This window comes from Pezoporus flaviventris, unplaced genomic scaffold, assembly GCF_033815535.1.
Source record: "Pezoporus flaviventris isolate CSIRO_AGI_PZ_B2104156 unplaced genomic scaffold, CSIRO_AGI_Pfla_v1 ptg000029l, whole genome shotgun sequence".
NCBI lineage: Eukaryota > Metazoa > Chordata > Aves > Psittaciformes > Psittacidae > Pezoporus > Pezoporus flaviventris.
The window spans coordinates 3,061,463-3,205,641 of NW_026892577.1; the positions used below are offsets into that span (position 1 = coordinate 3,061,463).

The following is a 144,179-nucleotide window of genomic DNA, read 5'->3' on the forward strand; positions in this document are numbered from 1 at the left end:
CTGCGGTATAATTGAGCTAAATCTCCAGCCTCCGTTGGAGGTAGCAGTGCCACGCACAGTTCATTGCAGTGCCTGCTGTCCCAGGGATTTTGATGAGATCATATTTCACGAGGAAATAAATTTCCTCCTCCGGTCTGATGCAATCAGTTCGAGTGGTAAATAACGATGGATACCTCGTGCGTTGGTTCCCAAAGTGTTTGCGGATATTCTAGGATGAAAGTTGCCAGAGATAAGATCTTAATCACTGAAATCTGGAGAGCGATTGAGAAAACGGCCCCATAAGGATGTCGGGGCAGGTTCCCTGGAGGAAGCCCAGGAGCCCCCTGCAGACACTCAGCGCTAGCAGGACCCACAGGAAACTATTTATCAAATAGCTCATCTCAACAGAGCCCTGCTCCCATGACAGCTCCCAAATGACAGTGTTCTCTCTGCTGGCAAGTCCCTAGGCACTCACTTGAATTGGTTCATCCCTAAATTGTACAATCGCCTGGGGTAAGTACATCCATTTTGCTTCTCTTTCAAGAAGCAAAGGAAGGTCATATCTTCCCGAGTAGGTATTCTCATCCTTCCACCTATACAAATTCTCATGGGAAACACTAGATGGGCACTGCTTTGTGCTGTAAGGACCAGTGAACTGAGTTTTCAGGGAGCTGCTTTTGGGAAAGTCATTTTGGTAACGTGCTCTACAGATGGCCCAGAACATTTACAGACGCTCTCTGATCCAAGGAAGAGCCATCGCATGCCCTATGGAGAAATTAACTCCTCTTAGATAGCAGCCACAACAGCTCCTGCTGAACCACCATAAAACTGACAATTGTCCATGACCAGCAAGCAATGCAACAAGTGTAGCCTTTGTGTCATGTTCAGTCCTGAAGCCAAATGAAAGAAGTTCAAAGAAATGTGAAGTCATGCTGGTTTCCATCAAAGCTTTTCCCTAAAAACTACTCATTTCCCCAGACAAGAAGGCAGAGGCAGCTGGATTGCCAGCAAGATTGCTAGCTTCTGGCAGCTCTGTGAATCAATCCTGTGGATCTCTTCTCCAAGGGAAGCAGGAAACTCAAAACTTCAAACTGAAATCTGAATCTTGTTCTTGCTGAATTTGGACACATCACTCCCAAAATAAGACAGGAGGCCACCTAGGAATTCTAAGATGTGGACCAGAAACTGAGGAAACTCAAGGCCAGGTTGGACGGGGCTTGGAGCAACCTGCTCTAGTGGGAGGTGTCCCTGGCCATGGCAGGGAGTTGGAACTGGTCCCTTCCAACCCAAATGAGTTTGTGATTCTATGAATTCCGCTGTGTTCTGCCCAAACCATAGACATCAACTCCTGCCCTATTGCAACAACCTGTGGAGAACCCTCCTTCCACCAACACACTGGAGAGTTGCTCTCAGCACCATGTGAGCTTCTCTTGGGAGTGGGCAGCTTCCATATACTTGGATCTAGAAGAGATGTTTCACTGCCAGTTCCTGGAAACAAAGTAGGAGGTGTCAAACGTGTAACCCTCACCACTACACCCCGTCTATGTTCATCACACAGGCCAAGATTTTACCCCTCATCTTGATAATCACTCTTTCCTCACTTCTCAGTGGTTTTGCAGTAAAAAGATTGGTGTAAAAATCACCTCCATGGGATTTAGGCTGCTTCTTTTTCATTAGGCAGTTGCTATTTAGTGCTTCCTTAATGTGAGATTGTGAAATACCTAAAACAAAGCCTGATCTGGCAAGATAACAAACACCTGAATTGCTACTGAGATTGGTGGTAATTGCGTGTTAACGCACACATCATGAACCAAAAATGCATGGATCAGAAAGGAACTCGGGGTTGGGTTCAGAAAGTGATGAAATGGGAAGCTATCTCAAGCGTTTTGATATGACATCCAAAGGATTTACCCAGGTCAGAACAACCTGATGAATTCACTTGAAAGTGAATCTCCTTGGAAGCTTTCCTTCATCCTAGGAGAAAGCACAAGGGATCAAAAAAGATGCTCTTCACACAGGCACTGTGATACTCAGCTCAGGCAAACCTTTAAGTGCACAGGAGAGAAAAAGAGGGTGATGGGATAAGTGTTAGGAAGTAATATTCTCTTCCCTGTACATCCACCATCTTTCCATACACAAACAAACATGCCCATTTAAATTCACCTGCAATTTGAAATTCACAATGCAGTTTGAAAAACAAGACACAGACTCTTGAAAACTGTTTCATTTTAACAGATCTGAACTATTTTTAAAAGATAAGTATGTATTTGCATGATGCTGCAGACGCATCCTCCGATGCATACGGTTTTGTAGGGGTTTTTTTACCTTCTTTAGTACTAAACCCTTCCTAGGACCTAAAATACATACTAATGAAAACTCTAAATTAAAAATCACTTGGGAAATGAATGAAGTTCAAGGGATTTTTAGTCATTCTCTGGGTATCTACCTGGATCTGCTTTAAAATGTTGCTTTCACAAGGTGACGAAGCTACAGGAGTGATCTAATGCTTCCTTCAGACATTCCTCCCCTAATGATTTGATACCTCATTTACACATCTTTTAGAGCTAATATCAGCTTCTCAATAGAAATGTTGTGTTTTCTGTTATTGCCCCCATTCTGCCAAGGATGCCTTTGTAAGATTTTTAGGTAAGAGAAATCTCGATCTGGATGAGGGTTTTGGGTCTGTGGATTTACATTTGTTTTCTGATTTACCTTCAGGACAACACCCAACAACACTCAAGTACACAATTCACTGCCCCACAGCTCTACATTACATAAGGTTTTTAAAAATACCTGAGAAAGTGGGCATGATGCCTTACTCTATGGTGTAAGGAATGTGGTGATAACACAGTAGCGGGCTCAGCTGCACCTTTCCATCCTGGAGCTTCAGACCACGTTTTTTTCCCCGCTTAATGCTTGGGTCACTTTCTGGCTCGGAGTGGGAGAAAGCCCCAGTACAACTCACTGACTGGGCACAAACTGCTCCCATTTCTTTTCCAGGCTGAAGGAGCTCAGAAACCCACTGTCTTTGCCTGCAGGAGTCTCACACACCATACAGCGAGCAGCCAGCACAAAGCCAACAAGGTTTTTGCTTCAGTGGACGGACTCCTCACTTAGAGAAAAATGATTGTAAAGCCAAGCTCTGTGTATGTTGATCCCACTGAAAGGCCTTCACTGCTAATCTCAATAGCCCTAATTTCTTTAGACATTCCAGGAGGATTTTGCGTCTCAGTCTAGACACACTTCATCCCTCTGTTTTGAGAGAGAAAGCCTTTTGAAACTGCCAGAGCTCCTTTGTTTTCCTGCTCTGAAGGGCTTTGGTGCCTGTGAACAAAATAGGATAGGCTAGGATGAAGATAGAGTCTTCAAAGCTGACTGTTTCCCTATACACTTTTCAAGGTACAGGCTGTATATCTGGAGTTTCCAGTCCCTTTCTGCTTCTTGTTTCTTAAAGTTCCCTCTAAAAGTCCTTAAGAGCATGTGATCTGGAGTTCTAGTTCTGCCTCTGACATACAGAGAAAGTCCCCTCATCTTTCAGTTTCCTACAAATATTCTCTTTATTATGCAAATTCACCATGTAACCTCTATGCAGTGTTTAAAGCACGAGCCAGACTCAAGACTAAAAAGGAGTAACCACGTCTGTTTTCATCTCCCTGTATGAAGTCGTCTATTCAAGAACGAATCTTGTAGGGTATAAACACCTTCTGCTGGGAATGCTGAGGACTTCTGACATAAAAAAGAATGAGACCTGATTATTATTTATATATTTTGATCACACAGGTGCTCACATATGGAAGACAAACAGTGCTTTTAAAGGCAGAGTTAAGTAAGCTATCGCCCGTTGGGGCTGGTCCCATCGTTGCGCTGTGGCTCATTCTGCAGTAAGTAAGCCAGCTGCATCTTAGGTGCAACAGCAATGCAAAGTGCTTTATTATTTTCTTACCTTTCGGTACAGTCCCCCTGAAAAATGTCACAAAGTGTGACTCATCACATCTGCATGAAGTTAGGAAAAAAGTAAGCCTTGTTAACCTGCTGTTTGAAAACCAGAACACTTTTATCAGTTCATATAATTGCTAACCCCTTATTCACTGTTCAACACTGAAGGGTTCTTTGCCTCCTAAGATCCCACTAATTGCTGACAGATTTGATTTCTCTGTGACAGCAGGAGTCCTGTTTCTGGCCTTTACATCAAGTAATTGCTTTATTTTTCTCCCTCTGCTCTGAAAAACGGAATTCCCTTCTCCCCTGCTTGAACCTCTGTAATGACTTCTTTCTATGTTATTAAATCCTTGCCATTTAAATCACATTTAGAGATGTTTTGAATAACTGATTCCAATTACTAAGGCTCTTACTAAGGAGCAGCTGAAAACGCAAGTCATTACTTGCCCATACACAAGCAGCTACACCTTGCAGCAAAGTCTCTGGTGGACTGTATTTTATTTCTACTCAATAAGGTGCAATTTATACTCACAGGAGGCGGGCGTTCAACAAATATACAGCTGCTGGAGCTCTCGTAACTTGTCGCTTGTGCAAAATAGAGATCTGATTTTTATCTTTATTTTATAAATAGTGCTATTCCTTAAAGAAATCATCCGGCCCTTCCTGCAGTGGCTCGGGAAGCCTGCTTGGAACAACAGCAGAGATGAGCAGCTGACCGAGGAATGACCCACGTAAGGTTGCTATCCTGAGATCTAATAAAAAAGCATGGCAGGCTAAAAGGAAACATGACTACAGGTCGTACATTCCTCCTGTGAAGTATGACCAACCTCTGTTGTTCTCAGTGTTGTTCTTTATACAGGTCACGATTCCCTGAACATACTAAGAACTTCCCGGCAATAACAGTGGAGTTCAGTTATTAATCATACTTGTAATCATTAGTGCCTTTGTGGGGAAAAAAATATGTGCCAGGAGATGATGATTTGACAAATTACTGCAGGGGCTCACGTAATAGCTTTGCTGATACAATCAACATGGAGCTATTATCAAAAAATATAATAATATGAAGCAACTCCCAAACTGTGTATGAAAAACACTTCCCTGTCAAGGAAAGGGGGCTGATGTTTAAATAGCTAGTATGCAGTTGTCTTCACGAGTGCAGGCTCAGTTCCTTTTCATCCACAGTTACAACCATGGCACGTGTAAACAGCTAATAAATGAAGATAACTCATAATAACTGAGGAATTTGCAGTTGTCTCTAATTCATGGGCTTGTTGGGAGGGTGATTGCGAACTGAATCCGTGCTGGAAGCCACTGCTGAATGTAGTGGGAGTCTGTGTGCAGCTCCCAGCTTCCGTTGGTGCAGCCTGAACTGGTGCCTTGGAATTGGTACAAGAAATAAATAATCCCTTCTGTATTTGTATATTAACTTTCTGGAACTTCCTTCAGCCTAGCCCTGGTAATTAGCCCTGCTAATATACACAAAGGCCCTCGTTTACTTTTGACCAGCAGAGTAAAACTACCACCAAGTGGAATAAAGGTACGCTGATAAAAGCACAGCCTGACCACTAAACCTGCATCAGTGGTCAGGACTTCTGCCAGCACAGCTAAGCCGTAACAAGGATCTCTCCTTTTTTCCAGCCCTGAAACCAGCACAAGTCCCTAGTTTTCAGACCCTCAGGCTGTGCACGGTCTGTGCTACAAAATCTACCTCTCAATATGGAATGATTGTTTTCATGCAACGCTGTTTTGCTGAATAAATAGATGCGTTCATGCCTTTATACTTTTATTGTATTTGTCCTGGAACGTTATTTCGTATAGTGTAAGGTGTTCCTATATTTTGTTTGGAAGTACGCTGTGCTTCATATTGCCTAAAAGCATGAGCAGACCAGTATCTGTACTTCCTGTGGGCATTGCTCTATTTTCATGTACAGATAGATAATAATTCACTAAGGTCCAACCTTACTGTCACTGAAATAAATGAGCATTTTCCCATTGACTTCCTTAGGAAAAGATACGGATCAAGAACCAAGCTGCAAATGCTAACATTGCCTCAGAAATACCACTTCATGCATATGAAATTACAGTTAATGAGAAACTAAAGCAGGTGAGTTCATTTCGTATTCAGAGATAAGCTTCATAAAAGTGTAAATTAAAATAAAAGTAAAATGTTGATGAGTATAAGGGAGCCATTTTCATAGAACCCCAGACTGGTTTGGGTTGGAAGGGACCTTAAAGCTCACCCAGTTCCAACCCCTGCCACAGGCAGGGACACCTTCCACTAGAGCAGCTTGCTCCAAGCCCCTGTGTCCAACCTGGCCTTGAACACTGCCAGGGATGGGGCAGCCACAGCTTCTCTGGGCACCCTGTGCCAGCGCCTCAGCACCCTCACAGGGAAGAGCTTCTGCCTAAGAGCTCATCTCAGTCTCCCCTCTGGCAGGTTAAAGCCATTCCCCTTGGCCTGTCCCTACAGGCCCTTGTCCCAAGCCCCTCTCCAGCTTTCCTGCAGCCCCTTTAGGCACTGGAGCTGCTCTCAGGTCTCCCCTTCAGGAGCCTTCTCTTCTCCAGGCTGCCCCAGCCCAGCTCTCTCAGCCTGGCTCCAGAGCAGAGCTGCTCCAGCCCTCGCAGAATCTCCGTGGCCTCCTCTGGACACTGCTCCTTTGTGTGGGCATTATTCACAACTTTCCCTTCCTATCCATAAAAAATAAGATTCAAAACACCTGCCATTATTTTAAAAACACAGCCCAACATGAAGAAAAGTGAGAGTCATAATGCTAATTTGTTTCTATGAGCACAGACCAATATGCCTTGCAAAGAATGTGTAGACAGTTGTCTGGAAGGCCGCAGCCACGGGCTAACAAAGAGACTCACCTGCACATACCAAGCACGGGCTGAGAAAGAAAAGCTGGCTCAGTGCTAAACATTCTGCTTTTCATCCGTTTTAATAACCCCATTACTGGTTTTAATTAGAGATGCTTAAGAGAATAATCGCCAAGTTTCATCTGCTCTTTCTAACGCGGTAGCGGCATCCAAAGGGGTCTTGTAGGATTCCTGAGTCAGCATTTCCAAAGCGCTGTTCATGCACTTTTGGTATACGTGGGAAATAGCAGAAGGGTAAAATTTTCCCACCCATCCTATGTGACGCCCTGGAAGCTGGCAGACTGGAAACCAGTGCCAGAGCTTGGCAGCAGCATTGTCCTGCTGGCGTGAGGAGGGCCCAAGCTCCCCATTACTCCAGCATGGAGCCCTGCCAGCTCGGGGCACTGGAATGAGTTATGTATACGTTCAATAGGGGTACCTGAAATGAGGCCCATAAGGGCAGACTTTCCAAGATGTTTTAGGAAAGAGCAGCAACGTTATCAAAAGAACCAGGATGTCAAACTTCACTTTTGAAACTCTCCCCAGGAATCCCATCTATCTGCCTTTTTAGTCACTTTGAAGGTTGGTGATTAAATCCATACTTACAGTGTGATTCTCCCACACATGGGGAGCAATGGGAGCTTTGTCATCACCACTAATGGGGACAGGATTGTGAGGAATGAAATATGCAAGGAGTAAGCGAAGGGGGGGAAACACAGGCTTGAAAATCATCAAATGAGGAGATCCAGTGGAGCTTTTAATTTTTGTTCACGCTTTAATTACTGAAAATGATAGAAGCACTTTGACAGTTTTAAAACAGTTGAGCTTAAAAACGTCTGGGGTTGGTTGTTTGTTTCTGTTGGGAATGACTTACAATAACCAAGAGATATAAATCAATCCTTGGGTTTGCTTTTCTTTTCTTCTGCAGCAGCAGCTTGAACAACCAAACAGCAGGGCAGCTTCTCCACAGCTTGAATCCACACTTGAGTGCTCTGGCAGGGCTGGTGAGGGACAGGCACAGCGCTGCTTAGCCCATGGCAATGCAGCAGCATCGGCAGGAGCTGAGCCATGGTGGAGCTGGCTCTCAATGTGCTTGGATGCCTTCCTGGTTAAGGGGCCCACAGAGCCGCCCAAGGAGGCTACTTCCCCTTTGCTATCTTCCTGGGACCTTTACCCCCTTGGTTTCAAATGGAACAGTGCTGGAAGTTGAAGGGTAGACCAGATTTTGTGATTATTTGGGGTGAAATTCTTACTTCAGTTTAGCAGCTCCATAAGGCTTGACTGAGAAATGTATCAGGTTGTGCACCCAAACCTTCCACTTCCATATCTCTTTGCACCTTCCCCCTCCCCCTTCCCAAGCCCATATAGGCATCACATTTTGACCTGCTTCTTTCTCTTTTTGGGGTAAGAGCCCACAGTGCCCCCTCTGTCCCAAGGGAAGGAAGCTCACGGAGTCATCCCCAAACCCAATCTAAGCAGCTGCCTTGGGTACCAATGCTGATGCCGCTGTGCTGGGTGGAAGGCTGGTGTGAGCCAGCTCCTGCATGGACACTTACCTGGTGTCATGGACAATATCCTCTAGGATGCCATGGCTGTCTTGCCTTTACTGGTCACAAGAAAACAGTCTGTTTTCTCTCAAAGCTCCTCAAAAAGGCTTTGCTCCAACTGCTCATCACAAAGATGAGCTGTCAGGTGACAAAAATCCATGTCATTCTCCGAAGAACATTGAAGAAGTGGATCGGATCCATGGGACCTGTCATTGTCATCTTCACCCATCCCTCTGTTCTAAAATGGTCCCTCCATCAACAAAGCAGCCAACAACCCCACTGGCCTTGTTAACAAGTGATACATGAACCCACATCTCGCAGAGCCCTGCACTTATGCTGTTGTGCTGGAACAAGTGGCAGAAGGAAGCCAAGGCAGGACCAGGTCCTTGGAGCTTGTGGATGAGATTTGTGCTGTGATGTCTGCAGCAGGTCGCCCTGCCTGCTTTCTCCTTTGGTGTTTCAGTTTTCTGTTTGTAAATGCAAATAGTAGCTCTTCTGTGTCTCACAGGCATACTGTGAGGATAAATGTACTCAAGATGTGTCAGAGTCCACATCAGGGCGAAAAATCTTAGGGAAGATATCTTAGGTGTCTACACCTGTAGACACCAAGTAATCTCTCGCTTTGATGCTTTAATGCTTTTATGGTCAATAAAGAAACCCTGAGTTTTACAAAGGCTGGCTGGCAGTTCTAATATTAGCATCCTCCCCACAGCTACTCTTCATTGGCTGTGCCTGTATCTCTGAGTGATGCCGATGTTGTTGGGAACGTTTTCATGTAGAATAAACCAAACTGCACACCTGGTTTGTGCTTGGTGGTGAGTTGGTTTGCAAAAATGAAGCAAACCACAGTTCAGCCATTGGGGAAGAGAGGAAGATGACACTAACATTTCTGTGTTAAATGAAAAGATGTGGAAGCTGTTTCTTCATAGGAAGTGATGGAGAGGAAAACATAATTTGGTAATGGACTAAATATTTAGTAGAAACAGAGGCGGATATTTCATAGAATCATTGAATTGTAGAAAGCTTTGGGTTGGAAGGGACCTTAAAGCTCACCCAGTTCCAACCCCTGCCACGGGCAGGGACCCCTTCTGCTAGAGCAGGTTGCTCCAAGCCCCTGTGTCCAACCTGGCCTTGAACACTGCCAGGGATGGGGCAGCCACAGCTTCTCTGGGCACCCTGTGCCAGCGCCTCAGCACCCTCACAGGGAAGAGCTTCTGCCTAAGAGCTCATCTCAGTCTCCCCTCTGGCAGGTTAAAGCCATTCCCCTTGGCCTGTCCCTACAGGCCCTTGTCCCACGCCCCTCTCCAGCTTTCCTGCAGCCCCTTTAGGCACTGGAGCTGCTCTCAGGTCTCCCCTTGAGGAGCCTTCTCTTCTCCAGGCTGACCCAGCCCAGCTCTCTCAGCCTGGCTCCAGAGCAGAGCTGCTCCAGCCCTCACAGCATCTCCATGGCCTCCTCTGGACTTGCTCCAACAGCTCCACGTCCCTCTTGTGCTGTCGCCCCAGAGCTCAATGCATCACTTGCATTTCCCTTGTCTTTGGTTCAACCAAGCTAAAAGCCTCTTGTAATAAGTTTAGTGCAAGCCATTGCTGGATGAGACCGAGCCATTGGGGACCCTGTGCTGAGCAGCGCAGCCCCAGCACCATGAGGCAGCCCCCAGGAGCTGCTCCCGATGACTGGAAGGGGATCACAGCCTTCACGTGGCCATATGCATCTATCCTGGAGCAGGAGTGCTTGTGCAATCAATCACCCACACCACGACGAAGTTAAGCTGCATGTACAACTTCACTGTTCTCTTTTCTTTCTTGTGGAGCCTTACCCATGCAATAGCCGTTGCCTCAAAGGAGGGTTTGTGGGGGGCTTTTTTTCCTTTCCTGGAACATTTGACTAAATCACATTTGCAGATATTCCAAACGTCTCATTCACGTGACACCTGAGCTTTATTTACTTTTGAAATAAGTCATCTCATTAACAGAATTCATTATCCATTATTACTGTCATGTCATTCTCCTAATAAAAGGAATGACTGTAGAAGCATTCAGTGGCTTAGCTGGTAGCATAGTGAGCTATTATGCTGCAAACCTGCATTCATGCTGTACATTGGTATGCCAAGGCTGGCAGAGACTAGGAGCATCAATGAGGTAATAGTCTTAATCTCTGAGGGGAGGATTATGTTGTGCTGCACTGCAAATACCTCCTACTGCTAGCAGGATAATACTTCAGATGGAGCTATAAATTGTTCAACAAATAAGGACAGGTGCTGGGAAGAGGGTGGAAAAAACCCTGCAATGTTCCACCATTATCTCCAGATAAGGGCTGGAAAACCTGTTGTTCTCACTGCTAAACTATTATCATTCTTACTCCATGTAATTTGCCAGCGTGGCATGGCCAGCCACTTAAAAGTGAAGTGCACTGATAGCAGTGGGGTTTCTTCTTCCCAGGAATGCTTTTTGTTTTTGCTGAATGAATAAATGATGACTGTAGATATGTGTGGTATGAAGTGATCGAGGTCAAGGTTCTCCAACCTGTCCCACCTCCCTGAATGAGTTCTCTCCTCCACAGAGTGCTAGGGCACATCTGAACCTGGCTAGACTGTGCTTTTCACCATCTTCCTACCCAGAAGAGCAGTTAGTGCTCATTACTGTCCAGGATGTGATGAAGTTTGTAACTGCTCCTTTTCATGTCTTATAGACTTGATGCTTTAGGTTCACCTTGACTGCCCTGGAGTATTGGGTGCAGTTCTGGTGTCCTCAACATAAAAAGGACATGGGACTGTTGGAACAAGTCCAGAGAAGGGCCACAAGGGTGATCAGGGGACTGGAGCACCTCCCATATGAAGACAGGCTGAGAAAGTTGGGGCGTTCAGCCCAGAGAAGAGAAGGCTGCGTGGAGACCTCATAGCAGCCTTCCAGTATCTGAAGAGGGCCTATAGGGATGCTGGGGAGGGACTCTTCATGAGGGTCTGTAGTGACAGGACAAGGGGTAATGGGTTAAAACTTAAACAGGGGAAGTTTAGATTGGATATAAGGAGGAAATTCTTTCCTGTTAGGGTGGTGAGGCACTGGAATGGGTTGTCCAGGGAGGTTGTGAATGCTCCATCCCTGGAGGTGTTCAAGGCCAGGTTGGACGAGGCCTTGGTTGATATGGTTTAGTGTGAGGTGTCTCTGCCCATGGCAGGGGGGTTGGAACTTGATGATCTTAAGGTCCGTTCTAACCCTAACTGTTCTATGATTCTATGATTCTTTGACACAAGCCACTCAGCTGAAGCAGATGTGCATCTCTTTGTTTTCATGGTTTGCTTCCTGTCCCGCAGCAGGTTCTAGCGTGAGAACATGTTCTCATTTACAAGGGGAAGGGGGAGATAAAAGCAGTTGGCATCCTTTCCAGAACATCATTTACCACAGGATGCCAGTGAATTTCACAAAGCCAGGCAAATGCTGTTACTCCCCTTTCACAGGGGATAGATATGAGATACACATTTAAAAGTATTTAAGCAGTGCTCATGTTGGGATAAACATTATCCACTGGCCCCTGGAGAAGTTGCTCTATCACAAGGTAGCAGAAGAGAGAAGAGGACATTTAATAGCAGTGTATAAACCTCCATTTCAGGCTAAAGCATGATCAGAGACGTGCTCCTAAGCACACATGGAATTTTACAGGTAGCAGTGATTTACCATGGTCCCAGCACTTGTTTCTACTATTATCTTGCTGTTCTTTTCACCGCTAGAATTAGCACTTGATCCAAAGCCACATCCAGCCACACAACAAACCAGCAGTGCATTCTGAGTGGGAAGCAATGCTTTCAGCTATTCCTGGAATCTACCTGAGAACTTTCTTTTGGACAATCAGCATTAATTTATATTTGCCTGACTCACTCTTCAACGAACAGAACCAGGTTTCTCCCCTCTGTGCCCAGTTGTACCTTAGGGACCTGTTCTTTACCCAGGCTGTCTCCCAGGATGCAATGAGGACCTTCCTTCCCTCCATGTGAAACACCTTCTTTTGATTAGAAATCTCCATAGAAGTGTTTCCAGGTCGCTGGACCAACAGCTTTTAAAATGTTTTGCCCATGGAAACTGTCAGCATTTCCCTGTTTTGGGATTCCAGCAAATGCTGAAACATTGACTTTACTCATCAGACTGAAAGGCCCTTTAAAATTTTATCTAAGCTCAAACTTGTTCAGTCCTGGGAAATGGGAAGAGAGACCTCTTTTGGGCAAACTCTTAGCAACATGAGGTTTAAAAGAACGTTCACACTGTGGGTCTGACTCCACTCCCAGTCATGCGGATGGAGACATTAACCCCTGCAACGAGTGGTCTTTCCAATGTGCTGAACCAGAGGGGAACCAAGCACAATAAGTAGTTGAAGATATAATGAGACAGATTTGTCTGCCAGAAGCAATGGAACAAATGCAAATCTTGCTGCACTGGTTTAGATTTTTCATTCTGTGTTCCTTCTTCTCCAGGAGGCTCCTGCAGTGCAAGCACAGAGCAATAATGAGCAGCTATCGCTTTTCCTTGCAGAAGGGTTGAAGTGCTGCTCACTCCAAACTGATTCCATAGTTTCCATGTTCGCATCTTCCTTTCCATAAATTAATAACATTTTTGCTCTCACTTTTTCCCCCTTTCCCACAGAAACGGCTGTTTTCATTTGTTAGAAAGTTGATCTGTTCTTATCGTAATTGTGAAGACTAGGAATAAATCTATCCCTTCTTAAGTTTTTGGTCTGAAGATTTGCTTTAGAATCACAGAACCCCAGACTGGTTTGGGTTGGAAGGAACCTTAAAGCTCATCCAGTTCCAACCCCTGCCACAGGCAGGGACACCTTCCACTAGAGCAGCTTGCTCCAAGCCCCTGGGTCCAACCTGGCCTTGAACACTGCCCGGGATGGGGCAGCCACAGCTTCTCTGGGCACCCTGTGCCAGCGCCTCAGCACCCTCACAGGCCTTCCACCCAACTTACACTTACACCCGATTTACACTGCCGCAGGTGATGTGAAGGGTCTTTATGGTGATTGTAGATTTAAAGGTACCTTAGCAGAAGCAAGAGTGAGATTTGTGACAGGATAAAGCAGAATGGTTTGTCTCTGGTTACCCTGCAGCCAGGTGAGAGAAGCTCACAGTAATGCACGAGCCAGTTAAACTCTAAATAGCTCATAAAAACTGATAGCAAACCCCAAACACACACTGCTTTACCAACATCGCAATGAAGTACCCTGTCTCTCAGCCGTTTCTCAGCAGTCTTTGGCAGCGTTTTTATCTTTCTGGTTTAAGAGCCAGCGTTACCTAAAACCCCTCCAACAGTCACCTAAATGTCTAAAGATGAAAAAAATACTTCCGCCAGCCTCTGCTTTTTATAAAACCCTATCAGTTTAATAACTTGGTTTAAAGAGAACCAGAATGATCACGTGAAAGTGCTGCCAAAATGATAAACTTTGACAGCCCCACACACTGAGATCAACAGAGAAAATTATTTAATAAGAAATAAAATGCATTTTCTCCCTGCAGTCATTGAAATAAAAAGACAGGCACATGTGTCCCAAATTTCTTTTAAGGCACAGAATGGCTGCTAGAAACTAGAGAATAGTGCTTTTCTGCTGACTTACCTCGAGATAAATTTACAGCTTCGCTGTGGCAGTATCAGAATTCAAAACGTAATCGGTTCAAGTAGAGCGAGATCAAACATTTCTGTCCACGTTAACTCTTTGGTGTCACACTTCAACATCTCACGGTGAAAAACAGGGGTGTAAAATGCAAGACAGTTTATGCAAGCTCTTGCTGTTCTCAAAGCTGAAAGATCCTCAGGGTCTGCTTCGTGGGGTTTGTGCGTTCCCATAGAAATGTGTGGTGAGCGTTGTGGAAGGTTACCCTAGCACAGGAGTCACAGATTAATGTGCTTTTGAGAGATGCAGTTCTTACTGCTGGCAAGACCTCACAACCTCATAGTCCAGTAGCTGCTTTGAGACCTAAAACATCATCTCGAAGATAAAAGATGCCTCAGGCATATTCCAGTGCATGATATTTATGCAGTTATGTACTAATCCATTTCAAAGGTAGTTCAGGAAAGGGATGCTGGGGATGGACTCTTCATTAGGGACTGTAGTGACAGGACAAGGGGTAATGGGTTCAAACTTAAACAGGGGAAGTTTAGATTGGATATAAGGAGGAAATTCTTTCCTGTTAAGGTGGTGAGGCACTGGAATGGGTTGCCCAGGGAGGCTGTGAATGCTCCATCCCTGGTGGTGTTCAAGACCAGGTTGGACAAAGCCTTGGGTGCCATGGTTTAGTGTGAGGTGTCCCTGCCCATGACAGGGGGGTTGGAACTTTATGATCTTAGGTCCTTTCCACCCCTAACGATTCTATGATTCTATGATTCTGCTGTTATTTGGCCTCAGAGGAGGGATAATCTACTCTTTCCCCAAAACAGTGCAGAAAATGGAAAACAATAATTACAGGTGTGTGTAAGAAAACCAACATGTTTTTCAGACAGAGAACAGTTGTCCGTCTCTGTCACAACAGAGTTACCACATAAAGTCTTCCTACATCTCCACAGCAAAGATTTATGCAGTGTCCCACAACAAACGGAAACCCCTCCTTTATGAATTTCTGCTTTCCTCCCAGACCAGATACTTCTTCTTGATTTGAAGCCTTTGGTCTGTTTCCTTTGTGTTCAAGGACAGGTTGGACTCGACTTTGAGCAACCTGCTCCTAGTGGAAGGTGTCCCTGCCCACGGCAGGGGGTTAGAACTGGATGAGCTTTAAGATCCCTTCTAACCCAAACCATTCTGTGATGATGGCACCAAGTGAATACCAAATAAAACCAGCAAGGAGTTTTCTTATTTATGAAGCTAGAATCAGATCATGCAAGCCAAACAGGCATGTAAGCAATTGTTGAGATTCATGTGGCATTCCCTCCATGGGGAAAGCACATAGACTGGCCCCATGTAGAATCATAGAATAGAATCATAGAATAGTTAGGGTTGGAAAGGACCTTAAGATCATCAAGTTCCAAGCCCCCTGCCATGGGCAGGGACACCTCACACTAAACCATGTCACCCAAAGCCTCATCCAGCCTGGTCTTGAACAGTGCCAGGGGTGGAGCATTCACAACCTCCCTGGGCAACCCATTCCAGTGCCTCACCACCCTAACAGGAAAGAATTTCCTCCTTATATCCAACCTAAACTTCCCCTGTTTAAGTTTTAACCCGTTCCCCCTTGTCCTGTCACTACAGTCCCTAATGAAGAGTCCCTCCCCAGCATCCCTATCTTGGGGACCTGAGTGCTGAGAACGTGAACTTCAAGAAAAGTTTTAAAACCAAAGGCAGGCAAGGCCTGCCAATACCCAGCTATGTCAGTGAACCTTCCTAATGAGAAACAAGAAGGGGTTTACTGGGGGTAAATAAGGGTCAACTGAAAGGCCTATAGCTCCCCATTAGCACTGCCTTACGAAGTCCTTGTTTATGGGCTGATATGACACAGCTGCAGCTGCCCAGCAAGGCTGGATTGCCTACACCCTGGCACACATTCAGGCTGTGCTGGCCAAAGAGTGCTTTTCTGGTCTAGCCTGAAACAGTTCTGCAAACAAGGCAAGCTGTATGAGCAAAGCTCACGCGGTGCCAGTATAAGCTGTGTTTCCTTGCAAACTTTTGCCAGTGTGAAGTGTTCTTAAAAACTGGAAAACTAAAACCCCCAAAATATCACACCCTTGGCTGGCATTGGCGTGTGTGCAAGACGTTTTAAAGATACATTTGGCCCAGGTTTGTTTTTGCTGGATAAGGCTGTACCAGTGTAATTGAAGAATGTTATGTTAATAATAAATGTCGTGTTTATTAACATATTTAACAACATTAATAAACGGGAAGCTGTCAAACCAGTGTTACCCTGAGCAAAGACCATAATAACGCTAAGTGGTAACTCTAGGGGACTACGTGAGAACAAGAACCCTTCTTCTGATGGGAGTGCAAAGTAGTGTAACTGAAAAATAAAGCAGCGCCTCTCCTACCTTTGTGAAGAGCAACTTTCAGATGGGGAAGGTTACTTAGGCAGCGTCTGGAACACACAGTGAAAGCAGGAAGGGAAGAAGAAATAAGATTGTACTGTACAGGTCAAGGTCTTCAGATTCCCAAAGGCTATTTCTTGGCTAACGAAAGTGCTTTCCTGTCTATGAAACAGAGGTAGCGTCTATATGTGTCTATTGAGAAGCATCTACAGTGATTTAACCTGTCACAGTGAAATTAAGATTTCCATGTGAAAGTCCCAGAGGAAAAATCAGTGGCCCTGAATATACCTGCCTGGGACAAAGCGTGTGTCCTCCAAGGGAAACACAGGCCAGACTCTGCATCTGCCCCAGAAGTCTGAATACAAATCCTTGAAAACTAAAATTACAAAGTAATTACCTGAATAAGGGTCACAGAATCCATTGTTTGCAGATAGGGCTTATAAGAATAAAAGAATGCAAGCCAGATGCAAGCATGACCTGCCATAATCCAGCTAAAACACAGATGCATGTAAAAATGCACTATTTTATTCTGTGGAGACGCCTGATTTTCAGGGTATTGTTAGTACGGGTGCATAGCTTTGCTCTGTGGCAGACAAGTGATCACCTGCCTTCTTCATGGCTGGCATATAATGGGGGCTACAAACTGGGGAGACTAAAGAGTTGGGGTTCAGAGAGACCATTTGCCTTGCTGTTTGCCAGTTGAGGTTTGGAGAGAGGAGGCTTCAAATGTACTTTAGCACCACAATTTTTCCTATTCAGCCAGGACGTTTCTCCATAATTGCTTGCAGGTTAGAAGGACATTTGGACCCTCACCAGGCAAAGCTCATGAGTATTTCCAAGTCAAGAGCTTGGAAGTGAACAGGATTACTCACCTATTTGAGAGCTCAAAGGAGCAAAGGAGGCAAGGTTTGTAGGGAGAGGTAAAGTTTTTTCACGAGGAAAACTGATATCATTGGAAAAAATGGACAAGCTCTCATGGAGACAAGCTCTAAGCACGAGCCCTGTCAAAGGCTTTCATTTCTGAATTACTTGGTTCACACCTTCAGTTGCGTTGAAACACCTCAGGGCCAGTTTCCTCCCATTTTGAGGCACCTGGCTGCCGAGCCTTTTCCCACAGCTTTGCCAATGGGATCTGAACTGCTCTCTAGATGTACCTACCTCTTTTTTTCCCAGGGCACCTCAGGCACCTCCTGAATTATGTGCATATAATTCAGGGGGATTTAGGACACCTGACGTGTCATGTAATGTTACACAACTACATCCCAGATCCTGGCTTTCAACATCTAAAATCCAGCAAACCTCGACGGGGTGATTTCAGGCTGAGTTTCTTTGTGGTTCCATTATGGTGGTTTTGGACAATGATTAGCTGCAACATAAAGCAAATCTAAAAACAAATCTGGCTCTGAATTCCCTATATACTCAATCCTCTAATCCACCCGCACATAATCTGTTCTATCATACAGCCCTTGGTGTAGGTGTGTAGTTCAGAGCTGATGACTGAACGCTATTATGTGAGCACCCACATGGTGCTATAGCAGACGGAGTGATGCTGCAGTTCTTCCTTTGCACAGCAGTCAAGCTCGGGCATCCTCACACACCCCCCCAATACCCTTTCACCCTATCTGTGCTCTTCTTTAGCACACTGCAGTGCCAGGGAATGGGTTTCCACAGACCAGACTGCTTCAGCAGGATGGAGAAAGGTATTTACTTGCATTTGACATCACCAGAGCAGCAGGATCCCAGCTCTGCAGGTGAGAGTGGAAAATATGATGTACTCTGCTTTGTATTGTGCAAACCCATGAGGTGATGGTTGGTTTTTGTGATGGTGAGCAAGAGAAGAGGGTGAGGATAAGGATTTCAATTGCGTGTTCTCCAGATATTCCACCATATTTGACATACATGGTCTTCATGTAGTTCACCTCCTGTTGGGGAGATTGAAACCCTACTAGAAGTTATGTTGGTGAAACAGCTGCACTTACAATATGTATATACAATTATAAAAACCATTCCTTGCTTTCAAGAGTAAAACATGCCTTTTACTTGCATACAGCACACATTCTTACTTCCCTCCTCTCTCCATATATATTACTTACTCTACAAAGAGAACTTTAAAACCAAATCACTTCTTAGACCTATTTCTATTTGCCAGCCTTCACATTATGCGCTGAATGCTGAGTTCCTGAAAAACTAAGGTGAACAAGTGCTACTGCCTGCCAGTAAAATAAGTTGTGCTACAGGAAGCATTTGAATGTTAAAAAACCCCCAACAAAACAACAACTTCCACCCACCCAAATATTAATTGAACAAATTGTCCAAAAGCTTTGTATTCTTACATAAATCTACTTTACTATTAAGAAAAGATGTACTAAGATTCAGTCCCTGGCAAGATGCAGCTTAAGAAATGGGGAAGTAGCAACAGGGAGCTCAGAAAAAGCCATGTCAGCAAGATATAGGACAATGCCAATATATCCCATAGATGCTATTTGTCTAAAGGAAACCCTTCTAATTTTAATATCTAATTAAAATACTTACCAAGCATCACATTAGCTAATTCCAAAATCTGTTTCATCAGTATCAAATTTTTCTTGTATCGCTGGGACTGCACAGGTGCATATAAAGGTATAGTTTGAATTTGTTTCTTATGAAACAGCTCATTAAGTAAACTATACCCTGTTTTAGCTATTATCAGATGTGTTTTTCTAGGTTCCCATAATGGCAAAACGAGCGTAAGCCATTCACATCGTTAAAGCTTTGGGAGCTGACCAGGCTTGATACACATGCTTTATGAGACCACGAAGAAAATGTCTGTGAGCAAAGTCCTATCAAGAATGAATCAACGCTTTGTGTGAAAAGGTAATTTCAGCATCTCTGGCCTAGCAAAGTAATGCCAATTTAAGAATATAAGATAGGCCACATTCCAGTCTTGGCCTTGCTGAGTTAGCATGACTTCCTAGGCAAGACAGAGGGACTCAGAGCAGGAGCTCGTGCACTAAGGAAAGAACAAATCAACCTGTGTCATATATCAGCTATTTTCCTACAGGAGCCAACCTCAGAGGTTCCTTTGTGAGTTCTGGAGGTAAAACCAAAGCAGTCAAGCTCCTCTTTAGGCAGTTTTAAATCAGGCTGGAATATTTCATCCAACCACACACCACTGGTCCAGAATCCCAGACAAATGACCGAAGTCCTTCTATTCAGATAACATTTCCAAGCAGGAAAAAAATAGTTTATGTTGTAAGAAACCTCGGTGGGTATTAGTTCATTTCTGTGGTTGGATTTCATTTGAGGCTTTTTTAGGTATGAACACATCCTCATTCTAAGATTCAGGATCGCATCATTTAACGGCTGTAGCCTGTGCCAGCTCTTTGGATTAGTAAATCAAAACAAGGAAGTTGTGAAATACCTTCCCACCATCAAGAAAATGACAAAAGGAACAGTTTTAGGGCTTTCCCTAGCATTTGCAGTGTGGAGCTTGCCAATCAGATCTTGTGCAGTGAGCAGACGAGAACTACTCATGTGACTTCTTTAATTTCAGAACAAAGAACATATAATAATTATTGGTCCTGAAAACTTAAATATGGAATATGCTATAATCCGGAGTTCATTATGGCTTGAGGGACTGGTAATAATAATAAGGCATTACGCAGTCCTAAGGAGCTTCATATCTAGAAGGTAAATACTTAAAAGCCATGGTACATCAGCAAATCCAGAGGCAGGAATAGAGATTATTATGTTTTTAGGTGGGGGAATATTATAATTCTTGTTTTAAATCAGCTTTAAATCTGATTGCAGAAGAGTTTGATTTCAAAAGGATTTGGCGTTCAACAACACAGAAAGAACCCGCATTTCAGACACTTTCTACTGCTTCTCTGTTGGTATTCCACGGTAAAAAAAGAGCCTGAACTTCATCAAGAATCAAACAAACTGAAGTTAAACGCTTTGATCACGTAGTGGAAATAGGAAGCAGATAACTGTGTTGTGCTTTCCTTTATTGTTTCGCCCTCAGACCAGGACGACCAGTATAAAGTCACTGTTTGCTCGCCCTTTGTTTACACTTTATACATACAATGTTTTGATCATCTCGGTTCAGTTTCCATAGAGAAGGACCCTCACTGCAAAAAAGGCAACCACAAAACTGCCCTTATATTTCACAAGGGCCACAAAACCTGGGTGGTTAAAGTCATAACATGACCAATTTATCCCTAAAGCAACTAATAGCAACTGAGCCACAAATTTACATCCATAATAACAGATAATCTATAATATCTAACTCTAGTTATAGACCTTAACTATAGTTACTTCATAACTCTAGTAAATGTATTATGGGTGATTAATTAGAGGTTGCAATTGGGTATTTTGTCTCCTGAAGGGCCAGGCTGCCTTCAGTCACCTATGCTATGCTTTGCTTTGACATTGAGTAATACAGGTCTTGTGGAGGAAAAGGAGAGAAGAAATCACCTTGGGGGCACTCTGGATTTACTTCTTGGAAGTGTCGGTGGTTTCATAGTCCTCCACATAAGAGTTCAGTCACGGGCTGCCCATGTTCCAGCTACATATATTAGCCATTGGACATACGATGGAGAGAGACTAGTGCAAAACTTGCCCTCTGAAATACAACTTTTGGGTAGAAATGAATCCTACAGGACTGAGTTTCCTATTGGTTGTGTTTCTGAACAGCTGCTTTAGCCAGCTTGGCTGCTGTGAATCCTCTCATTAAGATGCTACCTCTCCACAAACACCAGAAGTAGTGCAGGTCACAGAGCCCATTAGTCAGCATAAATGTTCTGTTTCTATAGTGCTTGACATTGGCTGGAGGGTGCTTCTGGATTTAGCACTGACGAGTGACCTGTGGTCTTATAGAAAAGAGCCTGCTCCTGCAGCAAGGGACTCTTGGGCAAGTGCTCTGTGAAACTAAGGGTGGGAAAGTCAAGAAGATAAGAAAAGCATCCCAAAGAAGTCCCTGAACTGAGGGAAAGGTAAGGGCCGGATTAATGTTCAACTGCTTCGTTTTGGGGTTTGCCATGAATAACTAAGTGTAATTAATAAATAGTGCCCTGAAGATAAGATCAAACAGACTTTGGGTGTGGTGCTTAATCCTTCCTGAGGTGGGGAGTAAGGCCAACAGCCTATAATGGATTTAACTAATTCTCTTAATTGAGGCTTCATTTGCCTGATCTTTCTAAATGGTATTAATCTAGTGATTTGCAGAATAAGCACTTGGAAAAGATTTACCAAAATCATGGTAGGATCTCAAGGATAGATTTCTCTTCTTAGACTATTTTTTTTTTTTGCAGTGGGAGAAGAGAGTTCACTGACAATGCAAATTCTCTTAATTTGGCTGAGCATTCACAGTCTTTGTTGATACGAAATGAGAATTTAAAATGTCATTAACACATTCAACCTTTAGAATTGACGTTGGTAATGACAAAGTCTGCAAGGCTCCTAATTAGTTATTTATAGATTAAATACTTTGTAGGAGACAGAACTGCAGTGTTTCACTCTCATTTCTGAGCTGGGTACTGGAGTACTGCAGAGATTTCCATGTCTTACAGAAGCATTCACTAGAAACACCTCCCACATGTTGGCAACCAGGCTGGGAGACAATGAGATAATCACATCTCTTTATTACACTTTGCCTGGACAACAACAAATCTGCACAACAAGCCTTCAGCCGTGAGGAAATTCCAGCTAAGAGAAGTTATAGCTCATATCCTCAGGTTTTCCACATCAGATCTGCCCTCTGCTCACACCGCCTACCTCCACTCAGGTGTTTACTTCCCTTTCTAAGCTGAGCAGAGCAGAGCTAAGACAACTAATGGAATCTTGAGAGGCAGACAACAGACAGCAGCTTCCCTCCTTGGGCACAGTGGAAGATCTCTGAGACTGGTTTGTTGGAGAAAAAGCAAATGAGCTACAGCTCACATGGAAAGAAGTGAAGCTGAGTGAATGCTGTTGACTTGCTGTAGGTGACTGTTCCAACTTTGACACTTGAGCCAGTTTGAGTTTGATCCCGTTCATAAGTATTCAAAGGTAACTTCTGTTCTGCTTGCCTGAAAGTCAACAACATCATTTGTGCTTTCACCCGTGCAAATAAAGAGCACCTTGGCTCAGCGGTGCAGCATCCACCAGTGAAGTCCAGTTCTGCCATGCCTTTAGCTCATGGGAAGGATTCTTCTAGCTTTTAATTATAAGATAGGATCACGTTATAGAAAAAAAAAACCTTCATCAAGTAACCTTAAAACCTTAAAAAGTAACAAAAACCTTAAACAAGTAACATGGGCTGTCTAAGCACGCACACAGATGTGATGCTTTCATGTGGGTTCACACTGCTTGTCCTTTTACTTCCTATGGTTTGCTGCCTCCATTGCTGTGTTTCGCCTTCAGCTGGGCTATAAGCCATTAGGAAAGACTTTTTTTCCCTCTGTGTTTGTACAGCATCAAGCACAGTGAGGCTCCAAGGGCTCCTCACCCTACTGTACCATTAATAGTTAAGAACAGTCATTATTTTATTCTCATTATCAAATCAAAGAAATAACACTGCTTCAAGGCTGCACATGCTGTTGCAAGTAGCAAAGTGCTTGTGATACCTGTAGCCCTTTTGCTACTCTTAGCTAGCCACTAACTCACTTAATTTTGTGTAGTTTAGCACATTACAAGATTGTTCAAGAGTGCCATAAATGATGTCAGGCACCATCAGAAACCACTTCAGAAAATCATTGCCTGTAGCCAGATCAAAAGGTGAACACCTGGAAACTTGCAGTTCTGGGAAAGCAGAATAAATCTCTTCTCCCCCCCCACCCCCTTCTCTTCCTCTTGGAGATTTGTTTCTTTTTGCCTTAAAGAATTTGAAAGGTTTATTTACAGCTTTTCAAATGACCCCTAATCTATTTAGAAAAACATAGCATGGCAAATTCATCTCGGGTGTAACTCCATTTGTTGACTTAAGCAGCCTTGTGCCAGAAGGGAGCCTGGCCCAGGAGTTTCTCTGCAGACAGAAAACAAAGCACTTGAATACAACACTTAATTTGCTTGTTGAGTCCCATCACAGGCTGTCCTGGAATATATTTATTAAAGGTAATTCTTCTATTTTGGTGAGATTATATCAGTAACTGAAACTCACGGTATTAGCTCTAAACCTTGCCTAGTTCCTTAGGCTTCGCTGCTTGAGGCTGATAATTTTCACAGCACCTGACAACATTTAAAGAGACATTGTATTATGTAGTTTGGTGAAACCTAAGACCATAAATAACTGGGAAAGTTGCTTGTTTTGTCAGATATCAGCAATGTAGTTAATTAAACAATCCATCAAGGGCAACTTTGGGGAAGTAATGTGAAAAGTTATTTACCGTGGTACTGCAGAATTTAGCGCCTGTTGCAAAGATAGAGAGTCCATAAGTAATAGTAAAATCATGCCTGTTATAGCTGACTTCATCAACACATAATTGGTTTGTTTAAGCTTACAAATTGCTGGCATTCTTCTCTTGACCAGGTTTATATATTGATTCACTCATTTTCTCAGTGAGGCCCAAACCATGAATACTTTCCCCAGTAAAAGAGCCTGGGGCACAAAGAGACCCATCAGAAATGGTAGCTGATGCTTTTTGTGTGATATATGCTAAACATAAAGCATGAATCTGGCTGTCAGAGCTCTCTCTCTATGTTGTATACGGAGCAGGGGCACAGCATGTTGGGGGAAAGGACTGGCAAAAAGGATAAGGAAAAAACACGAAGCAGAAAGCAGGGAGAAAATTAGGAAGGGTGAAACACAGAGGAGTTCTGAAAAGCAGAAATCAGCAAGTGAAATTGGGAGGTAGAGACAGGGCCAAAGCATCAATAGACAACCAACCCTCTTCCCTGCATGGCTGTTTAGCGGATATACCTGTTTATAGTATGAACCCTCCCCAAAAGGAGCCATATTAAGAAATCAGTGATGAAGTCAACAGAAAACTGAATAATGTGTTTTGGGTATATTTTGCAAGAATCCATCCGTTTGCTTTCATTTAGATGCTAACAATGTGATTGTGTTACAGCAAACTGGGGTTTGGCTTTCTCAAGTACAAAAACCATTACGATCTTAATTACTATGAGTGGCTTGCTTTAAAGCATAGCATTTTGTGTAGGTTTGTAGATTTCCATCCCCTTTCTTCAGACATTAATATACCAGAGTGAGAGTTGTGCTTTCTGTGCTCTTCTGACCTTTCACCAGGACTTTGGTCACATACTTTATAAGAAAATCCTGAGGCCACAGAGCATATGCAAACACATATCAGGCTGAACTGATTGGGACAGCACTAAGAGGGGAATATGTTTCAAAGATGATAATTACCTTCCATATGCAAGCAACCTGATTTGCAGGCAAAGGATAAATAGAGTCTTTTAATGAGGCACCCAAACATTTGCATTTTCCTTTTACAAACCAACTCCTTGCTAAAGAAGCTGGCCTGGTGTATGCACATGCATTGCTCCTACAACCAATTTGTTTACTATGTATGCTAATAGTACATATTTATTGGTAGCAAATACAAATGCCAATAATTCAGCCAGGGCAAAAATATGAAAGAAAATAAAAGGAGCGTTCTTTAGAAGGCTGGTTTGCTATATCCAAGGAACTTTCGACTTTATACACTGCAAGAACACTCTTTCTCATACGGAACAAGAGCAGGTAATTTAAAAGAAGCAAATATAAACAGTAGCAACCCCCAAACAATTCTTTTGAAATATAGTGTATGAAATGCCCAAATTATTTCTCCTATATATAAACATATATATGATCAGATATAAACATATATCTGATCCAGCATCACTGGGACTTTAAAACTGACTTCACAAGAGCAAGATCAAGCCCTGTAGCAACAATATTATAGACTTGTTTGATGTGGAATTACAAAGTCTGAAAACTTCTGGTGAGCTCTCCTGTACGAAGCAACCTTACAATTCTTTCAGTGGTTCCAGGTTACAGATGACAAACCTAATCTGAAGAGGAACATTTCTATGTTTGATGTTAACTGTAATAACAACTATATTCAGTTAGACCTCTTAAACCTTTTAAGAAAGCAGATACTTGACACATAGTTCTTATTTTTGTAATAGCTGTATCCCCCAAAAGCTTGAAGTGATAAATCTGAATATAGAGTAATGTTTCTCAGTATTTCCCATACAGTTTGTACGTATTAGGATTGCATAATAAATAGATGTTTTAAATATTTGTTCCAAGAGGTCTTCCCTTGAACTTAAGCATAAGTTATCTAAACAGTTGAAAAAAGATTTATAGTTATGAAGAGGCCTATATGTCAAGCAAAGTTTTATGATATGTTCCATAATAAATTAGCAATAAATGGATACAGGTGACTCTGGAATTTATGGCCTTTAATGTTTTAATGCTTCACTAAAGAAAAACCTATTATTAAGGTCTTAAAGGGTAATACAGGAATACCATCTACAAATTGTCAAATTAAATAGTTGTTGCCAGGTATTTGAACAGTGGAACGTTTTGGCTTGACCAGCAGTAGGGGTAGACGGCAAAGAAAGTAACAGAAAACCAGATCACTTCAGAAGTACAAATGAAGATTTCACCCTGCAAACCCTACACAATGTGTCACCTCTGCTCCAGCTGCACTGAAAATGATGGTCCTGATCCTTCAACTCCTCACATTTGTAATTATCCAGGTAATCCAAGTCTAGGGCTCTGTATTACTCCTATAGGTAAAGGCTACAGGATTCATCCCAGTTTAACTGATAGCTAAAAGCTGGTGAGTGAAGCACCGTTCCCTGCTTTGCTCGGAGATCCTTTCTAATGTTTCTATCCACATGAAAGTTATTGCTGGAATTCAAGCAATAACACACTGTGGGAAAGAAAGAGATTTTACTGTCCTAATACTGCGACCTCAGGTAACACTGGAAACTGCCCTAAAGCACATTGGGGTAAACACCAGAACTACCACAGATGTCTACGAACCCTTTCTGCTAACACCTCTTAACTGATTAAACCCCATCAAAAGATAAAAATATGGATCAAGCTGATGAGAATCCCATCAGAAGATAAACCAAACCTTTGGGTCAAAACACAGATGGTATTTGGTGGGGTAAAGAGGCAGCGAATTACCTGTGAAGGTAAATCAGACCTGGCAGCAAGGAGTTAAGATCCCAAAGACACTTGGCAGTGCCTGCTCACTCATGGCAAACAGTTTTCCCCCCTGGGATGTAACACAGACCCAACCCAGCACTCCAGACAAGACTGGGTCAAAATTGCTTTTTCAGATTAGGCATACCCAGGCCATTAGCATGATGTCTGCACGTTAACACATCAGCACAAAGATAGGCAAGGGGGAGGGGGAAAGAGTTATGCAAAAGGACTCTGCAACTGCCATTGGGGCAGACATCTCTAACAGGAAACACATGTTATCCAAGCCTATGCCTAATAGGGTTGAACAGTAATTAAAAAATATCTTTTATTTGGAGAGCTGGGTCTTGAAACTACCAACTCGCACCATTAATCTTCTTGATCTACTGCAAAGATCTGCAGCAAGGGTCAGCGTGCAGGATCTCTGCCATTTGTACAGGGACGAGCACACTGACAGGACAGTGAACTGTAAACCAGACACAGTCGTTACATACAGTTATCGATGAGCAGTGGTTGGGAAAGGGGTCATACGGGACCCATTACCTGGTAACATCACCAGCTCTCATGTCACTGGGCTGCCATTGGTAAATCACCTTGAAAACTGCTCAGAAATGAAATTTAGGTGAGGCAATTGCATGGGGAAACTATCTGACTGGAATGAGAAGCAGGAAGAAGGCTCAGGAAAAGGTATCACTGCCCTCAGGCTGCCTTGTTCTGCTTGTCAGAGATGGCAGAGCGAAACCCACTGCTAGGCTGGAAATGCTGAGATTTGCTTAAGACATTTATGCTCCCACGTGTGAATGTGTAAAATGGGTTGTCTAAACTTCAAGCCATACCATGCTAACTGTGCCATAACAGTTAAAGCAGCAAACCCAAGTCATCTGTCCCATGCTGCACATTTTCCTCCCAGCGATAACACAGGTCTGCTTCACCAAATGGTTATGTTGTTCCAAGTTACCCCAAGCTGGGGAACCTTTCTGGTCTGAAGCACCCTGACATCCTCTATGAGTAAAACTAAATCTGCACAGGGGCTGATACGGGTATAACCAGGCAGTTTGTGGTCAGGAGAAAATCTACCCATAACCAGAACAGTCCCAAATCCCCATCTCCCAGCAGAGCCTGGAGGGCAGTGTTTTAGCCAGCCTCTTACCTCAGAAGGAGTGTCAGTTTAAGACCTGTTGTCATTCAATTAATCTCCAGCATGGCCACAGTGTAGAGAGAAGCTCTCCACTTCAGACAGCCTGGATAATCATTAATTAACCCATTAGTCTTGCTCACTTCCCATTTCCTTTCCTTTCTGTGCTCTACTGTCGTAACACCACTAGATGTTTTCCCCTATTTTGACAGGACCAAGATTTTCTCTTTGGTTTGGGGGGGGGATGCTTTTTGGTTTTGATTTTTTTCCTCAGATTTTGGAGTGCTTTTAAAAGAATTTGCTGAGCACCTGTGATTTCATCTGGAAGTTGTTTTTATCTTCATGCTGTGAAGAGCTAACTTCCAGATCACCCTCCCGTCCATATGCCTATCAGATGTGTTCATGTTGTGCTGGGCTGGGCAGGGTGTGGGGGGGGTTCACTATGAACTATGAGTGCATCTGACCCTTAGCAATGACTGCTGCAGGTGAGTTGTAAGGCTATCTGCCTGTTCAGATAAAACTCAGATGCTATGCTACAGGTACAACCTCTGCTCCCAAGAGCCTTCTGCTGTGCTCTGTCCAGGGGGACGGGAAGGCTCCTTTGCCACCAGGGACCTTTACAGCTACAACAGAATCATATATTATGAAAACTCTAAATAACTGCTATGTTTCTTTGTAGTTTTATTTGTTATTCATCCCTTGACGTACAAATGCTATATCAGTGTAAAAGACAGATTATCAAATAAAGACCCCATGGTTATTTCTTTCAATTCTCCCCCAGGACAGAAGAAACTGAGGTGATTGTAGGAACAAAGGATTAGTTTAGCTTGAGCAAATGTCCCCAGGTCTGACTCTAGAGTACAATATCACCTTTCTGTTGTCTCTGAAGTACTTTCACTCAGGTAATATGGGGGAAAAGACACAGATACATTCTCCTTAGACAACAGAAGTTAGTAGACTTAGATCTAATAGTGATCACTCTTAGGTTAATAGTGGGTTTATGACTCACTTCAGTAGCTGTGATGAAGAATCCACATATAGAAATATTCTGGAAAGGTCAGTTCACAAAAAAACCTCAGCTTCTGGGGATAGGGCAAGTAAACCCATTCTTGTGCAAAGACAACTGATATCTTCTTGTAAGTAAAAAGTTAGAAAAAATAGGACAGATTTGATGCTTCAAGGCAACAGCTATTTAATTTACACATGTAGCCGGCATATTTGTGCGAACCAATATAGGAAACTGCACTACAATTTTACTGCAGGTCTCTTCATTAGAACTACAGGCTTCTAAAATACGATTTTCAGGCTTTTCTGCCTCTATCTATTATTCCACCATGATAAAGGTTTAAACATATTATATAGCTATGTTTCTTGAGTTTTCCAATGTATGTATATTTTAATGGCTTCTACAGTAGTGTTTAAATGAGTATGAAGAAATAAAATGTATGGATTTCAGACGCTTCTGAGTTTAAAAGCAGACTGAAAAATGTGGAAGTGAGGAAGTGATGAGGTATAATGAATCACAATTGCTTTGCATTTGGGATTTTCAAACATGTTTAAACCATTGGAATCTTTTCCTGCATTCAGACATATTTCTAATGGCTTTAAAGATTCTTTCTTCATATAGATGCTGTGCATTGGGAATGGGGGTGAATCAAAGCCTGACTCTGGATGTTGCCCTTCCAAGGATGTCTAGATGTTCCTGCACCACTACTTGAATTTTGCAGCTAAGGTCCCTCCCTACTATGTCCAGGATTGCCAATTCTCACAACACTTTGTGTAAGGTACCATTTGAGTACTAAAATTGTATCAGTGGGCTACGAGGGCTATAGCTCAGGAGGAAGGGATGCTAACCTTCAGTTGCAGGGCTGCTGCCTGGAGACTGGACTGCAGGAAGAGATGAGGTTTCCAGTGACTATCAGTGCAATATTACTTGTCATGTCCTGCAAATGTGATTGCTTTCCTGCCTGAGAAGTGTGTATGGAGCTAAAAAACAGTACACACTGATGAGGTGATGTGTGGCTTTCATGCCCAGTTTGCTGGAACCACTGTCAAGAGTAACTGGGACTGGAGGGAAAGGGGAGCAAAGTTTGCTGTTAGACACAAAGGTAGGGTGAGCTGGATGCAAGCAGGAGGCCTGTCAACAGGAATGGAGAAGGTGATCGAAGGAATGCAAGGCAGAGCCAAAGAAAGATGAAGAATTGAAGGTGGGGATTTTTCTTCTAGGAACAAGACAGGACTACCCAAAAATCAGAAACAGCGAGAAGAGGTTAAGCCTACTAGAAGGACGGGGTTGCTGTTTGCAAGATGAGGATGATGATGGTGAGATCGCTGTTTGAAAGAGTTGCTGTAAGAGATGGTACACGTACCATACTGCTGGAAAAGAAATAAGAGAAAAGAAAAGGAGTGTCTGTTCATATGATTTTAGACATTACAGGAGTTACTTTAGAGTCTGCACATGAAAAAATAGGCCAACAATGTTGATATTGTTCAAGACCAGGTTGGACGAGGCCTTGGGTGATATGCTTTAGTGTGAGGTGTTCCTGCCCATGGCAGGGGGGTTGGAACGCGATGATCTTAAGGTCCTTTCCAACCCTGACTATTCTATGATTCTATGATATTGGGGATACTTTCCACATGCTCAGCAGGAGCTTCCTAGAGAGTCTTCTAATGCTGAAAAAGAAATACCTAAGAAAAGCACCAGTAGCTATGACTGTGTCTTCATGAAATTTAAAGGCACAATTGCACATACAGCTTCAATATAAAGCAACAGTCTAAGCTGCCTTGGTTACTGTCTGACTTCCTGGGTTTATTTATTTATAGTCTATTGTTTCCTGTTAAGTATTTCTGAGTTGGTGATAATGGAGCACGATGCTTTTTTTTTTCCTTTTCCTCTCTTAATGGTATAGAGCAAAGTGGGGTTTATATCCAAATACATGAATCTCAATTGACAGCAGCTTAATGGCTACTTTCTTAAATACTACAATGCCTAACTTGACAGCATTTCTGCTGTGATTTATACAAAAGCCAAGTTCAAGGCAATTCTCTTTTTTAACCTTCTCTGACAATACTTCCTTGTCCTATTATTTTCTTGTTTATTTCAACTCAAGGGGGACTCAGGGTGTAGGGGGGAAACGTGGAAGTTATGCTAATGAAATTCTGCATTTCTCTGTTAAAGATAGAAGCATAATCTTTCACTGACGTGCTTCTTCCAAATTCAAGCAGGCAGGATCAAAAGTATTCTCTCAAAAATCAAGCAAATCTGTAAAACTCTCTAGAACACAAACTTAAATCAGAGCAGAGAACACTACAGCTTGAAATCAACAGTCAAGTTCAAATATAAAGCTGAAATTCCACCACTGATGATGCTGTGTGGTGAATCTAGCCCAAGCTTTTGTCTGTAAAACAGGTTATCAAACATCCCTCTCTGGGAATGGCCGAATGAAGTGATACCAGAGAGTCACCTCTCCAGGAATCAAACCAACTGCAACTTGTCTGGTGTTGGATGTCTGGTTCTGGTTTTACTTCTACAAGGCTGAAGTTAAACTATATATTCTTGCGCTCTGTCATTTGACAGAAGAATGTACTCAGCCCCCTACCATTTGCACTGCTTATCTTGCTGCCATCGTTAAGAGAACCTACTGCCTTGTAAAAATGCAACTACACGTGTTTCATAAAAGTCGATATAAAAATAACAACACCGGGGTACTCACATCTTTCTGGAACAATTGAATTCTGAAACAAGCATCTCTGGTTCTTCCTCCTGCAAATGGATCAAATTACATTTCACTAGGTAATAAAGTGTGGTACAATAGCCTGCCCAATCTGTTTTCATCTTGTCTTGTACAGAGTCTCAGATATACTTACTCATTATTCAAACTAATGGGCCTGCATTTGGCATATATTGAATGTTAGCGCTCTCCTTGGAAGTTGCAGAGGTTAACTGCTCCTAACAGTCTCTTTCCTTCCTTTCTGGGCATGTTTTCACCATCGATAATAGAAACAACAGAACTGAATGTCATAATACCCTAGAATGAAGGTGCTGGTGCAAACCACAGCGATGAAGTAATGGTAGCAATTTTTTTTATCCTAATCCCTGATCATCCCAATGGAACATAGTCCATACCTGGAAATATTTTTAAATGGATCAGGGAAGGAATCTGCTCCTGCCAAAATGCTTGCAGAATGGAATGCCTACATTATTAAGCATTATTATCATTCTTCATTCACTTTACTGGTAATGTTTGAGTGATTGTTGCTATACATAAGGAAGAAAAATGTTGTCACAAGGTGAACTGGAGATGTTACACCCTTCCTTCAGTTACCATTTCAGAGGAGGGAAAATACCTTTCTGAATACAAATGACCTAATTTAATGTTAACTATGAGCTAAATCATATAGTCCTGTAAGTGGTCCTGCTTCAGCAAGTTAAGATCAAAATCACTTTTGAAAACAGAAGCTTAAGAAATATTGTATATAATTCCTAGGCTCTATAGCAAGGAATTACACAAGCTGCTAATCACACACATAAAGTGAATAAACTGTTGGTAACAGTTGAAATGGTTTCTTTGCTCTCATTTTGTGCTATAATATTTTCCTAGTGCCTGCACTCCAAGTAGATATATCACATTTTGATGTAGTGAGGCTCTTTTCAAGGTGTGAAATTGGTAAGTACCAACACCAAAGGAGAAGAAATCTTTTAATACTGCGCTGTGCCACTTGAAGCAGTATTACCCTTTGGCTTGGAGCCACCAAACTCCAGTGAGAACTATTTTATAGCACATGACTATAATAAAAGATATTTAAACATGGCCTAACAATGGATTAAACTAGTAAGACACAGTTTGTGTTAGATCCCAAGGATGAATATCAAAAATAGAGGCAATAGTTTTGAAACAACAGCCAGCAGTGAAAAGTTTACTTCTAATGTAAACCAGACAGTCCCCAAAATAATTTGTGGTTTATTTAATTCTTACCGTTCATCTTGTGTTCTTTTGAGTAAGCTAAAGTAAGACACCCGCCTAAAAACACCAGCTGGTTTCGATTTTGACTCTGGATCTCTAGTGAGCTGAAAAACTGTAATCTCCATCTGCAAGGGTGGGGAGTAATTCCTGTAAACAGGGAAAATAAGGATTTTGCAGCATATGAGAAGGTGCATTTCGGGAGAAGAGAGAAAAACCAACCTCCCTAATATATTATAATGAATTACTGTTTTGTCATTATCTGGTTATATTTGCACAAACATCAATTGCATGTGAGCCCTGAAAAAGAATGTCTCATTGCCTTTAATATGCACTGCAGTATGCACCCATACAAAATCATTACTGTAACAAAACCAGCTGCGTGTAATAGAAAGCAAATGATTTACAATGTTACTATAAGAAACTACTTTATTTCACATTATCATAAAAAGAACAGCACTGAAAATTTGCATGACAAACACAAGAATCCAGGAAATTCCAAATCTAATTCATTTTTAGGTTTTAATAGGTATTAACTCACAGAGGTGAATTGTGAAGAACAATTCTTGAAGAATATTTCCAGAGAGTTTAGCTGCAATATTGGAACTTGTATTTGGTGGAATGCAAACTAGTCCTGTAGATGAAGAAAATGCATAAGCCTTAAATAGTGGATTCACCGCTGGGCCTATAAAAGCTTATTTCCTTTTACATACTTGTTTCTATCACTGTGCTATGGTTAAAGGTTTGGGTCTAGCAAAAGTCTCTCTTTTAAGTCATTGGGACTTAAGTCCTCTGAATAAAGATTGATGGATTAGATGCTGTTGCTCTGAAAATTTCAGTTCTGTATCAACCTGTGGAGTTTCAGTTTTCAGCTACTGTGAAATCATAACAAATAGACACAAGCAGTTTCAAACCCATGTTCTTGCCCAGTCGTGTGGAGTAGTTGGGTTACTCAACTGATTTAGCAGATTACAAAGGATCAACTCCTAACTCTATGGTGTCACGAAGCAAGTTTCTGTTGTTTGGTGGAAGGTAAGCCTATTTTATGTAAGTATGGAAGGAGATAACAGCTGTTACCAAAAAGGTGGCAGGCATGTGAAATAAAAACTAAAGTCTTGAACAAATGAAGCTTTATAAGACCCAGGCAGGACTCAAACAAATGTTCAATGAAAGTCACTTTTATGGCTTTACTTTGGTTTATCGCAAGGCAGTAATAAATGTGTCTCATTAAAAGCCAGTAAAAGAACACCACCTACACCACCGATTGCTGTAACTGCAGATATAGCAGATCTGGAATAGTTACCTAAAGACCCTCATTTCCTAGCATTTAATGCTTCCCTGTCCATATAAACTAGCCTTCTATGGATTTAAAGACTGTTGGATGCTAAAAGCAGCAGCTGTGGCTGGGAAAACGACACTTTGAAAGCCCTGTTTCTTTCTCAAGGTGAAGTTAGAGGGAGGTTGAATGAACATGGAGCTCTCTCCTTGGCTAAAAACAAATTGCCAGAGGAGAACATGCCAACAGAAAGACAGGCAATTCCCCCATTCTGGATAGAGAGTGTTTTCCCTCAGCTTTATTGCTCAGCGGGTCAAATTCATTCCTGGTGAAATGGCAGTTCCCATGGTGAAGCCGCAAGAAAACTCTGAAACCTTCTGGCACCTGTCAAGAAATGGGGATGTGAAAGTGGGGGGAGGAATTGGCATGCAGAAGCTGGGATTAAGGGTGGGAGCCACCACATAAAAGATTATTCTTGTTCTAGTTGTTAGAACTTTTTTATTGCGTAGAATTTACATACATGCTTATTAAGTGGTTTAAAAAAGAAGCCTGACAGATATTAAACAGCATGCCACACTCTTTATGCTGCTGCCATACAGATGTGTCCAAAGCATAAACAGACTTACAGTCAGCACTCAGTTGCTCTATGGGAGAGTATCTCTGTAGTAAATTTCTCCAGAGTTTTCAGGACAATTAACTTGAGAATTGAAAACATTTTCCCCCCCAGATTTGATCCTTTGCTTGATCTCTCACTGCTTTCCAATTATGCAGGGAAAATATATAGCAAGTGTTTTAATACCCTAGATTGAATTTCCTAACCCTAAGCTGGCAGCAGAATTACTGGGCCAGGGATTCTGGCACAAGAAGTACAGCTGTGTGTGAGCTGGTGGGAAAACTACTGGAATATCATGACTAGTCTTGGTGTTCACACTTCAAAGCGGCCATGGAAAATTGAAAATAGATCAGAAAAGAATGATTTCAAGATCTGGGATATCTGCCTTGTAGGGATAGATGTATGCAGCCTAATCTGTTTACTTTATCGAAAGAAAGGTTAAGAGACTTGATCATGATATATTAATACCTACATGTGGAGAAGATTTGCAATGGCTCTGTAATTTAGCGTATGAGAATGAATCAAGACTTAGAAGCTGAAAATGGTCGAATTCTGATTACGGATAAAGCAGACAGGATTTACAGTGGGGTTAATTAGCCATCAGGAAAATTTCTACAAGAGGATTGTGTGTTCTTCACCCTAGAAGCTTTCCAAATAGACTGGATGGCTCTTTGACATAAGAAGACCTGTGAACTGGGCTGAGTGCAGGATTGCCAGGTGAGGCATTCAGGCCAGGGCAAATTTGTTAATCATGATGATACCTATGACCAAAGATGTGCTGGGGCAGGTCAGTCTTACTTAGTTGAACTAGTTGGTAAAATCAGCATTGGTATATGACCCATGGTAAAACCTACATCCCGAATAATCCCTTCTTCACAGCCACGCTGATGCTCTGGAAGCCCTGTGCTTGGCTTGGGGCACAGCCTCCTCTTTCCTTCACAATACTCTCCATGCCCAGATTTTTCTGTAGAAAATATAAAAATGGAGCCATGTCCATGGAGCTTTGTCCAATCCCACTGGTGCCATGCACAACCCAACTGCTCTCATCTTTCTTCTACCTCTTTTCTGGCACAGACCCCTGAACTTCAGGCTTACCATTGGATAGAAAAGTCAGTGAAAAATGTCTACTTTGGAAACACATACTGGATACTTAAATGTTGAAGTAGTCTCTGTTTCTATGATAGAAGTCATTTCAGCAATGAGCCTGAAAAGTGGTATCCTGGCTTGGATTATATTTAAGTTGTGAGGACTAACTTTTAACTGCCTGTGAGTTTTGCTGAGTAAAGGTTATTTGCATGGTAATGTTAGTCATATACCTCTTTAGTCGGCACTCTCTAGGCATTATCATTCTGCTCAAACCCAGCAATGGCGCAATTAATGCTTTACCTAAACGTCCATGATATTTTCACTAGGGATGGAAGGGCCCAGGTAGTGGCAGGAGACTGTACAAAAGATTCTGACATAAATTAATCCGCGAGACCCCACTTGGAGCACTGTGTGCAGTTCTGGTGTCCTCAGCGTAAAAAGGACATGGAACTGTTGGAACAAGTCCAGAGAAGGAAGGGCCATGAGGATGATCAGGGGACTGGAGCACCTCCCGTATGAAGACAGGCTGAGAAAGTTGGGGCTGTTCAGCCTGGAGAAGAGAAGGCTGCGTGGAGACCTCATAGCAGCCTTCCAGGATCTGAAGGGGGCCTATAAGAATGCTGGAGAGGGACTCTTCATTAGGGACTGAAGTGATAGGACAAGGGGTAACGGGTTAAAACTTAAACAGGGGAAGTTCAAGTGAGATATAAGGAAGAAATTCTTTACTGTGAGGGTGGTGAGGCACTGGAATGGGCTGCCCAGAGAGGCTGTGAATGCTCCATCCCTGGCCGTGTTCAAGGCCAGGCTGGACAGAGCTTTGGGCAACATGATTTAGTCTGAGGCATCCCTTCCCATGGCAATGGAGTTGGAACTGGCTGATCTTAAGGTCCTTTCCAACACAAACCGTTCTATGATTCTATGATTCTATTGCCCAACTAGAGTATTAATTATATGGCCTTTTCCATCACTGTAAATGAAGGTGGACATGCTGTTGTAGTAGTATGGGGGAGAGAAAACATGAGATCGAGCAGCAGCAAAGAAACAAAAAAGAGGCTGAAGGAAAACAAAATATGGAGATGATTTAAAATCACTTATGAGACCTGTGCCTGCTAATGCATTTTTTCAAATGATTATGACTTACATAAAATACATTCAGACATCTTCTTCTCATTAGAAATATTGAGTTGAAAAAGATATAACCAGTATCCCAGTGTGTTCCTCTTACATGAGCTTTTGAACCACAGCTACGAAGTTGCATCCAGCACTGGTATGACTTCACATCATATGTTGCTGGATGATGAGACATCTGTGTTCTTACATGGACAATCATATTTACTCCATCAGTGAGAGTGTTTCTAGAGAACAATTGCTGACGTCTTAGCATGGTTTCTATTTTGCTATTGAGACTGGTGTGGTCCATCTTTGATTTCATATTTTTCTAGCACATGGGATTTTCAAAAGACCTGCTGTAGAGAGCTTTTACTGCTATTCACTACTTTTTCCAGTTAGATAGACAATGCTGTCAAACATCAATGGAAAAAGGGGGAGCATCACTGATTTAAGCCATGCAGGTACAGCGTAAACCTTAAAGTAACGACCAGAGGAAGAAAACAAATCACTTTTGCTAATGCAAGGTCCATTCAAAGGAGTTCAGAGGGTGACATCTATATATAATTCTGTTAGTACTGACTTTTTAGTGAGGCTCAACAAGAGAGAGCTCCGGTGGCAAACTTCCACTGCACTTCCGCTTTTAGAAGCAAAGACAAAGCAGCATGAAAAGCAAAGCTATATATCCAACAAGAGACTGCAACACCAGGTAACTGCTTTCATTTCTATTTACTCACACTCCAAACTCAACTAAACCTGACTGCATCACTTTGCTTTCATGTGCAGGTACATTTTCTGAGCACAATTCTAATGTGAAAGTGGACAAAGAAGAGCCTTAGTAGATTAGAGAAAGAGCTGCACATAATCAGAGGCTAAATTCTGCTCTCTGTCACACTGGAGAAAACGCTAAGCAATTACCCCACTGCCTTTAGTGGAGTGATCCTAGATTTATATTACTGTAAATGACAGCAAAAATTGGACCCAGTATAGAAATAATCTATCAAAAGCCCTAAGTGTAGTTGCACAATTCAATCTGTAAATAATGCCACTAATGCACATATGGCTAATTTACATCCAGACTATGAGAACATATCCAGTGCTGGTTTCCAGGATGCATGAAGCATTAGGCAGTGCCAAAATAAATGTGCAGTATTCCCATAGCCTTCATGATCCTTCCAACTTTTGGTGCTGGGGAGAAGATGCACTACAGATATTTTGGAAAAGTGAAATTTTATCTCTTATATGAGCATGTATTGGATAATTCTTACAGAAAAGGCATAGAAGGCTGTCAAGCAGCACTGCATGCCTACTTGCATGAGCTCTGCAAGCTCTCTCCTCTCATAAAGTTGTTTTTATCTAATTTGTCTCTTACTGGGAGCAGAATTTTAGGAGCAGCTTGAATCTTCTAAGAATAAACCATGCTTCAAAGAAAGGAGGGTTTTAAGTAACATTAGAGAAGAGTGCTTGGAGTACATACATTTAATGCACATAAAACTTAACTACAGCAATTTCATTTAGATTCCTTCTCTAATCACATATTTATATTGAGACCTTGCTGAAGCCAAATTGAAATTTGTATTGCTAGGAGGCAAAGATGATATAAAATCTGAATTATTCATCAACTGTGCAAGAGAAAAAAAAAATTCTCCCAAAATATCAAATATTGTTCTGGGCTTTCTATCAGCTCTGCAATGTGGGTGAAGAGTTAGAAAAATCTATGTCTTGGTTTATCAAGGCTTGAAGGGAGACATGTTAAGTCTAAATGTATCAAACACATCAAACCTCCATTCTTCCTTATAAAATGTTTTGTTGTTTCATTTTACTTTTTGAATCATCAGGGAAGAAGGCTTCTCCTATTACCAACACGCAGGAGGAGGTGTTGAGACCCTGCAGTTAACTGCAGATTAATCACGGCTGAGTCAGTGCTGCAGGTGGATTCCATTATACCCTTCAACAACAGAAGAGACATGAGGGGTAGTCCTCTGTACAAGAAAAACTCTGGGAAGGAAGTCTGGGGGCAGCTAAGTCTGGGAAAAAGTCTTGGGAATGAGCAGGAAGTTTAAATGTGTTGTTTGAGTTAAGGAGACAAAACTGAGAGGAGGCCTTTTCACTCTCTTCAAGGAGCACGCTCTGCTTTAAGGTCGGTAGGTACTTTATCTGCTTGTGCAACTGCTAACTTAGTACACAAAGGCATAATGTAAGTATAACCATTTAATCTTATTACAAGTAGTTCCCTCTTGTCTGCCCTCATATGGCAGTCTACTGATGTTGTATATGTAGGTTCTGTAAAGCACTTTGAGGCCCTCGAGGGGGAAAAGAAATAGAGAAGTTCAGAACTTCCATGACTAAGAACTTTTTTATGATGTAATTTTCTTGTATTTGCTGAGATTCTCCCTCAGAGAGTTGATAACTTTGGATAATTTCTGAGGTAATTGTCTCTGAGATCCCAGGAGACCTATAAAGATAGAATGAATGCATGAGTTTTTTAAACCCAGGGAAAATACCTCTGGAGATGTCTCATACTCTGACAATGATAAAAATCTCTTTTTTAAACTTCTAATTCATTAGGAAGCCAGAAAGAAGGTCATCATTTTGAAGTTGTTTCAATTGCTAATGTTTCTTAGGTTCTGTCAAGCACAAAAAAGATTATTCTCTGCAGAGATGGCAAATTATCTTTGACCCTCCCTATATTATTTATGTACATTTTCAGTGCATAGAAGTTGTTTGTGGCCTTCAAGCATTGGACATGTACTGAAAACACAAAAAGAATGTACATATTTAAGTCTGAAAATAAAAAACTTAAAACAGGGGATGTTTAGATTGGATATAAGGAAGAAGTTCTTTACTGTAAGGGTGGTGAGGCACTGGAATGGGTTGCCCAGGGAAGTTGTGAATGCTCCATCCCTGGAGGTGTCCAAGGTCAGGTTGGACAGAGCCTTGGGTGACATGGTTTAGCGTGAGGTGTCCCTGCCCATGGCAGGGGGGATAGAACTAGATGATCTTAAGGTCCTTTCCAACCCTAACTATTCTATGATTCTAAAACAGATGTTATATAGCCAATTTCCATTTGTAATTATAACTCTTTAGCTTGAGCTCTAGTTTGCATTTCCATGATTTTTTAACTTCTCTAAGGGTCAGCTTGGAGGTTTCCATGAAGTTTTAGGAGAGCCAACAGCAAATCTGAATCTAGCCCTTAGCAGTTAGAAGAGCTGCATGTGTCTGGACCTGGAGGTACTGCTGAAGACAGTCAGAATCTCACTAGGTGTATGGCAGGATGATGGCCTTTCAGTGTGTCTGAGGTTCAGTGTGTCCATCCCAGGTTAGAAGTGCTCAAGGAGTTTGCATGATGGGGATGTTTTGATAGAAGAGCGAAATGCCTTGTCTGCTTATGATTTGTGCAAAAGCTGCTGAGAGATAGGTGTTTTCATGTTCTTAAGGCTGAACTGAAATCTAGCCCAGACAGCTGACTAACATCTTGAGACATAGGCAGTTTGGGTCAAATCTGGATGACTGGCAAGTTCAATTATGGCATTTGATGACTGTTTTACAGCATTTAAGCCTCTTTGAACTTCATAATGGGTGACACTGTTGAAAGGCTGTGAAGTGAGTCCAGCTAAAAATGAACAAAAAAGATGATGCCTCCAACATTCCTAGTGGTACCTGGCATTTATTTGAAGTCTGATATCACACACAGTTTTCCTGTTTCCGAGACTGACAGGTTTCTGGTTCAAAAGTACCATTTTTCTGTCAGAACAATGGACAATTCTGTGGGCATTTACCTGATTTCAAGTTCCTGCTCCCCTTTCCAGAGACACATTTCCTTTGCTCCTTTTTGTATGATCCTGTTTATTGCAATAATGCAAGAAAGACGGTGAAGAATGAGCCAGGGGAGATGCAAATTGCATCTTAAGCAAAGAATAGGACAAACCCAACCTATTGAGGGCAAGCATGTCCTCCTTCTAAAGAGATACTCCAAAAGAGTAAATGTGAAAGGTATACAGGACAACGCAAACCTGGACATTGCATAACTCACCCAGCCTCTGAAAACCTTGAACATTCTGAGATGCAAAATTTGGGTTCAGGACAGAAATGTGATGAATATTCATCCAGCTTTTAATATTCACATGGAAATACTTCTAGCTTAATGAATTCTTCTCAAACCAAGAGAGCAGACAAAAACAGTAGCTTGAGAAAAACCTTCCAATTCACAGTGGTGGGTTTGAGCCTAGCTATTTGATTTCTGCAGTCAATTAATTCCAGTGAATTCCTGAAGAAGTCACTAATTGAAAAAACAACCACAGCTAAGATAAAGTTAACAGACAACAATATTCAGTCTCAAAATTTGCATAGTCTCTCCAGAAAATGTGCAATCTGGACAGTTGCAACAGCTACTGAAAGTTAGAGTCAGCTAGGCAGAAAGCAGTAGCTTGTTACATGCCTAGACAAAGCCAGCCTGCACTTCACAACTACACAACGTTCAAAGCAAACACATCGCCTGAGATCTGCCAACAAAGAGTTATTCAGCAAATAATTTCAAAGAAGAGATAGCATTTTCATTAAAAAAAGAAAACCAACAAAAAACAACAAGATGCTTCCTACTTCATAAGCAGAAATCAGGGAGAAATTAAATTGCCAAATTATCTGCTACAGTTTACCACTGCAAGCACACACAATTGCTCTGATCCTCTTTAGCAAGTAAGCAACTGGAAATGAGAAGCAGAAGATGGAACTGTCTCAGCAGCACAAGAAGATTTTCTTGCATTTTCTTTTGCAAGGGCAGCTGGAATATCAAGCCTGATGTTTAATCAGATGTACTGTTGGCTCAGGAGGGAGAATTGAGAGGGTATTTCAAATTACTGACATTGAAAAAAATCCACTATAATTCTTGGAATTCCCTCTATAAAAAAAACCTGCACATCTGGGCCAGAAATGCCTGGAAGAATGTGTAATAGAGATAGAAGGCACACATGAGGATTAAGGTTCTGTATTAAATACGCCACAGATATCCACTGTTGTTCTGTGATAAACAATCATTTTTTAAACTCGCTCTCATCACTCCCTGTGAGGAGAATGGGTATTGGAGTAGCCACCAGGAGCACAGGACAGATATCGCAAGTCAGAAATGTAGAAACAGTTTTCTAAGGCCAGAGATTCCAGCTTTGGCTCTTTCTTCAGCAGCAAGGATTCTGGGTTTGCTTTGCTCAGCTGCCTTTCTCCAACCCTGCATGTGTGGTGGGAGGACAGGAAGAAATGACAAGGCAGAGAATGATACAGGAGCTATCAACCATCCTCAGAGAGAAATCCTTTTAACCACAATATAATGCTCAAGGGAGCTCTTTTTGGGTTCAAGCTCTAAATGTAATGTTTTGAGCTCAAAATCCTCCATAGGAAACTAAACCAAGGACCAGGAAATTTATGGTAAAACATCCTCAGCATCAGTAGACTTTGACAGAAAGAATGACGCAGTGATGACAGCAAGTTTAAAAAGTGATTGTTCATCACAGAACAATAGTGAGTATCTGAGGTGTATTTAATACAGAATCTTAATCCTCATGTGTGCCATCTATTTCTACCACAAGTTCTTCCAGACATTTTTGTCTTAGGAGACCTGCATTGTTTTTTAATGAGTTTGTCCTGCACCCACAATGCTTGATCTCAAGGTGGGGAGGAAAAGCAAAAGCACAGGGAAGGTACAGTCTCATAACCAAAATGGTGCATAGAAAACAAAATGGATTTTCTAATGTAATATTCACTGAATCATGGAGAGTGATGAGTAAAACCTACAGCACATGCAGCCACTGAGAGGAGGAGGTGGTGTAGTAAATGGGAATCTGAGTAATTTCTGGATTAATGCTGTAACACAGTGCCAGGGGACATTGTGTTGCTGGAGATATCATTATTTCTCCAAGATGTTTTGTCATCTATATCACACATTACATTCAAGAAGATGACAATGTCCCTATTCCAAAGAGGACAAAATCAAAAGGCTGGATTGCAACTTGACCCCAGGGGGGAATGAGAGGGAATAAAATATATCTGGTGCATCTTTGAGCAGAATTCGCTTTAAGCACAGGGGTGGGGGAGTTGAGAGGGCATCTCCCCAGTGCCCACTTCAGCAGCTGAGCAGAGAGACATGAGGAAGGCTCTGCTCTCCTCTTCCACGTGCCAGATTGTGCATAAGGATTACAGGACTCATAATCTGCTTATGTTTTTAAAGCAGGGAAGGCAGATTTGTTGTTGTATTGATAAACTGTATGCAGAGGTACAGAAGTTCTTCCACATCTCCTCATATGTGTACATATGTATTCTAGCCAGACCCTGTTTAGAAAGTGACAGTAACAAGAAATTATAGAATACCAATAAAAGACAAGGAAAGACCACAGTCCTGCCTGCTGTAAGAACTCATGAAGCTTTCCCTAAGATGCAGCACATAAGACATGATGTTTGACTTAAATTTCTGATTAAATAAATACATTCTGCCTACCTAAAATTCATCTCTTGTTTTGATTTGACGAGTGCATCACGCTTGGTTTCTATTTAGTGCAATGAAAAAGATTCTATTAAAACAGAATTTGTATGTGGTAAAATTCAGTTGAGAAATACTGTGGTGTACATATGTCTCCCTGGTTTCCAACAAGAACCCTGTGGCTTTCCCCCATGGCCTGACTCTCCTGCAGAACACTGTCACTATAATCCTTCCTGGCTCTTCCAGCCTGAAATGCTGCTACTCTTTCCCCAACCGCAGCAGCTCACCCTGGGAGCTCCACTGACAGCTCACTGCAAAGCATTTGGGAAAAACACCCGAGTGGGGTGGCAATTTATCCCAAAGAGTTAACATGCAGCCTTAACTTGATTGTTAGCATCTCACCAGTACAAAGCAAGGCAGATAACCACACCATTTATAACTCTCTAAGAAATTGCTACCCTAGATAATCCATTCACATGCTTTTGTCTAAAAATGATCCCAAGCCACGTTCTGAAGTTATTATGGACCATCTACTTTCTGACATCAACAAAAATCAGACACAATGTGAATGGAAAGAAGGGCCAGCACTGTGCCAATTACCACAGCAAGCAGAAAAATATCTTTTCCAGTCAAAACCTAAGGGTCTTTTAAGTAGTTATTTAAATTGTGTACAGAGATAATGTGAGCAGGGGCTTGGACTAATGACTGTATAGACTGGTGATCCCCAACCTCTTCTGACCCTGGACAATAACTCGCTCAGCATTAAGCACTGTGGTTAGCATTGTACTTTACCCTCCCTAATGGCTTTCAGCTTTAACTTTTTAATTTCCTGTAGGTCTCAGCAGTATGAGAAGGTCTCCCAAGCTTTTTGTTGCTCACTAACCCGTGAGCCAGGGACCAGGGACTCATGAGTGAGGGGTGGTGGATGAAGTATTATCTGACTTGGTTGCTGATTTCCCTGCTTGTGACGGGGTGGGATATACAGCCTTGCAAACCTCTTTTACGTGGGCTTCTCTTATTGTAGAAACAAAGCTAATACCTGCGACTCCGCTTACAGGTGTGTGCACACACACACATACCCTCCATCAACAAAATGATGTGTCCTCAAAACATCTGAGTTATTTTCACTTATTTAAATCCAACAGCATTGTCACGGTGAGCGATGGGATGGAAAAGAAAGAAGTTCCTGATGTAGGTGGCAGCGGGAGGGGATGACAGCTTGCTCTGGAGCCGCACAGGCCTGTGTCTAGCTCCATGGCTGCCCCTAAGCCCCCGTATAGATAATATAATTATTACTAACAACAACAGTGGGTGTTTACAGACGTTCCCTCTTCCCCACAGCTCCAGGAGAGATCTCCCTCCCCTCTACAAATAAAATTAGCGATGAATTAATTAACAAGACAGGGATCTCAGGCGGGAGGGCCCCGGAGCCCAGCTCCCCGTTATCCCGGTGCACCCCGGCCTCTCCCCGCCCTCCGCGGTGCTCGGTGCCCTCGGCAGCGCCGGTCCCCGGTGCCCGGGCGCGGCGCGGCGGGGAAGGGGAGGGGATGCTGCGGTGGGGAGGGGGCGAACCCTGCCCTCTGCCCTCTGACCGCCGCCGCCGCCGCTGGCAGCATGGGGAAGGCGGAAGCGGCAGAGCCGGCCCGTCAGGCCGGGCGGCGGCGGCGGGGGGAGAGCGCGGCGAGAGGCTGAGGCGGGCGGCAGGCAGGGAGGGACGGAGGGAGGGCAGCGCCGTGACGGCCGCGGCAGCCCGGCCCGACACCCCCGCGGGGAGCGGGGCGGCGGCGAGCCCCAGCCCCGCGCTGCCCGCCGCCCGCAGGCTCCGAGCCGGGAGGGGCCGCCGGAGGCCGCAACGGGCCGGGCCGCGCTGAGGGGACCGCGGCGCAACGGGCCGGGCGGAGGAAGGGCCCTGCCCCGGGGGATGCGCTGGGAGCGGCGGGGAACAGGGCCGGCGGCAGCGGGAAGGGAGCGGGGGAAAGGAGAGCAATAGTGTCGGTGCCGCGGGGGACATGGAGTCGCAGGTAGGGCTGCGTGGGGAGGGGGGGACGTGAGGACCGGTCGGCCGGGAGCGCTGCGGGAAGGACCACGCTGAGCCCCTGACAGGTGTCTCGCCACGCGTAAGTGCCCTTAACGCAGCAACTTGAAGACTTAAGAGACTTTGTGCTTGTTATTGCTGCTGCTGCGATCGTCAGAGATGATGTTGGCAGAGCAAGCCCAGAAGTGGTTCCCAACTCACGTGCAAGTTACGGTCCTTCAAGCCAAAGGTCTGAAGCCAAAAGGTAAAAATGGCAGCAACGATGCCTACACCATCATACAGCTGGGCAAGGAGAAGTACTCCACCTCGGTGGCTGAGAAGACCCTGGATCCCGTATGGAAGGAGGAGGCCTCCTTCGAGCTCCCTGGATTACTCATGCAGGAGAATCCAGAAAAATACATCCTGTACCTGATTGTCATGCACAGGTCGCTGGTGGGGCTGGACAAGTTTTTGGGACAGGTGTCCATCAGTCTGAATGATATATTTGAAGACAAGCAAAGACGGAAAACAGAGTAAGTGATGGTTGGGTTTTTTCCATTATAATTTGTATTCCTTGTACACTTGGGGAGGATGGGAAATAGTAGCCCTACGTGGCAGCGTGCTTTGAAATGAAATTGGCATGTTTCTCTCTTCTGTGGGGTGTTCAAAGCCCCTAAAGTTATGTTATGTTATATACAGTTACGCCATTGTGGCCTGACCTCTTCTAGAGAGTTTACTGTAATCACAGTGGTTGCCCTGCACAGGGAAGAACTGTCAATAACATTAACATTTTTTGACAGTTCTGTGTGCGACGTGAACTCATTACAGTCTGTTTTTCTAAAGGTTTTGCTTTGTTTTGCTCAGGGCCATATCCCCAATCAACTGCTGCCTCAGTTTGAACCATGTATGAGACTTAGACTCCCTCGAAGCCTGATTTCATTCTCTTTAAAAATGTTTTCCTTCATTTGCTGCTACCAAACGTCTTTAAGTATTCTATATTTATGTTTTAGTGGTCAATGAACTGTGACGTAATGGTGGCTTACCCCAGCAGCACAGTGCGTGAGCCTCATTAGTCCTAGGCCACAATCCTGCAGGCTGTTCTGTACTGCAGGCCTCAACAGGGAAGGCTGAAGGGAAATTTGTGCTGTTGCAGTTGCTTCCATCATTGCCTACATAAGCCTTTGTCAAATAAAATTGCTGTTTGCCAGCAAATTCTTGACACTGGAATGCAAAAAAAGGAAAAAAAAAGCCCCACCATAAGCATCACAGCAGTTTATTAATAAGCATCACAGCAGTTTATTAGGTTGAACTGTAAACATGTCTAAAACATAACTAACTCTGGGTTTTGTAACTAAATGGGTAAAATTGCCATATTTTCTTGTTAAGACATGGTTGCAGAAAGATGTCTGGTACCAGTGTAATTTATCCTTCAACGTGCATCGGAATAAACCGTCGGTGTAAAGGTATTGCAGGCATGCCTGTGACTGTGTGATTTGTGTTTGTTTTAGCTATGCTTATCCCACAGAAGCAGTCCAAGAGCATCATGGAGAACTGCAAGCTAGGAATGCGTAGGCAGTGACGTATGAGCATGGGCGCATCTTTTTGCAGTGGTTAAAAGTTCCTGCCCCAGGTGCCTTTCCTCCTCTAGTGTCTCTTAGGTAGAGTAGAAAGGCCCGAACCCCAGCTGTTAATTAAAGTCTTGTATTTCTTCTATTAGTGATGGTGGGTCTATAGTGAGATGCTGGACTTTGATTGAAACATGAATAAACTGACTGATTGCCTGTCACTGGCTGTGGTGGGGAGGCCTGAACCTCCAGCAGGGTCTTGAGCAGTTGGAGATGGATGAAACAGCACCACCAGCCAGGTCCTGTTGGTCAGGCAACTGTTTCTGCAGAAACCATCTCAAAACCTGGTCCTGCATATGCGTGGTGGCAGAGGTTGAAGTAGCAATAAGGACAAGTCAAAGCTGTCTTTGCCCTGGTGTTGGGTTTTATTTTGTTGACTAAATTCTTAGCAAAGCAGTATGTTCACTAACCATATAATAGGAAAGAACATGTCTGTGCAGAATCTCTTGTGGGTTCATGAGCTAAAGTACTATACGTTTTAATTGCTTATCTTTTTAAGGACAAACCAGTTATGTTTATGCAATACATGGTGAATGCCTGTAGCCTTAGGGTCTGAATTTCTATTTACACTTGATTCAAGAAGTTTCAGTGCTCTTCAGACATGCATCTTAAAATATTCCTTAATCATCAGTTGTAATTATCTTACCAGTCAGTAGGCAACTGCCTTAGTTTAAACACCTACAGGAAAAAAAAAAAAAGTGAATGAATGAAGCTGGAGGAAAATATGTAAATTATTCATGTATTACTGTGAGTAACAAAATCTCTTTTCTCTTTGAGGAACCATATGCACAAATATTAGCAAAAGTAGTATTGGAGTCTTAACAAAAATACTGCAAAAACCTGAGAGTTGGGTAATTAACATAGTCCTGGTGCTAGTTAAATAAACAGGCATGTCTCTTCAGTATTTTTATATGAAGTGGCACTTCATATAAAGGCTTTGTGGGGGTTCTTTATTTTTTCATTTCTTTCTCTGAAGTGCGAGAGGAGCTCATGCTATGTGAACGTGCGCTGCGCTTTGCCTGCGAGCTGCATTGCGGAAGATGGAGCCTACGGGGAAATTCTGACAAGCAGCCTAAGTCCTGTTTTCAGAAGTTATTGAGCATTTAAGATTGTAGATCTTCTTAAAAGTGGATGGGTGTTAGGCTTCTAAAGCCGAACAGCCGTACTTGTAAAAGACTTCAGTAAGTGTAAAAGTAGGCTAGGCGGTTAGTGGGATTTTTGCAGCACATACTTCAGTATTAATGCCGACTCAAATTCCTATGAGATGGGAGCCTCTGAAAGACCACTTTTCTTGTCGGGGTCTTTAGGTGCTTGGAAACCTGGAAAATCTCCTTTTAGAAACGCTCTTTTGAAAAAATAATTCATAGTCCTTACCTGTTTGGATGTTTTGGAAAAGGTCTCCTGGTTGCCTATGTGTTTGTCTTCATGCAATGCGGGTGTGCTGTTGCTGTCTCCTTTAAGCATTAGTTGGAGATGCGGATGTGATATTTGTCCGTGCATGTGGGAGGAGAGCAAACTTTCAAGAGTAGATTTGCAAATGTGATCTCAAACAAAACATTCTTTCTTTTGTACCTTTTATTCAATCCTTTTTGATACAAAAAATTCCTAGTCCTGTGTTGCCAGTAAAATCAGAGTAATATATTTGGACCCAAAGACCTAGCTGTGACTGTGGTGTGGGAACTGAGACACGCAGTGCCTTTCAAGACTAAGTCCAATGTCTTTGTTACCAAAGCATTCTGATGGTTGAAAGCTATATTCATTGTTTCAGAAACACTAATCTGTTTTATTAAGCAATGTTTTTACTTTCAAATATGTTCAACAGGCTTGTGGTGTTATTAAATCCAGAGTTATTTTCTTATGTTGATGTAACCTTAACATTTCTTGCTTTGTTTGGGGATGAATGAGATCCAGTTATTTGATGAAGTGTCTATTGGTAATATTTCTACTTTTTAATATATTTAATAGCTTCCTCTTTCCAACACAGCTGTACATATGGTGCTGTAAGAGACAGGCTCAAGAGTCACCAGGGTATTGCAAAAAAGATATTTAATATTCTGCACAATGCTGAACCCTGTCAGCAATTCCCTAGTGCTTTTTTAGTGAGGAGGTATGAGAAGTGAAGGCTACCAGCTGATTTTGAATTCCTAGGAAGACCGTGGGCTGCGAGACATTCAGCACTTTGTATATATAGATATATATTATTTAATATTTTAAAATTAAAAGGAATTTCAAAATTCACTGCAGCTTCAGAAACATTATGTTAGGGAAAAGTAATCCTTATTTTCTGTACAGCTTATGTAGATCCTCCCATCTCAAGGAAAATACTTTGCAGTAAAGTTTTCAGGCGGAGGCCTCGTGATAGGATTTGCATGTCTTGTGTTCTGTTAAACTTGCTCCGGCACAAGACTTAGTGAAACAAAGCAGTGTATTTGCTATAATTTGATAGTGAAGTTTTTCTACTCACCATCCCTCAATGTCCTTTCTCTTTCTTTTTTGAAACTGATGATTTTTTTAATTCTTAAAAGTGAAAATTCCTGGAGCAGCTCGATCCAGATGTGGCTCAGATGGTCCCTTACTAGGTCTCTTCCAGAGACTTCAGCCAACGCTTTTGCAGGATCCTATTTCAGTTTCTTTCCATCTTGGTGCAAAAATGCCCATCACACTGTATTAGCCTTATAAATTTGTGTCTCTTCATCTCTGCTGTAGTTGAAAATAGACGGGCTCTTTTTACTTCTGCTCTTTTCTCAAGTTGAAAAGTAGGCTCCAGATGCTGAGAGATTTTACTGATATATTTTTTTAACAGTTCAAAAAGCTTGGGCAATACTGCTTTATTATCTGAGATTTCTGACATGGTTTTAATATTTTACAGGAAAATCGTGCGGGGTTTTTTAATTCATCCTGAGAAATACATGAACTTTTTTTTTCGCCTGCTGTTGCAGAATAAATATAGCTCTTTTGCTCTTGCAGTTTTGATGCAAATGATGATCAGTGACTGTGTTGTATATATATGGTTTTGTAATAATTTTAATTCAGTTATTCGTAGTTGCCTTAATACTGCTTATGATCTAACAATGCATAGCATCAAAACAAATTTATGAATTATCATAGAATAAAAAATACTCATGTATTGAGATGTCTTAATTGAGTATTTTTCAGTAGTTTTTCTTAATGAACGTGCTTAGGCTATTTTTTTTCTCCCGTGTGCTAAATAAACAGCAATAGAAGAACAAATCTCCATTAACTTTTCCTATGATGTTACTTAATTTCCCTAGCATTTGCTTCGTCGTCGTTGTTTTCTAATTCCACTCTCTTCATTGCCCAGTCCATTATTAGCTTTCCTGGAAAGCTACTTTTATTGTACGTTCAGCTGATTTAAGATGCAACACTTGCATGAAATGTTATAAATGTGAGGAAGGCAGGCGATGGTAGAGTTGTTATTTCTTACAGAAACTTTGTTGAGGGAGACGTCCTTTATTTGTGTCTCAATTCCCCTTCTCCATGTTTTCTGTAAAGTCGCAACAACACTCCCCTTCCCCAGCAGTGCTGTAAAAAATACTTATTTGTGCACATTACAGCTAAGGAATCTTGGCCTTATTTAAGATACTTCTCTGCTTACATTGATCATATAAATAGTCAAAGCCAGCTTCTGAGCAAACAGACAAACAAACAGATTTAATGGTTGACCATGATCAATACCCCTGTCTTTTAAGCACTTACTCTTTAGTGCTGCTGAGCTTCCTGGAACATATGAGAAATAATGTGAATTCCTTATTGGCACCCTCCCTCGTGGGCATGGACAGATCTCCCTTGGACTGCCTCTGCTCTGTCCGCTCATCTGTAGCACCATAAAGCAACGGGTGGCTTCAAATACAACTTCAATTATGAACAAGCAAATAGCTAGTAACTAGTATGTCATGGGTTCAGGCTTTGTTAATGAATAGTGCCTTGAAAAAAAAAAAATTCTACAAAGCATAAGACTTTATTATTGACTATTTTCGAGTCTTTACTTTAAACCAGAAAAACTTATTGTAGGTGATAAAATTCAGTGATAATGGAAATGGAAGACTGTGACAGAAATTATCAAAATGCTGCGGTTAAAGTAAGAGAAAAAAAATCATTCTGCTCTAGTCAAAAGTGGGGAAGAGTGGTAAGTGAAAAGTTTGCTAAAGGCATAGAAATAATGAGCAGTGTGGAGGATCCATATGTATTTGTGCTGTTGCTTTCTTGGTACCACTCAGTAAATTTAAGAACAAATGAAAGTAGTGAGGAACAGAAGACAAAGAGGCTTGGGCAGGGAACAGAAAGTTGCGCCCAGTTGTAGCTTTACAGGATTATAGCTGTATTTCCAAATTATCTAGTAACATTCCCAACATTTACATTTCGACAACAAATGCAAGCACATCCTCTGAATAAGTCATAATTCTGAGTCAGAGTCTGAGTGCCATCTGGACTGAGATACTTCTCCGTTTTCTGTGTGCACACATGCTTGCACACAAACTCAACTGAAATAACTGGCCTTAATTCTCATACTTTCAGTTACTTTGTTTCTAAAATAAAAGTATTCGCACACAGTCTTTAGCCAAAATAATAAGTAAACTAAGATCACTTTAATTACTTTGATTCCAGTTGATGTTAGCTCACCCCTTAGTGAGGGTGGTATGATATGTGTCAGTTCCCATATGTTTTTTGGTGTCACAATGTCACTCTGTAGTATTTATTTTTAAACTCTTCTTTGTACCTCTCATTTCAGTTGGCTTCCAGAAAGTAATAGTATTCATCTTGGTGAATGTAATCACTTACTTTAATAAAGAATCTGTTTTCTTCTTCATTTCCCCTCATACACGATGTAGTCTGTGCTCAGCCCCTTGCCATAATTTTCCTCCTTACTGACTGGTTGGGACAGTCAGTTGGTGGGGTATTTGAATGATTTATAGAAAACATACTTATGCATTTTTCACAGTGCATTTGCTGCTAATGAAAATGTTAATTCTGGGCTTTGGATGTTGTTTTTTAGCCATTAGCTGTGGACATGTAAAGTTAGTGGGATTTTGTGAAGCAAGTTTCTTTGGTGTATCTAGCTTGAATGTAGAAACCTAAAGTGGTGGAGTACGTCTTTCCTATGACACCTGATGGACAGGTTCTGTTGTTTGGATTTTGATGGTCATTTATAGGGGTGGTTTTAGAAGTATCTGCTAGTGTAGAAAATTGTCCTTGTCACTGCGTAGCAGATTAGGATGCTGATTGTACCTGTAAAATCAAGGTTAGAAACCTCATGGATGCTGTGATGATATTGTGGCTTTTTCCAGAATTCCTTAGGCAATATGTGAATTAAAATCAGGAATTTACAAAAATTGTGGGGTTCAGTCTAATAATTTCAGCAAAGTAAAATTAGATCAGCTCAGTAGGTGTTTACTGGTAGAGTCAGAGTGGCGTATTTGAGAAGCAGCAAAATGAATGGGGAAAATTCCTTCAATACTTTCCATCTTCGGTGCTGGCAAGAAGACAGAGTTAGAAGGACATTTGTCATGGCCAGGTGGAATGTGCAGGCCGGAAAACTTCTAATTCCTGTTGAAATTGGTAGACAAGTATACCAGTGGTTTTGGAGGCTGTTAAAAGTTTTAAGTACATAATTAAAATGTAATTAAAATCACATAGTGTTTTTTCTTACCTGTAGTGTTACTATTTTTCTTACACATAGTGTCAGTCTGTCCTGCTCACTGTTAAATAGTGAGCAGAATAGGTTGAGTGATGCTTTTTCAAAGGAGAGGGCTAGGACTTGGAACTCTCAAATTGCATGGCAGATTTGGAGGATAAGACACATCAACATCAGTTTCTTTCTATTACAAGTGAAACAAGATGCTGGTTTCAAAATACTTGTTGAATGCAGGATGAAGGTGCAGTGAGAATAGTACAGACAAGCAAAGGTGAGTCGGAAAACCAAGTTAATGGCAAAAAAATGAAATCAGAAGTTGAAGACATTGTGATGAAAATATAAGTCTGTTTGTAGATTGCTAGCTATGTGGATGGAATAGGCAGGCCAGAATTTTGTATCTTACTCATTTATAGTAACTTTTTTCAGTTTCCACCTTCACTTTTCCTGTCAATCTTTACTAAGGTAAAAGGTTCACAACTGCTAATACTACACAATTTACTTTAATAGTATGCAGAAGATGGTTATTGTCTTTCTTAGAATTAAGGGAGTTTGGTTTTTCCACCCCTAATTGTAGGTATGGCCAAAATGGAGTAATTTTGTTCTGGTTAGAAAATAACCACGTTTCTTCAGATACGGGTTTTGTTTTCCAGGGCTGACTGGTCGGCAGGATTTTCCCTATTCAGCCTTGAATGTTGATCTTCTTTTACATGTTCAAAAAACTTGTCAGCATACAGAGTGGTAATTTATGTAATACTTACAAAATAAGAATTATCAGGAACCTGTGCAAGACAGGGAAAGCCCATTAGCTCACTCAGAACAGATGAGAAAAAGAAGCAAAGGTTGTTCTGATGGAAACCATAGGGTAAAAGTCGAAATTAGAGGGTGTATGGAGGACGTTGTCCTACAGAACATTTGAAGGTGAGAGCAAGAAGTATCAATGTCATTCAGGAGGCAATAGGGCTTCCTTTGAAGTTGGCAAAATTTGCCAGACTTTGTACAAGGTCTGTTTAAATAAAGACTGTCTGCAAGACTGGATGTAATATTTGGTTATTAAATAAGAGGGCATCTGCTCTCATAAAAGCCACCCTGTTTTGTTCGTGTATGTTATTGGCTATTTTCCTACTTTGTACAGGCTTTCTATAGAATAAGCTCATGGCAGCCTGACAAATGGAGCATTTATTGTGGCTAAAAGTACTGTAAACAAAACCAAAATAGCAAGTTTTATTGGCTTTTATAATACATTACAATTTTTTAAATTGGCAGTGGTAGAGTGGAATTCAGTATTTTAGGACCCAAATGTTGTTATCGGAAAACAGTGGACTTCATTTTCCAGTTCTTTTTTTCTATTACATACAGTGCTGTTTTTCTTATTTGTTGCTCACGCCCATGTGTTGTAGAAACAGATTCTAATAAGAACCATTTACGGACTCGGTTGCTCATTCACGTGCAGCTCCACACAAATGCATTGCCTGCATTTGCTCTCATCTGTTTTAAGAAAGTAATTATTTGCCTTTGAATTTGAAGAAAATCGTGATTTGAGTCTGCTTCTCATATTGTCCTGTTATGAGCTGAAGCATATGGAACCTTCATTATAACTAAAACAAGATAAACTCTCCAAGGTAACAAAGAAACCTCCTTGAAATGCCTAAGAAAATTAAATATCTGTCTTCTATACAAAGATTTGATCCGGCGCTCATTATTCAAGTAGGAATTCCACTGAAGTCCAGAGGAATTTTGCTGGAGTAAAGAGTTTATGATTAAATTCTGTTGGAATCAGTAGTAGTGTTGAACCTGGTCCCAGCAGGTAAGAGGTCCAGTCCCTTATGCCATTCTGTTATCTTCTAGGTAAGGAGAGTTTCTTTGTTTCCCCAGCTGAACTTACTTTTAGTGTCAAGTTCATCACAGTCTGCTTTGAAAACAAATGTACAAGCTGCAAAGGCTTGTATTAGTTGTGTGCTGGAATTGTCTCCTTCAGACCTGGTGGATGTCAAAGTAGTACGCAGAGGTATGCCAGCAGCAGGTGAGTACTGGTAGTGGCACAAAGTGGTTGTTGATTCATGATAAGAATGTCAATCATTGAATTAAATTAAGTTTTAAAAGAAAAGGCTTTCTTCTACACAGCAAAGGCTTAAGAATCTGTGTCACTAGATTGTTCTCAGACAATTTAGTGAGTGTCATTCATCAATTTAAGTTATTGGTAATTCCTAAATAAAAATATATTAAAATGCATCAGTCTCATCAGAGGTACAGTATTAATGTTTGGGACCTGTGAGGGGAGGTAAAGAGAGAGAAAGGGAATATGTTTTCTCATAGTGTAGGCTGAGCCATTAAACTTGAATGTCAGTGAGTTCCTCTCTGCCTGTTAAGCCTCTTAAAACACTCATAAACCTTGTTTATGCTTACGTTTCATGTCTGTCTAAGGAATCATGGGGAGGACTTTCTCACTTTCAGGGTGGGTTTTGGTTTGGGTTTTTTTTTCCTGCACAGGCAAGATCTGTCTGAGCGAGGGCTTGCTCATTATGGCTGTGTATTGTTTTTATTTTTATAGCAAATATATGAACATCTTTCAAAGGAAAGTGTTAAAGAAAGTAGGCTATCTTGTCTTCCAGTTTTTGTGATATTATGTATTATATATCACAAAAAAGATTTCCCCTGGGTTCTATTGTATGCATTTTCTGTAACAACTCTATAGATGACTTAAAGTGTTTCTGGAATCAGTTACCAAGAAGGGAAACATTATTAACCAAAAAGAAAAGCAATCCATCTATCTTCGGACACGTAACATATTTCAGGTTTTGTATTTAACTTAAAATATATAAATGAAGTTACCTCACAACAGAAGAAAAGCTTTCTTCCTGAAAGTTTAATTGTCCTCCTACCAATTTGGCCTTCTGGATCTACTGGTCTGGATTCACATTGTCCACTGCCAGGACAGAGTTGATCTGCTTTAGTATGGGATAAAAAAACCCTTTTGGACATCACAAAGCAACAAAAAAAAGTCCTAATACTCTTTATTGTTTTGTTACTTCTTTGATGGGTCACTCGGAGAAGTATTTTCTCAGAAAATAGTATCTCTGCCTGAAAATTCGATTTCAGCTGTCACCTTTAAAAATATTTATGAAATCTGAAAGGAAATTGAGGGTTATTTTTCTCCTTTCCTGCCCTTGTTTTCTATATTTGGCAGTATTGAATAATGTATGTGTAACTGCATAATCAATTTTGCATCTGTGCTGATAGGCAATTTCATTTCTTAGTCTCCAGTTCAAAAGTTACTTCATCGTGATAGTGCACTGCTGCATTAGTATGAGTTCATGAATTTCTCCTGACTTGGGTTTAGAGCATTTCTTTGGAGCTGGCACATCTGAAATATGCCTTTGTGCCTTTTTCGAAATAGAGGAAGGCTTTTGATGATGGGTGTGGAGAAGGGATTGTTGGTCATTCATGTAGGTGAAGCTGTGGAAGGAAGATTGAGCCGTAATTCTGCAGATGCTTCCATGGGACAATGCAGCACAATAGGGAATGAATAAGACAGTGGGATAATCAATGAAGCCTTTGTTGGACCTGGCAAAGAAACACACTTGGCTTTTTGAAACAGATGATTATACCTTTGATCTCTTTTTGAGAACTGTTCTTTTTTTGTCATGGTTCCAAAGCCTGACGTTAATGACCTGCAAAAGAAGGGATGGCTGCTGGATATACCTATGTGCTCACTGTTCTGCCACTGGTGCTAGTAAAGCTGCCTCAACATCAGCAGGGGTTGCAGGTGCAGAACCAAAATGGTAATTGTCTGTCCAGGAGTCTCAGATATTTCACTGCTAGTGTTGGTACAGTTGAAATAAATCTTATCCAGTGTTTAGAAGGAAGGGACAGAGGGGAAAAATGTTTCCTAGCGTATAAACCTAAGCAAAATCAGAGGAAAAAAGGTTACTAGATGAAATATTTGCCATGCAGTATACATGCAGGTAATAAACATCCCTGCTAAATAAAGGCCACTTGAAAAATATAAAGTGTTCTTTTAAATAGCAAAATGAAATTTATTTGTATTTATAATTAACCTGAGATGCAGTTCTCCTTCATAAGCAGATGTGATCCCATTGGCTGTGATGAAGCTTAGTAAGCTTCCGCAGAGTTAGTTTTGGTTCTCGAACCAGATGAACTCTGGAAAGAGCTTCGTGCTTGCTTACATATTGAATTTTTTTCTTCAAAAACAAATATAGGCAAAAAAGTTTTTCAGTACAGGGATGTTTTAATTTTTGCTATGGAATTTGATTTTCATAATTTCAGTGATATTCCCCAGATATGTTAATAAACTAACCAGAAAATACAACTTAACTTGCTGTTTCTCTCCTTTAAGGTGGTTTCATCTGGAGTCCAGACAAGGGAAGAGAACTAAAGACAGAGGAGAAATAAAAGTCAATATTCAGTTTATGAGGAATAACATGACAGCGAGTATGTTTGATTTGTCAATGAAGGACAAAACCAAATCCCCTTTTGCTAAACTAAAAGACAAAATGAAAGGTCGAAAAAACGATGGGACATTTTCAGACACATCCTCTGCAATCATCCCAAGTACTCACATACCTGATGCAAATGTAGGGGTATGTAGTGGTGAAGTACAAATGAAATCAAAACCAAAAAAACCTTTCCTGTTGGGCCCTCAGCGGTTATCCTCAGCTCATTCAATGTCAGATTTAACAGGATCTCATGTCTCCTCAGAAAAAATGAAATCCAGCACAGTTGGCTACTCTCATCTTTTTAGGCGTCAGCTGGAGTCTTTTGGTTCGGTTGATGAAGGTGGTAAGTATCATGGCCATTATAATTACAGTCCACTGCTATTAGAGCATTCAGAAGTCTGTTTCTTTAGTTTATGAAGCAATTACAAGGCCAGAAAGTTAAGTATTATTGCTAGCCTTTTATTTTCACTTCCATTAGTTAGTGGTAACTCGTAATTGCTGTTTCTGAACATAAAAGATAACAAAGTGGTCATAATATATAGTAATTTAGCATTTTTCTTCTTAATTTCCTCACTTAAGAGTATATTGTACTGAAGCATTACATTCTAGAGGGAACTCTAGGCAAAATAACATCTTGTCAAAAATAAAAATCTGTTTCAAAAGTTTAAACCTATCACTGAAGTTTTAAGCCTGATTTATACAAAGAACTGAAAATACTTTGCATTGTTCAAAGTTACTGGTGCTTTCTGGAATGCCACACTCTAGTCATAGCTATCTTCCTTTAGAACTTAGTTTACACACAGGAAACAAAACATTGCTGTAGTGCTTATCCATAATCAATTTCAAAGTTTCTAGACCTAAGCTAAAATGGGTTCTCTAAGCTATATTGTAGTGTCTCATTGATAATATACTAATGACAGATTTTTTTTGCAGGGAGTCTGAAATCTCCACATAGAAGGACATTAAGTGTTGACACCTCTAAAATGAACCAGCTTGGCAGCACAGCTGATGAAACTGCACTTGAAGCACAAAATGACCCATTCACCAATGTAAGTGCTTCGTTACCCCAAAAATTTGCTACACTGCCAAGACAGAAGAACCCGTTTGAAGAAAGCCCAGCAACATGGGATCAAAACATAAACCTGTTTTCCAAACCTGTCGACATCAGAAAAGAAATTAAAAAAGAGAAAAAAGAGAAAGTTAGTCTGTTTGAAAGAGTGACTGGGAAAAAAGATAGCAGGAGGTCAGATAAACTGAGCAATGGGGGATCAGACAGTACTACGGACTTGAAATCACCTAGTGTGTTCGGTGAAACTCATCAGGAGAGTTTTGATTATGATTCAACTAATCCGTTTCTGACAAACTTCAAGCCTACAAGCATGTTGCCGTCTTCAAGGTAGGTTTTTGCTGTATTTTGATCTGATATCTTGAACATGTTATATAAATGAAAATGTGAAGTGTCAAGGAACACTATCTTAGTGCTTTAGAAACATTTATATCATTGCTTATCTGTTTCTCAGTAAAAGTTATGAACTTACGTAGTCGGATCTTTTCTTACTTCATTTTGAAGTTAACATTTACATTACTAATATATACTGTGAATGTTCTTGGGTACTTATGTTTGTGGAACACCTTGTTTGTCCTTCCTGAAAGTCTTCTGTTTTCACTGAACACTCATTGCTAATTATTACAGTGCCCTAAGTCAGGTTTTAAGAGGGAGAGGTTTCAGGGGAAAGATGAAACGGAATAAACAAAAGGGTGAAGAAAATGTGAGTAACGAAAACAAAATGGGTGCACCCATGGGCACTTATTATGCTTGAATTCATTTGGCTCCTTGTAGCTTTGCTGAGTTCCTGTGTATTCAAATCATTGCACAAGACAGCAGTTTATGTGTTAAACAGAGTGAACTAAGTTACCTGGGCTGTTAATAAACTTTCATTTAAATAATCTGTTTTAATCTTTGTTTGTCTACCAACAGTTTACTTGTTTTCCTTGGGGGGAAAAAGAATTGTATCCCATAGTTAGTTTCCTTTTGAGCTTTTGTTTGCTAGTCAGGGAAGATACATTGTCTCTGTCTCTCCCTATATATATGCACATATATATACACACACACACAAACACACCCCAAATAATACCGTTCCCAACAGATAAATGTTTAAGTTAATTATTTAACTATTATTCATTTGCATTTTTTTCTATATATTAATGCCAAAAATTAACAGTTGGGGTTTTTTTGTTTTTTAAGGTAATGATTCATTTCTATTTAATGGCTTAAATTTGGTAGAAATTGAATTCAAAATTCAAATGCTCCAAACTGGAATTTGAAAGCTGTGAAATAAATCACTGCTTTAAATGGTAAACATGGTTCTAACAAATCTGCCTTTTCCATGTCTATTAATTCCATAATTAATGAAACAGTAGTATTTTCTTTAAAACAAATGTTTCTTGTTAACTTGTTCTTTAAGATTTTAGAACAGATTGATCTTACTGTATCCCAGTTCAGTCTTATTCATAGGTTAGAATGCATGCACTCCTGATTTAAACTTACAATTGTTTTCTAAATAAAACTAATCATGGATAGGAATTAGATAAACTGAAATGGAACTACTATAGAAAAAATTCAGTTGCCAGAAGCTCATACAGACTTCAGTGAATTATCTTCTTAGCATCTTCTGTGAGTCAGGTTAGTTCCTAGTGTCTTAAATAAAGTGTTTACAGCCAGTCTAAGAATATTATTTACTTCATAAAGGTTTTCTCTAGATTAGAGTAAGGTTAGGATGTAGCTTGGTTTGTCAGAAGTTAAACTTCTGTTTGAATGAGCTCCTTTACAGAGGAATCATTTAAATAACAATTAAAATTACATGGCATTTATTTTTTTTCAATATAAAAATGTATTCAGGCAGATGCTAGATACAAGTAGTGAAATCTTTTGAAGCTCTTGAATGCAGCAGATCTTTATAAATATAAATTTTTTAATGGTAATCATGATGGGCTTTTTTCTCTTTATTTTGTAATTAAAAAAGCTCATCACAGTGCCCGTTCAGAAGGACTCTAGTCAATTGTCCCCCCTCTTTGTCTAAGTCTCTTTTACTAGTTCTTGACTTTTATGTAAACATAAACTTTTGATAAGACAAATAGATATTCTGTTGTTTTCAAAAAGCAAAAAAAATAAACATTTTGACCTTTTCTATAAGACAGCTGTTATGGGATAATATCTAGCATGTAATAAGTTCAGTTAGAAGCTCTCAGTTTTAATGTGCTCCTGTATTATGTTCTGTGAGAAACTTAGAACAAGTTCACTCTCTTTCAAATATATCTTGTACAATGATTTCCTTTTGAAGTAGAAACTAATAGAAAATGTGCATATTTAATAAGTTTACAGTTTAAGTTTACGTTTATCTGTGAAGGATTTGTTGAATAGAATCCGGTTGTAATTTTTCAAACCAGTAACACTGTGAAGAAAGAGTTGTATAAATCTGTGGGCACAAAATGAATGAAGTTCAGTAACAAATTCAGTATGCAGGAAACATACACAGGGAGTTCAGACTTTTGAGTTGTTTTCTATTTACTCAACATGCTATTAAGCTCTTTGGGATGGATGCCATTTCTGCAATTAACCAGGCAGTATCTTTTTTTATCAAGGTGTATCCCAAATCAGTGTTCTGCTGTGAGTTTGTTTTGCACATGGATCTCCCAGTTAACTCCACTTGGCTAAGCCTTGCTTTAAGTGATGAAACAGTCCTGTGGCATGTGAACTGGATTGCTGTCTGATGAAACTCAGCTGGAAGATGTATTCCAAGAGCACCTTGTAGCAACAAAAGGACATTCAGTCCATGGGACCAGGCTAGAGATAGTGCAAAGTGGAATTAAAAACCCCGCAGCAACCTTCTTCTAGTGGGCAAAAACCTTACCAAACCATTTCCTTCCTGTGGACAGTGTGAAGGTCAGGTTCTTGGCACCAATGAGCCAATCTCTGCAAAGTTAATGGGAGTCTTTTCAGTGACTTTGGTGAGCTTTGAGTCAGGATCAAGTCCGTCCTAACTGAATGTGGTTATTGACCAGGCAGTAATGCCATGCAAGATAGGAGCTCACAACAGCATCACTGGGTGAGTTACAGAACAGAGCTGCAGAATAGCCCTTCACCCAACCAGTCATTAAGTGCTAGCTAGCTGTATGCGGGCTCTGTCACTAATTACTCTTATTTACTAATTAAAAGAATGAAGGTAGATACATCTTCCACATTTTTTAGCTGCTGACACAGAAAATGTAGAAGTGGTTCAGCAACAGTTACAGGATTTTTTTTCTCCTAAAAGCAAGAAGTATCCCAGGGTTCTTTGAGAATTACTATTTATTATTACAATTATTTATTTTTGTTATTTCAAAAAGGTTTAAGAAGTATTTTGGGAAAGCAAAACAAAACCTGCCTGGTTTGTGTATACTTCTAGTTGTCAGGAAATCACAAAATATGTATCGCTAATTTCTATTAATCTCTGCTCTGGCGAAGGCTTGTTCTGTGGCTTTGGCTAAATCACTTAAGTTTCCCTGCTCCTGATTTGTAAAATGGGGATGGTATTTTGTTACCTCTTACAAATGTTGAGTGGATAAATGAGTATTTTTTAAGGGTTTTATAGATACGGTGTTACAGTATTACATAAGTGTTAAGATTCGGGGGGGTTTATTGTCTGGTATAGGTGTAATATAGATATTTATGAGCTGATTTCTTGACAACTTAAAAATGCTGCAGTCTCACAGTGAAACACGAAATGCTGTTTTTGCAAATATTACAAAACCTGCTCATTCCAGAGGATTTATATTATAAAGCCAATGAAGAATTCTTAAGCACACAATACGTCTAGTATTTTAAGCCAGCATTTACCAGTAATAGTTCTGTCTTCATACTTCTTAATCCACTCCTTTGAAACTTTGGCCTAATACTATCTTAAATTGCATTCATTCTTACAATGACTGCTATTGTCGTGGCTCTCAAGAGGTTAATTTGCAGGCAGAAGCCACGTGGATTTTGCATTGAACACAGTTAAAGAAATGGAGGGTTACTCCTGGAAAACAAAGATTGGGTTTTGTGCCACATCCAAACCCTGCGCATCCTCGCATCCTTGTCTCTCTGCAATTGTTTGCCTTTAGGAAAATACACGAGAGTCAGCTAATAAAGTGATGTGCAAATTTCTCAATTTACACCACTTGACAAGTGCTAAAAGAAAAACATCTTTAATTTTAACGTGTTATTAGGACCTTTTTAGAGAGATTGTACAAGTTATTAACAAGGTCCTCTGAGACAGGAGACGGGTAATTAACAAGACCTACAGAAAGAGAGTTTAGGTAATTAACAGGATCTTAGGCACTGGACACAGGGAAACAAATAGTCCAATATTTAAAGCTGACAGGTTGTTACTAGTCTGATCAAATTCCAGATCTGGGGAACTGAATTGATAGCTGGGAGTTTTCTAAGACTCATTATTTATATATATACACATATTTTATATATATATACATATACGTATGTATATATCCACACATTACATATAAAATACATACACTTATGCACAGTGTGCGTCTGTATATATGAATATGTATACATAAAGAGAGATACACTAAAGAATCCTTTCAAAGTAGCACTTCCATGACCTAAGTATTGTTAAACTTAGAGAAAAGAAGGTAAAGGTTGTGCCTACATACTGGTTACACTTTATCTCACTTTCTGGCTATAGATACTTTACACATTCTAAGCAATATGGAAGATGGAATAGTGGAAGAGAAAGAAACATGTTTTATTAGGATTCATTATTGCAATTATGAATACTGTTTATTTTTATAAATTTTTTTGTCAATTGGATAAAAAAAAAAAAATTCTGTGTTGTTTTTACTGCTTCAGCCTTTTTAAAAAATTGCAACTCAAAAAAACCCCAACCAAAATCCCAAAGCAAAACCCAAACCACCCCCAACCTTACCCTTAAACTCATCCCTTTTGCATCTTTCTGCTTTTCTGTGATTTCTGAATGTGGTTATTTTCTTGAGCCTCACTCCCCCATACTGTCATCACAGGAGCTGTCAGAGCTGCCTCTCCAGAGATGCCTGTCCTAAACAAATCAGTATCTGCAGTTTAATTTTTCCCAACGGATGCAGTGTTTGAAATAAGCAATTCAGATATATTCATTTGGAAAAAAAAGCCCACGTGAGGCGCCATGAAAACATGAGGCTCCTGATAACTGTGATGTGTTCGAATCATATTAAATCGTGCAGTCTAAAGAACAGCTGGTATCTGTTCCATTTCAGCAAATACTGAAATGTGCATGTGATGGTCAACTAGATAAAGAAGCTTTTGCAAAATCATGGTGTTACCGTTAACAGTAACCCGACTTTCTAGGTTACTGTTGTGAGTTGAGCTGCTAGTAGAGTGGGTGCCTGTCTCTAGTCATTGCAGTTGTAAAGTAAAAGCTTATGTTAAAACCTGATAGCTTAAACCACAGTGGAGATAAGTTCTTAGTGCAATAACTTAAAGTTAGTAAAAGGTAAATGGCTGTTAAATGCTTTCAGTCTCGCCTGTTACAAGTTACGTGCCAGAGGCATAGTTACTGGCCACAGCTCCATTGGAATGAGCCCCAGAAGTTGCCTGATCAGAGCAAAGGGTTACAATGGCTGTATATTTCTTTTCCAAAAAAGGTCATCATTTTCCAACGTACTTTTCCAAGTCCCTATTTTCAATTTTCATTTGCCTTGTTCAGCAGTGTTGATCTCTAACGAGTTTATTATTGTGTTTGCTAGAGCAATAAAGTCCATTCTGACATTTTAACATCTATTTGTTTCTCTGTTAGTCAAAAAATGGCATCAGGTGTACTATGCTATTTTCAGAGTTTTGTTTCCTCTGTGTTAGCATGTCATTTTAACAACAGCATACTTCTGCATTGCTTTTCTTGAAATGAAAGGGTTTTTTTCTGTTCTCTGCTGAAATTTGATTAGACTTCAGTCAGCTGTGGTTATCTGTGCAAGGTAGAATATTGGTAGACTATGATAATGCATGAATTATTCTGTAGACTGTTCCTATTTGTTAATGCAGTGTGGTAAAGCTGTCACTAAAGCATCATTTCAACAGCTAAATACATTATCAGTACATGAGATGTAAAGGGAAACTACAAAACAAGCAGAAATGATGCAAACATTCATAGTCTGTCCTGCCAGGACTAGTATCATCTGGTTTAGAAAGATCACTACGTGTGATGAGAGAATAATGAAATAATCTTTGGCAAAGCTACTGCAAAGCAGCGGTCACAGTATTTGCAACATTGCTGGAGTGGGTTGGAGCAATCAGTTCTTAGAGAGATACTGTAGCATTCTTTAGTATTAATGTTGACTTTTGCAGACTCTTCACCGTCAGCCACTTACTCCTAATTAGTTGTCTGTTTTAGCAACACTGTTTTGAAAGTTCATCCTCCTGGCTGCATGACAAGATTTTTTTCAAGCTTTCATTGTCTGTTGGTGCACATTAGGGCATGTGAAATCTTTTTCAAGTGGATACACGAGGCGTATTATCTGTCCCAAGGGGAAATGCACTGCCTGTTCTATTTTCTTTTTGAAAGAAAAAAGAAAAAACTAAATAGTTATATCCAGTTTCTTCGTTAATAAACGGAGAAGCTGTGTAAAATTGATGGACCTTTTATTTTTCTGTTTCATTAGAAGAACTAAGAATTAGAGCTATTTTTTTAAGCGTTCCAGAAATGGTTCTGGAAGTTTCAATATAAAAGGGTTCTTTGGGTCTTTTGGTTGACTTTTGGATGGCTAATAGCAGGGGGTTCTAGTGGAGGTGCTGGCACAACTTTTAGTGTAACAGTTTCTTATTGGTCTCTTGAGGCACAACTGCCTAGTAAAAGGGGGAATATTTATATGCTTTAAAATACTAACTTTTTATATAAAACTGTTGTTGTTTGTTTCCAGAAACTTAAAATTCAGTTGAGTACATTGTGTGAAAACACTTGATTTTTAGAATGTTTTGTAAGTCCTGAATAATATTTGCATGAGTAACATGTCCAGCGGTGGGCAAGTACAAGTTACAAGTGCTTAAGGTACTTATACTTCTGAAAGAAGAAGGATTATGGTAGACCTCGTGAATGCAGACCTGTATGCCTCTACGTCCCTTGAGCTGTCTCCCAACAGTTCAAACACCTCAGAATTGGTTACCAGTATATTTTGCATCCAAATCCATGTCTGTTTATGAAATGAAGGTGTTTATACAGAAAACCAAAAATCTGTTAAAGTCCCCCAGTTGTTTTAACTGAAAGTTTCTGTCCTTCCATATAGTTGCATTGTCATGTTTCTGCTGCACTAACTCTGAAATATATATGAGCTTGAAGCACATGTTGTTCAGGACCATATTGAGCACTGTATTCTGAGACTGTAACTTCTTTATCTCGTGGACCCTTTTGCCATCTTTAAAGGGCTCCATAGAGAGCAGCACTATACTCATGATCAGATTATTTCTGAAGGAGTCTGGCTGAAGAGTACGTAGCTTGGAGAACAAATCATTTGCAAGAAAAGTGTCTCTTAGTGTTCAGGGGGTTTGGTCCAGTTTCTTAGCTCTTGGCATGAGACTTTATAGTAATAAGAAAATGGAGTGATAGCAACAAAACCTGATGCTCTTTTTGTGTCCTCCTGGGGTTACACAAGCTCCAAAAGGCAACAGAACATGGCTTGACAGCAGGACAATTTATAAAGTGAAGTGTCTTAAGTGATGTTCCCCAGAATCTGATTGTGAAATAAATGGTAATATGCTTACTCCATACTTGCTTAGTTGCCAGACATGACAGTCATTCCTTCTCAGAGTATAAAGTGATGTCTGCATTGCCAGGCACAGCAGGCTAATAATATTCTACGGAAAGCTAAGTTTCTGAATTTCATTAACTCTATCTGATTTTATTAGTTTCTTTTGTTTTTCTAGTACATTGGTAATAACTTAAATTGCATCCTAATATTTCAAAGTTGTGATACTTGTCATGAGAATCCAAAGAGAAATGCATAAGCACTGTAATAAGAATCAGTCCAAAGACCAAGAAGTAGGAATAGGGATATTTCGACTCCAATGCAGAATTAACACGGTAGAGATTTGCTAATTACCTGTACACAGACATTCCATATTAAAGAAACCGAAAGCTCAGACTGAGCTTATTGGTATAATGGATATTTTACATGATGGCAAGTTAAGATCTAAGGTTTCAGGACTTGGAACAGTAATGATTAATGTAAATATCCCAGTTTTAATATCTAATAGTACAGATTACAATAATCATATAACTAATATGAATAACACAAGATAAGTAAAAAGCTTTTGTTCTATTAAGAAAATACACTTTCCATACAGCATAATTTAGAAGTCTGATTCCCATTCATTATGTTGTCAGAGTAAATGGTTCAGGCACTAAAATGTTTAAATCAGCTATAGGAAAGATATTTTAAAGGTTGTTTTAATCTCTAGGCATTGAGAAGCTAAATATTTAAGCAGCCACTAGACCTAATGTTTGAATTTTTAACTACTATTGAACTTCAAAGACAGAATTACAAACTCCAGTCATAAACTTGAGCTTGTGATACATCCTCAACTTCACTGCGTTGAAGTTTCTGTACAAACTGCAAATAATAAGCATGCAATGTAAGTATTTAAGTACCTTATAAAAAATAGCTGTTGGGGGGATAAAAGGAAGCTTTTCTAATGTACTTAAATAGGTAAAGTAAGTAGTTCTAGTGTATTTAAATAGGGAAAATAACAAGTATAAAATGTTTGCTATGATTATGAAAGACATCCAAAATGTTCTATAGAATCAGATTTATAGTATGTCTGTCTGATATAATTGTTGAGGAAACTAATTGAATTCCCAGATAAGAAATGGAGTTCATGATTAACTGTTGTGCTAGATTGAAGATTGTCTGTTCTACTTACAGTGGGGCAATGTAGAAGTTGAGTGGCTTGCTTAGCATTATCTGTGTGCTCCTCTGTCTCACCTCTGTAGTTCATTTTGAATCTGCTGGTGTGATTTACCTCCCTTTTACTAGTTTCTAACTTTCTTGAAGGTGATTGGAGTGAGTGAAAGTTTATTAATTGTAAGAGACAAACTGTTAAAAATTATGACAGGATCTGGGTCATCACCTTGAAGCACTTGAGACTCCACAGTGGTGGAGAGGGGGCCTTCTCTATATGGGTAAATGGAAGAGGTAGAAAATGACTTAATTCCTTGAGGTGATGAAGAACACAGAAGCAAGAAGGTAGATGAGCTCTTTTCAGTGAGCAGAAAGAGCCAGTTTGTGTAGGTTGGAAGGTATGACTGGTGAGGAGCTGTTAGACTCAGGTATAACAATACATACAAGTTCTACACAGTGTTAAAGACAATGAGCCAGAGAAACCCAGTTTGACTGTAGTTTTCGGAGTGAGTTGGCAGAAGGTCCATTTGTTAGAAAAGAAACATCTTTTTTACTTGTAAATTGAGCAAATTTAGTTTGGGCATAATTGAGAAACAGTAATTACAGAATCTTACAATGCCCGTTTTTTACAATCACTATTCACAGTAAGCTCAAAACAAAAGAACCCAAAGCAAAAAGAAACTTTTTCCCAAGCTGTGAACATAGAATTTCATGCTTCCATGGCAAAAGTTGCTTGCCGATTTATCAAACCCCGGGGAAAAACCAGAGATGGGCCTATAACTATCACTATGAACTGTGAGTTGGTTATAACACAGTAAAAAATGGCATTATTTTTTATAATTGCTGAGATCAATGGTTTCAGAATGCTCTTAGAATGTCAAGAAAATGGCTGCTTGAAGGAGGCTTATGATGGTTGTACAGCGTGTGGGCTGTAGTCCTAGAGCCGTGTTTTCTGTAAGCTATTACCAGTAATCAAACGAGATGGTAACTTTAGGCATGTGTTATTGGGAGGAAATTTAAACTGAAGAACAAATGCTGTCATGAATTTCAATACACCAAACATGCAACTCCCCCGACTGTATGTATTGATAATTTTACAGTATTTTCTTTAGAGGTATTACATGGTTCTCGACAGTGAATTATAGGTACAGCAGTGAGAGCCTGCATCTGCTCAGGCTCACCTTGGGCTGGAAGCACTGGCAGGAAACCCTGCGGGGCTCAGCAAGGACACGGAGCTCCCACCTTGCTTAGCAGACAGTCTGATGTGAAAAATGTTATATGCAATCTCAGCACCTGTTTTGTCCTTGAGATGCAGTATATTTCCACATATCACTTCAGAATATGAGTAAGACTGTTCATGGGGTTGAGGTTTTTATTGGGGGAATATTTTGTTTAATAGTTTTTCATTTTTTGTAAGTGTATTTGAATAGCTTCATGTAAAATAAGCAGATGTGCTCTATTGTAATTGCAGTTACAATGTCTGCAGTATTATGGAAATGATTGCAGGGTTTTTTTTTTTTAGCTAAAAGAGAAAAAAAATGAGTCTGTATTGCCAGTGATTTATATTTCTAATTTTCAAACTTAACTTTACGTAGTCAGAACTTCTGCTTTTCTTTTAAGCTGCTGCTATGAAAGAGTCCTCAAACTTGGTTCGCAGAAACTATAAAGTCATTCAGGGCAATGAAAGATCTTGCTTTTTTAACCTTTCAGACAGTCACTCAGTTGAGCAGTCAGGCTGTATTATTCTATATCTTGTCTAACATGAGGAAACAGTCCCAAAAGAAAGATATCCCAAATTAACGCCACACTTCGTTAAATAGAGACATTCTTGGTTTTCACCAAGCTAATTCGATCCAGTTCAGTTAACCCATTTTTTTTGTACTCGGATCACGAAAGGCAGCCATGAATGAAGCAAGTTCATCATGTGTTTGACACATCAGTGTGAAACTAAAAGGCGGGCTGGGGGGGAGGGTTCCTGCCTTTAGCTTTTTAGACAATACCCGATGAAAGAGGCCCCTCATTCAAAACTGGTCTCCAGCAAACTGCTGCGGATCACTGTTACAAACAGGTATAATGGGAATTAGGCAGAACTTGATTCAGACACCTCTTGATTTCTAGTTGTGACTGTTTGCGTAATCCAGTCTTTATCTAATATCTTCAGTCCGGCAGATGGTTCACGGACTTCTCTATGAGCAAAAGGCTACCTGCTTCGGAAATGAAAAGTTATATGTAGATAAAAAAAAAGTAAAAAATATTACAATGTAAACAACATTATTTTTAAAACAGAAAAAAAATCGGTTCTCCATTTTACCTAATTTACATTTATAAATTGCATCCCTTCCACTTTTACACCCTGTGTGTACGGCTTACATATATATATATAGCTTATAAATTCAGACAGCAGTGATGAGCAGTCATAAAATGCATGTTCTTTACTTGAAGCTATCTTTAAAATAAATTTTAAAGGGATAGACATATATTTGTAATTCTTTACATTATTCTCTGTCAACAGACATCACCCTTGACAGGCGGTACATGCAATCTGAGCTAAATAGTAGATTCTGTGAGGTGGTAGAATGACGTTTGCAATGATGCTATTAAGGACATAGCATTTGTGAGCCAGACCCAGATGTTCAGAGGGTTAGTTTTCTTTTCAATCTTGCTGTATCAAGCGCATGAGAACATAGAGGCACTGATTTTTGAAGGTATTTGCTAATAGTTATACCAACCTGAGAGACAAGGGGACCGTTTCATAGGCCTGACACTGAGACAGTGCTGCCTTGATCAATATGGACTGCACTTTTGTAGTTGAGGAAGAAAAGAATCTGAACACAACATCATGAAATAGCTTTGCTATTTGGGTATGTGAGAAAATCACCATGTTTGTAAAATAATACATTATTTACTTAATTTTAAGTATGAAACAAATGTTGCTGCAGAAGATGGCTTTTCAGCTCTGATTTAAGCTGGTGATCTCATTGGAATTTCTAAAGGACCTTTCACCTCTAGCAGCTGCTATGACAGCTGCGAATACATGTTAGTGTGCAGGATTTTGTTGTTTTTTTAACAGTCTCATCCCAGGACCTGTTTCCAGAACATTTCATTTACAGTATCACTTTCTGCTTAGAAGCTCAAGGTAAGTCTAGAGAGAAGAGAAGAAAAGAAGTAGGGAAGCACAATCCGTAATGTCCTTTCCTGTCTTTCTTAATTATTCAAATTTTATTGCAAAAAGAATATGGAAAAAAAAAAAAATTGTGAACAAAGAATATAGTAAAATTTCCATTATTTCTGGGTATTTTCCTGTTTTTCCTAAGTTCAACGAATGAAGAAAACAAATCATATTAAATATTTTATAGCTATATGCTGAATTGAGCAGTGTCATCTAGTCAATGCTTTGGTCTGATAAGCATGCAATGCTAATATTTGGGGTTTTGTTTTTTTCCCACAGTTTTAATGTGAATCCTTCTGGCATTGAGGACCTCAGGAAAACAGTGGTGAGTTCTGAAATGTTATGAAAAGCCATCAGTAAATGCCAACTAATTGGTGCTTGACAGTTCCTGTTTAGCCTCTTACAAGGACATGTTAGGGTTCTTGGTTTTCTTTTGAGGTATCCAGAAAATCTAATTAGAAAATAATAAGCTTAATACAAATTTGGAAATAAAGAAGAGTTTTACACTCAATATGCATTGTACTTCTGGTATGATGACGTAGAGAAGGGGAAAATTAGATCTTTGCACAGAAAGTAAGAAGAAGACCGCTGCTTTGGGGTATTTCAGGTGATTCTGGAGAAATAATAGTCAGGAACTCTGCATTTGGCAGTGATGTATTAATTGTCATAACAGGACATTCTTATCACTGTAGTCAGAGACTTGAGGACAGTCTTTAGATGGCAAATCAAAATGGATGCAATGAACTGATATATGATGGGATTAATAATGCAAATCATTAATTAACAGCCTCTCAGAAAACACTACAAATAGAAATACGTTATTATTCAGAATCCTCTTTTGACTCTAAAAGTACCCAGAATATAATGTGTACTAAGAAAAGACCGGAAAAATCCACAGTTTTCCCATGCAGTGTCTTTGTTTGAAGGAAAATGTGGTTTTACTAGAATTCGTTCTGTGAATAGATGAAATCTTTAAAACTAGGGTTTGTTTTCAATCTTTCAAATATATAGAAAACAAGTTTCACAAGTAAATATGGCTTTGTACAGTTTGCTTTTGCTGGTTTATGTGAATGATTTGTAATAACATTCGATGTTATTGTAAATGCCCGAGTTTTTATAATGTAAGTAAGTGGTGGGAGATGTCAGAGTATATGAAGGCTGCCTTTGATCAGATAGTAAACTGAATTCTACCAGGCAGTTACTTAATCTCTGACAAAAAGCAACATCAAAAAATTGATTTAACTTAGCAGCTATTGTCTGTAAAGTAACCATAATTACAGTTTCTGTGTGCTTGCAAATGTACTACTGCACATCATGTGATTTATTGCTGGTAGAAGCATCGGTTTAATTCTTTTAAGAAATAAGATGTGAATTGTTTTATTTAAAGGATTTAAAGGTGATAAAAGAAATCCTTGATGATTTTTCCTTTGGAATACCAACTATCCTGAATGTCAGTTGTAGGATTAGGAGGTGGTGCTCATTTAATATGAAATACAAATTAGGTGGAGAAGAAACAATATCTCAGCCGTAGTTTTGAATGAAACCATTTGATTATTTTTTTTTTAATATTCAAGATTCCTTTCTAAGGTGTTTGAAGTCATTTATTATTAGGTTCTGCAATAATAGCCCTCACCAAGTTGTTATATTTCTTCCTTGTGCATCACATTTAGTAATTATGTTTGTATGTCTTCTACTCTGGTGCCAACACCTGTCTCTGAAAGCAGTGTTTAAATGGGAGCAGTAACCAGTTGAAAGGGCAGCGTGAGCTCTTTAAGGCCTAATTAAGAACTGAAAGGAAGATGAAATAAGTAGGACAAAAGATGTGAAAGTAGCTTAGATGATATTCCCAGAGCAGAATTCCTCATTAGAACAATAAAGAGATGATCAGAGATTGCCAGGCCTTCGTTTTATCCAACTCCATTTCCTCCGGCTGTCAGTGTGTACCCTGTAGTATTTTGTAGCTGACACAATTGTTCTTTGCATAGATTTGTTATTTAAAAACTTTTTCTCCTTAATAATGCATTGTAAGATTAATGGTTTGTATTAAAATTATAGTATCTGGCTTTGTAAAGATGTGCCTTACACATTTAAGTATCACTTACTGGCTTGAACAGAACATCTAAATTCTTCTTCATTTGAACAATATTTATTTCTAGGTACTAACACTCTTTAACTCGAATTTTCTTGTGTAATTAATGTGATAGGTTATTCCCCCTAAGGATCTATTTGGGGCATTTGTATGACAAAACGTCTTTAAAGCATATGGTTTGCACACAATTTTACAGTAAACTTTATATAGTAATTAAAGTCAGCATTGTATCTTAATTTACGTTCCTTTGCCAAATCAGCAAATGAGGCAAACCCTATAGTTTAGACATGGAAGTGTTAACGATGTCTTTTTCAATGTGTACAGAACTCTTAATACCATAAAGAGACAATTCTATTTCCTTCTTGTAGAAGAAAATGTATTAAAAATATAATGACCCCAAAGTGAATTTATTTTCTCTTCAGTACTTGTTGGAAATCAATTACTGACCAATTAATAAATTTCATTATGAGCCATTTTAATAAAGTGGGAGTTATTAATCACAATCTTGTAACTTAGTAAGCTTACAATACTGAATACACGTATGTAAACATGACATTACATATCTCAAACGCAGTGAGAAACCCTTAAAAGCACAGATATTCGAGAGCTACTATTAGAATATGAGTGATGGAGAGAGGCTGATTGATCTGTCGTACTTCAGCCTATTTGCAGTTCACCATCACTTTTAATTAGGTTTATTTGAAAACTTTGGCCACCTGCGTTTTTTAATGATTCGACATATGCCATTGTGCAAATATGGAGCTACTGTATGGAAAGAAGAGGAATGAAGCATGAAAAAGGAATGAATATGAGTTTATTATGTGGTGTGCTTCCTAGCTGTGAAAGCTTTAGCATTTTTAATGACAAGTTTCTACTGTAAACAAAAGCTATCTTATCTTCTTCTTCCGCCCTGTTAGAGGAGCAGGATTTTAGAGGTGAGATTAGTTTTACTTCATTAAAGGTTCCATATCTTTAAATGTCTCCATTTCTGAATCAGATAAAACTTACTGCTTAGCACGTCTTAACAGTGCTACTTTGACTCTCCCAACTTTTTTCTCAGTTACATGTTTCCAAATATTTCATAATATGGTTATTTCAGGTCAGAGCTAATTCTCTTGACACAGAATAAGACATTCAAGTTTATCTAGCCCTTTGTTAAGGCCACAGGTTTGTCCATCTCTGCTAATACCTGCACTTTCAAGTCATCAGAACTCATTACAGAAACAGTTCTGTTTTCCCTACTGCTCGATTCTGGTTCTTTCCTGATTTTTAAAGCAAGCAAGCAGGCAAGGAAGGTCTTTTAGTAATACACATTTCTGTCTTAAGTGCTCTGGTGCAAATAAGATGCAGCCTTTTAGTTTTCACCTGAAGTTTAAAATTGAAAGGTTCATTACATGAATAAGAGGCCATGTCCTGGAGAACCACTGATGACAGAAAATAGAATATGAAAGACAGATGAGGGCTGATGTCCTTTAGCGCTAAGTTTGCTATGATGTGCTCAAAAAGTGAGAACTTAGAGAAGTTACAGCAGGATGTGAATTCTCAGGGCTCTTTCTCTGGTCGTTCTGTACTTAACTACATAGTAGTTTCCCAAAATGGACCTGCTTACTGTTCATGTGGTTACTGCTTTTACGGTCATTAACTGTGTATACACCTCATAAAACAGTGGGATTTTGACATGATGGAGTGGGAAAACTTACTGCAAACTGGGAAAGCTATCTCCAGTTGTCCGCTCCAGTGGGGTTACTGGAGGGAACGCTATAGAGTAAATGGAGGTATGTTGCCAAGAAGCCGCTTCTGTCAAGAGGTGCACATGAGAAACATATGAAAAGCATGAATTTGTTCAGAACACTGAACTATTTAATAAAACCTGGTGTTTTTTCACACTTATCTGTAGGATGGAAATCCTTTCGACGCCACTGCAGGATACCGTAACCTTACTTACGAAGAGGTTTTGCAGGAGCTGGTGAAACATAAAGAGCAACTTAAGAAGAAGGACACCCATATTCGTGAACTTGAAGATTACATTGATAATCTTCTTGTACGAGTAATGGAAGAAACACCCAGTATTCTCAGAGTGCCATATGAACCTTCCCGAAAAGCTGGGAAATTTTCCAAAAGCTAAGATAGTGAGACCTGATGGTACTTTGTGCTGAATACATTGCGTGAAGGAAATCACACTTTACCATTTTGTCTTCTCTTCATTCGTTTTCTCCGAAGAAATTCCAGGAATGAGGGGAGGACGGGACTATGGCGTGGGATTCTTTGGTTTGTTTTTTACTCTAAACACTAGCAGGGCCTGCCAAAAGTAATATTCTGTTACATGGTCTAACTAACTTTTTTTTATTATTATTATTTTTGATGAAACAGACCGCTTACGGTGGAGTTAATAATACACCTTAAATATGTCCATGCAGTTTATATGGTAGCTTAGTGTTCACCATGTGGCAGTTTCAACTGGGAAGCCTGTCTGTTATGAATGTTTTCTTGAGTGATTCTTGGTATTATGCGAATATATCAATTCTGATATTACAGCATGCCATCAAGACTGCTGTTTTCAAGCCAGTGTAGTACGCTTTACTAAACCTAAGTGCAGTTTGTTGCAATGGAATGTAGTTTGTTCTACACGTATTAGAGGAAAACAGTGATGCACAATCTTTGCAGATTAAATGCTGTATTCTATACAATGTGCTTTTTGTATAACAATATGAAATATACCATGCCATTCCAGTAATGGCACATGCTGGAATCAGTTATTTTACACTTAAATGCTGGATGTTGTGTGTAATGATTGAACTTTGGTAGTGAGCTCATGACATAAAGTTGTTTTGAGGATCTTTTTATATGAAGTTATTGCATGCCTTTTTATATGTTAAAGTACTTTGAACAGTGTTAATAGAGTTGGAGGGAGAACTGGAGAAAAGTATGAAATAAAGATACGAATACTTTGTTCAGTTAAAGACTACTACAGTGAAAATGTAGGAGAAATGAACAGACTGACTTAAGTAGACATGATAATTCAAAAAACATGGAACTGACTCAATTTAAGGTTGAGTTTTACATGATATATATCTGTCTTGGGTTTTTTAATCTTATGACAATGAAGTATATGCCCTTAGAAATAGGCGATGTTGCTTAAACATATATAGAGTACCTGAAAAGGCTTTTCATTTAAAAATACTCCTCTATCCCTTGTAAGTACTTCTAAAAGTCAGTTTTCATTGAGGCAAATGAGAGAAGAATGTAGTAAATGTCTTCCTGATCATTTAATAATTGTTTGTAAAATTACGTATGAAAAAGGTATCTGTTATTCAATAAATTGGCAAAATATAGTGCTGAATGTATAATGGGAGGATACCGCAGGAGAAAAATCCTCGCAATGTTAAGATAAGTAGGTCTCAGTTTTAATTTTTCTTCCTAAGAGCCTCAGTTGTCTGTTTGTGTGAGAGAGTAAGGTGATATTAAAAATGTACAGAGAATAGTTTAGATTTAGATACAAGAAAACTGATTCTCTTCTCCTCCTCCCCCTCTTTTTCTGCACTTGATCTGGTTTTGGTTTGTGTGTTTTTTCTTATAGCACCGTGTAATGGCTGTTACTGAGGAGGAAAAAAAAAGCTTGAAATGAAATTCCATTTTTTTTCTTCTAAAAGACCTAAATACTTTGTCATTTTTAAAACTGCACAAATTAGTAATGTCTTGAATATAGGATCTGGAAAAGTTAAAGAAGTTCTACCTGGATGCTTTTGATGATGGTGGTATTGTATGACAGTACAGATTTATTCTTCTTAGAAAAGAAAGACTTCTTTATAGAATTGTTCTCAGATTTCATTTACTTATTTTTAGCTTTTTTCTTCTTCTTTCTTTCTTCTTTCTATTTTCTTCTTTATTTTACCAGCTACCTCCCATCCCCCTAGTCCTGTGTCCCTAAAATGTATGCAGTCTGAGTGTTCCCAGCTCACCATTGGGATCCCTTAGCATAGATTATTGTGCCTGGATAGAGCTTGAGTTACTCAAGGCCTACCTACTTGTAGTGCTCTGTATTTAGATGTTTGTAGGACAGAAATGGGCCCGCTTCATTAGGCAGTCTCTTTTGACAGCCTAAGGATTTATCACGTTCGGTACCTCATAAGCCACCTGAATGTTCTTTTGACCCACTTAAGATCTAAATGACTGTAAATTTGTTGTAATATATTTGAAGTGCCAAAGGTTATGTACTAAGTTATGGTACGTTTACAGTTGGAAGTTAGGTTTTGCACTCTATTTGATTTCAATTTCCTAATTACACCAAGATGTATTTCAGTTACTCAGTGTTTCCATAAAAATTCTTAAACGTTTTCAAATGTTTGGCCAAAGCAAGTGGTTTTCTCGTATTGTTAGTGGGGAAGTGTTGCACAATTGTTTTGAATTCCACAGTCATTTTCAAACTCACTGGTATGAGGCCATCTGTAGTATCTACAAGGATTAAATCACACACCCCAATGGGGTTTAACAAGTAAACTAACCCGAGAATATGCTCCAATGACTTTTTTCACTTGCAAGCCGACTTATAATTATTAAAATGAAACTCTACTATATTTAGCACCTCGGAAATGACTCCTTTTAGAATGTAAATGTAGAATATCAAACCGCATAATTGACTAAGAGCAGATCATTTGACATATTTGCATACCAACAACGATAAGCAGATTAAAGGTAGCGAAAAGATCAATTTTTGTGCATTAGTGAAGAAATTTAGTGAAGCTTTGAATGTGCTATCTAGTCTTTATCTGATCTGTACGTGAATAAAAGCACCTTTTGTTTCTAGCAGTTTGTCAAGAAAGGGGGGAATGACAAACACAGTTTAGGCAAAGGTAGAGTTCCTACGAGAGGCAGAATGGGACATTTACAACTGTGAAAGATTACAGAGTTCTAGCTGAAGATATAGGCTGCTTTTGGAGCAATTCTGGAAAGGTTTATACACTTCATTTTCTTCTTAGAAAGAAAATTTTATCATTTTTCTATATTTTGAGGTTATTTTTGGAAAGCATCTTCACCCCACATGTATTTTTTGAACCACACGGCTTTCAGATGAAAACATTTCACACAGACTAATTGATAGGTTGAAAATAAAGTTCTGCTTCTCCCATAGGATAAAAATGTAAGCTTTCTTGCAGATCATTTTAAAACCAGAGGAACTTGCCACTTACAGTCAGCCTTTCTTGCCCTTGAAAATATAAGGATGAAAATTTTGGACATGTCCATATTATTTGGATTTTTTCTCTCGACAGTTAGTGTAAGACTTCATCCATGCACACAGTAGATTTGAAATTAGCCTTTTCAACTGCTCTGCTCATAGCCGTGTGTTTTACTGACTTTAAGGAACAAACATGAAGGCCATACTGTAATGTTGTAAGTAACAAATTGAAATTTTCTGCCATTCAAGAAGGATGTTTAATATTTACATATGTTACCTCTTGCTGCTGTATATTATGTTTAGCTTGGTTTTCCACCTACTAATGAATGTAGCGTTCTCCCTAGATTATACATAACTACATTTATTGCTGTTAGCTCTGTATCAAGCTCTATTTGTAATTTTCCAGCTGTGAAAATGTTGCCTTGCATTTAGAAAGGTTTCGTGATTCGGGGACCTAATGAAAATCGTTTTCATTAGGTGCTAGGCTGCATTTCTTTCTGTGCAGGATGCCCTTTCTTAGATGCGTCTTAAAACAAATGGAACTGCTGTCTTAACATGTTTACTGCTGCACTGGATGTTGATTTACACTTCCAGCTTTAAAGAAAAATTATTGTCCTATGTCAAGAAAGCTCATGCTTTTTTGCTCTTTATGTATCCATTACTGTTGTAGATATGATAGAGGCGTTAGCTGTGGGCTTTTAAAGCACTCATATTTAAAGCATGTTGACTAACTTCCTCTCTTTGAAGTCCATGGTGAAGGATTATAGTGCTGCTGTGTTGATGATGGTAGATTTAAGGGTCTGTCAGCACTTTCGGTATGAAACCCTATATTCAGGGATTTATAACTTCTAAATGTAGATACAGTCACTGGAAGTATTTAATATGCAATAGGTAGCACTTTAATCTGTTAATGAAGGATTTTGAGGTTTTTTTCTGTTGAAGAAGTCACAGTCTCCTACAGCATGGTGGGCATTCGCTTTATCTTTCATAATTTGTACATTGAAGAAGCCACTGTATATTACAAATGGTAGACCCATTCCTATTCATCTTAGAAGCTTCCAGATGTCTTGTATTACAGTGTACCATAAAAAGCTGAAGATCCAGGTTATATAGGAAGCCTGTAAAAGATATGAACATTACTTATAACTTAAGGGTTGATTTCGTCTTGTGCAATCAATGGTAGTTTGTCTACATTTAATAATGGTACAGAATCACAACTGTATGCACATGTGAGAAGTATAAACTTAGAATGCATGAAAAACTTTTATTTTTGTTTCATTAGTGCAACTTCAACTCCTTTAATTTGATTAAAATGTTATATTAATATTTTATTTTCTGTCCATTAAATATTGCATGTCTAACACTAATAAAGCACCACAATGCACTACCGACGTATTCCTTGAACTGTGATGTTGATCTGTGTAATGCAAACCATGTAACTCCCAAGCTCGGCTTAAGTACGTGTTTGTAGGAACTGTGCTGTTAAGACTCCCGGACCAGAAAGAGGTGTATTTCCTTAAGGACAGCTCTAAAGCAATATCACTGTATGTTTGCAAGGTAACCATTAAGGGAAATCTCTTCAGTAGTGTCAAAACTTATAATTAGTGGGAAAAATAAGCATGTTCTTAAGTATGTTTGGTTTTATATGGCAGCTGCAGTCCCTATAAATGCACCATTCCTCCGATTGTGTGGTTGTGTAAATAGTACTGGGAGATCTTTGGCACTGCAGACCAGAACTGCATTTAGCATGCGGACAAACACTGTGCAAATTTGGATAGGGCAAACATGACGCATATTTCTCTTCAGGCTTGACAGAATAAAACCCAGCTAGAATGACAGAAAACTGGAGCATTGTGCCCCACTTCCCTGTCCCATAGCTAGTTTTTAAAGTCCCTGCAACTTTTTCCCTTTTCTCAAGGAAAAAAAAAGGTTTTGCCCATCTTCTTTTCCTCTTCTTTGAGGCAGCAATCCAGCAAAGTCTGTCCCATGACAATGACAGGTTTTCTGGATCCTAAGGAGATAGGAAGACTGGTCCTGGATCAGAAGAACGTTGTGAGGAGTCCACCCAGTAACTTGGAGGCTTGCATTTCACTGGGATGAGATTCCTTTCCTTGCAGTTAACTTGCTCCATGACTAGGTCCTTTGTACAGCTATGGACTAGGTTTAGAAAGGGTTCTTCTCTTGGAGGTATCCATGAAATACAGTGGTTATGGGAAACAGGAGGGAATTTTTGGGATGTATATGTACTTACATGCACATTGTTATGCAGGTCTCCATCAGCTGTTTCACCCATGTCTCACCGATTTTGGGACTGTTCTGTGGGGTGAGTACATGAGGAATGAGGATAGAGGAGCAGATGGGTTTCTGAAAGCACCCTGCTGCCTATTAAATACCAGTTTCCATCTGTAATTCACATCTGGTAACTAATCTCATTCCTATGCCCATTTGAAAATGAAGCCAGTGCAATTTCCCTACCGCAGAGGCATAATGTTTGTTAGTTGATACCAACCCTAATTCTGTTGACAGGGTAACAAACCAGCTTGATTAAACAGCTTCCAGTTTCCCCTGTGTGGAGTTGGGTTTTGAGTTTTCATATTTAATATCTCAACCTCCTAATAAAGGTTTCCAGGGATATTTTGAATATAGTTTATCAGTTAAAGAGCTATTGAAATACTTAGATTTAAACTAGATGGATCATTAAGGACCATTCTCTCTCCAGTTGCATTTATTAAAGTTAGTTCTTTATGGAGCCATACAGAGTAAAAATCAGGATTTCATTTCCATATTAATTTGTTTTTATGGGAGTGTTGTGCGAGCTCTGGCTGCAGCTCACTTGGGATACGTTGCCCTGTTGTGTAATACTGGGCACATTAGTAAAGTTATAAATAATGATGATGAAAAAGAAATCCTATCTTTTATTCTGCATTAATAAATGTTGGATTATTTTGTAATAATGTCATTTTACGAGAGAAAGGAATAAGACTATCTGCTAAAGAAAGCTGTTTTCTCTTGTCTACTACTTCCTAGGTAAACATAGAAGGCTACCACACCAAGTACAGCCCAATTTGAAAACCTTGTGTCATTGTATGAATAATGTTTATATATACTAGCAGTATATTCAGTACTGGAAGCCAATGCCTATTACATGGAGATTAATACAAACTATTTCTAAAATTATTATTTATTATTCTTTTTACAGCATTTAGCAATTGAGATCAGTCTTTGATAAATAGATGATGATTTAGGATGGGAAAGTGCCCTCCGTGGCTTAACACTGACAAGTTTATACTTTAAAAGTAAGCAGCTTTAAAAGGTTTTAAGGACATGCAACATTTAAATCCATATATCAAAAAGGAGGCAGAATTTCACAGGGTGGTCTTTTGTTTCAGCCTTAGAATTATCTGCTGTGTGATATAGAGGGAGTTAGTAGAAGCAAAGCTGGAGAGATTCCACTGTTGGGAAAACCACCAAGAAAAAGTTAGTAGGTTTAGGATTCAGATTTTAAGGGATCTGTTTGCCCAGCAGGTTCTTTCTGTAGCAGGGACCAGTTAACACAGCATCCTTCACTAGCAAGATCACTTGCCAGGGTGAAAACCTCCCCAAAAGTGAGAGTTTAATGGAAGGATTGGTTCCTGAGGGCTTAGATGTGAGGCAAGGGCACACTGCTTTGGCCAGCTGTCACCTCTGCTTTTTTAGTCTCTTAGGCATTAGTTTTAACTTTAGGGATTAAACAAACCGCTTTCCTATGGACGTTAGGAAATGGCTTAGGAAATTCAGTGCATGCAACACGTGGCTGGCCAGACTGCCTCTGTGGTTACTTGAGGGATGTGTCTGGCTCCAGGTCTTGTGGAGTCTAACAAATAAACCACCAAAATGTGTCATATCACCTTCTCTAAATGATTCATTCGGGGCCTTCTTAGGTGATGAATGTCTCCGTCTCCGATAACTTGCTGCTTACATTATGAATTCCCTGAAAATTGACTCCCTGGGACATCTTTACAGGAGACATCAAGGGTCTCCATTTAAATTTAATGAATATTATGTAATTTGTCAAGGACTTACACAATGCATTAAGAAAATTTGCCTCTTTGAGGGCAGAGCTTTGTCAAAATAATGGCAGCCTAATGGCATCCTTTAAAAGCAGCTGCTGACTCTCCAGCTACGAGTATTTTCTATTTCCTAACAAAATGTTTTCCCCAGTAAAGCAGCTTATTTCATTAGCTTATAATTCATAGCTTAAATATGCTTATATTTTGCTAATTGTAGATTACTCAGTAGTTGTTTTTTAAGGAACACTGGAGCACACATGCAACATGTCTTGGTTTTTTAAAAGGAAAGTCTGGCCTTTTGCATAGCAACCGCATTGGGATAAGCTTTTTTCAATACACTGTTTTGAAGGTGTTCTTATGTGCTATTTTAATCTAAATCATTAAATGCATATAACAAGAAACAGTTGAAAGCATTCATGTAATTTATAGTTTTAATTTCATTATAGATACTTGCTCCAATATTTTATAGTTGTGATTCAAAGCTACCACTGTTCCATATTTTAAGTTGTAAGGCGATACTGTGAGATTCCAAATTGTTCTTTTCCAAAGTATACAGAGCCAAAGTATCTGACATCCTCTTTTTGTGTTCTAGAAGTTAAAAATGAGCTCTGGGAGAATTAAGGTTTTCCTAAAAAACTATACAAAGCTTTGTTGAACTGCAGGGCCATTAGACGTGGGTACATAGCCTCAGGCACCCTGGTATCCAGCAGGCTAGCATCAAATTTGCTTTACTTCTTTATAAACCCGAGGACAAGAGAATAGGAATCAGTTTACAACAGGTGCTAGGTGCTGCTCTGTCACACCCAGGAAAAAAGTGGTGCTTTGTGAGCTGTGATGTTGGCTTCTTGGTGTGCGTGACGTATACTGAGTATATTCTATGATTCTACGAATACCAGGCTTATGTGTTTCCAAGATCAGATGCAGAATATTCCCTATTTTCTTATAGTTAAAAACTTGTATAAATAACTCTATTGTTAAGGGCCAGATTATTATTGGTTATAATAGATTTAACAGTTCACTTGATTAACGTTAACTGCCACTTGAGATGTTCTTCTAATTGACCTCTTCATAATCTGCGCACAGCATACTGTGAAAGAGTGCGAATTTTAACTTAATGAAACTAAATGAAAGAAACATCCGGCAGCAGTGGGGAGAAATAGAATAATCCTAAATAAAGCAAAAGAATGGTGTGATTTGAATTAAGATTCAGTTGGTAGATACTGAAGAGTATTTTTTTTGGCAGGGATTTTTATTACATCTGTCCAGTATAATTGCTTTGGAAAACTCCTTTGTGCATGATAGTATAAACTTTGCTAGCTCTTTATAAACCAAATACTAAATTAAGGACTTGTGCTTAACCTTTGTTTCATCAGACATGATTTGAGACAGTTGTAGCATCATTTTCTTGCTGGAGTTGATCATGACAGGGTTATATTTACTAATGGGGCCTTAGCTATTCTTTTATCTGTGTCAGGATTTTCTATGTAGTTTTTAAGTTCTGAACAATTAACCACAGTCTATTTAGAGCATTAGTTAAAACTTGTTCCAGTTCTCCTCATTCTTACACACGTCGATGTGCTAAACTACTCCAGAAACCAGCTTAGCTCTCACCATATTTGGAGGCTGTTCCTCTTCTTTGCTCTTTTGGATGGGGACTTACTTCCAAAGTAACAAATGAAATATGTGTTGAGAGATGACTGCCAAAACTGGGATGAAAGCAAGTTTCTGAAGGACTCATTGGAAAACTATCTTGAACTTTGGACGCATGACTCAAAGCCCACAGTCTAAATAGAGCAAAACGTAGTGAAAAGAACATCAAGGTGAGAACAGATTTCTTGAATGTAGAGGGAGGAAGGTTGTCCCCTTAAGACCAATCACTTTAGTCTTGGGGGAAAGGAAGCAAATAAGCAGATAAATTCCCAAATACATATCAATCAGGATGGGTTGGTCAGGGTGTTCTTCATCTGCAAGCCCACAAGCCTTTGCAGTTCCTGTTTGGGTTTACTACCTAAAAGTATAGTAGGCAAAGAGCATTCAAAATAAAAGGTAACATTCACTGGTAATGTCGTGTGGGACATCATCAACTTGTTTGAAAAGTTGCCTGGTTTGGAGATGTGTTCTGTTCACTTAACAGTGTCTTCCTTACCTAACCTAAAAATATGAGAACATTCAGCCAGGTCATTTGAATAAGGAGGAGACCACATTTTTCCCTGTATCCTAAAGAAACATGCAGACTTGCAGAAGACAACTGCTGTACCCAAGGGGATGATTGTACTTTGCAGTTGAGTGGGTGTGCTTAACTAAACAGCTGATATTGGAGAAAAAAAGAGTTATTCTGTGAAAAACCCAAGCCTCTCTCTCAATCACAGTACCTCTCAATATCCCAAGTTTTTAAGGTGTTCAGAAACAGCAGGTGAACAGCATTCAGTAATGATGGTCTTCAGTAATTGGAGTTGTGTGTTTAGTTGAAAAAGATAAATGTTAATTTTAGAAGGAGAGGAAGTGAGATAGTTTTGAGGCAGCTGCTGGTATTGATTGGTGAAATACTAATATATAAGGTGGTTGTAGAAGGGAACATCATCTCTCTCAGACTATAAAAGGTAACAAATAAGCTTCTTGGGTGTTCCTGTGGTAAGCATGAAAAACAATAACTGCTTTACAGGAGGCACTAACTGACTAGCATCACACTTCAGGAGTGTGTTGGATGCTGTGAACACAAACAGTAGCAGATTTCTCAGCTTTTCCTACTGTCTGGGAAAAAGTGCATGAATTGCCCCCCAAAATAAATTGCTTGAATTAAAAGCTCCTGATTTTTATTTATTTATTTCTTACCCAGAAGATAATTATCAGAAACACAAAATATCGCATCTGTTACTTCTTCATTTGATTCCTCCTTTGACTCGTCTTTGAAGGAAAATTTATTAGTGACTAAAGCCTAATGGAGTCAATGCCTTGTTCGAAGAATGACAAATAAACAGAGTGATGCAGTTCTGAAGGGCAGATATGAGGCCAGTAGAGTTCTTTTTACTGCTCAGATGTTTCCATGAAATGCTGGTTGTCTGGCAGGAGCACTTGTTGTGATGTCCTAGGAAACATCCTTCCCTCCATAAATCCCTGTACGAGCTAGCTGTTGTTCTAGCTTGGGAAGATCTACTAGCATGATACTGGTCAGCTGAAATAACCAGTCACTGCAACCCCAAATGCAAAGTGATGCTTTTCCTGAAGTGTTTTAGAAGTCAGTGTTTTCTCATTAGGCCACTTTAAGAGATACTGAGATAATGAGATCATCACATTACGAAACTTCCAGGATTTCATCTTTTTCTCCTTGCTAACCTCAGACTGGCACTTGGACAGCCGAGTCAGTGTCTGAAAACCTTTGAGCAAGCTGGTTGCAGTTTGTACAGTAGCAGATGTCAGCATGACATTTGGATTATTGTTATCCTTTTGCGATGGTACCCAACAGCACCAGCGTATATTCTATTGGCTTGCATCTCTCAACTGCTGGATATTAATTATTTAGACCATTGGAAAACTGAACCTCTCTGCTTCCCGCAGGTATAAAATGTGTTTATTTTAGATGTGGCCCTAGGCTTTACACTGTCAGAAAAGCTGGCAGCATTATCTGCTAAAAAACATGAGTCTCTTGTTCTCAGACCACTTATGAGCAGCTAAACTCAGGAGGCTCACTCCTGTTTCCATCTGTGTTTCCCTTTTTTGTCTTTAGACCCTTACCAAGTAGAAAGAAATTCTCAATAAGTGTAATTACTCGTTTTCAAACTTTGACATTAATACCAAATTTTGGCATGATACCAGGTCAAAATGAGCTTAAAAGGCTGCTGAATTCCGATATTAACTGTTATTCCCACTTCGCACTGGTTTTAATGACTATCTTAGATCCAGGGCAGCAGACCCTTACCATGCCTGTTTGAAAACAGCAATTAGCTTTGCTGACATAGAGGAAAATTTAGGGCTGGGTGTAAATCCTGGTCCCTAGGAATGGAATATTTTGGCTTGTTTGATTAAATAATCTGTTTGTAGCCCAGGACTGTTGTGAGATGGCAGTAGCATCAGTCTGTTTCTTCCTGAGGCTTTTCCTTCTTCTGATACACAGCTAAATACTTGAACGCATTGGTTTACACAGCTTCACTTATGAATATAAGCTTCAGCTATTGAAATAGCTTCAGCTATTAAAATAGCTTCTCACATTTTGGTGCGCCTGTACTTTCAATTTGGCTTCAAATCAGTATAGGCCATGCAGTTTGGCAAGTTGTAAAAATTAGTTGAATTATAATAGCCAATAAAGCAGCATACTGCTTGAACATGTTATATTTTCTTTGCTAATATAATTGCTCATTGACAGAGCCTTGGGTGACATGGTTTAGTGGGAGGTGTCCGTTCCCATGGCAGGGGGGTTGGAACTGGATGTTCCTAAGGTCCTTTCCAACCCTAACTATTCTATGATTCTATATTTTACAGATACAGTTCTGTATACTTAAGTATGTACCTGAATAACTGCACTTTTACATTCAGGAGTCAAGTAGCTACTTTGTATGCCGTGCTTATCTTAAATAGAGTTTGATTTAAAACATTTATCTTCCCCGGTATCATCTCCCATGTCGAAGCACATTTAAATCATGCTCTGTTCCTAATATCGCTTGTCTTTAAAATGGTATCGGAGCACAAAAAAGTTTGATGAGCGCTCTGTTATTTGCCCAGTTTGTAGTTTTTGGCTGCTCTGTCATTGTTTTGAGCACCACTGAAGTTGAGCAGGAGAAGCTTGGGCAAAGTCGACTCTTAAAAATTAAAGCCAAGGTCAGACTCCAGGGTTAGCAACAGTAGAAGACTGCAATTTAAGATGCATCCTATTATGCAAAATCATGTGTTGAGTTACAGCCTCAAGCCTCCGTTGGGATGTGGGAGGTTGCCTGGGTAAAACTATCAGAGGGATTTCAGGAGGGGTTTTCTTTTGTTTCTCCCTTAATCGTGGCAGAGAAGGATGCAATTCTGGCAGTACCCATCACTTTTAGGTCAGTAACTCAAGACTGTTAGTCCAGGAACATGCAGTAGGCACATCGCTGCGGTGAAGGCAGCACACCCAGCATGAGGTTTAGGAGTCATTTGGCACCTTGTCACATATTGTTGGTTTGCACAGGTAGAACATTCAGGCAACACCTCTGAATATAGAAATAAATCAGTCAAGGGATAGCAAGTGACTCACTAATCAGATTTTACTGATTATATTCTTAATATTTAAACCAAACACAGCTAAATGGGAGGTGTTTTCCCTAAGATCTTAATTTTTCCTTATTTTTGCTTTTCCTTCAGATAATTGGAAGGCACAAGCACACAGCGGTGCCAAATGGTGGCTCCCAGAAAGGCTGGAAGCAAGAGATCTCACTCGGTTTACTTGAATGATTGTGTGGAAGTTAGGAGAATTAATTTGCCAAAGAAAATCTGTTTTCCTTCTCTTTTGGGAGTGAAAAAACCACCTCATATGCTGTGCTTTTAAAGTACTTATCCCCAAGCCAAAACACTGTAGAGCTATTTTGTAGTCTTCCTACTTCAGAAAACATCAAAACCATTACATGTTCTCAACATCAGTGTGAATCGGAGGTTTAAGGTTTCATAATTTTGATCATTTTTATGAAAGCATTCTTAATAAGAGAAACAGACAGATTATGTTCAATAAAACCAGAAACACCGTTCTGAATATGTTCAAACAAGTTTTTGCATTGATAAACAAAACTACTGGGCATTTTTTTCACTCACGCAGACACACAAAAAGCGCTTACTAAAGAATTTGTACAGTGCTCAGGGCAAGTTACAGCTGGATCCTCTTAAAAACCTCAATCTTTTCTAATAAATGACTCATAAAACTATTGTAGCTATGAAGCTTTTCAGAAAATATGTATAATTAGAAGGGATTTTCACCATTTGAACAAATGTTAAGTTATTGTAAATATCTTCTTTAAATACGAGAGGGGGGAAAAATCCCCTACGTGTTGCTTTTGCAGACCATTTCTCTTCCAAACAGCCCAGAAACTGAGTTTCAAAACTGACACATTTACTACAGTAATTGTTCAGATGTGTTTGACAGTGACGCTTCCTACTCGCAGGGCTAAGGCACCACTCTCACAGTTCTATAGAGCCAAACAGCCTTTTCTGATGCAAGGGAAGTGTATGCATTTGTAGATGTTACTCAAATTCCATTGAGTCATTGACAAAGGAAGTAGAATCTAAATCCAAACTCCTTCTGTCATCCTCCAGGGTCTGCTCTCACCTTTTGATGTTGTTTAGGCCCCAAGACATCTCTTTTGCCTTCCACAGCTTGTAGGTTTTTAAGCTCTTCCTACCATCCACCTTTAAGCTTTTCCACCTCACCACCTTGAAGCTTTTCCTTCCCATCCAGGATCTACCACATTTACCGTGTATTCATGTGAAGTCAAAAGATCATCTGCTGAGGGATTAGGTAAAGCCACCATTGAGATGACAGTGACACAGCCTTAGAGAGGAGAAAAGAATGGATTCAAACATTTATCTTCTTCGTGTCCACTCTAGAAGAAGGAGTCTGTGCTATAAGGCCATTAGCAAGTCTAACCAAGAGAGCTGAATCATTTCTTCACAACCAAAGCACTAGCAGGAAAGAATTCCAGTTAATTTTTAAAATATCTAGTGGCTCACTGGGATGGGACATCCCTTTTCACCAAGTGTTATAGGGACATCATAGAATAACTGAGGTTGGAAAGGACCTTAGGTTGGATCATCCAGTCCAGCTTCCTGTATCTTCAGGCAACATCACTTTTCCAGGAAATCTGGGCTAGTTAAGTAGTTTCTCCACAGGAATTTAAGCAACTCTTATTGTTTTGTGTCTTGAAATGCAGAATTGAACTGCATAACACCTTTTAAGGTGTAAACACACACAAAAAAAACCCTCTTGCAATCTATTATTCTGTGTTGTCCTATTTATGTTAACAGGACTACATTTGTGAGTAATGGGTGTGGGACTGGGCCATCTCCTGGTCAGCTGAATGGTCTGATAATAATGAATTCAAACCTGACATTGCAGAACTCCCAAGAAGTGTGTAAAGGTAAGTATTGTCTCTATGCTGATGTTAAAGGTGAATACTACCTTGAGGAACCCAAGAGCAACCTTTTATAAGATCAAACGTGGACTATAATAACAGCTAATATAAAAATATATGGGTTTATTCTGACAAAATCCTTCAATCTGTATTAGCAGCAAAATTATTAGGGAAGTAATAAGAACAATCATGAGCTTTATAAAAAAGTTATTAGAATATTGTATGGTTATGTATTCTCCAAGGGTCATGTTAGAAAGTACCGGCTTGTAAAAAAGGTAAAACTCTTTTTCACCTAAAGGTCAGCAAATACCTATCATAAGATTAGACCAAAGGTTCAAGCCACAGGAAGAAGAAGTTTCAGTGGGCCAAGTGGAGCTGATTTAAATCAAAGCAGTAAGAAAAATAACTTAAGTAATATTAATAAGCAAGCAGAACCCCTTTAAAGCTGCTATAACTTTGTCTATATGTGTGCTCTATATATAAGGCACATGATATCTGGTGTCTATTATTTAGGCACTTGAATAGATTTTTTGTATTTGCATCTGTCATGGGTTGGATGATGATTGTATCCTCGTTTGTGTAGAAATTATAATTCTAATGGATAAAAACATTCTAGGAATTAATCTTGTTGATGCTACTGAAATAAATTACCCTAAGTAGGCTAGATATATAAGAAAACAATATGAATTCAATTATTAAACAAAGGGAAATTGTATTTAATTAGAAAATTGAATCAATTTGCTTGCATTCATCCCCATCCTTCATAATTTTAGAGATGATAAATCTCTTACACTGTATTGTTATGCACAGACAGAAAGAAGAGAATAATCTGTCTTCCATTTTTCAATTCCTGATAGACTGTTTTTCAGCTGTGGATGAACTAATTAATAATTAGAACTAGCGGAATGAAATGAGGCAAAAAGAGTATTCCAGTGCAACAGAAAAAGATAGTGTCGTCAAAACCTGGCTTAAGACTTCAACCAGCTGGTAGAGATGTTTAGCCAGGACCTTAACCTGGCTTCAGTGTGGCTCAACTTTAGCTCAGTAGCTTGACCTTCTCCAAAATTGAAAGAAAACCTGCATTAATATTTGCTAATTTTAAAGAATTGAATAGATTACAGTGAGATTCGAGCTAACAGAAATCATTCTGAGTTTGTTGAAATGTGATTATTTGGGGAGATTTTTAAAAACCTAACTTTTTAAAATTGTTTCACTCAGTCACCCCAGTTTATAGCGGATCAGTGGAAAACGAAAAAATACGAAACTTAAGGTGCCCCATCCAGCTCTTGGAGACTTCCTTCATTGTTAGGGCCCAGTGCAAAGTCTGTTTGAGCTGAAACCAGAAGATTAAGCACAACAAAAGCTAAAAAGGAGAGCTATAAACCAAGCATGAGGAGGACATGAACTGCGCTCTGATTTCCATATAAGCAAAAGCCAGGTTTTCTGAATAATGAAGGTAAATAAGCAAAAAGCATTCATCTTAGTTTAAAACAGTGGAATTTGGCCACAGTACTGATGCTTGTAAAGCATAAAGTATTTTTAATCCTCATTTTATCATATTATTTAACCCCATCCAGACTCCCCTAAAGTAATCAGATACTGGCTTAGGCTGTAACTTGCAACTTCGGTTTGAAATCCCAAGTCACTGGACTGAAGCAAAACTCCCAGTTCAGAAAGGCACGATATTTTCACACAAAGAAAGCAAAACAAAAGAACAAATCTCCTTCTGAAATAGATGTCATTATTTTGATTTGCTGGACTTCTGTTTTTTTCTAAGGGAGACTTAGGGTACTTAATGTATAATAATTAAAAAATTGAGGATTTATTATGATACCTCAAGGTATCATAAGAGCTTATGCAAAGCAGAGCTCAAATTGCAACTGGTCTAGTTCCTTGGAGCTGTTTAAGCTAAAAAGAACTCATAAGTTTTACAGTCTAGGTTTTTATGAAGCATATTATCCCAAATGGGTCAATCTGAAAATCACCATAGTAAGATCTTGTTATATTTGGCTGGGATCTGCAATTGTTAGGAGTCAGTCCAAAATTCAATGAAGTCATGGATTTTCATCAAGTCAGTGTAGATTAATACAGACTAGATCTGTCACACTTCAGCTAACAATGACCTTTCTTTACATGTGTATGCATTCCCTTTCTGAACTCAGTTACCAAGGTATCTGTTTCTTAAGCCCTACAGAGTACTTTTCTTGGGAAGAAATACTTTGCCTGTCAATTTTTCCAGCCAGTGATTATAAGTAGTCATGGTAAATCCTGCAAACTACAGTGAGACTAATCCTGGGAGAGAATGACCTGCGCAAGTATCAAGTGCATAGGTACCCATTTTTGCCAAAGAAATGCAAGTTTATTTAAGTATTTAAATCACACATTAATATATAAAAAGATGCACCAGTGAGCTGAGGGAGTTTCTTTTCATTATGTTTCCTGAGAAACTATTGGGCTAATTTCCACCCAAATTTATCATCACATACAAAATTGCTGCAGTTAAGAAAATTGCTGTTTGATGTATAAAGGGGGGAATTGTTCTTCTGAAAGCAAGATCTTATAGGGTTTGGCAGTTGTTATATTAGGGTTTATGAACTGTGAATGTTCCACAGTGTTCCTCTGTACCTAGTGGGCTTGAACTGTCGATAGGTCTCTGAATGAATCTTGTAAACGGTGGTCCCATGGGTGCACTCCAATCTTGGAGCCTTTGTTACAGCAAATGGAATAAAGGTTTTGATAATCGAGTAACATATACGCTCACTGTAGCATGTAAATTACACCACTTCTGTTTCTCTGCATTCACCTCAAGATATTTGATTAGCACCACACACTTTGTACATGGTTAGAGTTTTCTTACGTTCACTGATCTACGTGGAAAAGTTTTTTGCAGTATAGAGGAGATTATTCTTAGATGCAAGTGAATCTAAGGACGGTATTGAGCTATTTAAGCTGGTGTTTTGATTGACTGGACCGAAATAACGTGTAGACTCCACAGAGCTAGACCCTCTTTTGTAATTAAGCTGCTTACGTAGTTCTTTTAAAAACAGAAGTGATGCTGGACTTTTGTATTTTATTTTAATGAAGGAATAAGGAGAGGTGAGCATGATAAAGAGCACATTAGTGATTAGAGGGCTTGACCAAGCTCTAAGAAATTTAGGTCCTATCTTCTGTATGAATGTATAATGGTCCAAACCATCTGCTTTCTGGGAAGATGGTTTTGCTACTTGCTGTCATCATCCTGGGCACAAGGACATTCCACTTCTGCAGCTAAAGTTTTGCCAGCACTGCAGAAAGCACACCAAGTATGGAGCTGGGAAAAGAAGGAGATAGAATCTCAGTTCTCTAATTCAGTACTGATAGTATTTGGTGCCCTAAAGCTGCAAGAGCTATTGGTGAATGTTCAGTGTTGAAGCCAATGCTACTCACGTTTAGGCATAATATTAGAGCTACACACTAAGCCCTTAGAGCATGCTGGTGATGCTGGGCTATGAACGCTGGGGAAGTTTTACTGTTGACAGTGTAGGTACATAGGCGACCTGAGGAGTCATAGTTCTCTACCTGAGTGCCTACAGTTTATTCTTGTCTTGCTTTTTGTGCTTGTGTCCTTTGTCAGGGGATGGCTTTGGTGATGTGCCATGAATCATGGAGAAAGCTGTAATGAAGAAGGAAACTGAACCAAAGCCTCCATAATCAGCAAATCATCCTCTGGCCCTTGCTGTTCTCTTCTGGATGATCCTTATGAAGAGGATCAGGTTTGTAAGTTATCCTCTCCACAATGGAGAAGTGTTGAAGGTTTAATTAGGACCCTCTGTTGTGACTAAGCATCTATTTCCAAATAGGTGTGGTAAAAACTCATAGGTCCAAGAGGGCAGAGAAGCCTGTAGGGATGGGGTCATACTCTTTTCCTTTTCCTTTTCTCTGCTTTATTTGTCCATCAGCCAAAACTGACTGTGGGCTCCGGCTTCCACATCAGCACCAGGTCACTCACTTGGATGTTGTAGAATAATTAGTTAACAAGTCCAAAACATATCAGATGCAAGACAGTTGAGTGCCTATAAAAGTCTGAGAAATGAGTCTTTAAAGCTCATCTCCTTATGCTGCTTATGAAGGGGCAGGGAGAGAGCAAGAGGTATAATTTCTGCTCTTAACGTGAGCGCAGTACAACCCATGGAAAAAATTAGGTGTGAATAATAAGGCAACCCTAATTCTGTTATTTCTCGGCTTTGGAGCACTTGACATTATAAACTTATATTCCTAACGTTTCTTAATCTATAATTTGGTACAATTTTAGCACGAGGCTATTTTCTGCTGGCACTGGGAGAAGTTATGAACTCACTCTAATGCAGGTGAATAAGCTTACACCTTCAGAGAGTCACCCGGGAGTAAGCCACCTTATTAACGAATTTAAGAGTAATGATGCTGTTCACCGGTGTTCCAACAGGCATCGAGGTGTCAGCAAGGTTGGGAATCTCGTGATGTATGCCCTGGAACAGCCTGTTCTTACTGTTTAACAAGGCATGAGCTGGCACGCATGTATTTGCCTCCAGCGCTTTCTGCTGGAGCGGTGCTTTGTCGGGCTCTCCCCAAACCTCCGGGTGCTGTTCCTGGGAGATACTTCCCTGCGTGGGGCGAAGGTGCAGCACCCAGTCATGCTCTGCTGCATTCCAGGAGTGCTGCCCCAGCCCAGAATAGAAGCTCCTAACAACCAAAGGTGAGAACTTTGTTTTGTAAATCAAAGGAAAGCGTTAGTTACTAAGCTGCGGGAGGCCATAGTTGTTTAGCAGTAGGTCTGTCCTGGAGGGTAAGAAAAAATATACACACACTTCATAGAGCGTGGATTATAGATTTGCATGTTTTAGATCAAATTCTGTTCTTAGCATCAAGAAATTCTCTGCAAGCCCAAGCAACACTGACTAAAGCAGCACTGCTCTGTAGTTCCTCTGACTGAAGGGGTCATAATTTGCCCTCAATTACCTTTAGCTCAGGATAGATCTAAACTAAATCCTTGGAGCTGACCCTCCTCAGATTTGCAAACCGTTCAGATGAGCTCTGGCTTTAAACGTGGCACATCTCATACTTTAACTGCAGTAAATGTACCTGTTGAGTTTACCTGGGCGTTTGCAGTTGGAGAACTGCCGAAGATAAAAAGTTAATGTGATATAAATTTAGGGCTGACATGCTTGCACTGTGAAGGCAGGTTAATCAGCCTCTTAACATCCTGTATTTCCCCTGGCAAGTAATGACATTATGCTTCAATCACATCAACCTTTTTTTAACACTGCCCTCAAGAAAGATTTGGAAAAGATAAGCATTTCCCGTAACACTTTTTCCCCCCCTAACTTGCATCAGCTATATATGATTTATCTTTTAATGTGTTAAGGCCAGCTTAGTACTCCCTGCCCAAGATAATCTCTCATTGACTCCACCGGGAGATTTTCTCATGGCAAGAGCATTAAGCAGAACCCTGATTTTGTGTTCTTTCTAATGTGCTTCTGACAAATTCGTTAATTTTGTGTCTCTTTTTTAATTCTCATTTCTGTCTCAGTGATGCAATAGAGATAATTTATAGGGAGGCAGTTTCTGTGCTGTTGTTTCAGCCCCGCTCTAACACCTGCTATGGGTGATACATAAACAGCCTGGCTCCTGGTGTAAATTATGGAAGTGTGAGTATTGCATTAGTCTTTCTTAAACACTGTCAGCCACAAATTACTTAATGGTACCCAAAGTTAATAGGACAGTATTATTGTGGTCAGTAAGGAATGTACAATTGAATGTGGGACACGTGTTTGCATCACAGGTATGTAACATGCCATGCACTAGTATGTCATGAAATGTGATTCTTCTTCCTCTGCTTTGCTTCTAGCTTTATTCGTTATGACAGTCTTTGCGCATAGGCACTGAGCTGAGTAATTTTGAGATGGCAAGATTGCTGTTATCAATGATCCTTTCTCTTCATTCTTCATTGGCACTCACTATGTTCCGCTAACTTCAAATATTCATCTTTTTTTGCTACCAAGTCACTTTGATAGTGCCTTGGTTTAAGAAATTTAAAGCCTACATAAGCCTTGCCTCAATATTGTGGACTGCAGAAGGTAAAAGGTTTATTACACTTTTCTTTTTGTTCTGTGGAAACAGTCCTAAATTTTATTGTGTATTTGCCAATATTCATTATAACCTTTAGTAGCATAAAAGAACATATGAAATCAGTGCTGCTATCTTTGCTATTAAAGTTAAAGGTGTTTGGAAAATGAGGTCCCAAATTAGGATGCGATAGAGAAATTAGATTCTCGCTGGTAATGTTCTTTTATTTTACTCATCATGGTAGCTGTCATAATTAAATGGTTTAATTGGGAAATATTTTTTGTTTACTTCTTGGGAATAAGTTTTGGGTTTTTTTTCTGGCATGGTTTTTGCATAAGATTCATTACAAAATGATTGATTTAAAACAGTTCCTTTAATTATTATATGAGTCTAATTATTATATGAGTCTTTTGAGCCTTTTTCTTCATTACGTGTAGTTACTGACATGTAACCAATTGTATGATCAAAAGATAATTTTGCTTGAAGTACATGTTATGAAGCACAGTGGCCTTGTCCTCTTCCATTTTTCATTGAGGTGCCTAGAATTTGCATCTGCCAACTTATTCTAGTTCTGGTGTAAACTTTATAATCCTGTGATGTTTAATATGAGGAGTCGGGGGGAGTGGGAGGGTTGGGTTGGGTTGGTTTTGCTATGGGCTAAACACAACCAGAGAAATGTGCTAGTGAAGGTGGCAAAGTGTTAGGGAAGGGACCCAAAGAAAGTCTGTTGTTGCTGTCTTCCTCAGTTTCTTCTGATGTCCTTGAATGGAGAGAGTTGGGGGCAGCAGGGTAACACATGAGGAGGTATGATGTTTCTGTTTGCCTTGGGGGGCCAGTCATGCTGGTTAGACTCGTCATTCAGCTTTTACTTTCAACCAGCTCTAATCCTAAGAAAATGCAGTGTCTTATTTGTCCTTGCCTGGTTTTGGTATGTAAGATCCATCATGGAGATCCATACAGGGCTGGAAGATACAACACCACCGTTCTGTGGCCATTGTGCCTTGTTGCTGTTTGGCACTTGATGTGATGGAAGTGAAGTCACTTGACAGTCCTGCTGCTTAATTCGTTTCAAAGCTGAGGAGATTGTTTCAGGGTAGACTTTCACTCCTGTTCTCACACATGAAATGAAGATGTCTTGAATTCAAAACCCGCCTGAATTCCAGTGCCATAGCTGAGTCTAAATCCCCATCCGGGCTGATGAGGTTGCAAAGCCCTACAGCACAATCAAGCCAGCAACACTGCATTGCTCCAAAGCATGGGCTAGGTAACTGCACAAAGTATTGTCTCTTGCTTAGATCAAACTGCTGTTTCTGTTTTATCTGTATTTTCCATATCTATCTCCACATTGCCCTTTCCTAGTAGCAGAAATAGTTGCCCTACCTTGGAAACTATGGGGCCAGGTGTAACTTCTGAATAGCCAGGAAAAAAAAGATCCCTGCCCGTCTTTCAGGAAGCATTGTTTGCTGCAGCATCAGACCTTAATTATAGTAATAGGAATACAGTAACGCAGCAAGAAGAGATCAAAATCTATTAGCTTCAAGTTAGAAAAAATCACTTTGTCCCTGGGCTGATGGGTTTCCAGCATCCTCAGGCAGGAGTGTGTTCTGCCAGAGTTTGATAGCCTCATGTGTGAGGCCCATCTACAAAGCAGTTGTATTTCTGGTCTGCTTAGTAGCAGTTACTCTCCCTTCTGTCAGCTAACTCTAAATATACTCAAATGTTATGAACACAGACAATGCAAAGTGACAGAAGGTATTAAAATCATGCTTAAAATTGCTGCCACAGTGTTTAGTTCATTCGCAGTCCTTCCCATGAAGGAGGTGGTTTCTAGAAACGTTTCTTTTCTCTGCTTGCCCTCATTGCAATGCAGACTGAATGCCTCTGCATAAACAATTAATCTGACTTCTTTGCATCAGGCACCCTTTTGATAAATACTGCTGTTGCAACTTGTTTGCACAGGGTGAAGACCTATCCCTTAAAAACATTTACTTGATATATTTACATATAATTCTGCATTCTCTCAAGACCTGTTGGCAGCATTAAGTTATTCTACAATGTCAGCTGTTACAAGGTTGTGAGTTTGTTGGTGCTTCAGTGTTCCATAGAAACAAAGCACTCGCAGATGCTTTGCCATTTGGCTGTAATGTTGCTTTCCATTTAACAAAAAAAAGCATTTCTTGGATGTCATATGAGCATCAGTATCAGATTTCTGAGTGATTAGACCGGTGGTACAGGTAGATCTAAAACTGTTGCTACTGCTGGTGTGTACTAAACCTTTAGTAAGGTCTTTGATGTTCTACCTGAGTGCTTACAAACTGCTGCTACCTTAGTCTGTCAGCATTTTTGATGTTCCAAATTGTGAAAACGATAACCACATATCATTAGCAACCTGTTGCTGTTCAAAGATAAAAGCCAGTGATGGCAGAAGCAATGTTAATAGCTACACTGTTATCTTAGAGACATGTTAGCTGAGCTGTGCTGTGCGCTAGGATTTGTCTTGCCATCCATTAAAATAATTAATCAGCAAAATGGCGTGTTAATGAGGACTGTAGAGATGGGTCTGTAAAAATGATCCGTTATGCCTGAGGCCAGATGCTGTACTCACTTACAAAAAAGGAAAACCCAAAGAAGTTCTATTTGCTTCAATTGCATCATTCTTCTTACAGCAGAGTGTGAACAAAATAAGGAGCAGATCCATAAAACTGAGGCAAAGTGTAATATGAATGATTTTTTGGATGATTGTTAGGTTCATCTGAGGGAGTAAAAAGATACGGAAACTGAAATATTGTGAAAAGTTAGTTTTGTTGGTAAGTAACTTAGAGCCGTGGTCGCAACTAAATCATCTGTCAGTGAAATGTATGCAGGCCTGGGAGATAGCTGGGGAAAGAAAACCCCCCTAAATGTTGATAGGATAGTGCTTGGAAGCAAAGTGCCTAGTAACAATCAGAAGAGATGACAGATTGTATTATTGCACAACAATAAGTCTTCAAGGTATTAGAGGTATCAATTTACAGCGCTTTCTACACCATCATTACCTGCCACAGTCTGGCTCTAATCACAGCAATAGAAACCAGGGTAGCTCCACGGGTGTTTGTGACTTTCTCTGAATATTTATGAAGGTTATACGTGAAATCAGGATCTTGCTCTCTGTTCTTAGCCCATCTGTATAACCATGAGGGCCAAAAGAAGCTTTTAGTCATTATACTTAATTGGATGAATGGCCTTCAAAGCTGTCAATAAGTGGTGTGTTCACAGTAAGGTAATTAATAACGCTATTTCCTTTTGGAAGACATATCATTAGCCATTATTTCTCGAGATACAACACTGATGTCTTTATTCAAAGAGGTAATTGCAGGTTAGCCACCAATTCCCCACCAGTGACATCATCTTTGCAAACTGAATCTCACAATCTGTCACTTTTGAATTCATAATTAGGATATTTTTTCTAATGACAAGTGAATGTTATTGAAAGAAATACCTACTTTGTCGTTACAGGAATAAGCGCAGACATAGTGAAGAGTGGGGGGCTTGTAACACAAATAAGGCTTGTGAGTTGTTAGACTGAACATCTGGGACATTCAGAATGTATTGAAGGATCCAGCAAAAGTCACAAAGGCAAGCCGGCAGCTGTATCACAACCAGTGCGTCACCAACCATCTCAGTGGTATGCTTGAACAGACATGCCAAAGAGATTTTCTGCTGCAGAATTGATTAGCTAATTCAAAGTATTTTTAATAACAGATTAAGAGGTTCTGTTAGATTGCACCCGTTCAGAAAATATGTACTATATGTACATAAAAATATGTACTTTTTGTACTAAGTGGCTGTGCCTTTTTACCCTCTGAATTAGCTAATGTGCAGCGTCGTTAATTTCTGACCCTACCCAGGGAGTTCAGAAACATGGATAGCAATGGGATGCTTTGGTGCTTTTTAGTTGTTCATCCTATTTTAAAATGTATGTGAACAAATAACAAGCATCCTTCACCAAGAGGTGAACAACTCTTGCTGGTGTTGTAAAGCTGTGCAGGGAAATAATATCTATTTATGTCTGCCTGAAATCCTTAAAAAAAACCCTGTAGTTTTCAGCTATCTCAGAGAATTACTTCTCTTCTGGCATAAGCTATTCAGGGTTGGGTGTTTTTCAGTATCCTGGGGGTTTTGGAAAGGTATACATGACAGCATGGTTTATGCACTTGCAGACTTCAAACAAATTCGCACTGCAAGTATTTGTCACCAACCCAAAACTCTAGCAGGAGCTGGAACCCGTTCTATATCCAAACCCAGATATTTTGATTCTGGTTATATCTGGTTATGAGATTTTGATCCCTGGCAGTGTTCAAGGACAGGTTGAACGGGGCTTGGAGCAACCTGCTCCAGTGGAAGGTGTCCCTGCCCATTGCAGGTGGTTGGAACTGGACAAGCTTTAGGGTCCCTTCTAATCCAAACCATTCTGAGCTTCTATGATCTAAAGCTTACCCATAGCAGGAACCTATTTAACATGGCTTCTGCTTCCTTGATCCTTGCTGCTTGTTCGATTTTAACTTGCATTTCACATGCATCATCTTGCATCTTGGCTCTTCCCCTCTCAGAGCCACTCTAAGCACTTTGCTGTACCAGGACAGTGATGAGGTGCCTGTGGCTGACTCCATGGACCTACCCTAGCTGAACAAACTGGCTGCTCAAGGGTTGGATAAGAAGCTTAAGAGAAGTACTTTATAGGTATGTCTTTCCCATGCTCTTCTTACAGCAGGCCTCTTAGTTTGCTGTAGCTGCAAGGCAACAACTAGGATCCCAGGTACCATTTCAGCTGCAGAATAGTGTCAGGAGTCATTTCATATTGCCTTTTAGCTCTTAATTCTGTTCTTGAACTGAATTTTTGTCTGCACCCAACTACATATATGCCTTGGAAGAGAGCTGACCCTATGTCAACTTGTGTACCCCAAAGAATTCAAGGTGCAAAGGAAGGGTTGCAAAGGACTTCACTTTAGAGGGCTAATAGTATGGCTAATCCCTAAGCAGGGCACACAGTTTGGAACAGGTCCTGAGCAAAAATAGTTTTAATAGCCTTGGTATTCCTGAGCCAGGAGGGGAAGATTATTTCATATTTTACCTGTATAGCCTTGCAACACATGGTGAGAGCTGTCAGAAAGCTGTAAGGTAGTGGAAACTCTCTGTGGAGTTTCTTGGTGGTTTAAAGGTATGGTACTAAGCACTTTCTTCTGGTAAAATATTTTAAGTAGTGACATAATTTCCTTCAAATAGCTATCATTTTCAAGCCCAATAAAAGTGAGAGCTTTACGGCCTGTATTAACTCAAACAGCCCTTCGGAGAATGTCTGACGTTTTATGGGTACTTAGTGTCTGGTTTTCCTACCTGCTCTTAAATAATGCAATACCTAACACCTGGAAACATGTAGTGATGCCGAGGAGGAAGATCTAACACCTCATGCTTCCTGGAACATCAGGCATCAGACTTTCTCCTTTGTAAACAGTATTTTTCTGACAGAGCTTGCAGGTATCAGGAGATCCTTAGCTCAGAGTCACTGCAGGAAATGTTCAGCCCACCAGTGCTTGGGTGCGCTATGACTGATGCCATACTCCCTACCTTAGAAATTTAGGCCTTGAAAAACCCTGTGCAGCTTGGTTGCAAATGGCTCTTGCAGAAGTACCGTGTGGAAGATGACATAGAAATCTCTCATGGGAATGAAGAGATGTGATATTTCAAATTTAATACAATAAAAATTGAGTGCAGTGTCTGATCTGCTTTTCCTCAGCTGACTGTATTTGCTATCTGACTTGCTGTGTGGAAAAGATGACACTTTTCTCCCCCCTGCAACGATCTCATCTTTCTTTAATCTTTTCTTTCTTGCAAACATCCCAGTGCAGTATTTACCTGTTTAAAAATCTAGGGAGAATGCCAGCACATGGATGTATTTAAAAAAGCAGCATTCAAACCACAACTTCTTGATTTATTAAGCAGCAGGAAAGTGGATTTTCCTCTATGCTAATTCCTTGAATGTATGACAAATTGGAACACACACTTGTAGAACAATTAAGATATAATTACTCAGAAGTGAAAGTCTGGCAATAAAACTTCTTTGAATTTTGCATTTTAAACACACAGAGTTGAATCCTGGAAGTCTTTCTTTAGTAGAAATACTTGTGTGATAAAAGATAGTTCAATAAATGTCCCTTTATCCGAATGAATTTCCCAGATGATAGGGTAGATAAAATGATCAAGCCCGTAAGTGTTTTATTTGCAAGAAGAAAGTGACTGTTGAATGAGGGTGGGTTTACAGAGCTGCACTATGCAGCAGCTGTAATCAGTCCTGACTAGGGAGGACGAAACACGAGGCCAGAGTTTGCATGCGCACAGGAGGTGGGTGCAAGTAAGAGCAGGACACGTCCCCTTTGGTCATGCCCCAGTGCTCCTGCAGGCACAGTCAATCACTGCGGGACTTGTTCTGCCATTTCTACGCTGGGACTAGTGTACATCACTGACAGAACTAAGGACCAAGACTCTCATGATGCCTTCTTTCATGGCTTTGCCCAGCTGATTTAACAGGATTGCAAAATGGTTTATGCTGCCTGCTGAAGAAGGCTTGGTGTTTAAGCCAACTATGGAAGCTCTTTCAGATTCCTGAAGCAGAGCTTGTCAAAGGGTGGTGGAGCATCGCCATGATGCACTCTTGAGTTATTCTGGAATGAGGTAACTAATTCTTGGTAAAGGACCTCAAGGACTGTCTTAAAATCAAGGTACAGTAACATGTAAAAAAGCCTTTTACTTGTCAAGGGCTGCTCACAAGACTAAACATTAGGGACCATGCCCTTCTTCCACATCACAAACATCTCTTTTGTTGTGCTGCTCCTTTGGTTAAAGACGTGTTTCAGTACTGCTTCTATTTAAATCATAGAATCATAGAATCACAGAACTGTTTGTGTTGCAACGGCCCTTACAGCTCACCCAGTTCCAACCCCTGCCACGGGCAGGGACACCTTCCACTAGAGCAGCTTGCTCCAAGCCCCTGTGTCCAACCTGGCCTTGAACACTGCCAGGGATGGGGCAGCCACAGCTTCTCTGGGCACCCTGTGCCAGCGCCTCAGCACCCTCCCAGGGAAGAGCTTCTGCCTAAGAGCTCATCTCAGTCTCCCCTCTGACAGGTTAAAGCCATTCCCCTTGGCCTGTCCCTACAGGCCCTTGTCCAAAGCCCCTCTCCAGCTTTCCTGCAGCCCCTTTAGGCACTGGAGCTGCTCTAAGGTCTCCCCTTCAGGAGCCTTCTCTTCTCCAGGCTGCCCCAGCCCAGCTCTCTCAGCCTGTTGTCATAGGAGAGTTGCTCAAAAATCTTAGCCCCACAGAAGAGGATCTTGGCTTTGTTGCTCAATACCTTACAGAACTAAAAACATTGGTCCTAAGCACTGAAGTGAAGCAATTGGAAGGTTGTTTTGCACAATCTCTGTATGTGCTTGCACATGGTTTTGTGCAACAGCTGTCCTAGGATGATATCCATGATTGATGCCTTAAACATCTATAAACGTATCAGTAGAGGGAGTTATTAATGATCATAACTCATAATTATCTGCAATCTGCTAGATGCTCAATCCATTGATTATATTAAAGAACCTCTTAGAAAGGTGTAGAGCATGAGCATTATCACTGTTGCATAATGAAATAATTGTGTAATGAATATGTAATTACGTAGTGCATAAGTGATGTTAATGACGCTGCCAAATGTTAACTGTATTAATCACTAGAGGGCAGATTATAATCCCTGCCGGGTACTTCCCTGCTCACTGCCTGTGTCACAAGGAAGCAGCAGCTCTCAGCGCTTGCTCACTGGCATGCAGGCAGGTGAAGGGAGGCAGGGTGAGGAGTGGAGGGAGCCAATGCTCAGCCCTTCCCAACACCACAAGCAGCAGAGCTAAGACAGGACACAGAGAAGCAGCCCAACTTCAGCAAGTCTGATGGAGGTTGCATCCTTCTGTCAAAACAAAGGGGGGCTGTGGACCACACAGACTTATAATAGAAATCTGGTTTATTGCTGTTTCTGGAATTGTATGAATGTGATTTTTTTTAACTTGTCTCAGATTTATGGCAGAGTCAAAGCTCCTATCCAGTAGTGACAGCATACGTGATTGTCTAATTGTATGCAATTATGGATGCGGGATTGTGTGCAAAACTGTGTGAAGATTAAGGCCTTTTTTTCCTGTCTTTTCAGAGTTTATTATATGTATGTTACTATAAATTTCCCCCAGGTGCAATTTATAAGAATCTACATTTTAAGCTCACTCAGAGTCCATACCCCACTTCCAGACTCAGTTTTACTGTTAACATAAAGCGACCCTATATCCAGGACAGCCATGGCGGATCTGCCTGTGTTCTAGTTAACTTAAACAAACCAAAAAGAGTTGAATGAAGTTTGTGATTAAGACAGTTCTTGCCTTTTCCTCCAAACTGAGCCATGCTGATAAAATCAGTAACGTTTCAATCCTTTGGATTTTTAAAGGAGAGGGAGACTAAATATAGCCATGGAGGCCTCTCGCTCAGCCTGCTGACCCTGAACCAAGTGACTGTAGGTTGCGCTGACAACAGCCCCATTGTGCTTTTCATTAATCAAACCCACTGAGCCAGGTAAAACTTTAAACAAGATGAATGGGCAGCATTTTTAAGAAGTAAAATAACTCACCAGGCTTTGGATGTGTTTCTCTTTAATTAGTTTGATGAGCGCAAAGTCTGAAGCCTTGTCAAACACCCAGTATTAACTTCTGGTGCTGACGTAGGAGGGGAGTGTTGCAGGGGTAAGAGAATGGGCAGGTGAAACTAACTGAATAAGAGATCTTTTCTGCTGAAGCCTTTTGCCAGATGAAAAGAATCATTACCACAATGATACTTCTAATTATACTGTCATTAGGGTACTACTGCAGGTTCCTATGGTGCATGAAGCTCTACCTCTTTCAACAACTTGATCCAAAAAGGGTAAAATACAGGTATTAACCCTTTCACTGGAAATAAAGCTGGATATGGAGGCAAGCTAAAAGAAAAGAGTTTATTTTAAAACCAAGCCATCATATTTTTGAGATTTATGTAAAGTTCACAAGGGCTTTTTTTTAGGTTCAAGTAGTAAACAATGCTGAAGAGTAAATTACCTGGCCACTGTGCGTTCTTGCCAGAGGCCGAACATGGAGGAATGATGATGTGTGTTTCTCAAAGGGAAGGAAATGTGCTTTATTGTTGATCTAATTAATTGTTGCGTGACTGGAAAATGTGAGGTGAAGTTTCTGGCACTAAGTTGTTGTCCAAACCATGGAAAAGGAGCCAAAAGCTGATAATGCACTGCGCTGCAGACAACAGTGTTGTTCAAGGCCACTTTCAACTTGCAAAGCAGCTGTTTAACCTATGAAGTGAAAAGTACTTCCACTTTTGTTATAGCTTCCTTGCTGCAGATGATGCTATAACGTAACCACAACTCACTTTTTAGTTTGGGGCCTGGGACATTCAACTCCTGGATCTGAAAGGGATCCAAAATCACAAGCATGCTGGCAGCTGCAGCCCAAGGTGTAAAACATTATGTGCCATTGCATGCTGTCATAAGACACCTCCTACCTAGTGCTTAAATGCTCTTAGACTGTGGATCATATGCCCAAGTTGACCCAGCACCCTTTTATGAAGCTGACCTGGAGAGGAACACCATTTCCTTACTCTGTTTACTGCAAACAGTGTATTTTCTTACTGTCTTGGATGGAGTCTAGCTCTTACTTTGTTCTTCAGGAGCAGATGTTGGGACCCTAGCCTGTTCTGGCAGTATAGAACGAAATGGTGTCATCTTCAACATTTCAAGAGCATGGGACTTTAACCTCCTGGGTTCCACATGTACAGAGTTACTAGAGCATTAAGTAGGCTGCAGCTCTCCCATCAGGACCACCTAACTCCATGAGGGTGTCCTCAGGAGGGGCTGCTTCAGGTATATAACTTAAGCGTGTATCGGAGATCCAAAATCAGAAGTCTATCATCAGAGAAAAGGGAGAAGATGCCTAGAGAAAGGACACTTGACGCACTGAATTATGCCTGTGGCAGGTGGCATGAATCTTGGGATGAAATGACAATCTTTCAGTGGTAGAAATTGTTCAAGGTGGGTAGATCAGAGTAACAGATACCACAACAGCAAAATACATAGAGGCAAAAGGAGAAAGGACAGTGGGAAGAAAGAGATGCATTTCCACAGAGGGGTTATAAAACTAATGGTATTCATGTATCCCTGTATTTTGAGGGAATGGCCTTTTTGTGGTGCTCAGACAGTGACAGTGCAGTACCACAATGCAGATGATGGCGTTTTAAAGTGAGGATGTGGCTATGGAGGTTTTGTGAATCCCAATCAGCTTCTCTTTGATGACTAAGTAGTTATTAGCCCTTTTGAGACCGAGTACCATTTGGATAATTGGTGAGTGGACTTTGACCTGAAGTACTGATAAACTGGAGGGAAATAATTCAAAATTCTTTTCAGTTTTACTCCATACCGCTTTTGTTTCATGTTCACACAACTCATTCTAAAACATGAATCATTATTTTTCATAAGAGAAATCATAATTGGCATAATTTGAAGAAAAAAAATAGTAACACTTGTTAATATGGGCAGAATTCAATTAATAAAACACCAAACCACATACTGTGGCTGATTTGTTTCTAAAATATCCTCTTTTCTACTTTAACAGGCAATTATATTGTCTGTGGCGGTCAGTCTTTTAAAAAGACAGCAGGGTTTATCCCTTCTGCCCCAGTTTTTAGATCTTTGCTGCTATCCACAGTTTGAAAGCCAAAAGACTTCGGTCCATTATGCCTGAGACTGGTTGGGCTTCTGTCTAAAGGCACGAGTGACTTCAGGTATGGTCATAGAGTTTTACTTATTTAAGTGACATTGTGACATTGCCTGGCGCTGCGGAAAAGAGGGTTTCACTGGACATTGAAAGTAGAAATCCTGGGACACTTACTCCAGGCTTTAATGTGATGATGAGGAATACTTCCAGTTAGCAAAGGAAGCAGCCACATCTGTCACTATTGCTGAGAAGATTATCTTGGCCTGCAGGACCTGTGTCTCACTTGCTAAAGCACTGGTGGATTTCCCATGAGGGTGTAGCTACACATCCTTTTCAGCCCCGTGAGCTAGGCTGTTCATGTGAATGAGCCCTATGCTGTTTTTAGAGAAAGCAACTGCACTGACACAGACCTAAGGCTTGCAGGATTCCGGCTAGCTCACCTCCTTTAGACTTGCACAAGCAGCTGAGCCTGCAAACCCAAAGGAATAGTGATTACCAGCAGGTCCCTGAGCTGGAGGAGAAAACACAGCAACCAAAAATACCTGTGTGCAATAAAATACTAGCTCTATTTTTACTATGAAATACAGTACCCAGTATAACCCTACATTGTGCAGCCTTTGGGGTAGGGGTGGAGAGAGGTGCGACTGGTTAGCATATGGAGTGCTTTCCGAATTAGTTAACCTGGTCTAACTCAGCCTTTAACTGGGTCTGACTTAACCTCTGTCCTCCACTGCACCAAAACCTTGAGGAGATAAACGTTTTCAGCTGAGCTTTAGAGTTCAACATCTGCCTTTGTAAAGGACCATAAGGCCACATCACATTTTTGCAGAGTATCACACAATAAGAAAGCCTTTTAGAATCTTTTTTTTTTCTTTTTAAACTTGGAGTGGTGTCAAATTATTTTAAATATTCAAAATATTTTCACTTACCAACTACTGTTCCTTTCAAAAGCAAAGCAAATGGTTGTGGGCAGCCCTGAAAGTACAGCATTCTTTTCTCCCTAGCCTATCCCTGTGTGGAATCCTGCTCTGTAACACAAGGTCTGCTTGGCCTTTCTGTTTCCCTCCCGTCCGCTCTCTGCTGATGGATGTTGATCCTACTCAGGGATAAACCAGCTGTCGTGGTGACTTAGGCATTGCCACTCTCGGAAAAGGAGGGGAGATTGTAGGTGAGTACTTCAAGAAAAGAGACTGATGAGCAGCACCCTGAGATAGCCTGAGGTGTCTTTTTGTTGGCTTTATCTTAATACTTGTTTGTAAAGTGAAATCACACGAAGATATAAACTCACAGTTTAAGTATGTCCTACCTGGGAGAGTTCCTCACCCTTAACTGCAGGCATAATAAAATTACTTAGTTCTTATCTCTTGAAAAATCTCTTTTTACCCATTTTTTTTTTAACCACTTTTGGCTGAAAAGAACTTTTTTTCTCTCCTATTTTTCTTATACTCTCACCAGTGCTACCCTTTAGTAAACTAATTTCCAAGTGCAGGAATTGTAATACTGCCTTCTTCATGAACTGCAAAATTACCTCAGTTATTACCTGCCTGGTTATTTGCTTCTGTTTAGTTAGCAAGGGGAAAATGGTTTACAACTTTCTTTAGACAATGTTCCTCTTTTTCAACATTTATGGGTCCTCTGTTGTATATAACCTTCCCACAAGATAAGAGTTTAATAAAGAGCACTCCGATTGTTTTAGTTTCTGTATGTCTGCAACACCTATTTTGCTGATTCTTGTAGATTTAAAGGTGATTTTACTGTAATTTTTAAATAAAAAGGAGATATGAAACTTATTTCTAATATAATTAGAAACCTAAAATGTAAGTTTGCTCCCTGAAAAGTATATCTTGGAGCTCTTTTGCAATACAAGTTAATTAACTGGATTTAGATATTTGCAAGATGATATATTTAATGGGATTACTGCTCATATAATGTTCTCAGTGACTGATTTGGAATCTAAGCTTAGGGAACAGAATACTGAATTTCCAGCTCTTTGAGAGTTAATGTTGTGTTAAAGAAAAGTACAATTTGAACCTTATTGTTCATGAATAGCGAAGTTATTCTGGTGAAATAGAGCCGGTCCCTACAAGGGCTACACGAGGCAGATGCATGAGCAGGAGCGCGCAGAAACCGACATTCCTGCAAGCGCTCGGGGTACAGATATACCCACACCTGAACTCCTGGCAAGGTCAAGGCAATTGCGTATCTCATCAGAACATAATGGCCCTTTATTCAGACCCTGTCTCTGTAGGATCAATTAGATGCTCTGCTCCGCGGGCTGAAAAATAAACACTCGTGTTTTCATTTGTATTTAGAAGGAAAATGAAGACATATGGCAGCGTCCTTCCAACCTGCTCCTGTCGTGATTGGAAGCTACGGCTCATTTATGATTGTCTTTTTAATAGAAAACAATGGGGAAAGTTACTTGCTCTGGGGAAAACTACAGTAGCCCTGACAAGGAATATTTCCATGTGCCAATATACCCCACATTAGTGTCTGTCTTCTTCTTAAGGCAAATACATTTCTGTGTGTCAATTTAATTCGCTACAATGTTAGAGTTCCACTCCTAGCACAGGATTTCTCTAATGAACACGATAATCTAAATCTTACAATCAGAGTACTACTTTTAAAAGAAATTTGAACATTTTTTGTTTAAATGCTATTAAGTGTTTCAATATTAGCTCAGTCAAATAACTATTAGATTGGGGAATTTATAGTCTCACTTTAGTGGGTGGCTATGGAGTTCTCTAGTTCTATATTGTAATGTTGCTTTTCTTTAAAGTAATTCATAAGAAAAATGATAATTCATGTTTAACCAACATGGATTTTAAAATTTAACCAGTGTTCAAAGGCTTCGGGGAGTTCGAATGTCTTAACATTTTTATTTGGGAGAGTAGTTTTAATTTTAAGCTTTGGTAAAATGAAGTCTAAAAGAATTAACTGGGTAAAATCATTCAGTTCACAGTGGTTCCTGCATGCACATGCTGGAATGCAGAAAAAAGTCCCATGAAGAGAAGGAGGTACTGCATGCATCTTCCTCAAATCAGAGCTGAATACCATTGGAAATGATATGTTTGTTTGGGGGAGTTTTTCACCAGTTTTAGCTTCTTTTTTTTAACATATTTTGCCTTTCACATAAGAGCCCTGGTTGTGATTATGTACTTTGATCAGACGGTTTTAGTGACATGGATGAGAAACAGAGTGAGCTTACCTGTATGTGCAGAGTCAAAAGTGAGCTGTCAGTCAGAGTCGTGCCACAGCAACCTTGAAGTCTCATGTTTTACATGATTCTTATAAGTATTTCATTCTGAGTATTTTAGCACTTGAATAAACTGTTCTTATTAAGCTGAATTTAGATCTGATTATGAATGCATAAAAATATGCCTGTCTATTTCTCATGATTTGTCTGTAGTCAAGACAACTGTGGAATGTGCCTTATAATACAGGACAATCACTAAATAGACCACAATAGATTAATAGCTTACAGAAACCTCTTAAAATATTCTCAGCTCATATATTAGTGTAGAGTTTGTGATCTTAACATATGATATTCTGTGATTTACCAGTAAAGGAATTTGAATTGTGTCTTTATATTCCTGCCCTGTAGCATGATGTTCTTATTTCTGGCCGGGGCTTTCACTGATGCAAACCCAGATACTGTTTTTCCTGGACTGAAGAGCAATGCCACTGTACGAGGGGGAATTCCGGGGCTGAGAAAGAGGTTTTTTCTTGGTTCTTCAATTTATCCCATGCATATTATCTCTGTGTGCATCATAGGAAAAAAACGACCATTTAACTGCTTTCTTCCCAAGCGTCAAAGTGACTTTGTGAGTTTACAGAGTCAGGGGTTTGTAGCATTAGGCTTTGATCTTCAGGTCTTTCCAAAACAGAACGAGTTGTGGAAATAGCAAGCAGACGTGTATGAGTGCACAGCAATATTGCATGTCCAGTAATGGCATCTGCATTGTCAATATGAAAGTATAAGGAAGATTTCAGGTAGGCTGCATTCAGTGAATCAACTGTCACTCGTCAAGGGCACTAGAACAAGCAGTCGTGGAGCTTTTCTTTTGCTCTCAGTATGTGGAATTCGTGTTCTCCAGGATGAAGTTACAGTCATAGGTACAGACAGCAGGAGGATAAGGAACTAATGCTGCTTGGAAAAAGACAGAGATTTGTTCAAGGTATGTGAATGAACTAAGCAGAGGATGGTACATGTGATTTAGCGATGTTGATACCAGCTGTGCTTGGGGAGTTTCTGTTAGCTAAGACTCAGGGCAGTTGTTTGTGAAGTTATAAGAGCAGTGAAAAACATATTACAATGAAGTCCCATTAATTTGAGTAGTCTATTCTTGAAGAGAAATATAAAATGACATCAGACTGGAGGAACTTTGAAGAGACTGTGTACAAGACAGGCTCTATCAGAACGCATCTTCGTCGGCACTGAAGTACTTTGAGAAGTCAGGTGCTGCCAAAATGTCTGAAAATTTTTTGACAGTATCAGAATAAATGTCTTGGAATGAACTGATGACCCTGTTTTGCCTTTTCTATCCATCTGTTAAATTTTGGTGGTTTTTTTCACTATTCCTGTTCATTGAAAGTTGAACTGATGCTAAGTGTGATGAAATGTCTTATGTCTAAATTAGAGTCATTTTTCTCCAGTTATAGAAACAATAGTGGTCACAAACTTATCTCGACAGATGTATTTTACAACCGTCTTCTATCTTACATCTTCTATCCACCGACAAGTGAGAAAAGTCGAGTTGTACTAGTGAAAAAGCAGTATCTGAAAGCGCCTAAAAACTGTGTTGCTGTATTAATCAAAGAGTAATTTAATGCTGTACTAATAACAATTCAGGAAACAGAAATTGAAGCTGGAACATTTGTGAAATTACCATCCATTACACATGTCAATTGACAGCTCACACCAGGAATTAATTGATATGAGCATGGGATCTGGCAGTTATGGCAAAGAACGATGCTCTTCTCAGAGAAGAGGGAACATGCAGTGCTAGTGCGAGATGACAGCTTTCTCAGCCTCCTTGGTAAATGGTATGAATTGTTTTTCAAATGCATCATTTACCCTCACAAAGAGCTGTTGGGGATCCTTGGATCAGGCCTGAAAGCATTTAGGTATTCAGTGTCTCAATTTCAGCCCAAATATAACGTACAAATGGAAGAGTTCATTCGGAATGCATTTGGCAGCCCTGGGCAACTAGCTTTTCCCAAAATGAGAGCCTGTGGAAAGCTGTTTTCATCTTCCCAAGCCACTGGCCTCATGGACTTCAGCACAAATAAGTCTCCAAATAATGAATCTGCAGTTCGGTTTCTGGCCAAGGCGAACAAGCACACGTTAACTCATTCAGAAAGGAGATGAAAAGCTCACATTCAGGATGCATTAATCTGAAAACAAGTGTACTTTTGTGTCTGGGGAGTATTATTTTCATTGCCATCAATTTAGAACATAGATAGACTGTGATTCTAGCTTCACTATCAGGTTGCCCCACAGGCTGAGACCCCTCCCCAGGCCACTCTATTTAATTTAGACTAATCTAAAGCTAAGTGAAACTTTGTTCCCTCTCTGATTTCTCCCTGTGATGAGGAACACTCTGATTTCCCCTTCCCCAGTGACCTGCTCAGAATGGCTGGGGAAACAGAGGAAGGAATGGTAGGCAGGAAAGTGACCCCCAGCTAAGGGGAATCGTTATTTGTGCCAGCTGACAACCTATTAATGATGGCAAAAGTGTTCAGTCACTTCTCCCCTAGCAGTTGTTCTGTTGGTTTGAAACTTCCTTCCCTTTTACATTACTCTTTTGAAGGTAGTCTTTGGGACATGAATTTTTCAGTGCATTGCATGTATGAACAAAGATAAATCCCCCTCACATTAGAATGAAATCCAGTACTTAATGCTACTCTTACCCAATTCTTTTATTCCTGCATACACAGTGGAATTTGGTGTGGCAGGAATTGGGCCCCGTATTTTTCACATTGGTTTGTTGTGGGGTTTTTCTATTATGAAATAAAATTCTCAGTAGGCTGAAGGAAGAAGTCAACAAAAGAGGCCTCTGATTCCCATAGGCAGATGCACTGAGGGCAGTACACACCCCTCATTCTCAGCCTTCTTTTAGAAGAATGTAATCCTGAAAGGGGAGAAGAGGTCTATGTGCATGTGTGTGACTTTGCATGGGCATGCACAATACAGGGTTGAGCTTTCATGTTCACTGGTACTTTCAGGAAGCATGCAGTGAGCGGGGTATATGTATGTCTCACAGTTGTTGCACAGTCTGATGATGATAGCAAGTGTGATACCATTCACATCCTTATTTCTAGACAAATTTGCATTTACTACAGCTGCTCTCAGGTCTCCCCTTAAGGAGCCTTCTCTTCTCTAGGCTGAACCAGCCCAGCTCTCTCAGCCTGTCTCTAGAGCAGAGTTGCTCCAGCCCTCGCAGCATCTTCATGACCTCTTGCTGCACCAGGTCCATGTGTAATATAACTGTGTGTCTGTCATCTCATTGTCCTCATAGATGATTCATTCACCTATGTTCTTGACCTCATTTTGGTCTAATGACAAAGATCATGGACAGATAACTAGCAGCAATCGTGCTACCAATTTAAATGAAAAGAGCCTGATTATGTTTCTCATAAACGTTTTTGGTTTTCTGATTTTGATATGTGATGCAAAAAAGTCAGAAAAGATCTTGCTTTTGTCTGGTGGCCCACAAAATTTGATGAACAAGACTTTTATGTGTGTGAAACTGCCAAACTGGAGCCAGTGTTGGAACTCTCGAGGGGCTGAATATTGAGCAAAAGAGAGAAATGAAACAGCTGAGTTACTACGCTGAGAAACATATGTGCCGTACTTGCACATTTACCAACGTTCAAAAGAGTTTCTGATATGTAGCTGCTCTCCTGAAAATTATCTATATGGTTGCCTGGATTGTAACATATCTGCAAGGGCCATTTTGGCTGTCAGGTAAATTGTACAGCATTGCCAAGAAATTTATGGGTAGGTGTTTATCCCTTAAGACGGAAACCACCTCTGAGGAGCTCTACCAGCCTGATGGGTGAATAACAAGCTGTTTGAACACTGGTTGTATGTGTATGCCCAGGACAGCAAAGCAGCCTTTCTGAAGAAGAGTATATTTATAATGTTTCATATCATTTTCTTAAAGCCCCCAAGAAATTATCTTGAAACAACAGCAACGTTGTCACATGTAGTAAAGCCAGGAAATTCAGAGTTAGGGCTGACGCTGATCCTACTTCACGCGGCTGACAGCTCTGAGCCTAATCAACCATTTCACCACTACCACCTCAATTATCTGAAACCTTGTCTTTCAGTGAGTGATATGTGCTTAAATTAATCAGGCATGCTACACTGGCAAATTCTCCTGCATGTCCTCTCCACTCCCGTAGAAATCAACAGACAGACATCAAACAGCCTTTTCTAGGGAAAGATTGGCCTCTCCACGGCAGAAACCAGAAATAGTTCCTCCAGCTTCAAGAGAATTAGATGGGGTTTGTAGTGGTGTATCTGCAGAGATTTTGGCCTTTTATCTTGAAATGCAGAGTTCTGCATTGTGGCAAGAAATGACCAGGAATGCTTGATGCTTCTCACATTTCATTTTCCCAGGTGTATGTATTTGATCAATATTTCATATTTAAGTATGCAGCATGTGTTTTGTGTTGAGAGAAAACTGCATTATTAAAGGATGGTAGAAGAAAACTAGTGTCAGAAACAAAGGAATAATACTGTGAAGAGTATGAAGGGAATGTCTACAAACACCGAATGAGGCTGTCTAAAAAGTACAGTTGATGAAAACATCACTGATATCAAACATTCACATTGACTTTGGTGAACACTGAATTTGATGCGTGTTTTGCAGCCTCCAAAAGGGCTCTCACACTTGTGGAAACCACTCCAGACGCTGCAGATTCAGTGATAGGCACAACAGTGAGGACACCCGCTCCCATCCCTCCTTCTGTCGTCCCCCCCCCCAGCACTACTGCAGCAGGATTCTCCAGCCTGGTTTGAAAACTCAGTGGAGTCTATTTTGTGACAGACAGACAATGAGCAACTCCTGCAGAGTCCTACTGCTCCAGCTCCTGGTAACATCTATGGGGCTCTCCTGGTCTGCACCAGGGGCAGTTGGCCAGAACCAAGGTCCAGCTTTCTGGTAAGTGGCCCGAACATATGAGGCTTCCACTTTTCTGTGCCCCCACACTATTTCCCTGTTCCCTCTTCTTCCACTGGCTTTTCTCTGGAGGTCAAGGTGACACCCAAACTTTCTCTGATTGTGGCCTGTCTCTTTCCAAATGGACAGTTATGTGTTGTTTCTGTATTCTTCCTATCTATCCCTTCTACTTTTCTTTCAGGTAGCTCTATTTGTTGTTATCACATGTTTTTTTTCCCATAAATATTCTCTTTCAGCTCCTGATACCACTTTTTGTTACCAGAGTCATACATTCTGCCCCTTCTCACAGTAATCTCATGACCTTCAGGTAATATACAGTACTAAAATAGATGAAGTCTTTTCTCTTTCCTCAGCCAGCACCTAGTTTCCAGCCAGGCTAACATTGTATGCCTTGGGTCAAGTTAAGATGAGTTCCACAGAAAAGATATTTCTTTCTCCTTGGTAACTTAAGATTGCGATTGAGAGCCAAGGGTACAATACTTCAAGAATAGCTCTTCATGTAACAAATCCAGTTTGACTGTCAGGAGCACAGAACAACCTTCTAGCATTTTGTCAGAGATTCAAAAGTATACAGAAAGGGTGAAAATGATGCTTATACAATCAGAGTCTTAAAATACAAGCAGTTGACTTATTGTAGCTTTTCTTTCATTTGCTGTCTGTGTGGTATGCGAGGGTGCAAGTAAATGAAAACTAAGCTTGGTGGTTGAATGCCATGACACTGCTTCTTGCTTTTAATACTATTGAAATTAAAACCCAGAGACAAAGTAAAATAGAAAGGTCTAAAGCTCACCGGCTCATGTCTACAAACATCAGAGCTCCCTTGAGCATGGAATTTTCGTCACATGAGAAATCCTGAGATTTCAAAACTCAGTTTCATCACTCTGTTAAGTGCCTATGCTGTCACTGCTAACTTCTTCCCATACACAGGACCTGCTTATCAAGTACTTTCATCTAGATGGAAGGATCTTAAAGTCCTTTCCAACCCTAACTATTCTATGATTCTACGATTCTACGACATGTAAGGGGGCTGAGCAAGAGCAGTACCTGTGGTTTATAAATCAATAATATCTAATTTACCTATATGAAAAAAGGAAATGTATTTATTTGTGTTGTAAAGGATACTTTTCTTGTGTTACTGTGTTGTAAAGCATACTTTTCTTCAACCTGTCATGCAACAACTTTAAAAGCTTGACAGTCTACCTAGTTCCACACCATTCTACAACCCAAACTTGTGGTTGTATCTGCTTGCAGCCAGACTTTGTGCCCAAAGTCATTTGCTTTCACCATGAAACAAAAGTCATACTCTGTGCAAACAGAAGGACTTTTGCCAGTTATGCCACTAGAGGGTCAGGTCCCCATACATTTACATCTGCTTTACCATTTTAAATAATCCAAACCTTTAGATCTATCCAAGGGAAGAATTCACTTAAAAGTCCAAAACCAGCCATTTTTCAACCCAAATAGAAGCATCTGTTTTTTTTTAAAGTCAAATAATATAATTTACCATGTTAGATAAAGTGCCAGATACTGTAATGGAATAGGACAGTGACAGTTACATTAGGAAGACCTCTTTCTTAGCTCTCTTACCCACCAAGCTGTCACTACAGTGTTAGCCAGTGTGTCATGATGACTCCAAGTGGAAGATGTATCAGTGTGTTACAAGTGGTGTCGTGTTAATAAATACCATATGCATGTTATCTTCTTTTCCCTAAGAAGGTCTAAGGGGAAGGGAAGTATTTGGTGGAAATGATGTTTAGTCCTGAAATTAACTTCACATTGGGAAAGAATGAAAATTAAAGCTCACCTGAACATAGAAGGAAATGCAGCCAATCACAGCTGAAGGATTAGTAAAAAGTGTTAAAAATATTATATGAAAGTTTTAATTACACATAAAATTTAGAAAATGCCTGGTAATTGCAGTATATTGATTCCACTTTTTTTTTTCCTTGAAATGCTAAAAGTATTTCAACACACACAGAATCAATAAACATAATTAAAATATGAGCTCATCAAAACAGTAATTAAATGTACTTAACAGCTTTTGTGGCTTTTCTCCATATGGTTACTGTGGGAGTGTGAATCTGGCTTGCTAGATAAATGTAACAAAATAAAGTGAAAGCCTGGGAAAAGATTACTGTGGTATCATAAGCAAATACAATAAAGTCTAGCTCTATAATAAGTTCCAATAAATCAGAAAGTTGACAAAGGAAGCAGTGTTTACAATTATTAGAGAGAAATTCTGGACATTTTATATTTTTATGGGATTAACACTATCATGGACTTAATGTAGAAGCCAAATCAAATCTTTCTTCCATCATTAAAGCTGTTCTACTAGAAGACTCGTTGTTCAATGAAAGATATTTAGGAGCGTTACAGGCTTGCTGGTGTTGGTGACAAATCACTTGACAGCTGTCACTCAGGGGGCCATTCAGCTCAAGGACCTAATACAGCTGCTTTGAGTTGCCCTTTGGAGCAGCAAATCTCTTTTCAGTGATTAGATAAAGCAGCATGACTGCCAAGCAGAAAGTAAATTATGTGCTTAAAGTGGGGTGCGTGAATGCCTCTTCTGCACCCTTCTCCGTTCCTCCTCCCTGGGTACATGTGCAGTGTCATAAATAATACAGAAAAAGCATCAGACAGTGCCTAAGAGGAAATGAAAAAGAGCAGCAACAAAAAGGATGCACATCTCTGGAACGGGCTTGTTCAGAAAACACCATGGGTACCCATAAACTACACAGCTCCTCCTGCTCTGCTGCCTTTCTGGAGACCTCACTGTCTCTCTCTGCCATGTCTTTCAAGACAGTTGGGAAGTATGGCATTGAAATGCTGGTTTTGCATCACTGCTGGTATAGGCACACGCAGGACACTGTGCATGTATCTTATGTGTTGCCTGGATATAAAAAAGTTTGCACAAGTGTTAAGGAAACTTTTGCCACCTCATACTCCATTGATTGAACTGGTGGTGTCACTCATTTATGAAAGTACTCAAGGTAGATATTGAGTAGTAAAAAATAATGGAAGTGTGAAGATGTGGTGGCACACCATGCCTATAATTAATAAAAAATGAGGAGGATGTATTTTTCTAGTGCACAGCCAGTATTGATGACATTGGCCGTATAAATAAAGTTATTGCTCTCTCTTGTTTTCCCTAACCACCTCTTGGCCTTGAAGAGCAAGTGCATTTCAAACTGTGATAGCAGCGTGTTGCAGATAGTCACACTTTTCTCAATAGCTTATGCCCACCAGCATACCTCAAACCTTAGTGCTTTAAAAATTTGAACGTTCGTTTTAAAAGCTTCCTTTAAATCTATTCCTAAATCCCTCATGCCACCTAAACCCAGAGAAAGGAATAAGACAATATACTGCTGTTTCTTACACATTTTTCCAGGAGCAGTCACTATAGCTTTTTCTCACCCAGATCAGGCCTCACCCTGCAAGGCACATACTTCTCTGTCACCGCATATGTTGAGACAAAAGATGCTTTAAGATTGTGAAGAAGAGCAAAGAGGTAAATAACTCCTTTAAATCAGCAACTCCTTTAAGAAACAGCAAGATTTGGTAGCTAAGTAGGTGGTGTTAAGGAGGGAATCCTATTACGGTTGTAAATACTCTGTCTCTCCTTCCTCCTAGAACAAGGTACAGAGAACAGGGACCTGTGACAAAGCAGATCTGAATCCCCACCCCACTTTTAAGTCTTAGTACACATCAGGAGTGCAGGAAGATGTTATTGCTTGCGTATTTGCTGCTGTGCAGTCCTTTTTCACTTACCAGCTTTCTTTCCATCTTTGTCACTATTTACAGATGTTAAAAAAAAAATCCCTTTTGTTTTGTATCTTCAAATGATTCATCTTTTTCCCCCCCCTGTTCTTGAGAGTACGTAATCTGTCTACAAATAGGACCTGGACCATAACTCCTGAAATTCCAGTTCCAATGACCTCTAAAGCTTTACGTAGGACTCAAGTTATGTGACTGGAGTTAGTGATGATCCCTAATGAGAGCATTACATTGTATTAAATGCATTTACTTTTGTCATATGAGCTAATGAAAAGGCCATTTTTTTTCCCAGAGGTGGCTAGATGCTCTGAAGATGCAGATAGAAATATAAAGCTCTCACGCCGCAAGCATTTATACAAACCCCAAATCCTTCAAAATCCTATTATCAGAATGAAGCACAATGTGTTGACTACTGTTTGAGAACTAGTCAATGTTTCTGTCTTTAGCCAACTTAAGCAAGTACTTTTACACCCGAAAAATGGGGTACAGCAATCTGTTACTGGTCCTTGATATAAATAGTTTCCTGCTTTTAACTGAATGTAGCATCCTATTGCTTCTTCTGAATGGTGCTATGAATTTATTAGACTCTGCATCCAGTTTCCTCACCTTGTATTATGTTGCCAAGTAGGAGACAAAATGTCTAGTAATTAAGGCTGCTTTTAAAGTTGAAGATGGCCTTTTAAAAGGCCAAGATTGAAATGGAAGATTGAAGACAAAAATATCTTTAAAGAAAATAATCACGGGGGGGGGAAGAAAAATAAAAGGTTTATTTTAGACTTGGCCTGAATATTGAATTACAATGGATTTCAAATATTCAGCAGGCAATAATAGCTAGGAAACAAATATCTGGCCAATTAACCATTGAAATCCGCAGCAGAGAGCTTCATCACCCTTAGAAATACGTTTTGCAGGCACATTGATTGTTTTTCTCCCGGATCAGCCAGATAGATACGTCTACTTCACCTCACAAACACATATTGCCACAGGAAAATCTGTTTAGTGCTCTGTGCTGTTCAAGTGTGTGTGAACATGTAGTAAGTTTCAGTGCAGGAAGCAAGAAGTTAATTTAAAACGAAACCCAACCCTGCAGTGTGTTACTGTACTGTGAGAGGGACACAGTAAAATAGGGTCAGTCTGTTGCTTCCAGCCTATTGCATGGGCCCCTGACACAGGCTGTGGATGATGCCTTATTTGCAGATGAAATGTTCCCAGCAAGTTTTCCTGAAGTCCCCATAAGCTAGGGCCAGCCTGACAGGAGAATCTGGTCCATGCGTGGCTTTTATCATCACTGCTACCGGTGGCATCAGAAGGGTTGTTCTGCTTAACAGCATACTACACTGAAATAAGCCAGGTTTTAGAAACTTGAATTCCAGTATTTCATGCTCCCATTTTCCTTTGTAAGGTGATTTATTTGACAGGGCTGCATCTCTTGTGCTGCTGTGCGGTTTTGTCCCTGCAGGGATGCATCTTCTTGGTAGTTGAGAACAGACACATAAGGGGCTGCCAAAGCCCTATTTTTACAGAGCACTGAGGCACATCTTGTATCAGTAATTTTTCACAGCAAACAGAAATTAAATATTTAGATTCTGTAATGCTTCAGTGATTTGTTTGGTTAGAAATGCCAAAGTGAACTTTCTGGTGCTTCTTAATTAGGAGGTTTCCCACCTTCTCTATTTAATGATCTTTTAAATATTACAAGTTGGTTTTCCTTATTTGAAACAAAAGGAAGGTTAACTTTGGTGTCTTTCATAGGACAATGATACTTAGTCTTCTGTCTCTCAGTGCTGCTGGTGACTGGCATAAACCTTGAAGCAAAAAGTTTAAATATAAACTAGGTTTGTGCAGAGCTTTCACATAAGATGGAAATAGTGGAGAACGGTAGCTAACAATGGGATGGGAAAGATGCAGATGTAAAAAAACCTCTGGTTTTCGGGGATGAAGGGAATGAAAGTTGTTATGGTACAGCACTGGCTTTTCATGCCTATTTTCTATCTTCTGACAGTCTGAAGAGAGCCTGGTTACAGTACCTTATAGTAAAATACGTATTCTGTGTTTTTGAATCATCGATTTGTTTTATTTTCTCTGAAAAACTGAAACCTGACTCTTTTCAAACCTGGCATATAGGTAAGAAAAAACGAAGAACAGCTGCTTATTTTAGAGGGGAAAAAAAATAACATAGCAATAAAGCTCTGATATTTGGAAAAAGTGTATTGAGCATGTATAGTCTGTTAATGCCTTACGAATTTGAGCACACACACGTAGCTATACGAGGGCCCAGATTTTGAACCTGGAGCTCCTGCAGCAGAGCCTGCTCTCCCCAATGTCTATATGAACGTGTGCTCCTCCATGCATGGCTGGTCCCATTGGGTTCAAAGACACTACTCATGGGAGTAAAGTTATTCATGCATTTAAGTGCTTGCTGGATTCAGGCCAAAAGCTTAATCTTTTCCATTTAATACCCTTTTCCTAAACTGATAACAGTCTTCGAGTTTTCGGTATCATGTGCAGCAGTTTAAATAATGTAGAACCAAAGGAAGAAAAAGCAAAATAACAGTATTGTAATTTAAGGAGTATCATGAGATAAAGTGCATAGCACGGGCACAGTTGTATTAGGAGTAAGTAGTTATCAGTAAGGTTGCCGTATGTGTTGAAGGCACTTCATGTCTCTCAGTGTCTGAAAAAGCAAGGCAGGGAGGATGGGCAGTTCTGAAAAGGCAGGTACAAAACATCAGTGTAAGGCAAAGAGCATATTTTACCTGTATAGACAGCATTTAAACAAAACTTGTGCTGCTCTTGTAACTCAGTACAACAAGGCAACGATTGTCGCAGAAAGTGTATAAAACCACAAATATGCTTTTGGTTGCTGGGTTTTTGTTAATTGTTTTGATTTCCCATCCACTGTGGAGCTTTCCAACCTACTCCAGTTTTTGCACCACACTGCTTATGATCTTACCTTCCTTTTTATGGTAGCTGAGCTCTCAATGACACTCCTAACCTCTATTAATTCTTTCATTCATCTTTCATTCTTTCTCCCATTAGGTCCTAAAAAGGGTATTATGCATACAAGATGATGTTCCATTTTCTAGAAGGTGTTTGGTTGGGTATCATTATTTCTATAAACATTGCTCACATGCATGTTAGAGTAAGCAAAATCAAAGAAGTGTGCTTTACACCTGGAATGGAAAACAGGGTAGAGTCGATATGCTGTTTATTTCCTTGACTGACCCTTCAAGAGACAAGATGTGGAGGGAGCTCTGTGGTACAGGTAAAGTTTGATTTGGAGTTGAAAAGTTATAGAATCATAGAATAGAATCATAGAATCATAGAATAGTTAAGGTTGGAAAGGACCTTAAGATCATCTAGTTCCAACCCCCCTGCCATGAGCAGGGACATCTCACACTAAATCCTGTCCTTAAAGGGTGAGAGTGTTGACAACTTCATCCTGCAGCTTCCAAAGATCATTCAGTCACACGAGACTGCTTCTACCTACCTCCCTACAGACAAACCCCATGAATTTTCCTAGGTATTTTCTTTTAGAGGAGTCTAGACAAGGAGAGATTTGATGGGCTCAGAGAAATCTATCTGTAGTAATAGTCAGAGATGGATTTTCATGAGGACTGATGGCTTTTTGCCCAGAAATGTTTCACTGATGTACCCCAGACTAAAGGAAAAAGAGCAGGAGCAAACAGAGGGGGGAGAAGAGAGAGAAGAAAGGAAAAAAGAAATCTAGTCCTTTTGAAATTTTTTGAGAATCAAATTGTATATCTCTGGGTTTTCCTTAAGGAAGAAAGGGAAAAAGTAATAAATCAAAGTAAGATACAAGTTGAAGTCACTATAATAGAAAATTTGCTGTTACCATAGAATCATAGAATAGTTAGGGTTGGAAAGGACCTTAAGATCATCCAGTGCCAACCCCCCTGCCATGGGCAGGGACACCTCACACTAAACCATGGCACCCAAGGCTCTGTCCAGCCTGGCCTTGAACACCACCAGGGATGGAGCATTCACAACCTCCCTGGGCAACCCATTCCAGGGCCTCACCACCCTAACAGGAAAGAATTTCATCCTTGTATCCAATCTAAACTTCCCCTGTTTAAGTTTTAACCCATTAAACCTTGTTCTATCACTACAGTCTCTAATGAAGAGTCTCTCCCCAGCATACTTATAGCCCCCCTTCAGATACTGGAAGGCTGCTATGAGGTCTCCACGCAGCCTTCTCTTATTTATCAGCATTAACTATTGTTGTATTATTATGATACAACTTTTTGGGGAAAGAACTTGAGTAGGTGTATTTTGAATGTGTGAGCTGTATGAAAATATTCAGGTTTATAAGAAACAATATAGATATAGATTCTTTTATAATTGCACTTTATTATTGCGCTGCATAGTTTTCAAGTAGATTAACTGACTTATTCTTGCATATTTACATCCTGGAGTATCATGTTAAGGAACATGTGGCCAAGCAGCTTATCATTGATCAAATATGAGGGCAGCGTAGTTTGAGGATGAGTAGTACAAGCATCTAAGTAAGGAAAAATATGATTAAAAGAGACCATGGAGATGAGAACTTCCACCATCACGGTGGAAGGGATGGGTGAAAATCACAGCAGAACATGCATGGTGGAAACAGTTTAACATCCAAGTGTGCCAAATTCTAACATATGAATGTGCCGTGTTTCTGCGCAAGCCAAAGCGGATTTAAGTCAACAATGTCTCTATTAGTTTTGGTATCAGACCTGCCTGTGTAAGGGAGAAGGATGCTGAGATCCTGTGATATCCCAAAGGTGTTAGAAAAGGGAAACAATTGATATAAATGTAGAAATTCAACACTAGAAACAAAATACTGACCTAATCAGTGAAATGAGCATCAAATCAGTCTTCGTGCTAAAGCTCCAAGGGTCTGGCATATCAAATAGAGCATGAATATCTTCAGGAATATGCCAGAAGCTAATTGGTTTAAGAAATCTGGCTGTATATAGAGACCATTACTCATAGATATCACGTTTTTCTGTTGCACAAATTATCTACAGTGCTCATGGTGTCTGCTCAAGGAAAAGTTTATTTTCATTCAGCCTTTTCTTTCCCCCTGACCTCAAAGGACTAATTAACAAAGTATTAGCATGTTTCTAAAATATGGCTGAATTCATCTTCTTAAGAAAGCGTACTGAAGAATGTACTCTATTATTAGAAATGACAGGATGTATATAGGGCCATATGTTTTCAAAGGGTTTTCTGTCAGTGTTAATCAAAACGTTGGAGAACTTATGAACATACCGAGCAGCACGTTAACCATATGGATAATATCTTCCCTTTAATAGTGAGAATTTGAATTAATAATAAACACTGGAGAGTAACCTAAAATGAGACAGAAACAATAATATTAAGACCAGCAAAAGCATAATATCACATCAGCCTGAAGACTCCTGGGTGTTTAAAAAACTCCTATTGTGTGTTAAATCCTGGTCATGGAACTACATTCATTAATTTTTCTTAGTTTAGCTTGGAAAGGTAACTCCAAAGATGCAGTTTATTTTTACTGGGTTTTGTACAGGACAGAGTTTGCCTCTTACAGCGTGCTGTAGCATGCGTCAGTATCCCATGGTTGCCTGACTGGTAGATGTACAGTTATTATTGCAGTCTATTTGTTATTGAAAAGGCACTGGAGCAATTGTTTGGTGACACACGTGTGCACAAATCATTTCATGGGCTATGCAAACAGCTGCAGGAAGAAAGCTGGGCCTGTGTCTAAGTTAGCTAACCTGGAAACAGGACTGAGACTACACTAGTTTGAATAAACCTCCAAGGGCTCAACTTCGCCAACTTGCTTTTATAGATGATGAACTCTCTGACTAAGAAATCTGCTTGAGAGGTAATAAATGTTGCAAGTGCAGTTATATGCTTCTGCATCACTGGTGGGAGCATATGGGAGGGAAATCCATCAAAAATGCAAAACAGTAGTAGTTATTAGGTCAACTCAGAAGTCCTACCTTTGTGCTCACAGCTGCCTCCAGGCACACAACCACACGCATCACAACTGCCTTTCAAAATCAAGCTCTTTCAGCCAAAGGCAGTTCCACAGCCCAGGGCTGAGCCATGACCAGGATGGGTCTCAATTACCTGCTCAGCTATATAGGAATTCTCCCTCCTATGTATGGGAATTGCGTACTTGATCCTTGGCATTGCCCAGAGCTCCTTGGGCCACTGAACACCAGTGCAACAAACACAAGGGACTAACTACATCGCCAGAAGAAACAGGCAAGGTTTAAACCTGTTTCCCCACCACCTCGGACCCCCAGTCTCAGTCCCTGGCTGCACCTCTGCCTCAGCTGTCCACAGGATCATGGTCTTTCTCACCAGGAAAGTTTTATTTTCACTGATACCAGTCCTGGTTTATTTTCTCCTTAGTTAAATACAAAGCTACATTTACACATTTGACTACTCGCAGAGAGATGTAAAGCCTTGAGCTGCTGATAAGCACAATCCAGCCTTGGCAGGGTGAAAAACTGAATCTTCCAACAGAGATAGGGAGAAGAGGAAATACAACTTTAATTCTTTGAAGCTATATATTGAGATCTCCCTGTTATATAGTGATGGTTTTTATTGGTAACTATCCATCTGCATCAGTTCACAGCTTAGGAGTATTTTCCTCTGACACTTCTTTTTTATTTCCCCCTTGAGTCCATTCCTGCTTTCCAACTTCCTTTCCTGATGCTGGTTGAAAAGCACGTTATTAGGGATAACACCTTCTGACTTGTAGACATTCTTGCACCTGCTCTTAGCTTTGTTTTTGGAGTAGCCACAGAAGACCCTGTGAGAAAGCACAGAGTTCATCCCTCCCTTCCCCTCTGTGCAATTCCATCAGCTCCTGTAATTTTTCCACCAGTATTTGTTCTGCTACTCAATAGCCTGTGACTCTCCTGTAGATCTCAGGGGAGTTTCTCCTGCACCTGGGAATCAGTATCCACCTGCAATTTACTGGTATAAAATATACATATCAGCTTTAACTTTTTGCCTGCTTCAGGTGAGAATTAAGTAGCAGAATCCCTGCACATAACGTGCCTAAAATGTGTGTTTCACCGTGAAACTTCCATTGCCAACCATTAAGAGGTGGAAATACAACCTGTAATCAACCAGCGGAGGACACCATACCTGCAGGCTGTAGCTGCTCTAGTGACTACTACTTTAAAGCTGATTCACTGTCCCATCATCCCGTGATACAGCTGCCTGCCCAGCTCTTGAGAGCCTCCTGCAGCAATACTCTTCTTATAGCCAAAGATTTTAGCTTCCAGGCCGTTTTGGCTCCTAGCTTCTCCCTTTTCCTTATACACTCCTCTTCCACCAAGCATCAGCCTATACCCTTTCTTTCTGGAGGAGCAACATCTTCCTCTTACAGATGTTCCATGTGTTTCAGACAATCTCTACACTAAAGTTTTAACTGCTAAGCATAAATTCCAAAAGCCTTTCTTAACAACTTTTGAAGGCACCTGTCTGGTTCTTCTGCCTGTCTCCTGCAGCAAGCACAGTCAGCAGCACCATCTGAAGCCTGTAAGCTGTTCTGAGGCCAGGCCAGCATCCCTGTTTGGCACAACCTTTTGGCTGGTCTCACCAGACTGCATCGAAGCTGGTGGAGATTCTGTACAGAGAGCTTATGCATCTTCACAGATGTCTGTTTTCTGGTGAGTCCCATGAGTCCTTAAATACTTTCAATACTTTACTCCTGCCACACAAACTATAAGAAGGAGTCCCAAAACTGGCATGTAACTCTCATCAGCCTTCTGTCAAGCAGATGTTCAGCTATAGGAGTGTTGCATGAGGCATTGTACTGATACTTAAACTGATTCCTCTTGCCTGCAAATCACAAGAGGAGGTGTTAAAACCTAAATAAATAAATAAAATATAAGCACTAGTCAAAAGAGAGAAGGGCTGGGGAGGGAGGAAGCATGCTTGTTAAAACTTCCAGGCACCCTGGCAATTAGTCTCACAATGGCATAATCCTGATGAGCTTTCACATCTGCTATTACATTTGGTACATAGTGTTTGTTAGCATTTTACTCCATCTGCTTCTATACGATCTCCATCAGCTGAAGGAGGATACGGTTACTCCAGTCATTAAATGTTGATGATCTCTGTTGCTTGTGGTAGGTATCTGTTATGTTAACTGTTACTTTTCCTCCTCATGCTCGGATGTAATGCTTTTTCCCTCACCAGCACCCAGGCGTTTGCTAATAATAAAATTACTGCTCTTTTATTAAGATGTTGACAGCGGCATGACTTGCAAGCTCAATAAAATATGTTGGTTCTCTTCACTGCAATTTGCCTGAATGGAATAGCCAACTTTTTTCCTAGTATGATATTCAGATTTTTGAATGCATTAACTTCTGGGATGTACTGATCAACTATCCCTCCTTAGATGGGGTATCTCTTGTTTTCAGACCAAATCTACTCTTATTCTTCTAAAAGGAAACAATGCTTTCCTTTTCCTTAAAGCAAGATAGAGATAGATTCAAGTGGATAAATATATTTGACATTCTTTGCCTTTCCATTTCTCTTTTGCCATCAATGCCAAACAGACTTTGAAAAAGAGAATTAATTCATTATCCCAAGATATTCATGAAGTTCTCTAAGCTTCTGATTCTTGGACTGCAGGTCATTAGCAATCATTAATTTTTAAAGCTACGGATGATGTCCTCTGAAGCAGATACCATATGAAATAAACAGATCTATTAATGTGGTAATAGGATGAAGCTTGGGAAGATGAGAGTGTATGGAAAAGCAGCATTTTAGCTATACTAAGATCTTTGGCATAAACTGAGGCAGTGTTTGGCTTTGGGCAGCGATCTTACAGTATGGCATAACACAGGGTGTGAGGATTATCCTGGTCAAACGTAGAGACCAGCAAGGTGGTCCTCTGCGTCCTTCTACTTCTGCACTCCAAACAGCCACAGATAGTTATCTTTTATACAGCTCTTTTCCAGTCCCAGCATGGTCAGGGAGAGCCTACAGCTGTCTACGAGAGGTCCTGCAGACAGATACATTCACTGCCTGAAATCATTTTAGTCATGTTTGAGTGTAGAACATTCTGTGGTTTTCCTTTTTCCTTCCTAAAAATACACACATCCCTCCCCATTTAAGAGTTAAGCACGCCTGGACTTCCCCAGTAATAACTTTCCTTTTGATGTTTCCATATAATGATGAACCCGTATTAATATGTAGTGCTTCTAACCTGAGAAAAGATGTGAGAGCTCAGGATTGCTTGAATGCTGACTAGGATATCTGTGTTAATAGTCAAACCATATGTCCTTCTGGAAGTATGATGTTGATTGCGACCTCAGAAGAAATCAGGCCTGCTTATGGCAAATATATGGAATTGATTAAATGAATAAATAACCCTATTATTTAGTTTTGCATAAAAATATGTGGGACCCAGGTCAAAGATAATCCCTAATTTTTCTATGCATAATAGATTCCAAAGTGTAAACATTACCAGTAGTATGAACCAGACTAGATGCTTTAAGTCAACAGTCAAAGGTGCGAGTGTAAACTCAGAAATATTGATAATGTTTGTGAATAACTTCAGACTAAATTATACTGGAGTTCCTGAGCTGATATGAGTGCCTCTGTTGTTTTAATACTGCAGTGTGCGTCATATGTATGAGATCAAAAACCGACCACAGTTTTTGCACTGGAGGCTTCTCTCTCATATTTGGCATCTTTACTTAATTTTAGAGCCTCAGCTTCTGTGTCAGAATTGGATGATTTAATGAGGAACTGAGATAATATTTCCCTTCAGCCCCTACTCAGGCACTGTGTTTTCTCTGAGTATGATCCTTTCTGACTTTATTTATTTATTATGGTTCAGAGGTTCTGGTCCATAAAGATTAGAGTCTGCAGACCTGATCTTTCTTCCTTGTACAACTCCATACTGGGCAGCATGCAGAGAGGAAGGTCCTGTTCATAAGAGCTCACAGCCTGGGGTGGCAGGGGTACAGGAGGTTAAAACACCTTCCTAAACCACAGGCCTGGTATAGTGACATGCTGCCTGTTGTAGGTTGCATTGTGTTTGCTTGTATTCTGCTCCACATGCCACAGGCTGAATTGTGTATAAAACATGAAACTTTGATTTTGCTATGAAGCCACTAAGGTATCTACAGTCAAATTCTCCAATTCTCATATTGGTTGTGAGCATCATAAGCATAAGACTAGCAGAGAACCTACAAATTATTCTACTTGGAAGAACTCTGTTGCTAATCTATGCATGCTGCAAATGGCCTTCACCCTGGGCTCTGCTGTGCTCTGCTGAACCCGAGACACAAATTCAAACTTCCCAGATGCTTCCTGTGTGTATTGTGATCTCAAACACAAACCTCACACTGCAGTGCTGTGTTTGATGAGGTTCAGGTTTGAATTCTGAATGGAGCAGCTCTTCACAGTTGGATCTTTTTATCTGCTGAATGCTCAGGGGTGAAAAAAAGAGCAGTGCATCTGTTGACACACAGAAAGAAGACCTCTAATAACATGCAGGCTTGCAATTCACATGTCTATAGAATGCAACCCAATGTGCCTGTGATAGGGAGGCACCCGAAGTCCACTGAACCCACTAGGAGCTTCTCCAATTGCTTTTTTAGATCAGCTCCATAATATACAGGACTATCTCTGATCCTGAAGGCATAATATAGAAGCTGACAGAGGTCAAGAGCATCACTCATGTACTGATAATCGAAGTAACTAATAGGCACAACACAATGTAAAATGATGCCTCATGGGATGAGAAGGGAATAGAAGCAGCTCCACCCTCCAATTAAATTTGGGTTTAAGAAATGCCAAGAAGCTGCTGCATCTTAAACATTCTTCCTAGTAAATGATAGTGAGCTTTAGAATTGAGGTTCAGGAATTAGGGTTGGCTGTGGACAGCTGTTTTGGTTATTTAACAGTTTCTCAGTGTTTAAATGATTTCATTTCTGTCTCCATCCAGCACAACTTCAGGCATAATTTTTAAACTATAATTCAATACATGCAAATATAGAATTATTTTCAGCAGACATATGTATGATTTTATGCAATTATCTAATTAGCATAGCTGTCCTCTAGTTCGTATGTATCCATGGTTTAGTTTTTGCAGCATCTCCTAGCAAATTATGGTATGATGTTTGGTCTGGAAAAGTGTATGATTTGGATTATGTATTTATACATAATGTGCACTGTGTTCTCCACAAACAAAACAAAAAAAGAAGGAGAAAAGAATCCAGGGGGGTAGCTGAGAAATTCTTTTTTCTATCAGCAAAAATAAGCACTGCTTTGATTAATCAATTCAGTCACTCCTCCACCAGGATGTATACTTACATGGTATCCACATAAATACAATTTGTGTGTGGGAAATACAACTCAAAGTGTTTGCAAGATGGACCGGATCCAAAATGCACTGAAGGTAATGAGAGAATATAATACACCATATTTTATGCATCCAACTATGTAAATAAGTGCTGTGTACGTATACAGGTGTGAGAGTGTATGCAGGAGCACGTGTCCTACCTGTGCCCCCATACACAGCTACACCATATTTTGCACCTTTGCATGCACACAATTTGCACACAGGGCTGACACAATATCATTGCAGGATATTTAAGCTTTGTTTGAATTTAACCTACTGCCTGATGCGCTCAGAGCCTGTTTATCATGGTTCCTGGTGCAGAGAAGGAAACGTGGATGTTATCGGTTTGGTGTTAGGTGATTTGTGCTCTGGTGGGGAGAGGGGATCGGTGATCCCAAGTGGGACCACTTAAAGCCCACAAGGGAAAGGGAAACAGAAAGAAGTCACGACCTTGTTTGTTTTCCCCTTTTAGAAGTCAACAAGCCTGAAGGAATCACATTGCCTCGAAGGCACTGCACACTCATGAAAAGCAGCTGAAAACATAACAGCCTCCTCAGAGAGCACCTGGCTATGGAGCAAGCTGAAGTCTTTCCCTTACCCAGAGGAGGTTACAAAAAGCCCAGTAAGTGACCTCTTCAGCAAAGATTTGCATTGGCTTCTCCTCTCCCCATGTATCACTTACACTATATACATACTGTTGTCCCACCGCCTCTCACTGGTGTCATTGTACCTGCCTTCTAACCTCATGTTTTAATTCTGCAGAGGCTTTTGTGGGCAAGTCAGCATGCAGAGATGGTGTGAGCTTACAGCATGTTGGCTACGTTGTGCTAATTCCCATGTGGGTGCTTTCTGTGCATATTAAAGGACCTTCTGTAAGCGGTGGTTTTAAAGCTGAGGTGTCTGTAGGCACCCAAGGATGTGGTATAGAGACACTAGCCTGCACCCTGGAAACCACTTTTTTGTACAGAAGATGATGCCTCAGTAACCCTCAGTTAGATACATGGAATTTTCTGCTTCACTTTCTTTTTGAAGCAGAAAGCGTAAAAAACAGGGATAGGGAACAGTGGAGGGTTTCTTTATCACCACTGAGTCATTGCTTGAAGCAAATTTTGTCTACCTTGTTCCATAGCATAGAATCGTAGATTAGTTAGGATTGGAAAGGACCTTAAGATTATACCTGGGAGTTGCCCACATACAACTCATCTATTGCTTTCAGCCCTAATAAGGGTATTTAAAATGCAGCTGCACAAATGGGTCAGGAGGACTCCTAAAATCATATGAGTTTGGAAACTTCTATTGCATCCAGTTATTTGGTTTTTTGGTGGCTATCTTTAACTTGAGAGCTAAACTAGTGGCTGACATAATAGTTTATGGTGCAAAGAGACCAGTTTCTCCAAAGGAATTTGTTATGAAATAGTAAAAAGTCCTTGTTATACATAGGCTTTTCTAGGTGGGATGATGAAATATCCCGTATAAGGTACTGAAATGCCATTGATTGCATTCTTTATTGTATTGTCCTGCATATAAATCGCCAGTGCTTCAAACACAATGTATTAGAAGTCAAGAATAGTTCTAATCAATAACTTACTATATTATTGTAAATAATTTACTATATTATTGATAGTTTTTGTAAAGATGACTTAATCCTAATGTCTTTAAGTCACTTGAACAATACACATAGTATTCTGCCTAACAACCAGTCTGTAGAGAGGATAAAACCCCGTTGCTGTAACCTTCCTATCCTTTGCCCAAGTGCCAGGAGTCTCTGCTTACAGAGCACTGGAACTTGTGGAGATGCTGAATGTGAGCAACCAGCCCCCAGATCCCCTCTGAGCACCTCCAGCCCTCATGAATACCTGCATTTTTCTGTGGCATTTCACCCCTTGCACGTTGAAGGGTGAAAATCCAGGCTACCTCTCCTTGGTGGTGAACGAGTATATGTATTGTGAGGCAAATGAGGTCTTAGTGCAGCATTCAGGGTTGTCTCTATGCAGGTGTCTGGAGGAGGGAGCACATTTGGCACTGGTCAGAAGGGAGATGTAGTTCGTTTGACTGAGTTCCCATTGTAGCAGGGAGATAGAAGATGGAGGCACCAGCCATCACCGCCTCCAGAGCTGCACTGTTTTCAGTATGCAATTATACCATCCCTAAAGGTAAATAGAAGGTTTGTGTGTGAGAAATATTTCTGTGAAATAGTTTGCAGCTGAAAAGATAACACTATTCCCTGCCTCCTGCTTGCCTGTACAATTTTAATTATGTCAGGGAATCTCTCCTATTTTATATTCCATATATATTTATGGAATAAGCTGTTGGCAAATAGGACATTATTTCAAATAATTTAATGTATTTATTAAAAGAGATTACAAATCTATCCAGGCTATAGTCATTGCACTTAGGGCAACTATTATGGCTATATTATTGTTCCATTTATTTCAGAATATCTTTGGCAAGGACTGCTTCTCCATGAACAGTGTAAGAAAGAGACTGTCTAATGATGTGCCCTTCTGTGTGGCAGAGGGCTCTGCTGTCCCCTGTTCCTTCCTAACCCCATCCAGGTAACCACGCTCTATAGATACAGGGTAAGGCCAAGGCAGAAGAGGAAGGACCTGATAAACCCTGGCTTGGTTATTTTATTTGTGCTATTTGATTTTATCCCATACTGGAACAGAGATACAGAGATAGCCTCTAAGAAGCAGTCAGTGAGAAGCTGCAGAGCTGCTAAGGGATTCAGAGCTGCTCTACATCCCTGATGGAGGAATCCAAGGATGCCAAAACTGGTTCCTTCAGCAGTTCCAGTTTTCCTCCTCTTGCTCAACTAGAGAAGTCTCTTGGATACAATAAGAGACTTAGAGCAAAGATACAATACACCCCAAACATGACTGACTCATCACTGGTGAGAAACAGTACGATGGTGGTTTACCTGTTTGTACTCAGATCCTGGCTTCTTGGATGTGAGGGTCCTTGAACTCCATTTGAATGGTCCACAGAAGGTGATGAAGAAAGACCAGGCTTTTCAGTGGGTCGAACTTCACAAAAAGAGTCCAAGTATTCATCTTCAAAGCACAGAAGACACCCAGCTGCTGCACACACATCGTTGCAGAGCTATAGCAAGAGCAATGGAATTAAAAACTCATTCTGGTACCACAGCCATATGGGTCCTAGATGAAGATGTGGGAGCAAAATCCAGCTTGGGGCAGAATATGACACAACACAATCCTGGCTGATAGGGGAGAGTGGGGGAACCAGGGTCTGCACGCAGTCACTTACATGCACTCACACACTTAGTGTGGAGAGGAGGGAAGGGAGCAGAGTCTTCCTCTAGCCCTGACTGGGGATCTCCCAAGAGAAGCAGTAACAGGCTATAGGGCCCATTGCACTAACGCAACCAAGACCAAGATGAGAGAAGATGAAATGAGCCCATTTCCACCTATCCCAAGCAGAAGGACTAGTCTACATTAATCCTTATCATTATTATAGCTGTTACTGTTGTCGATATTGCTATTTCTGCAGCATTTTTACTCTGTTGGTAAAAACAGTTGTCATTCCTAATGTGCAGCCCCCACATAGCAACTTGCATGAGTTATTATAAAGCTGCTCATATAACTACTGGTACCTCACTAGCCATATAAGCACGTTTACCTACAAAGGAGTAAAAGAGAGAACCGTATCCATTGCTAAATAAGTGCAAAACACTGTTCAAACCCTGAACTGTAAATGAACCCCATGTTTTTAAAAAACAAAGGATGAATGTGAACTGTGTCTGACACATCTCTATAGCAGCTCTCGAAGCATCGCATGCTGAGATACAATTACTGCCAATGACTAAGGTATCATTTGCTGCTGTTTAATCAGTATCTAGAGCTTTCTATCATTTTTCACATGGTATGGTCAAATAGATAATTGTATGCGCTGTATTCATTTATATGCAGTAGATTCTGAGTAACAAGCTCATCTATTGATTCATGTCTTAAGAAAAGCATGGGTTAAGTAAACCCCACATATGAGATTAACAATGCATCATGCTGTTATAAGTACCTGTGTGCCATACCCCAGAGTCACTGTGTTCTGCAGGCATCACAGCCTCTCTGAAGCACTTGCTCTCTCACAGGATACATCCCAGCCATGGGGGCACTTACAGACCCACTCACATGCACCACACCTCCACTGGTTTCACTGTCCTAGTCAAGGTCACAAAATTAAACATCTTTATAACTGTTAGTAGAATTAGAGCTGTAATAATATTTTGGGTGCTTCCTTCCTTCCTGAACTCCTGCCATTGCTGCTTGTTTGGCATAATGTAACCCACAACATATTTTATAGGTTTCCAACCTTTAAGCACAATGGATTAGAAAGGAGGTTAATTATGCATAAGACAGGAAGATTTATGTAAATGTAAAACCAATATAATGTATTATTTACATACAGCCTGTACTTACCCTAAGTAACTTCTAGAGGAATCTTGCCTATCATGAATACCTTGCACCTCATTTCTGAATCTTAGTCCAGAAAAGAGGGGAGGATTCTGGCTACCTTAAACTGCTGCTAGGATTTTCTAGACTAGAACATATTTGTATAAGAACATAACTTAGCATGGATGGACAACAAACAGGATAAATCTCTATCATTTATTACATTTGCCTAGCGATCAAAGGTGTCTAACTAGGCATTTTCCTCATTGGTTGTTTGCATTAGATATGCAAATCTTCTTTCTTGCAGAGCCATTTCCGAATATATTTGCAAGGCTATTGATGTCCATTACTTCACTTAAATATAGATCAGAAATACTGACAAATATTTTCATTCAAAGAGTTTGATCATTTTCAGATTACTCTCCATGCTAGTAATTAACCTCAGTCAATACCCTTCCATAGCGCTTTCAAACACAGTTCCTAGCAAACATAAAGTTTCATAAATATGTACTAAATAACCTTAAAGCCCTTTATGAATAATTATGAGTTTTTAAGTTTTTGTGAATCTGCATATTAATTCCCTTCCATAAATAATACATGAAGCAAAAATCCAGCTTGTTTGGTGTCTGGGGACAGAGGAAGAAAAGGAGGGGATAATTATCAGTTTAATGTGGGAAAATACTTAACCTAGAAGATTATCTTCAAAACTGGTGACTCCATAGGTTTGTGTATATGTGTGCAAAAGCACATATATATAAAATTATATATAAGATGTGTGTAACTGCAGACACAGTTGAAGTATGCATCCACTCTGAAAGAACACTTTAATTTGAAGCATGTTACGCTTCTGTCTCTGCTGTGCCATGCTGAGCTCTTTAAGTGAAAAGCAACGTGATGAGCTTAGCCTCCATATAGTCCCTCTTTCTATAAACGTACGTTCCCCCAAAGGTAGAAAATTAATGAGAGGCTGCTGACTGAAATTACTACGTTTTGCCTTCTGTGGGACATTATGGATTTAAAAGATAAGACAGAGTGCAGCAAGTCCAAAAACAATTTCATTTCATTAATCCCTTAAGTGCCTCGGGATGAGCAGCCCATGTCCAGCAAAGGTGATGTTACACCAGCTTTTGCATGCCTATTGCGCATCATCCAAGCACGGTACCTCAGTGCCTTGTGTGCTCTGCTTCTCATATCTGAATGGAAGACGTCCAATAAAAAGATGGAGAGGGAATGATATATGGCTGAATGGTCTTAGACTGACGCTTCCTGGATGCACACTGACAATAATGGGAAACGTAAGGGGTTTGCAGAGCCAGCTCTCTGCTGATACAGTGCTTGGTTTTTTCACAGTTTACAATAAAGAAAAGGTATTTTCTGGTCAACTGTTTTCCAGATAACAAAATGGAAACTATTATTTTTAAAATCAGAGCCCAAGAAGATATGAAACATTTGCCTTTCTGACTGTATTTGGTACAAGTATATTGATCACTGCTTCTTTTATAGCTGTGATAGTTTAAGAATATAAACACAAGAAGATTTGTCAGGTAAAGTACAGCAGATGTGGTTGGAAAACACATACAGATTTTGGGCACTTGAAAGAGAATTTGAATGCGTGAATCCCTGTGTTTCCCACTGTGTTTATAGGTCGTAGAGTCTTTTGAGAGAAAATGATCACATTAGAATTTTATGTTTAAAAATAAAGAACTCTATTTGTTTTTTACATATTAATCCACCTACAAAATGAGAATAAATTTCACTTTTCAAGTCTTTTAGATCTATTTCATTTCATGGTCCTGTTCAGTGCTGGTGTGAAGCGTGAAAGGCAGTATTTAAACATTTTAATAAAAACAAGGGACTAAATAGCAAGCCTGTTCTCTTGGGTTTAACATAAACAGAAAGAAAATAAAAAGGAGAGCTAAACTTATACAAGAATTTTGAGAGATGCAAGTGCTCCATTGTTGCTATCATTACTTTCTAGTACTACATCATCACCGGATGGAGCAATGCTTCATTTTTTCAGGGCAAAGAACCTGGCCAGGAAGGTGTGCAGTACACAAAGTGATAGAAGCCTGTACCATGAGTGGTTGAACGTACTCAAGAGACTGGTACAAGTCTATCCCAGCTGAAGAGCTGTTCCAGTCCATGGATGAGCCCTCTATAATCTCTGCACCTCTTTCTCTAAGGAGGCAAGATGAGGAGTGCCCTTGGCAGGTGGGTGACCATGCTCATGGAAACTGAGCAGTGCAAATGCTCCCTACCGCTCACTGAAAGTGACCTGTGGTAGCAAAGCCCTGCTATTTAACCTGTTTAAATCTATTTAACCAGCTTGACTCGTGCAGTTGGTAATAAAAGCAATGAGGTGAGTGGCTCTACCACCACATCAGAAAGGTTGTTAACCTGTGGCTGGAGAGTGGTGAGAAACAGGGGAATTTAGCCCTACTTGCAGCCACAGCGAGATGTGTAAATCACTGTATTTCACTCTTATACCAGCCTTTCCTTTTCTGTGTATAAGGAAAAGCAGAGGGATAATGACTCCGCAGAAATGCTTGAATCAAAAGCTCAAACTGAAGCTTCTTTAACTTTCTGGGAATGTGGGAGAGACTTGTGGAAATTTTTTGGTAGTACTATGTCTCTTCACCGAAGGCCTGTGAATTAATTATAAAGCTGGAAATAGTTTTTAGGGAAAAAAAAATAATGGAGCAACCTGTTTGTTTTCTATTAGAAATAGGACACAGCTGAACAAACTATTTTTAAGGTCAGTATTACAGTTGTTTGGGAGCCTGCATCCCTTGTAAGCTGAGAGGTCATTAGGAATCAGTAAATTAACTATGTTTATTGCACAGGAGAAAAAACACAGCCCATAAAATATTTAGTTGTTGTTGCTGTCTCATGGAAGGCAATGCTTCTTGCTTCTGAAATGCTTTATGTGGATACAAACCTGTTGATGAGTAGTTTAAACTAATTCTTACGTGTGCTGGACTCACAAATTCATACACTTTAGTGTGAACTCAGCTGCAGCCGATGTTATTGGTTAAACTGTTTTCATCTAAACCCCACTCTGAATCCCCAACAAAAGTAGCAGGCCAGATGCCCAGACTGCAGCTAGAGACCCTCATTAGGCATCATTTGCATCCTATTAACCACTAAGCAGTGGGTCATTCGCTGCCTGTCAACCATTCAAGTCATTCCTTTTGTGTTAATTAGTAGAGAAATAAGGAGTTAATGAAGATCTTATGATCTGTGATGATTCATCTTTGTTGTTTCAAACGAATCCCTGCTCTCTGAGCACTCCAATGAGCTCCTACACACCGAATAATAGAGAAATAGTCAGAGGGAGCTTACCGTGGCCTTTGGAGTGTTGTTCCCCAGGGACCTTTTGCATGGTGGGCTTTGTTAGCTAAAGATTAGAAGGAGTTAATTGCTTGAAGATTGCTAGCAGATTAGGTTACAGGGTGTGTTGTATCTATGTATGCATATGTCAGGTCTAGTTAAAAGATAGAAGATGCTTATTTTTAATAAAATTATGAAAGAAATAATTAATTTGTCGTTATAGAGAAAATCTTATTTCTACTCTTAATTTGAGCACTTACAGATAAATACAGCACTGGTTTTGTTCTCTCTTTTTTTCTCAAAATGGGAGAGGACAGCTCTTTGCTGGACAGCATGGCTCCCTAGGCTGGTCTCATCCAGACTTCCCATCCCTGTTTGAGCGGAATAGAGCAGAGCTGGGTTGTGCAAAGAGCTGCAGCTCATGTCTCTTGTAGCTCCTCTTCCTCTCACTGTGAGAACATGAGAGCTTATGGGCTGACTGAGTGGTTTGTCAGCCCTCCTCCCTGGAAAGACTTTTTTTGGAACACAGGAGAATCCCAGAACACCTGGGACCTGAAGCCTCAATCCCCCTCACGGGGATGGTGATATCTTGATTGTCCTGTCTCTACAGTCCCTGATGAAAAGTCCCTCCCCAGCATCCCTATAGGCCCCCTTCAGACACTGGAAGGCTGCTATGAGGGCTCCACGCAGCCTTCTCTTCTCCAGGCTGAACAGCCCCAACTTCCTCAGCCTGTCTTCATACAGGAGGTGCTCCAAGAAGTGGATCTTGTGTCCACACCAGCTCTGATGCTCAGGTATATTTATTTTTAAAACAGGAAAATAAAGTTGAAAGTTTTATTTCCCCATTTCACATTTGCTTCCTCTGAAGCAGAGATGCTGTCTTGGGAAATAGGCTGGCACAGTTGGAAAGATTAATACCCGTTCTCCCTCAGTTCCTTGCTGCATGTTGCTGCTTCCAACAGCAGGAACACTGGAATGGACCTTTATCATTTACGTCTTGGACATACAAGAAAATAAACCCCAAATTTAATATTCTGGACTGTAAACCAAAGTAGATCAATAAGGAAGAGCTTCTTGTTGACATGGAGGGTAGTTGCTGTTCTTGCCATAGTGATGCTAACTTCTGGGGGGAAGCTGAGGTACTCCATCAATTGGCCTCCTTATGCTCTGCTGAATTTCTCAGCAGCTTTCTGAGTTCCCGTAATGACAGGGACATGGGTTGCACACATCATGGGCTTCACCAGGACAAGAGATAATTGCTCCTCCTCTTCCTTCCTGCTTAATTTCTTGGGAAAAAAAAAAATAAGCCCAGAACTGAAAAGAATTACTTGGGTTTGCCAAATATTGTGACAGGTTTTATTTAGACCTATTTTTTTCTCTGTTAATCTATCTTTTTCATCTATAACATTAATTATTTGTTCAGTGCTACATTAAAGTGGCTGTGAAAGTTGAGGTGCATTTTAGCAATCAACAATATCTTAAAAGAGCTCAGGATCTGTCTGAAAACACACCATTTACTCTTCTCTGTTTCAGCTCTCACAAAGAGTGTGTCAGTTAGAAATGGCTGTTTCCTTACTTGTGAAGAAATACTGTGCAATTTGCAAAGATATATGTGGTGAACATTTTCTTACATCCTTCTGTGAAAATCGTGTATAACTCAGATCTTCCTGGCTGTAAAAAAAACCCAAACAAGTCAGATATTTGGGTCCTCTTCAATAGTATTTTCCTAGTCTCATGGGTAAAGGCATGGGAATAAGCTTGGTGAGGCAGGAGAGCAGCATAGAATCATGGTCATAAGAATCCCAAACTGCTTTGGGTTGGAAGGGACCTCAAAGCTCACCCAGTTCCAACCCCTACCACGGGCAGGGACACCTTCCACTAGCGCAGCTTGCTCCAAGCCCCTGTGTCCAACCTGGCCTTGAACACTGCCAGGGATGGGGCAGCCACAGCTTCTCTGGGCACCCTGTGCCAGTGCCTCACCTTTATAGTCTGTACAGGTCCCTTGCACTGCCCAGTGAGTTGGGGGTGGATACAGGACCCAGCACCCTCCCACTTCTTGCATGGGAATCCAGTGCAAGAGATAAGGAGGAGACATCCTGCAATGCTTTGCCTGAGCTGGGGTTGAGGCAACAGTACTGGTGAGCCCAGTGATTGCAGCAGATTCATTATGTTAGAGTTCCTCTCAGCTTTAATTACTCTAAATGAAGAGAGGTTTCACACCACTTAGATGTTAAAGAGGAGAAAAATCTAGCCTGACCCTACAGGAGTTAAAAAGGGAGACCAGTGCAAGTGATAAGGGAAAGGTGGCCATGAATCTGAGTGACTTCAGAGAGCTGGAGGAGATGGGAATGTAATTGGAGGTGGATCAGGCACCGGGGGAAACACAGAGAGCAGGCAGGGGATGGAGTGGGAGTGGGGACACAGCCTGCAATGCACAGCCCTGCTCTTCTTTAAATAACCAAAGCTAAAACCAAGCAAGTGCAGGGTCAGTCTTTAAGCATCCCCTTAAGCCTAGCCAGGTTTCAATGCCTACAGTAGTAGAGTGGCAGCAATAGATATTTTTCTTCTCCTCCTGCCACATCAGTCAGAAAGAGCCGGCTTTTGCATAGGGGTGGGAGGGGGGGAAGAGGCAGAGAGAGAGAAGAGGGGAAAAAAAATAAGCAGAAGTAATTTATTCGGGATCTTTGAGAGGATAATAGCCAATTATTTGTTTATAACACTGGTTAAATTTTCATTAGGCAGATTAATGGAATATCATGTACTGTCAACATTGGACTGAGGGGTGGTCTGTAAGAGATAAACGGGCAAACAGTCGATGTGTCTCCCTGAGTAAATTAGTTTTTGCTTTCCTGTTTTTCATATGAAAATGGAAAGGTGGACAAGGTGGTGCATTTTAAAACAGGTCTCAAGATGGGCCAAATCAGTTAAATATGAAAGCAATTCTCGTAATAAATACATTATAATAACTTAGCATCGTGCCTATCATTTTGATTTCATGAAAGTCTGGGATAATGTAGATTTTTAACCTGCTCTCTTAATACACATTTCCTCTTCCTGAACTTCAGCGTTTCTTGCTGTGAGGTGAAAGCATATTACTTTTTTTTGCCTGATTTTTCTGTGTAATCTGTTCAGTATTACAGCTGGTAAGTGCTAGAGGCTCACAGCTCTTTCTTGTGAATTCTGGCATTATCATCCTGGATAGCATGAGCAGCCCCCTCTAAGTACTGTATTATCAGCATCAGAACCCCTGAGTGGTTATGGTTGCATATCCTCCTCTTTTGAAGTCAGAATACTTTTTAACGTATTAGCCTGGGATTTTCAGAGAAACCACGTAGAGGCAGAGACCCAAATTCCGGGGGGAATCAGGCCCATCAGTCCACATAACCTCTTTGAAAATCTCAGGGTGTTTTATAGAAGACCAAAGCCGTGCAGAGGGTCTCATCAGCCTCATCACCTTAATTTGACTTCACAGCTCTGTTGCTCCCCGCACCACTGTGCAGGCAGGGGGAGAAGGGAGGTCCTCTCCAGGGAACACAACTCTGGAATGCACAGCAGGTTGAAACAGCCCCCAGACAGTTCAGTCAGACTTGAGCACTCGTAATCACAGAGCACAGAAATGGCCTCTTGCTATTAGGAATGGCAAAATATTGATTTTTGATGACAATATTATGGCAGTGTCATGGATGTTTCCATTTACAGACAGCACCTGGTGACATTTGCTCTTTTAGGTCACAAGGCTGCTTGATTTTGAGGACATATAATGCTTCCAAGAATAATATGCATTCTTATGCTTCTTAAAATTGCAATTTTAATATCCAGATTCACAAAAAAGAGCTGATACTTTGTTTACAAAATCCCCAAGTGCTTACACAATGTGTTCATAAAAATCCTTAGACATGGTGAGGGAACCACTTGTACTTCTCACTTTCTGACCTCATCAGAACACCTGTAAAGCAAACAGAATTGAGGCTGCGTGGAGACCTCAGAGCAGCCTTCCAGTATCTGAAGGGGGCCTATAGGGATGCTGGGGAGGGACTCTTCATTAGGGACTGTAGTGACAGGACAAGGGGTAACGGGTTAAAACTTAAACAGGGGAAGTTTAAATTGGATATAAGGAGGAAATTCTTTCCTGTTAGGGTGGCGAGGCCCTGGAATGGGTTGCCCAGGGAGGTTGTGAATGCTCCATCCCTGGCAGTGTTCAAGACCAGGTTGGACAGAGCCTTGGGTGACATGGTTTAGTGTGAGGTGTCCCTGCACATGGCAGGGGGGTTGGAACTGGATGATCTTAAGGTCCTTTCCAACCCTAACTATTCTATGATTCTATGATTCTATGATTAAGTAATGATGCATGGCACTGGTCTGAAACCGGTTTGCTTTTGCAGCCATCTCAAAAGTCCCCCCCTCATATGATCACAGACCTACCTTTGGAAGTCACTTTTCTCTATTTTCATCAACCAAGAAGCTCACTATGCTCTTCTTCTGCCACACAACACGGTACTTTACCATGTGTCAACAGAAGGAGCAGCATGGCAGCCTGGATCCAGGCCACACGGGTTTTTTCATACTGACCTTGACAGATAAGAAAATTCACTCTGGATTCTTACATTCATTTATCTCTGAAGTACTGTGTCATGAAGTACTGTTTCTAAGTAATTCATTTTATCTTTAAGACAATGGAATGGCCATTGTAAAACATTCCCTTTTGATTATTTCAGATTGTTACAATAAAATCAGACATATTTTTAAATGTACATTTAATTTTAAGATTAAATGCTCTAAAGAAATTAAACCAAAACAAAACCGGAATGGCTGACGAAACATTCCTCTTGAATGTGAGCCTCCTTATATCAAAATCAAGACATCCTGAAAAACAACAGCATTTTATGATAGGAAAGTTGTTCTGAAAAAGAAATCTCAGCAAATGCTACTGAATCATTAGGTGCCCAGTGCTGAAAAACTTGCACTACTAAGAAGTGGAGGGTTCTAGTATCTCCAGACCCACTGTGATAACCAGCTTATTCCAAGTTATCCTATTTCCCTTTGACCAGTTTAAATCTTGCCTACTTCCGTGAAGAAGCCTTCAATTTCACACGTATCTAAGTGGTGCAGATCCCTGACAGCAATGGGCTATGGGCTATGCCAAGTACATTTGTAGAAAATGCAAGGTTATTTTCTAGTTTCTGTTCCATTTTTGACTGAAAGTTGTTGCTGTGATGCAGGATCTATGCTGGCATCTTTAAAGAGTTAAAATGTTTGCTAACATACTTATGGATGTCTGTAATGAATGGGATTATCTGTACTACTCATCAGTGCAGAAAGAATAGCACTAATAATGCAAGTAAATTTTCATCTCGCAGATGTTTTTCTATTTCATCTTGGAAGCGAATCTGTTCACTTACAAATCTTGCTTTGGTTTAAAAAAGAATTGGTATTCTAACAAGTCCTCTCCATGGAATGGCATTCATCCTTTTCAATGTAAACAAAATGTTGCAAGAACTGATGGGCTCTATTTTTCTAGTATGAATTTGAAAGATATGTGAATTTTGGAGGCAAAAAACAGAAACAGAATTACTAGGTACTTGATTTAAAACACTGTGAAGTATGAAGTCCATCCTGCAAACAATTCCTAAGGGGCACAGTAGCAAGTAGCAAAGGTGTTACTCCAAAACTGCCAGCAGCAGTTTTGTTATAGTTCAGTTGAAGCAAAGTATTCACTAAGAAAGGAATTTTCTCCCTGTATCCATACAAAGATTCTCCATTTGTGTGAATGGAAGATACATGTGTGTATATAGAGGGGTAATTTTTCCCAACAAATAGTCCATAGGATAAACTCATAAGAGTTTTGTGGAATATTTATATTTTCCTTGCTTACTGTGAGATTTCTCTCACACGGGATATATAATTAACAAAAGCATCAAAGCAGACATATTTTTAACAAGTATCTTTCTCTCCATTCTTTCAAAACAAGAATGATGATGATGATGATAATAATAATAATAATAATAATAATATATCCCATCCATAAGGATGAGGCAAAATGTGAGTTTCAGTTTGTGCACACAGATATCTGCCATTTCAGAGGATGGCAAGTTTCCACTTCCCTAAAAGAACAGGTCTGCTTTCACTGAAGAACTGACGAATTTGACCCTCTATTAACTATAAAAGGAGCCTTGGTTTAGTCGGGGTTTTCAGTCATGTTAATGCAATTTATCTACTGCATAGAGAGACTAATGTCCACATTTCAATACATTAGTTAAAATGAGGTGGTCTCTATACCATTCTGCAATTAGTAACTGTACTAGAGACTTGCCTTTTCAGATCATCATCATTAGTGCCCCTTACCTGCAGTACTCAAAATAACCAACAACAAACCATATGCAAGCTGAGGCCTTTAAAGGAGACCAAATCAGTTAGGCTCCCAAGTCCTACCAAAGGGCAGCTGTGTTTGGTCCCTCATCAATATTAAATCCCTTTGGAAATCCCAACACTGATTCATGCTAAAGGATCAAATATGTCTTATAAGCAAGGGTTCAGTGGCTGCTCTATTAGCAGAACAGAAAGAATAAAGTCACCCTCCCATGACTCCCCAAAATACATTCCTTTGGAAACATCCTCATGAGGTCTCCTGGCATACTATCATACATGAGTTTCATTTAAAACTGCTCATATCTTGATGCTCACAGATACAATCTCTGCTTCCAGTTATATTCAAGCCTCTGCTGGCAAAATTTGGCCAACTCAGTTTTAAGTACAACACCTATGATGTTAACAAAATACGTTTCACGTGGCTGGTAGAGTGGCTGCTTTTTATTTCAAAGGCACTGACTTCAAAGGCTGCTTGGATTCTATGTGTGTGTGTGTTTTCTTTCAAAAATCTTCATACTGTTTCTGTTGGGTGGGTTTTTTTTCCTCACTATCAAATAGATCATTACATTTTCAACACTTAAGGACAAAAATTCTTCCCTCAGATCTGCACGGCAGATCTCGACAGTAATATTCAGCTCTTCCCCACATGCAGGGAACTCCTGTTGACATCAAGGGGAGAAATGGAGACATGTGCAGGTAGGTCTAAGAAGAATGCCAGCACCAAGACCCTCTGGCCAGGGTGGGGTGGGAAATCTGACTTCCCTTTTCCAAATACCCCAGGGCCTTAGGATTTGGTGCCCAATTTCCACTACATTTTTAGCAGGTGATCTTAAGGAGCCATTAAACATTTGCTTTCTGAAACCATCTGAACTCAGAATTTCAGCTACAGCTTTCAGGGCCATATTGACACTCCCTCACATTCACCTGCATGTTTTTCCCTTGCTGCCAGGGTTATTTCTGATAAACAGCAGATTTGCTTACCCCCATCACCCAGTTACTTGGCTGTGCATTTAGGAACAACCTCCTACTTCTCCTTGTCTTTCTGAGCACTAAATACTGTGCTGCATTTGCTATGAGCCTTGTCATGGGGAAGTTAATGTTTGCAGTTGTGTTTATTCCTACCCCACAAACTCATTAATATCTTGAATTCCATAGCAAAGGTCAGCCTATGGCCAAGGTTATTTGTTGGTTTTGCCTGGCTGTTGGAGGGTGACTTCATCTTTGTCAATATGAACAATGTGTGAAACAGAAGAAACTTGGACAGACAGCTGCTTTTTACAGTTCAAAATACCAGGAGATTGGTGCTGTTCTCTAACATGTAAGGTTTTGCTTCATTTGACTTTCACCATGAGAGTATTCTCAGAACTTTACTGAGCATCCTATTCTCACACCTCTTCAAACAATGAAAACAAACCCAATGCAGAAAAAATGGCCAAGTATGAAAAGGAATAGCCTGGCCATGTTAAAATTTCTTCCCCCAAAAAAACAGCTACCACGGAGAAAGATTAGCCATTTAAATGGGTACATGGAAAATAAATAAATCATCCA

At 40.1% G+C, this 144,179-nt stretch overlaps 1 protein-coding gene and 1 long non-coding RNA gene across 2 annotated transcripts; one reads left to right on the plus strand and one right to left on the minus strand.

Moving 5' to 3' along the window:
• Positions 1 to 21,806: 21,806 nt before the first annotated feature.
• On the minus strand, positions 21,807 to 28,092 carry LOC133272418 (uncharacterized). The gene is made up of 3 exons (XR_009744406.1): positions 27,878 to 28,092; positions 23,434 to 23,501; positions 21,807 to 22,363 (listed from the first exon to the last, which is right to left on the minus strand). It is a non-coding gene; the product is annotated as an uncharacterized LOC133272418 (long non-coding RNA).
• Positions 28,093 to 45,054: 16,962 nt separating this feature from the next.
• Positions 45,055 to 78,570, plus strand: RAB11FIP2 (RAB11 family interacting protein 2). Its single transcript, XM_061458635.1, has 5 exons — positions 45,055 to 45,624; positions 56,724 to 57,166; positions 57,757 to 58,219; positions 70,193 to 70,238; positions 73,900 to 78,570. The coding sequence occupies exons 1-5, from the start codon at positions 45,272 to 45,274 to the stop codon at positions 74,125 to 74,127; spliced, it is 1,533 nt and encodes a 510-aa protein (XP_061314619.1). The 5' UTR covers positions 45,055 to 45,271; the 3' UTR covers positions 74,128 to 78,570.
• Positions 78,571 to 144,179: the final 65,609 nt, after the last annotated feature.

What these genes read in the sequence shown, in the direction of transcription:
- RAB11FIP2 (XM_061458635.1), top strand. Translation starts at nt 45,272, where the DNA reads ATGATGTTGGCAGAGCAAGCCCAGAAGTGGTTCCCAACTCACGTGCAA. An exon ending in TGGTTCGGTTGATGAAGGTG is followed by an intron (nt 57,167 to 57,756) that starts GTAAGTATCATG and finishes TTTTTTTTGCAG; the next exon opens with GGAGTCTGAAATCTCCACAT. An exon ending in AGGACCTCAGGAAAACAGTG is followed by an intron (nt 70,239 to 73,899) that starts GTGAGTTCTGAA and finishes ACTTATCTGTAG; the next exon opens with GATGGAAATCCTTTCGACGC.